At 48.8% G+C, this 138443-nt stretch overlaps 3 protein-coding genes and 1 pseudogene across 5 annotated transcripts; 2 read left to right on the top strand and 2 right to left on the bottom strand.

Moving 5' to 3' along the window:
- Positions 1–21723: 21723 nt before the first annotated feature.
- Positions 21724–21842, top strand: LOC127686584 (uncharacterized; annotated as a pseudogene).
- A 50522-nt stretch (positions 21843–72364) lies between these two features.
- On the bottom strand, positions 72365–77369 carry Naif1 (nuclear apoptosis inducing factor 1). The gene is made up of 2 exons (XM_052182187.1): positions 76629–77369; positions 72365–74529 (listed from the first exon to the last, which is right to left on the bottom strand). The coding sequence occupies exons 1-2, from the start codon at positions 77137–77139 to the stop codon at positions 74057–74059; spliced, it is 984 nt and encodes a 327-aa protein (XP_052038147.1). The 5' UTR covers positions 77140–77369; the 3' UTR covers positions 72365–74056.
- Positions 77370–78127: 758 nt separating this feature from the next.
- On the top strand, positions 78128–114033 carry Slc25a25 (solute carrier family 25 member 25). Of its 3 annotated transcripts, none has more exons than XM_052182184.1 (10): positions 78128–78519; positions 106760–106886; positions 106969–107056; positions 107917–108028; positions 109140–109298; positions 110650–110802; positions 111074–111181; positions 111265–111432; positions 111963–112113; positions 112201–114033. In XM_052182184.1, the coding sequence occupies exons 1-10, from the start codon at positions 78262–78264 to the stop codon at positions 112383–112385; spliced, it is 1509 nt and encodes a 502-aa protein (XP_052038144.1). In that variant the 5' UTR covers positions 78128–78261; the 3' UTR covers positions 112386–114033. The 3 variants fall into 3 exon arrangements, with proteins under 3 accessions (XP_052038144.1, XP_052038145.1, XP_052038146.1); XM_052182185.1 differs by lacking the exon at positions 78128–78519 and adding an exon at positions 104385–104652; XM_052182186.1 differs by lacking the exons at positions 78128–78519; positions 106760–106886; positions 106969–107056; positions 107917–108028; positions 109140–109298 and adding an exon at positions 109738–109899.
- Positions 114034–124960: 10927 nt separating this feature from the next.
- On the bottom strand, positions 124961–131193 carry Ptges2 (prostaglandin E synthase 2). The gene is made up of 7 exons (XM_052182183.1): positions 130879–131193; positions 129763–129960; positions 127542–127600; positions 127103–127252; positions 126573–126773; positions 126059–126176; positions 124961–125519 (listed from the first exon to the last, which is right to left on the bottom strand). The coding sequence occupies exons 1-7, from the start codon at positions 131152–131154 to the stop codon at positions 125367–125369; spliced, it is 1155 nt and encodes a 384-aa protein (XP_052038143.1). The 5' UTR covers positions 131155–131193; the 3' UTR covers positions 124961–125366.
- Between the last annotated feature and the right edge of the window lie 7250 nt (positions 131194–138443).

The raw sequence follows: 138443 nt of genomic DNA, 5'->3' as shown, positions 1-138443 counted from the left end.
TTAGGGACTCTGTCCTGAGTCAGGCAGGCACACAGTGGAAAGACTGGATCACAGAGGTAGCTACTGTCTGCTCAAGTAGGGGAGGTCAGAGGAGGCGTGTGCTTTTGGATTGGGGCCGGAAACTCAAAGGGTTCTGACACAAAGCAGTCCAAGCATCAGGGTACAGGCAGTGGCAGCCACTAGAGGCCTGCTGGCCAGGCAGCATGGTACTCAAAAAGTTTGGAGTACCCCTGGACGCAGTCTAATGTGAGAGATCAGGCTAGAATCTGGCCCAGTCTTGTAGACCAGAGCAAAGAAGGAACCATCACCTCGTTTTTTGAGTTAGATAGTGACTTGCTTGTTCTAGCATCAGATAACTTGCAGGAAGGAAAATGGGGAATGGGTGGGTAAGAGGCCATTTTTGATCCAGACAGGAGATAAGGCCTGCTGGACTTCCCTGTGGAAGATTAAAGAGAGTTGGGCTCATTGGCATTCGAGATGTAAATTCTCTGCAGGAAATCATGTTTGGTACCATGTATGGTATCATGTTTGGACATGTGAATGAAGACTTTTCATTTCTGAGCTTGCATTGCAGAAGCATGGGTGGCAATCTCTGCTTCTCTTACTTATCCCATAATGTAGAAAACACAGTCAGGTTGGAGGAAAATAAATCAACCCATCCAGTTCTCCCTGACGTAGCTAGACATCTCCTTTCAAAGGTGAGGAGCTAGAGGCCTGAAGGCTTTGTCTTTTTAAAAATAAATTACATTTGTTGATGTGCTTGGGCACATGGGACACAGTACAGTGAAGGACAGAGAATAACTTAAGTTCTTTCCTTCTACCACCTGGGTCCTAGAGATTAGATTCAAGTCATCAGACTTGTCAGCAAGTACCCCTGGACTCAGTCTACCTATTGAGTCTTCTTGCCAGCTCTGGCTGTGTTTAGTTTTTGTTTAGTTTGTTTGGTTTCTTTAGAGTTGGTATCTCTATGTCTTTAGCCCAGGTTGGCCTCAAACTGAGTGTAGCTGGGGATAATCCTTCTGCCTTACTGATTAAGCCTTAGGATTACAGGCTTGTACTTTCACACCAGACTTGGCCTAGAGGGTTTAAATTCTTTGGCCCATCTCTCAACCTTTCCCTGCAAGGCCTGCTCCCTAAGGGAAGAGCCTGTGGCCCCTAATGAAATATCCAGTCAGCCAAGAGTGTCTGGAGGCCTGACTGGATCCTTAAGTTTCAACTGTGCAATCTCAGGCCTTCTAACAGTTGGCTCCAAGGCTTGGTTCCATTTGGTTCTGTGCAGCCAAAAGGCTGGGAACCTCGCAAGTGTCCCTTCTCACTTCCCAGGCGGTGCAAAAAGTGTGGCAACAGGACAGGATGCAAGAGTTGGTGTGAGACAGAATCCTGGCTGTTCTCAGGCCAGCCTGGTTTACAGAGTGAGTTCCTGGACAGGCAGGGCTACACAGAGAAACCCTGTCCTGAGACCCTGAAAACCAAATGAAAGAACAATGTGGGGGCTCAGTTTGTAACCCTGAGGCATAGGATCTACGGACGGCAATGGGGTATTATGCATAGTATAGCATAGTATAGCATAGCATAGTATAGCATAGCATAGCACAGCATAGCATAGTATAGTATAACATAGTATAGCATAGCATAGTATAGCATAGTATAGTATGGCATAGTGTAGCATAGTATAGTATATTATAGCATAGTATAGTGTAGTATAGCATAGTATAGTATACTATTATAGCATAGTATAGTATATTATAGCATAGTATAGTGTAGTATAGCATAGTATAGTATACTATTATAGCATAGTATAGTATATTATAGCGTAGTATAGTATATTATAGCATAGTATAGTGTAGTATAGCATAGTATAGTATACTATTATAGCATAGTATAGTATAGCATAGTATAGCATAGCATAGCAAGGACCATGTGCTTTGGGATCAACAGTACTGAGCCAACATACTATTGGCTGCTTGTGGCAAACAAGTCTGGGTGAAGTTTCACATGCACAGGAAAGAATTTGAAAAGCTAATTCCAAGAGAGACTGCCCCTCCTCAATACCCCAGTAAAAGAGACAAGAGTGAAAAGTAGGTTTATTCAATGTGGTCACACTGGGGAAAGGAACAAGTGAGTCCAATGATCTCCCAAAGGCACTGGGCTACACGAGGGTTAGGTTTAAAGGGCAGGCAGTATAGGCCCCTTCACTCCTGCCAGGATGGTCATGAGCCAAGGGTGGTGACACATGACTCTAATCCCAGGACTCAGGAGGCTGAAGCTAACAGATCCCAGCAAGGCCAATCCTATCTCAGAAAGCAAAGTGGCAGGGCAGGCAAGGAACCTCAAAGGAGACACCTTAAAACTTTTCTACATCTAAGCTGCCCTTGAGACTTTAAGCTGCCCATTTCTCCCCTTGAGACTTTAATGGAGGCAAAAATAAATAAATAAATAAAATAAAATAAATTGCACCTATCTTAATAAATGTTCAACCTCTCTTTTGTCTTCCACCGAGCAGAGGAAGAGAAAAGTTGTTCAGATATGGGGGAAGTGGACCTGTTTAGCAATAGTTCTTTGGGGGTGAGCTCAGTCTTTGTCAGCAGTTCAGTCCTGTAGCAAACACCAAATACAAATCCGCAGCTATAGTCCAGTCCTCTAGGCAGGCAGACACCACACATGAACCAGCAGCTTTAGTTCAGTCCTGAAGAAACCTGCATAGCTTGCCAGCTGGCCTAAGACAAGGCTGTGGAAGTGGCAAGGAACTGCAGGAAGTCACAAGAAGTTCTTTGGTGAGTTTCTCCCAGGCACAACCACTAGTGGAGCTCAACAACGAAAGTCGAGCCAATACATTCATGTCCTTAGCGAAGAGTAGCAAGGCCGATGTACTTCTCCCACTGCCTGCGTGTTCGACTCCCTCATCACACATCCTTTCACCTCCTCTGCTTCAGGAAAACATTCTTTCCCGTGTCTGCTTTAGCTAGACATCTTCCTCCTGTGTGCCCCAGCAAAACATCACTTGACATCACCGACTTTCTAAACAAACCACAAGTTTCCACTTCACTCTTCTAGAATCTTATGCCTCAGGATTAGAAAGGATCTGAGCAAGTGTCTGTGGCAATCTCCGGCCCGCAGTTCGTATTCCTCCAATGCCCCAGTTCCCAACCTGTTACTTCCCCACCTAGCTGAGGACTCCATCAGATGAATAAGGAACCTGGCAGGACCATCTCAAGCAGATAGTCTTGGGGTAAAGATGCAGGGAGACTGAGCTGGAGGCTCTGTTCAGGTGCAGTGTCTAAGGGACACCACTTTCTCGGAGCTGTCATCTCAGCTGAGACTTCATTCATTCAGGGACATGGGAAGCACTGGGGGCAGAGGCATAAATTTACATATTTAGAGGACTCTGTGCCTGGACCAGAGTAAGAAGTAAAGAAAGGGTTGAGGCAGGCAGGCCACTAAAATTACAAGACCCCTCAAGGGCCTAAAAGTTTAGATCTCACTGTAGTTCCAAAGGGGACCCAGATGGTGGTGACACACTTCTGTCATCCCAGCATGGAGGGGCAAGAGCATCTTTATACAGCTGGAGGTCATCCTGATCCTCATAGCAGTTTCTAGGCTGGCCAGGGCTATGAAGCCACAGGGACATAGACAGGATGCTGAAGCCAGCCCTATGGGTAGTGACAGAATGATGGGAAGAGAAAGTGGACACACTTCACAGGACGCACCGATAGATAGTTCTTGCAGTCACGTACTGATATTCACTGGGGCGTTGGGTGGGCAACGGCTGGAGAGGCGCTCTTACAGGAGAGGCACCTGCTGTGTGTAGACCTGACAACCTGAGTTTCAATCCCAGGACCCATCATGGAGAAACAACACTGACTCCTAAAAGTTGTCCTAGGGTTCAAAAGGGAAACCGGAAGTGACAAACTGCAGAGCTTTGGAGCAGCCTGCAAGACAAAGGTGGAAGAGAGAGAGAGAATGCCGCTCCTCGGTTTATGCTGACCTGGAGGCCAGCCATGTGGCCTATGAGCAACCCCAGGGTGGAAAGGGAGCTTCCAGCAAGCAATGGAGCCCCGTGTGTTAGGAAAAGCATGCTTAGGGAACAGATCATAGGAAGAAAGGGGCCAGCTGGGCAGACTTACAAAGCTGTATGGCTGTACCTCAGTAAATGACTATCCAATACATACATGGATGTGTGTTTTGCCTGCATGTGTGTCTGTGTGCCACATTCATGCCTGAGGAGGCCCCTGGGGAGGCCAGTAGAGCACATCAGATCCCCTGAAGTAGAAACGAACTACAGATGGTTGTGAGCTCCCATGCGGGTGCTAAGAATCAAACCTGGGTCCTCTGGAAGAGCAGCAGTCAGGACTCCTGCCACTGAGCCATCTCTTCAGTCCCCCAAATAAATGGTTTTTTTTTTTTTTGGTTTTTAGTTTTTGATTTTTTTTAGAGACAGGGTTTCTCTGTATAGCCCTGGCTGTCCTGGAACTCACTCTGTAGACCAGGCTGGCCTCGAACTCAGAAATCTGCCTGCCTCTGCCTCCCAGAGTGCTGAGATTACAGGCGTGTGCCACCACCACCTGGCCAAATAAATGTTTTTTAAAAGTTACTCAAAGTCTTGGTTAAGGCTATAGAGTCCAAGAAGGATTCCCCCTAGCCCTACCCCCACCCCCCATTGAATAGCCTTGATGTCTTTAATTTGTGTTCTTGATTAGATAGAGCTAAGTGAAAGTCAGCCAGGGCTCGGACTAGGAGTAAATAAGAATGAAGAAAGAGTACCGCCTTCAGAACAGAAGGGCAGCCACAGGAAGCAGGGCACTCTAGAGAACCTTCACCTTCTGTGAAGCTTTAGGAGCTGAGGTCAACTCGGCACAAGCTCGAGTCATCTGCGAGGAGAGACCTCAGTTGACAAACGCCTCTGTCAGGCTGGCCTGTAAACGAGTCTATAGGGTGTTTTCTTGATAATGATCGATGTGGAAGGGCTCAGCCCACTGTGGGCAGTGCCACCCCTGGGCAGGTAGTGCTGGGCTGTAGAAGGAAGCAGACTGAGGAAACCATGGGGAGTAAGCGGTAAGCAGGGTTTCTCCATGGTCTCTGCTCAAGGTCCTGCCATGGTTTCCCCTCAGTGGTGAAGTGTGAGCCAAACAAGCTCTTTCCTCCCCAGATTGGTTTCCGTTACGGTCTTTACCACAGCAATATAAAGCAAACTAATACACCATCTCTGGCCATGGATACACTCTGTGATGCTGTTGACAGCTCTGACCACTGTCAGGAACTCACAGAGTCGAACCTGTCACCCGTGGGGTCCTTTCATCTAGCTCAAAGCCTGCCACAAGATACATATTTCAAAACTGTGACTAAATGTGGGTGTCCGTGGAGATACAGCTGGATGGCTACAGAGCGGGCAGACTCAAGAGTGGGAGCATGCATGGGGGGCTAGGGGGGTGGACAGGTGGCTGGGTGGCTGGATGAGTGACTATACTTCTGCTCCTCAAAATAATCATATAGAATGATAAGGATTCATCGGGCTAGCCTGATGGCTCAGTGGGTGAAAGCACTGAAGACCGGAGTTTGAGCCCCAGACCCCATGGTGGTAGGCAAGACACACTCCTGAAGGTTGTCCTTTGACTTCTACACATATGCCACTCCTAATACACACACACACACACATATACCACACACACACACATACTCACACACATACACACACACATACACACAGTTAACTTTTTAAAAATTTAACAATTCAATGTGTATAGTTCTAGTCATGAGGTTTCTGAAGCAGGAAATTGTTCCAAGAGTCCATGCCAGCCTAGCCAACAAACACGACCCCACATCAGAAAAAAATGCAGATTTTTGTTGTTGTTGTTTGAGACACTATGACACTATGCAGTCTGGTTGGCCTTGTACTTGCTGTGTAGCCCAGAGTTTCCTCAGATTCATAGCAGTCCCCCTGCCTCCGCATCCAAAGTACTGGGATTATAAGCATGTGCCACAACACCCAGCTCTCAAAATTCCTTTTCACAACTGACCCGACTGTAATCCTTCCGTGTGCAGGGGAAGGTACACACACAAACCAGCCAGCCGGGCTTCTGTCGTGAGTTCTAAACCTGCCAGTGCTACAGAGTGAGACTCGGCCTTGTAGAGGCAAGACAGCCCTGCACACTGTCTATTATAGGCAGGCACTGGGAGGAGAGGGAGGCCCCCAGGACAAGGGCTGTGCTGTGTACCCTGCCCCATCCTGGGCACCCAGGATGATGTGTGAAGGCAGGTGGCGTTCGTGCGCTCCTGAGAGCAGGGGTCCGGTATGTGCTGGAGTTGCCACGGTTCTCAAAGAACAGTGTGTTATAGGACAAGCTTGTTTTTCTGAAAAATAAGAGCTGTTTGTGTGAGCATAGAAAAGAATCCTGGAGGGATACACCCAAAAGGGTTGTGAGCAGAAGCTTCCGTCTGAGGGGGGAGGCTTTCAAAAGCTGTTTACTGGAGAGATCCTTCCTGGCTCTTCTGGGCTGGGGTGTGGCACAGTGGTAAAGCATTACCTCGCATTTGCTAAGTACAGAGAAGCTGAGCTCCAGCACCACACACACACACACACACACACACACACACACACACACACGAGTTTATTAAAAGAAACACTACTGCCCCCCCCCCTTAGATCTGTTTTTGTTTGAGACAGGATCCCCCTACAGCATCAGCTACCCTCAAACTTGCTATGTAGCCAAAGATGACCTTGAACTTCTGACCTTCCTGTCTCTACCCACCCCCACCACCTCAATGACAGGCGTGTACCACCAGGTCCAGTTTATTTGGTGCTGGGGATAGAACTCATGATTCCATACGCTAAGCAAGCACTCTGTGCCCAAACCTGAATTAGTTTTGTCATTTAACAATATTGATTATAAGAATATTATAAACATATTTCTACCTTATATCTGGATAAAAAGCCAAGTTCTTAGCCTAGCATTTAGACCCTTTTAGAAACAACCGTTCTGACCCTCTGCCTGCCTCCCTCAGACCCCTACGGCCCATCTGATAATAATACCCAGTGTCTGGAACTAGCTCCTGTCTCCAAACCTCATCCTTCCCCCTCTGAATCGACACCTGCTCCTGATTCTGTCCTCATGGTACCAAATACCCACATGCACAGAAAATGAGAGCCTGGGAACCCGCTTACCCTCCCCCACCCCGGGGTTAGAATAACATCTGGCCATATTGAAGGAAATAAATGGAGACCCTGCAGTGGGAAGGGAATCATCAAAAGAGAGAACCAGACACGGGAGAAACTAAGGTAGGTGTGACAAATGTCACTTGCCCAAATCCCCTTGAGGGTAGCTGCCCAGCTGGCCCAGGCTCTCTGTCACCTGACCCACCCAGCACAGAGCCGCCTTCACCCAGCCATGCACGCCAAGCAGCCTTCGTAGTCCGGCTTGCCAAGGGCTGTCTGTGCTGATTCACTGGTGACTGGACTCCAATTATTTGTAGAACCAGAACGGCAGTGGAGCCAGCAAAGCAGCTGACCAAGGACATATTGATTTGTCCTGGGCTCCTTGCTGTCATCTGAGCCAGCCACACAGAAAGATAAAGACTCCAAAGAGCTCGCCCACAGCAGTCCATCCTGCTTAAGCCTCCCACGGCCAAGTCCACAATCCTCCGGATAATCGGCCAACTCTGCCTTTTCCAGCCCAAGCCTGACCCTCTGACCCTCACTCACCGGGGAGTCATAGGTCACAGCACGAGACCTGGAGTCAGCCATCCTGTGCTGGGCCCAAGGCTTACTGAGTCAAAGGGTGTTTGCAAACTGACTCTTGAGTGATGCCCCAAACTGCCCACTCATTGGGCACAGTGCCACTGACATGCCCCACCAGTGTACCAGACCATGCGCATTCCTATACGTCTTCCATCTTTTCTGACCTGTTGGAACAAACAAGCAAGAATAAGATTCTTTTTTAAAGCTATTTGTCAGCCGGGCGGTGGTGGCACATGCCTGTAATCCCAGCACTCTGGAAGGCAGAGAAGAAAGAAAGCTATTTGTCTTCCTTCTATGAACTGTTTCCATTGTCTATTTCTAAACTGAGGTAATATTTTCTTTCTTTTTTTTTAGGTAATATTTTCTTAATTTACTTATAGTGGCTTATGTGTGAATGTCAACTGCTGTAATATACGCATTAAAGTATTGCTCTCACTTAGTAAATTATCTCTAGATTTGGTTTAGTGCTGGTTTTCCTCATAGGGACTCTTTACCAAGCCTGAACTAAAGACACTGGAGTTGTTTGACTTCAGCACACAGTACACTAGGCTGTACTGAGAGTGAGAGACTAGTTTTATGTTTTGTTTTGGTTTGTTTTGTTTTGGTTTGTTTTGTTTTTTTAGGCAGGGTCTTACTATGTAGCTCTGGCTAGCCAGCAACTAGCTCTGTAGACCAGGCTGACCTCGAACACAGAGTCTGCCTGCCTCTGTCCCCTACCCCCTACCCCCTACCCCCAAGTGCTGGGATTAAAGGCATGTGCCACCACACCTAGCCAAAGGGCCCGGGTTTTCACCTTTGCCTTTTTGTTGTTGTATGTTTGTTTACTGCATTCATTTTTTAAAATATTTATTCATTTTATTTATACTAATACATTGTAGCTGTCTTCAGTCACTCCAGAAGACATCAGACCTCATTACAGATGTTGTGAGCCACCATGTGGTTGCTGGGATTTGAACTCAGGACCTCTGGAAGGGCAGACAGTGCTCTTAACCACTGAGCCATCTCTCCAGTCCCACTGCGTTCATTTATTATTTGCTTACTCGTGTGTGTGTGTGTGTGTATGTGTGTGAGCATAGCACAGAGCTTCTGTGGAGGGCAGAGGATGACTCTCAGGAGCTGTATCTCCTCTACAACATGGATTCCAGGGGCTGAACTGGGTAGTCAAGGCAGGCTTCCTGGAGGAAGTAGCAGAAGTCAGCCAGTGGAGGTGACATTGGTGGAGAGGAGACAGCTGGCTCATAATAGGAGGGAAAAAAGTGTAAGCGTCCAGAACCTTCTAGCGGGATGGGCAAGGCTAGCAAGGAACACAAGCCGGATGCTGTGTTTTGATCTATTTAGTGGAGAACCATGGACGGTATCACTGGAGAGGTGGTAAGCCCAAATCAGATCCATGCGGCCTTTGCCTTCCCATGGGAATCAGAAACGCCCCCATTCACCTTTTCTCTCTTGACCAGCTGCCGGGTCTCAAAACACCTCCTGAGGACACAGGTGTCTGGAGCTGCCTTCTTTCCGTCTAAGATGTGCCCTCGGATCAGATACCAGCCCAGCCACTCCTTGGCCCTATGGCTTCAAGGAAATCATTAACCTGTTTCACCTTCCCTGTCCTCACTAGAAAAGGAAGATAAAGACACCTTCTTTGCACAGTTACATAAGGCACCAGAGAAAAGGGCATGACACAGAAACGCCCAGGAAGCGGAGCAGAGACACCCAGAGACAGGGAGGGATGGGCTGGCGGCGATCTCTCCTGGACAGCCTATCCAAAGGCTAGGCTACCTCCAGAGAGGCCTGTTTATTCTAGAGTGGGCCTTCTGGATCTTTCTAAACTCCCGCCCAGAGGTCAGATGCGGGCTGCGAGCATGGAGCTTACATAACCTGGCAGGACCTTTCACCCACTGATGAGGGTTGTGTGTACCGTGGAGACGTGCTCCAGGGTCACCGCCCTGTCCTGAGACACCTGCATACACACAGCCCTAAAGCCCTCGCTGAGCTCTGCGTATTTGCTAAGTTCTTAGTCAGCAACTGTTTCTAAGTGTTGGCAGGTGGTGGCATATAGTGGTGAGATACTGGGAAGATAAGACTAGGATAGACCGGACCCGGGAACCCCGGGATGAGCAGTCGCTTAGGACGTGCTGGCAAACTGTGCCTCTCAACCCTGGGACCTGGAGCCAGATGTGGCACTCCTGAACTTCAGGTTTCTCACGTGTGAGATGGATTTTGTGGCCATCCTAGCCGTGTGGATCTGACGGTATTCAAAGAGCTTATACCATCTGTAGTGTAGGATATTCTCTCCGCATTATAATATATATTAATTATAAATATAGCTTTGTGAATTACCCGGCAACAGGAAGCACTCATTGGACCATTGGACCCTGGCTATTAACAGCCTGCTGCTTTATTTGAGATGGGATTTTCTAGATGCCAGCCAGGCTGGCCTAAAACTTGATACACAGCCAAAGACGACCCTGAGACCCTGACCCTCCTGCCACCGCTTTCCTGTTGCAGATGCGCGCTCCCAGATGTGTGCCACCACACCTGGTTCATGAGGAGCTGATCATCCAGCGCCAGGCTTTGAGCATGCTAGGCAAGCCTGCTACCAACTGAAGTGGAGCCCCAGCCCTGCCCTCGCTGCTGCAAAAATCTCCTCATCTCACCCTCCCCAGGGATGGTAGGGAACTAACCCTGCTGGGGTTTCCCATGAACCCTAACTTCCTGACAGCCTGGGATCTGGGTACCCTAAAATTTTAATATTCTGTTTAACTCTTAGGACCCTGCTGCCTCCCTGCATTTCTGTCTCCACTCCACAACCGTGTAGGATGGAGAGGTTGACATCCTGTTCCAGGGTTTGTGCTCTGATTACACCTCTCAGGTCCAATCTCTGTGCCTAGTTCCTCTTCTCCCCAATCATTCAACCAACAAGGGTATCTCCAGCTTCAGACCCTGCCTCTGTCCTTGAGCGAGCTTAACCTCTCTCTCTCTCTCTCTCTCTGCTTCCATTTGGGAGCTCTAAGGTATGAATCATCCTAAAGGCCATTTTGAAGGTGTTTGTGAGAAGTTAATTTAAAAACTGGAGGGCTGGAGAGATGGCTCAGTAGTTAGGAACACTGAGTACTCTTCCAGAGGAACCAAGGTTGGTTCCCAGCACCCCCATGGGAGATCACAGCTGGCTGCAGCTCCAGCTCCAGGGGATTAACCCTTTCTTCTGGCTTCTATAGGTACCATATACACATGGTACACAGACATAATTGCAGGCAAAGCACCCTATGCATAATAAAAAATGAATTAAACTTTTAAAAATGAAGCACTCAAAAAAAAATGGAGCACTCACTGTGTGTGCTAGGTGCTGATATAGGCACAGGGAGAGAAAGGTGAAGTATAGACCTGAGGTTTATTACAGCAAGAGAGACTCAAATAACCACCTCAGTGATACAGCCCCGAGGCAGCATAGTGTTAGCCACCCTGCTTTATATAAAGGTCTTGATGGCCCTGCTGTGCCTATCACAAGCAACAGCAGTGCTCCCTGTGCTTTGTGCCCTGGGCTAATTAAGATCTGCTGTAACCGGGTACACCCTGTCCCGCTGTAACCGGGTACACCCTGTCCCATTGAGGCCAGCGAAGGCAGGCGAGTCAAGGGAACAGGATCCACAGACAGGCAACAGAGTGAGGGACAGCCCAGCTCCAGTTGTTGGGGGGACCCACATGAAGACCAGGCTGTACATCTGTGCAGGGGGGTTAGGCCCAGCCCTTGTATGCTCTTTGATTGGTGGTTCAGTCTCTGGGAGCCTCTAGGGTCTGGGTTAGTTGACTCTGTTGGTCTTTCTGTGGAGTTCCTATCCCTTCCAGGTCCTTCCATTCTTCCTGCAACTCTATCACAAGCCACAAGACTATGGGTTGGTACCCAAGAGGGCCTCTTCCTTCTCAGAGAAGAAGGGTGTGGGGGATGGGAAAGGGGCTTGTGAGAGTGAGACTGGGAGGAGTAGAGACTGGATCAGGATGTAAAGTGAATAAATACATTGATTAATTGGGGGGGGGGGGAGAACCAGGAAAAAACCTTCTATAAAAGTAAAAGTTTTGCTACAGCCACAGGTTCATCTTCCCATTTGAAGGGGCCTAGGGCCTTATAGCATGGACCAGGAAGTAACCACCCTGGAGCCTGAGGATATTAAAGGATAATTGTTAAACCAGGAGTCGGCTGCTCCCAGAGGGCAGGGGCTTTCCTTATTAAGACAGCCTATGGCTGCTGCTGGGCTTAGCGGAAACACCCAGTTTGCAGTGGGTTTGTCCTTTTCTCTTTCCCCTACTTAGCCGAACCGGACCTTGCATTGCTGCTGGCCACTTAGGACGCTGTCCAGAGGCTAAGCATAGCATCCCTCCATGGAAGCCTTCCTACTCCCCCTGGCAATCCCGTGGGGAGGAGACAGAGGTACAGAGATGCAGCATTGTGCCCATCACGCCTGGGGGGGGTCACTGATGCCAGCTGACTTCAAATCCATGCCTGTCCAATCCTGAGCCTGAACTCTTGACCAAAGCAAACCATTAGGGATGTAACTCAGAGAGAGAGAGAGAGAGAGAGAGAGAGCCTTTGCCCAACAGGCTCTAGTTTGATCTCTAAACAAGGCCAGATGGGGAGACAGAGAACGCCCTGGGCTGGCAAGATGGCTCAGCAGGCAAAAGGCACTTGCCACGGAGTCTCAAGCTATTCTCTGAGCTCCACACATGCACAAATGAGTACGCACACACAATTAATAAAAATCATATCTTTGTTAGGGTTTTACTGCTGTGAAGAGACACCATGACCAAGGCAACTCTTAGAAGGCCATTTAATTGGGCCAGCTTACAGGGTCAGAGGTTCAGTCCATTATCATCAAGGCAGGGTCCAGGCAGGCATGGTGCAGGGGTAGCTAAGGGTTCTACATCTCCATCTGAAGGCTGCTAGCACAATCATTTCCAGGCAGCTAGGGTCTTAAAGCCCACACCCACAGTTATAACCTTCCTCCAAGAAGGCCACACCTCCTAATAGTGTCTCTCCCTGGGCCACGCATATTCAAACCAACACAAATGTAACATGTCAAAAGTAAAAATGCTGAACCCATGCACACATTACACACTAACTCCCTGTTCTGTTCTACCCCAGGCTGGCCGGCATGGTTTCATACCATGCTTCTGTGGTTTCATCTCCTCTGAGCAGCTCATCTAAAAGGACCATGCGGCTGTTAGCTTTCTGTTCCCGGCTCCTTGTCACAGTATGTCAGGGAAATCAGGTCTGACAGAGGAAGGTTGGCAGGGAGATGTGTCCAGGGGATGACTTCCCTCCAAAGGCTTGTGTGGGACATTTTCTAAGGAGTTAGAAGCGATGCTGGGTGTTTGACAAGTGTTTAGAGCTGGGTTTACAAGTGGCTGGGAGACCATAATACAGGGGCTGAGAACTGAACCTGGGTCTTCTGCAAGAGCAACAAGTGCTCTCAATCCTGAAATCATCTCTCCCGCCCCCGATACTGTTTTGTTAATGTGTGGTTTCAAAAAGTGTTCATTGGGCCAAATCATTCTCTCTCTCTTTTTTTTTTTTTTCCTTGTCACCTTTAATGTCACAGCCAGGCTGTCATTGCCAAAGCCAATGTCATGAGGCTGCTACCCTTTGCTTTCTCCTAAGGGTTTCATAGTTTTCACATCTAACACTGAGGTCTTTGATCCATTTTGAGATAATGTTTGTAACCAGTGTTAGATACAAATTGTTTAACAGTAGCACTCCTTGAAGGACTGTGCTTGTCCTGCTGTGTAATCTGGCCAACCTTGCCAAGATCACTGGGCCACGCCCACGAGGGCTGCTGAGCTGAGTTCTGGTTGCCGTTCTCTCAGTCTTTAAGCCTGGTCACTCTCTTGGCTGCTGTGGTTTAGTAGTCAGATTGTTTTTGTTTCTATTTTCATTTTATTTTATGTGTATGAGGGTTTTACCTGTGTGTATGTGCACCATGCGTATGTCTGGTGCCCTTGGAGGCCAGAAATGGGCATCAGATCCCCTGAGACTGGAGTTACAGGTGTTTGTGGGCCATGCTGTGGGTCCTGGGAATCGAATCCAGGTCTTCTGGAAGAACAGCCAGTGCTCTTAACTGGTGAACCATCTCTCTAGTTCCATACCTCCCCCCTTTATTTAAACAAACAAACAAACATGTATGTGTACATGTCTGTGTGACTGACTGCCAGTGTACGGGTGTCTGTGGAGGCCAGAAGAGTTCTTGGACCCTCTCTGGGCCTGGAGGTACAGGTTGTAGTGAGTCACCCAATATGGGTGCTGGGAACAAAATTCAGGTCCTCCTGAGCAGGGAGGGCTCCTACCACTGAACCATCTCTCTAGCACTGGATAAAGTTTGGAAATCAGGAAGTGTGAGTTCTCTAGCTTTGTTCTTCTAAGTTGAGGATAAGGTTGGTCCTTGAAGTACCTTGAGATTTTTAGGATGGGTTTTTTCTACATCAGACACACACACACACATACACAGAGTACATCATTAAGATTTTGATAGGGGATTTGGAGAGATGACTCAGCGGTTAAGAGCACTGACTGCTCTTCCAGAAGTTCTGAGTTCAATTCCCAGCAATGACATGGTGGCTCACAACCATCTGTAATGGGATCCAATGCCCTCTTCTGGTGTGTCTGAAGATAGACAGCGATAGTATACTCACATACATCAAATAAATATATCTTTAAATTTTTTTTGTTTTTGTTTTGTTTTTGTTTTTTTGGATTTGTTTTTTTCAAGACAGGGTTTCTCTGTATAGCCCTGGCTGTCCTGGAACTCACTCTGTAGACCAGGCTGGTCTCAAACTCAGAAATTCGCCTGCCTCTGCCTCCCAGAGTTCTGGGATTATAGGCGTGCGCCACCACTGCCCAGCCATGAAAAAAAATTTTTGATAGGGATTTCACAGACTCTGTAAATTGACTTGGGCATCTTCATAGTGTTTTCTAGCCTAGGAACATGGAATATATTACCATTTATTTATGCCATTAATTTCCTTCAGTGATATATTTTTGTTTTGTTTTGTTTTGTTTTGTTTTGTTTTGTTTTGTTTTGTTTTTCAAGATAGGGTTTCTCTTTGTGGTCCTGGCCATCCTGGAACTCACTCTGTAGACCAGACTGGCCTCAAACTCAGAAATTCGCCTGCCTCTGCTTCCCAACTGCTGGGAATACAGGTATGAACCACCACGCCAGGCCCCTTCAGTGATATTTTATACTTTCAGTTTATAGTCTTTTTACCACTTTATAGTTGGTATAACTAATTCCTATGTATTTTATGCTTCTCCTCCCCCTCTTGACAGGATCTCCCTATGTAGCCTTGGCTGGAACTCACTCTGTAGACCAGGCTGGCCTCAGACTCACAGAGATCCATTTGCCTCTGCCTCCTGAGGGCTGGGATTCAGGGCGCATGTCACCATGCCCAGCTATTCTATGCTTTTGATGCTAACATCAAAGAGGTTGTTTATATAATTTCCTTTTCAGAAGTTTTTCATTGCTAATGTAGAGAAATGCAATGGAGTCAGGGGTAGTAAGATCCTGAGTTCAAAGCCAGCCTGGACTAAATACACAGATCCTGTTTCAAGATTACCTGCGGAGATGGCTTGGTGGTTGAAGCTCTTGCCCAGCAAGCATGAAGACTAATTTAGCTCCCTTGAAACTCACATAAATGTGGGTATGACAGCCTGTCAGTAATCAGTATCTAGCCCCTGAAGGCAGAGGCAGGAGGTCCCAGAGCAAACTGGCAAGCAGTACTAACCATATCAGTGATCTCTGAGTTTGACTGAGAGCTTCTGCCTCAATGCATATCCTGGAGAAGAGTGATCAAAGAGGCTTCTCAGCCTCAACCTTAGACCTTCTCTCTCTCTCTCTCTTCTTTTTTTTTTTTTAAAGATTTATTTATTATATGTAAGTACACTGTAGCTGTCTTCAGATGCCCCAGAAGAGGGCATCAGATCTCTTTATAGATGGTTGTTAGCCACCATGTGGGTGCTGGGATTTGAACTCATGACCTTTGGAAGAGCAGTCGGTGCTCTTACCCACTGAGCCATCTCTCCAGCCCTCTCTCTCTCTTCTTATGAGCACAGTGTGCCCAGCAAAAAACAAGTATACAGAAGACATACACCCTTGAAAAGTAATGGTAGGGCATCTATTTTAACTGTAGCTTTGGAAGGCACATGCAGTTAGATCATCTGAGTTCAAGGCCAGCCTGGTCCACATAGAGAATTCTAGGCCAGCAATAGCTACATAGTGCGACTTTGTCTAAACAAGAACAGAAAAAAATTCCCACAAAGACTCAAATAACAAGAAACATTGTTGATTTATCTGGGAGACTGCTACTTATTAGGAGTGTTATCCAAGGCTCCATGGCCATCCAGAATGCAGGCGTCCGCCTTGGGACTCAGAGGGCTCCCCAGGGGTGGTAGGCGCTTACAGACTTTTATTCCTGCAGGTCATGCTGCAGGGAGCTTCTCCTGCATGGCCCTGCAGGCTGCTGGGAGCAACTGGAGAAATTTCTAGGAGCAGAACCTGTGAAAGGAAGGGCATGAATATCTGAGTTCAAGGGGGCAGAAGAGGCTTAGCCCAGAAGGAGGCAGAGGGCCCTGCCTGCTCCTTGGGCTCTCCGCCCCCCCCCAACCCCATGTCCTCCCAACCCCCTACCTCACTTGCTGCTGTGTTTGCTGAACAGGTGAGCCTTGAGGCCTCTTTGCACTTGGGTTTGGTAAGAGTGCAGTCTGTCCTCATCTGGCTGCTGCCACTGAAGCCCAGACACCGATGGTGATTGTCAAGAAGTTTCACCAAAGGGCTGGAGAGATGGCTCAGAGGTTAAGAGCACTGACTGCTCTTCCAGAGGTCCTGAGTTCAAATCCCAGCAACCATGTGGTGCCTCACAACCATCAGTAAGGAGATCCTCTTCTGGAGTGTCTGAAGACAGCTACAGTGTACTTATATATAATAATAAATAAATCTTAAAAAAAAAAAAAAGAAATTTCACCAAGGGTTGGAGAGACAGCTCAGCCATTGAAAGCTAGGCTCACAACCAAAAATATAAGAAGTTTCACCAAGTGGCTAAGATAAAAACAAAACCCAGGCGCCGGGCGTGGTGGCGCACGCCTGTAATCCCAGCACTTGGGAGGCAGAGGCAGGCGGATTTCTGAGTTCGAGGACAGCCTGGTCTACAGAGTGAGTTCCAGGACAGCCAGGGCTACACAGAGAAACCCTGTCTCGAAAAACAAAAACAAAAACAAAAACAAAAACAACCCAGCTTCCCTTCTAACTCCTTAGAGAAGCCAGGAATGCCCCCACACAAGCCTCTGGAGGGAAGTCATCCCCTGGTCAAATCTCCCTGCCATTATCTTCCTCTGATTTCCCTGACTCACCGTGACTCCACTCCCGCAGACAGCCATAGAGGTTATGTCCTTCAGGACACTTGGGATCCAAGGTCTCTTTGAGTACATCCCCAGAGTGGTTGTCCTGCTATTTCTAAGAAGATTAGAGACCTTTGCCTGTGATTTGGAATAGGGAGGGTGGGACAGGGTCACAGAGACCGGGGAGGGCACTTATCATGCCCTGTCACCAGTACCCAGGTGACCTTTAGCAAATGCTTATCTCATCCAGGGCACATTCTATGCTGCTGTCTGTTACCTGGTGTCCCCACACATTGCCTGGGTCCTCTTTGTCATTCCTCAGACTTAGCATGAGTCCATTCCTGGCCTCTCCAGAGCAGGATAGCTGGCCTTTCTAGAAACTCAGAGAGAGGCTTGCAGTACACAAAGCAGAAGCGTCCTCAAGACCACCATTACTATTGGTGTTTCTGTCCCCTCAGTGGGGTGCATACAGCCAGACCTGTCTGTTTGTCTGTTTGTCCATCTGTTTGTTGAAACTGGGTCTCCTATAGCCCAACCGGCCTCAAACTCCCTAGGTCGCTCAAGATCACCCTGAACTTCCAGTCTTCCCGTCTCTGCCTCCCTAGAGCTGGCATTATTGACACACCCCACTGAACCCAGTTTATGTGGTGCTGAGGAGCAAGCCCAGGGCTCCAGGAATGCTGACCCAGCCACGTCTTCAAGCTCAAGACCTGTATCTTGATCTATATCCCAGCATGTGGAATTGCAGGAAGCCCAAGGAACCCAGTGGATATTAGCAGGATGGAACAGCCTGAACCCTGCCCCCATCCACTAAGCAACTTACCGAATTGTCCCAGTCAGTAAAATGAGCCTAAGAGCCTGTGGTGGTGGCACACACCTTTAGTCCCAGCCCTGAGGAGGCAGAGGCTGGTGGGTCCCTGTGGGTTCAAGGCCAGCTTGGCCACATAGTGAGCCCCAGGACAGCCAGGGCTTCACAGTGAGACCCTGTCTCCAAAGAAATAAGCAAAACAAGGCTAAGAATATTTCTTGAGAGTTCAGAGTAAAAGGTCTTGTGGCTGTGTGTCCCCCAGACATGGGGTCCTAGTGGTATGGACCACTAAACTCCCTCAGGGGCTGCCTCATCAAAGACTCCAGTGGCTCTGCCTGTGATCTCCCCGAGCTCAGGAACCTGGTAGTTAAAAAGTGAAGACACTGTTGAGTGTTCTCCCCATCTGGACTCTTTGGGACCAGCATGTCTGTGTACCCGATGGCCAGAAGGATCATGACACTGAGACTCACTCACTATGGGCCCAGACTACATGGCACGGGTGGTTGTGAGCATTAGTATTGCCTGTTGGGGGTACAGTTCTGAGATATCCCCAAAGGGAAGGCCCACCGAGTTGTTTGAAAGCGTCAACATTTAATTTATTTCCTTCTAGGTCTGGCAGAGTGTCTTAGTTAGGGTTCCCATTGCTGAGAAGAGACACCCTGACCAAGGCAACAACTCTTTTTTTTTTTTTAAAGATTTATTTATTTATTATATGTAAGTACACTGTAACTGTTTTCAGACACACCAGAAGAGGGCATCTGATCTTATTACGGATGGTTGTGAGCCACCGTGGTTGCTGGGATTTGAACTCAGGACCTTCGGAAGAGCAGTCAGTGCTCTTACCCGCTGAGCCATCTCTCCAGCCCAGCAACAACTCTTATAAGGGACAACATTTAATTGGTCCATTATCATCATGGCAGGAAGCATGGCAGCACCCAGGTGTGAGATGAGCTGAGAGTTCTACTTCTTGTTCCAAGGGAAATCGGGAGAAGACTGGCTGCCAGGCAGCTAGAAGGAGGGTCTCAAAGCCCACGCCCACCAGGAGATACTTCCTTCAACGGGCCACACCTGTTCAAACAAGGTACACACCTTGTAATAGTGCTACTCCCTGGTCCAAGCACATTCAAACCACCACACAAAGCAAGTACTTGGTGGGTGAATATTCTGGGCAGATGAGTGGGCTTCATCACAGAAGACTCTCGAAGATGGAGAAGAAGACAGTGAAAACCTTAGCTGTCGTTTCTTGGCCATGAATGTTTATACCTTTCCTTTGGATTCTACAGGGACCAATAAATTCTTCCCATGCAAAAAGAATACTACTTGATTTCTAGAAATAGTAGATTACATGAGTGGGTGCCTGTGAGGTACTTGGGTGGGGACCTGGGTTATAGAAGGGGCTGGCTCAGTGCTAAATTGATATTAAATACGTCTGCTTTGGCATGGAGACCTGACAGTGGTTAAGAGCACTTGATGCTCTTGCAGAGGACCCAGGTTTAGTTCCCAGCACCCACATAGGCGCTTACAACCCTATGTAACTTCAGACCCAGGGGACCTGGCTAACCACCTAGAGCACCTGTCATACATGGGTGCGGTGCACTTAAAACATACAAACAAAATGTTCATATACATAAAATAGGAAAATAAATTCTAATTTTTTTTGAGGCAGGGTTTCTCTGTGTAGCCCTGACTGTCCTGGAACTTTCTCTGTAGACCAGGCTGGCCTCGAACTCACAAAGCTCCTCATGCCCCTGCTTTCCTGAGTGCTGGGATTAAATCCTGTGCCTCTATGCCAGGTTTTAATATTTTTTTAAATAGAAAAATAATGCTAAATTGTGCAGTGGTGTCACGTGTCTTTAATTCTAACACTTAGAGGAAGAAGTGTGTGGAGGGGGGGAGGTATCTCTAGGTTCAAGGACAGCCTGGTCTACAGAGTGAATTCCAGGACAGCCAGGGCTACACAGAGTGACCCTGTTTTCAAACAAACAAACAAACAAACAATCTCAAAAAACAGAAAAGCAAAAACAAATGCTAGTGTTTGGATGATAGTGCCCCTGGAGGTCCCTGCCCTGGTGACCTTCTGACAGCATCCTTCTACATAGGAACTGTTTAGCTGGTAGAAAGCAATATTTTTTATGATTATTTATCTGAATATGTACCATATGGGTGTGAGATCCCCTGAAACTGGATTTAGAGACAGTCGTGGGTGCTGGGAACCAAAACCAGGTCCTCTGTAAAAGCAGCAAATGCTCTTAACTACTGAGTCATCTCTCCAGCCCCTTTAGACTCTGTAGCCCAGGCTGTCCTGGAACTCACACCAATCTTTCTAGCTCAGCATCCCCAGTGCTGGGATTACAAGCATGAGTCGCCACACCTGACTTCCATCCACTTGTGTACAGCCTACCCGGAATGGAGACACACCCAACGGAAGCAGAGAAGAACGCAGGGCATCATTGGTCTGAGATTTCAACTGGTTTTCCAGATATTTTTTCCGTGTCTAGGGGGCGTGACTGGCCCTCCTGCCCTCATCTCTCCCCCTCCCCACTCTGTGTAGGGAAGAATTGGCCCTGGCTGGATGGCAGAGGACAGTCTCAGGTATCAATCCTCAGGTAACTTTTATCTGGGTCTCTCATCTGCCTGGAACTTTGCCACATAAGCCAGGCTCCTGTCCCAGGAGCCTCTAGGGTTCTGCTCAACTCTATTTCCATCTCCGCAGCTGGGATTTGCCGGGATATTCCACCGTGCTCTGCTTTTGACTTGAATTCTGGGGATCTGAACTCCTGCTCTTCACTCTTGCAAGGCAAGCACTTTACCAACTGCTTCAGCTAGCCAGCCCCAGATGGTGAAGCTAAGTGTGGGAGCGGCCATCCGCCCAAAGGCAAACCTGTGCATTTTCCACTCGCTGCCCCAGCCCTGCCTCTGCAGAGGAAACCTCTGGCCCTGGGCCGCCAGCGCACCAGGGCAGGCACCAGTGATTTACTGATGCTCTGAACCTGACCCTGAGCCTTCCGGGAAGCATCTGTGGTTTCTCCTGTCACTGCCACAGAGAGCCTGGGACAAGCACTGCGCACTGCGGGCCAGCACAGGAAGCCCTGCAGTCTGTGTCACCTCCTGTCTCCCGGCAGACAGGAGCCTCTATGAGGTCAGCAGGGACAGGCTCCACTCAGGGCTCTTTTTTTGTTGTTGTTATTGTTGTTTTTCCTCTTGCAAAATGGAAATCGCTTTCTTTATTATACATATAAATGCAGACGTGTGGGGTTTTCCCGTTTTTAAAAAAATCGTTATGTAGAAGCAGGAAGGTTGAAAGAAAAAAGCCTCCTTACCTCTGATCCCATTTCCCAGAAAAACGCTCAGGCACGCTCAGCCCCACCCCAGAAATGAAGTTGAACTGTGCCTAGTGTGAAACTCGTGATGTTTGTAGTTTGTTTTGTTTGAAGAGATAGGTCTCACTTTGTAACCCAAAGTGGCTAGGAACTCATTATGTGGCCCCAGGCGACTTCAAATTTGCTAAGGGACTTCCAAATCCTAGGATTATAGACATAAACACCTCAGCTTTCGTTTTGTTTTGTTTTTGAGACAGGGTCTCCTGTGTCTTAGCCCTGCACTCACATCAGTCTTTCTGCATGTAATTTTCTAATTTATTATTACTATTATACCTATTTATTTTATTTTGAGATAGTGTTTCTCTGTGTAGCACTGGCTGTTCTAGAATTCACAGAGATCTGACTCCCTCTGCCTCCAGAGCACTGGGATTAAAGGCCCTGCTGGGCTCAAACTAGTTTTATTTTGTTTTGTTTTTAATGATTTTATTTAGTCTACGGCCATACCACCCTGAGCGCGCTCAATCTCGTCTGATCTCGGAAGCTATGCAGCGTTGGGCCTGGTTAGTCCGTGGATAGGAGACCTCCTGGGAATACCAGGTGCTGTAGGCTTTAAAAAAATATTTTATTTACTTTTATGTGTATGACTGTTTTGTCTGTGTGTGTATAAATTGCCTTGTGGGTGCTGGGAACTGAGCCTGGATCCCCTACAAGAGCAGCAAGTACTAAGCCATCTCTGCAGGGCTCAAACTAGTTTTAATTACTGCGTGGCTTTTCTTTTAAACTTTTTTTTTCTTTTAACTTTTGCTGATGTGTACTTCTTTAATCCCAGAGGCAGGAGAATCTGTGAGTCTAGGCCATGCAGGTTGCACAGACAGACCCTGTCTCAAAAATAAATAAAAGCCTTGAGGGGCAGCAGTGGTGCACACCTTTAATTCCAGCACTCAGGAGGCAGAGACAGGGGGATCTCTGAGTTCAAAACCAGTCTGGTTAAGAACTAGTTGACCAGGACAGCCAAGACTAACAGCGAATCCCTTTCTTAAAACACTGCAGAGACGCTGGGCGGTGGTGGCGCATGCCTGCAATCCCAGCACTCTGGGAGGCAGAGGTGGGCAGATTTCTGAGTTTGAGGCCAGCCTGGTTTACAGAGTGAGTTCCAGGACAGCCAGGATTATACAGAGAAACCCTGTCTCAAAAAACAAACAAACAAACAAACAAACAAACAAAATCAAAACAACAACAACAACAAAAAAAAACCCCAAAACAATAGCAGACAAAAAAAAAAAAAAAAAAAAACCCTGCAAAGATGGCTCAGTGGTTAAGAGCACTGACTGTTCTACTGAAGGTCTTGAGTTTGAATCCCAGCAGCCATGGCTCACAACTATCAGTACAGCTACAGTACTCATACACATTAAATAAATAAATAAATCTTTAAAAAACACAACAAACATAGCTCTCTCCACACACTCTCATAAGTGTGTGTGTGTGTGTATGTGTGTAGAGTAAAGATCAGAGAACAACTTTTGGGAGTTCTCTCTTTACATGGCGTTGGTCCGTCCTTGGGTTCAAACTCAGGTCAGCAGGCTTTAAGGCAAACACCTTTATCTCTGGGCCATCCGGTCGGCCCCCAATAATTTCCTAGCATGATTTTTGCCAGTTTATGACCCCCACCAGGATCAGTGAGGTTCTAGGGACTGTGTCCTCCCTAGGACTTGGTGTCTTGCTGGTCTCACTGTCACTTGTTTCTGGTATCTTAGTCACATCTCGTTGCTGCAAGGAGATGCTGGACGGAAGTGACTTAGAAGGGAGGGCTGACAGCTCATGCTAATGGGAGCACACCTGTGGCAGCGGCAGGGCGTGGTCACACAGGTCCTCAGTAAGAAGCAGAGAGGTGTGAGTGCTGGCTTAGCACTCAGATTCCTTTCGGCTGAAAAAAAAAATTTATTCACTTAACATCCTGATCACCTCTCCCCTCCTGGTCAGCCCCCCACCCCAGAATTCTTCCCTCCATCCCCTCTGCCCTTCTTCTCTGAGCATATGGGGGCCCCCTTGAATATCTCCCCACCCTGGCACATCAAGTTTCTGAAGGGTTAGGCACAACCTCTCCCACTGAGGCCAGACAAGGCAGCCCAGCTAGAAGACCACATCCCAAGGCAACAGCTTTTGGGGATAGCTCCTACTTCAGACCCACATGAAGACTAGCTGGTCTTCATCTGCTACATATGTCAGCCGTGTTAGACTCCTGTCGGCAAGCATAACAGCGTATCATTAATAGCATCGGGGACTGGTGCTTGCCCATGGGATGAGGCTCAAGTTGGGCCAGCTATTGGTTGGCCATTCCTTCAGTCTCTGCTCCATCCTCATCCGCCGTACCTGCATTTCTTTCTTTCTTTCTTTCTTTCTTTCTTTCTTTCTTTCTTTCTTTCTTTCTTTCTCTCTCTCTCTCTCTTCCTTCCTTCCTTCCTTCCTTCCTTCCTTCCGTTCTTTCTTTCTTTCTTTCTTTCTTTCTTTCTTTCTTTCTTTCTTTCTTTCTTTCTTTCTTTCTTTCTTTTTTTTGTTTTTTGGATTTGGTTTTTTTCGAGACAGGGTTTCTCTGTGTAGCCCTGGCTGTCCTGGAACTCACTCTGTAGACCAGGCTGGCCTCGAGCTCAGAAATCTGCCTGCCTCTGCCTCCCAGAGTGCTGGGATTACAGGCGTGCACCACCACCTCCCAGCTTGTCCCTGCATTTCTTATAGACAGGATAAATTTTGGGTCGACAGTTTGTGGGTGGGTTGGTGTCCCTATTGCTCCATTGGGGCTCCTGCCTGGCCACAGGAGGAGGCTTCTTCAGGTTCCATATCCCCAAAGCTGTGAGTCACCCCCATTGATTCTTGGGTGCTTTCCTTATGCCAGGTCTCTGTCTCTTCCTGGAGATCCCCCTGTCTCCCCACCCCTGTCAGTTGCAGAGATTCCTATTTATTCTCATGGCTGTCAGGTCATCTCTCCTGCCCTCCCCACACCTGGTCCTGAATGCCTCCCATGCCCTCCCCTCCTTTCAGCTTTTAATTCACCCCATAGGCCAAGCAATGCTGCCTCCAGTTAGAGCTAGCCTTCCCACCTCAAATAACCCGGTCTAGACATTCCTTCACATGCCAGAAGTTTGCTTTCATGGTGATTCTAAGTCCCATCAAGTGGGACCTAGAAAGATGGCTCAGAGGTTAAGGACAGTTGCTGTTCTTGCTGAGGACCTGAGTTCAATTCCCAGTGTTCCATGATACTCACATCTATTCGCAACCCCAGTTCCTGGGGAATCAGACAACTGACCCCTGTGAAAACCACACACATATGTGATGTACATACTACATACATGCAGACAGAACACTCCTGCACATGGAAGAAAAGAAACAAACCTAAAAAAACAAATAAATCCCATTAAATTTACAGTCAATAGTAACTATCACACCTCAGGACTCCTGGCCTGGAATGTCTTTTCCTGTGTTTATTTGAGGCTACCCTGGTATAGCTTACTGTACCAATCAATGTGGGTGTAAACCGGAAGGAAGGATCATGCCCTAATCTCAGCCTACTGTGGGCTGAGTAGGCAGATCCAGGCTTTAAGGGTACCTGGAGTACAAAGTGGAACTTCCATTATCTTTTATTGTTGGGGATGAGGAATAGTAGACAAGCACTGTACCAACCTATACCTCTAGCCTATGTTAGTATATTCCGAATGTGTGTGTGCACATGTACACTGTATATGCACAATGCTTGTATGTGCACAAGTCAATGAGTGTTTATGCATAAAGGTCAGAGGTCATTCTCAGTCATCACTCCAGGTTGCTGAGATCTGGGGTTCCCCAACTGGGAGAGGCTGGCTGGTCAGGAAGTTCTAAGATCTCTCCCTCCCCAGCACACCTATGCGCCTGTAGTTTTACACGTATTCTGAGGATTAAACTCAGGTTTGACACTTGTGCAATAAACCCACTGAGCCCCATCGCCAGCCCCTGTTACATATTTTAAAATCATTTTCCATTTCAAATTGTTTTAAGTTTTGTGTGTACATAGGCATAAGTGCACCACAGAACGTGTATCTCCATGTATGTGTGGACATGCTCAGAGGACTGTTTTCAGGAGTCTGTTCTCCCCTTCCAACAGGTAGGTCTCAGGATTGCGCTTGATGGTCATGAAGGACTAGGAGTCACCCAGGTTTTCTAAAAGGCTGATGGCCAGGGAGAGGGGCTGGGACGGGACGGACAAGATGGCCGACTTCTTCCTCACCCTCCCAACCTTAGACAAAAACCTGGCAGTTTAAACAAAGGCCCTTTGGGCTTTACAGGACCTGATCAGATGTGTTTACACAACAGCTGTGAGCCACTTGGCCATCCTGTCTGTCTTCAAACTGATCAAACCTAAACTAGGGAAGGAAACGCCTTCAAAGACCTTAAAAACTCCCAGTCCTCAGGAAGCTAGACTTTGCTTCCGGTGTCTCCTATGCTGTGCGAAGCATCTTTTTCTCCTTTTTCTCCGTGAGCCTGTTGTGCGTGTCTCCTTACTCCTAACACGAGCCTTTCAGTGCTGAATCCGTGTGCTTCCGTTCTGTGTTCCAGACTGCTTCAATGTTACCTGATTTTTCCCTCTGCCTTTTAATTCCCCCACCCAGTTAAGGCCCCTGGATGGTAACAATCAGACTTTCAGCCAGGGCCTGGCTCTCTCTCTACCCTCTAGGTTATGATTGTTAATGACCCTGTAGTGCGACAGCTTTGAGGGCATCGCTTTATTACATGTGTTTCTGGGTACACTCAACCTTGCACGTGCATTTTTGCACACTTGCCTGTTTCCTTCCGGGGGCTCGGGTGGGTGGAAGGGACGCACATTGTTGAGACTTTTGGAAAGCTGCCCCGGTTCATCCCGTGCCCTTTGGCAGCATATAGGAAATGGTTCCTGCTTCTAATTCGGGCAGAATCCTCCAGAGTGATGACTTGCAGGGGTGGAGGAAGTCTTTCAAGTGTGACCCTATGACCTCTGGCAGGGAGCCAGAAGACAGGGTCAATTGACCAGAGACCTCACGTGAGGCAGCCTTGGAGAGTTCTTTTGTGGGGTTTGGAGGAGACAGGATTTGGGATGAGGGGGGTATTGGGGTCAGCCCTGGCTCTGTGACCTCGGCTCAGCCATTTGACCTTCCTACCTGTGGTCTCCCAGACGGGGAGTAGAGCCAGCATTACTAGCCCCAAAGTGTGGGAGCGCCTGTTCTTATTTATTTATTTATTTATTTAGGTTTTTCGAGACAGGGTTTCTCTGTGTAGCCCTGGCTGTCCTGGAATTCACTCTCTAGACCAGGCTGGCCTCGAACTCAGAAATCCACCTGCCTCTGCCTCCCAGAGTGCTGGGATTATGGGTGTGTGCCACCACCGCCCGGCTTTCATCTTCTTATCACAGAAGGCCTGCACAACGCTTCTCATTTAATCCTCTCAGCGGTCAGAGACTGTGGGCTGAGCCCTGGATGTTCTCTCTCTCTCTCACCCTCTGCATTCTGCTTCTCTCATTCCCACCAATGAGTCTATCTTGCCCTTCCGCAGCAGCCTTTGCACAAGCCATTGTCCCTGCCAGGAATGCAGCCACCCGGCTCTCCACCTACATGGCCACCCCCTATCTGATCGGAGGCTCTGGCTTCCCCACCTTCTAGATAAACCGGTGCAGTATTCCATTCCAGAAATACATCTCGGCGCGTTCACCTGACTGGTGTCTGCTTCCCCCACCACGTCCTAAGGGATAAGAAGACAGGATGGTAAATATTTGCCCAAGGAATAAGCGGGTTTTTTTTGTTTTTCCCTGAGACAGGGTTTCTCTGTGTAGCCCTGGCTGTCCTGGAACTCACTCTGTAGACCAGGCTGACCTCGAACTCAGAAATCCGCCTGCCTCTGCCTCCCAAGTGCTGGGATTAAAGGCGTGTACCACCAACGCCTGGCGGAATAAGCGGTTTTTTTTTTTGTTGTTGTTGTTGTTGTTGTTGTTGAAGGAATCTCTGTCAGAGTCTCTGAGGTTGGTAGTGTTTCTTGTTCAGTTTCTCTCTGTGTGTCTCTCTTTGGGGGTCATGTAGCCAAGGCTGGCCCCTAAATTCGATATGTAGCCAAGGATGAACTTGACCATGTGATCTATTTACTTCTGCCTGCTGAGTGGTCAGATTCCAAGCGTGCACTTCCGTTCTTTGCATTGCTCGGGACTGAAGCCCCCCAGGGTTTTCTGTGTGATAGGTGAGTGCTCCCTGAACTGAGTGGCTCCTCCCATACACAGTTTCTCAAACCAGCTCAGACAAGATGAGACTTTTGTCCAGAGATACTGGAGAAACTTGGAAGGCTTCCATCTCGCAGGAGGCAACGGCTCTGTGCTTTCAGAGCTGTGAGAAGGGGGTCAAGGCCAGAGGAACTTGACAATCCAAGAGACAGGTCCTCCCCTGGGGAAGTGTGCCTTCAAGAGGATGTGCTGAGCGCAGCTGCCCAGAAGAGGAAGGAACCCACGGGTGGAGTGGAGGGCGTAGATCCCACGTCCTGTGGCCCAGCAGACGTTCCCACGTCTGGCCTCCACCTCTCCCACCCCCAACAGTCTTGTAATTCAAATGTTCACTGTGTCTGGTGTTGCTACACAAATGGCTTTTCCAGATGGGCAGCACTGGGTGTAGACAAAGGTCGCCGACCGAGCCTACGAGGAGCTCACTGTGGGTCGGAGTGGAAAGTATTTGGCTCTGTTTGGGAAGGTAGTTTATCAGTGTGTGTCAGAGCTTCCAAAGTATGGCGCTGTGAGCCACGGATGTGCTAGTGATCTGTTCTAAAGAAACACTAGCGTAGCAGACACCGGTACTCAGAGAGGATGACTGTCCACCAGGGCGGCACGCCAGGACCCACCTACTGTCTGTCACCCGGGGACAGCTGAACAATGGTGCTTCACTCATGCTGGAGAATGGGCTGTGGCTACGTCACTCAGAGCCTCAGCTAATCTAGTAAAATCCAGGACAGATAAGATCTTGCCTAAAATAAAATTCTGTCTTTCTCTTTATCTCCATACACACATATATGCACACATATATAGATATTGTACATGTGTGTGTGTGTGTGTGTGTGTGTGTGCCTGTGTTTATGGCATGTCTACTGAGGTCACATTGGTCAGGGTTGGTCATATGACAAGGTTCCTGATTTATCCTATCGTGATAAATCCCATCCGGATCCTATCCCAAGCACCTATTGCAGAATGTGGGGGCACAACAGCAGCAGTGAGGTGCAATGTGGATGGTAAGGTTGTCTGTATTAGGAAACAGTACATGGAGAGAGGGGGCTGGAGAGATGGCTCTGTAGTTAAGAGCTGCTCTTCCAGAGGTCCTGAATTCAATTCCCAGAATTCCTAGCAACCACATGGTGGCTCACAACCATCTGCAATGGGATCCAATGACCTCTTCTTGTGTGTCCAAAGATAGCCACAGTGTACTCACATAAAATAAATAAATACATGTTTTAAAAAAAAACACACAAAAACTGTGTATGAGGGTCACAGGGTCAATCCCCAGGAGACAGGAGAATCATCAAAAGCATGTGGAACAGCTAACCTGTGTGTGCAGTGGTGAACGGCAAGAAACCCTAACTCACACAAGAGGGGAGGCAAGGATCGACACCTATCATTGTCCTCTGACGTCCTCAGGAGCCATGGCAGGTGTGTGCTAGTGTGTGTATGTGTGTGTGTGTGTGTGTGTGTGTGTATGCATGCGCACTCACAAGAATAAAGAATTAAGATAAAAACAAAACAAAACAAAAGGAAAGGACTGTCCCATGTCCAGGGAGCCAGGTGCCACCTGAAGGAGCTCTCCAACCCAAAGGCAAAAAAGGGAGCAGCCGAGGAAGTCGCATAGCTATGGATTATACTTTTCAGGGTAAAATTTGGAGCTGGGAAAGCTTGCAGGTACAGGGCTTGCCAATCGTGACAGGCCCTGGTTTCCAGCCCTAGCTGAGGGAAACAACAGAGTCTAAAAGAAATAACAAATGTATGCTGTGTCCACACCGCAGAAATCAATGGTGGAGAAAACAAACAGACTGGAAGAAAGGGCCTCTGTCTCTAAGGAGAATTCAAATGATGTATGGTTCTTTCTGCAGGAAGGGCTCAAGCCACTACCCCGCCCCGTGAATGGGCGTTTGACCCAGTGACTCACTTCTAAAAGTGTGAGGGGCTGACTGGACTGCATGAAGTTCAGAGGGAGAGAGCTTGAGGGAGAGCGCTTGAGTTTGCTCCCCAGAGCTGAGAAACATTTAAAAATCCTGAGCTGGGCATAGTGGGTCAAAGAATCCAGCACCAGGTAGACCACAGCAGGAAGAAGGCCCGCTTGGGCTATTTAGTGAGACCCTGCCCCACTCCCCAGGCCATGAAACAAGAGATAGAGACTCAGAGAGAGAGGGGAGGGGATAAGGGGAGGGGAGAGAGGAAAGGGAGGAGAGGGAAGGGGGGAGGGACGGGGGAGGGGAGAGGACTCCAGCACACCTTAAACAAGCCATGGCTCCTGGTGCCACATGGTGACTGTGCCTTTGATCAAATGGAATGAGAAAGTGTCCAAGGCAAGCAGGAGAACAATATATAAGACAGATAAACAGGCAGGCCGACAAACAGACAGATATTTACAAAGTACCTGCCTGGCAAGCCTCCAAACTCAAGACTGAAAACCTGTCGCTGGAAGGAGTCAAGAAACAGCAGTCACAGTCACACACTGGGATCCTGGGGCAGGGCCTACGTGTGCCAGGGAATGAACTCTGCATTAAGGTTGGGTTTGGCCAGCAGTCATGACCAAAACCAGTGTTTCTGGACAAACAGACCATGGTTGGTTAAGGAGATCGACATGAGGAAAACTAGACAAAAAAAAAAAAACCCATCCAAACTGTAACCATCGAAACAATACTTCTGCAAACCTAAAGCTATTACAAGCTAGTCTGTTAAGAGCTGTGGGTAGCCAGGCAGTGGTGGCACACACCTTTCATCCCAGCACTTGGGAGGCAGAGGCAGGTGGATTTCTGAATTTGAGGCCAGCCTGGTCTACAGAGTGTTTTCCAGGACAGCCAGAGCTACACAGAGAAACCCTGTCTCAAAAAAAAAAAAAAAAAAGAGCTGTGGGCAGGGAAGTGAGCCAAAGCTTTACCTGTGTGGGGCCCTGGGTTCTGTGCCTGGCACACCCCCAAAAAGACCTTAGTAAGAAAAAAAAAAGTCAGGCATGGTGACGCACAGCTTAAAAAATTCCCTTTGGGAATTTGCCATGGTTCAGCTTGGGATCACTTCAGCCCATTGTCCACGTTGACAGAATCCAGTCACATTCCAGCATGGTTCCACGTCTCTTACAGTTTAAAGCCAGTGTAGGCTGCGTATCAGGTTCTAGGCCAGCCAGGGCTACGGAGTGAGATCCTGACTCAAAAAAAAAAAAAAAAAAAAAAAAGATAGAGAGAGAGAGAGAAAAGATGAATGAGGAGGTAAGGAGGGAGGGAGCCAGACTTGGAGGCAGGAGGATTGCTTTGACTTGGAAATCAGCCTGGACTACTGTAGTAAGCTTGAGGCCTACCTGGACCACAGAGTAAGACCTTATCTCAAAACCAAACAGAGAAAAACACTGCAAACCAAAATAAAGTATGCTGTGGATTTTGAGATTAGATTATGGAGATGAGACGGCCCAAGGTGTAGGTTCACACCTTCAACCCGAACACTTGCAAAGCAGCTGCAGGAGGAGATGGAGTTCAAAGCCATCCTTAGCTGCACAGTGAGTTTGAGGCCAGCTTGGACCATGTGAGACCCAGTTACAAAGGGAAACAGACTGTGTGCTGTTTTGGACAAAGCCATCTGCCACACATTGCAAGTGAATACATGAACAAGTGAGTGAGTGAATGAATGAATGAATGAATGAGTGCATGAATGATGTGGAGGCAGAGTTGAGAGCACTGGTGTTGGAGTCCAACACCACACCCTCTTCCCAGCCTTTACACTCAGCAGCCATATAACCCCAGGTGAACCGGAAGGTCTCCCTGAGTCTTCCTTTTGTTCTCCCTGGCTGGGACTTCCTGAGAACCAGGCTCACAGCACTCACTAGTGTGTGGGAGGAGAGAGCGTCCTGTCCTTCACAGCTCTAGGCTCTAGTGTCCTTCAGGCAGTAGTCCTGCAGTGCCTGCTGGGAGTTACAGGCAGGTGACTGGGGGTGGTTCACAAAGCCTGTAGGAGGTTTCAAGATCCAGAGCCCTTCCTAAGTAGCTACACCCCATGCCGTGGCCCTATCCCTGGGTGGGGATGACGGAGCGGTCAGAAGGCTGCGTTCCTGGCTGCACCAGACAGGCTAGGCCTCCCTCTGAGGAGAGTTAATGGGCTTCTAGAATGTTCAGTCTCAGCACTTCCTTCTTCTGGGTGGCTCAGGCGTGTACTCTGGGGGCATCGGCAGGGCCTATGCCCTGAAATGCCTGTGACCATCTTCTGATAGTAGTGAAAGTGGACATGACACGCCTTGATGAGGGTGGCTAAGGTGGTCCTGGGACGCGGAACCATGCTGGAATGTGACTGGATTCTGTCATCGTGGACAATGGGCAGAAGTGACCCCAGGCTATACCACAGCAAATTCCCACAGGGTCCTGGGCGTTGAGGCCGACTTTTTTTTTTGTTTTTTTGTTTTTTTTTCCAAGACAGGGTTTCTCTGTGTAGCCCTGCCTGTCCTGGAACTCACTCTGTAGACCAGGCTGGCCTCGAACTCAGAAATCCGCCTGCCTCTGCCTCCCAGAGTGCTGGGATTACAGGCGTGCGCCACCACCGCCCGGCGAGGCCAACTTTTTTAAGTTATCATACTCTAAGGGTATCAAGATGGCCAGCAAGTAACAGTGCTTGCTGCCCAGTTTGACGACATGAGTTCAATCCTCGGACCTACATGGTGGAAGATGAGAAACCTTGACTCACCAAGTTGTTTCTGACCTCCACACATTGACTATGGTGTGTGCACTGTCTGGAATAACTACATAAACGCTGTTGAAAGGTAAATTATTGAGAGAGAAAGATCAGAATTGTAATCTTAGTACTTAGGAGACAGAGTCAATAGGATCTGTGAGTTCCAGGCCAGCCTGGTCTACACAGTGAGTTCTAGGACAACAAAGGCTACATAGTGAGACCTTATTACAAAGAGAACAAAGGGGCTGGAGAGATGGCTCAGTGGTTAAGAGCACTGCTCTTCCAGAGGTCCTGAGTTCAGTTCCCAGCAACCACAGGGTGGCTCACAACCATCTGCACTGAGATCTGATGTCCTCTTCTGCTGCGTCTGAAGACAGCTACAGTGAACTCATATGGATAAAATAAATAAGTCCTTTAAAAAAATTAAAGCCAGGCGGTGGTGTCACACACCTGTAATCCCAGCACTCTGGGAAGCAGAGGCAGGCGGATCTCTGAGTTCGAGGCCAACCTGGTCTACAGAGTGAGTTCCAGGACAGCCAGGGCTATATAGGGAAACCCTGTCTCGAAAAAACCAAATCCAAAAAACAAAAAACAAACAAAAAATTTAAAAAATTAAAGGGAGAGAGAGAGAGAGAGAGAGAGAGAAGGTTTGAAACTAACCTGGGTCACATAGTAGGCATTGTCTCAAAAAACAAAACACACAATAGAAGAAAAAACACATATTACAAAAAAAGTGAATGAAATATACGCGCGCGCGTGCGTGTGAATGTGTGTGTATATATGTGTGTGTGTGTATATATATGTGTATGTGTGTATGTGTGTGTATGTGTGTGTATGTATATGTGTGTGTGTATATATATATATATGTGTGTGTGTGTGTGTGTGTGTGTGTGTGTGTGTGTGTAATCTTTCCTGACCTCTGAGAGATAACAGCTTCTAAACTCTCTTCTTGGCTTTTTGCTGAACACACCTGGCCCATTTTTCTACAGAGAGCATCATAGCTGGGCAGCTGGCTCCTACCTGTGTCCTAGCACTCAGGAGGCTGACACAGGTAGATTGTCCTCTGAGTTACACCCTGAGAGTGCTCAGGCCAGCCTGAGCTACACTGTGAGACCTTGTCTCAAACAAAACAAAATAAAACAAAACAAAAGCATTTAAGTCTGCAGCCATGCTGATGCCTTGGTTGGTAATCTGCGGATGTTCCCATAAACCGTAAGTACTGGAAGGCAGGGGCCACTGATCACAGATAGCATCAGAAGAATAAAAAGTGTGTTACAACCACAAGCTGCTCCACCATGTCTTAATATTGTCTCACTGACGACGGAGTCTTTCAGGAGTACATGCAGGTGTGGCATAGTTAACCTTTTATTCAGGATCTCTACATTCTGTGGTCAACGTATTTACAAACCACATTCTTTAGAATTAGGATCATTCACCTTGGCAGAGTTTCTTTTAAGAGTTTTATTCATATTTTATATGTATGCCTGCCTGAATGTATATATTTATATCAGTTCATGCCTAGCGCCCCTGGAGTAAGTCCCCTGGAACTGGAGTTACAGATGGTTGTGAGTCACCATGTGGGTATTGGGGACCAAACCCAGGTCCTCTGCAAGAGCAGCAAACACTCTTAAAAGCTCAGTTGTCTCTCCATTCCAAAAACACATTCAATATTGTATGTGTGTGGTGGTGTGTGTGTATGTATATGTGGTGTGTGTATATGTGGTGTGTGTGTGTGCGTGGTGTGATCTGGCTTTCCTCTGCTGTGGTTTCCTGTACAGGATACCCTGCAGCGAGCGCTGTCCTCTTTCTCGGGAGATGTCTGGACTCCACTCTGCAGCCCTAGAGTTGTGAGTCAGTTTCTGGCTCCTGTTTATCGCTGAGCACTATTCTATGACTACAGCACTGTTTATTTATCCATTTCCTGTTGGTGGCCATTTGGGCCATTTCCAGTTTGGGAGTTTAAAGCAGCTATGAATGTTCTTGTCCAAGACTTTCTGTGGACATATGCTTAGCTCTTCGGTAAGATTCCAAGAGAAGAATTGCTGACTGTGAGGGTCTGTCTCCTCCACATCCTCACTGACCGTGAGGGTCTGTCTGTCTCACTGACCGGGTCTGTCTGTCTGTCTCTTCCACATCCTCGCTCATTTGGAAGCTGTTTGTGTACTTTTTGGTTTTGTTTTTCAAGACAGGGTTTCTCTGTGTAGATCTGACTGTCCTGGAACTCACTCTATAGAGGAAACTGGCCTGAAACTCAGGGATCTGATTGTTTCTGCTGAGATTAGAGGCCACTACCACCCGGTGAACCTGTCTACTTCTAACACATTGATTGGGTGGTTGAAGTGGAAACTTGTGGGTTTTTTTGGAAAGACGGTTATGTCAAATGATGAATTGTTGGGGCACACAGGTGAAGGGATGTTTTACTGAAGCAGATACATGCAAGAATGTTTTGCTGAAGCAGACACAGCTGAAAGGATGTTTTGCTATAGCAAACACGTGAAAGACTGCATGACATTCAGAAGGAATTTAAGCACTGTCCACGGACAGTAAGAGTGCAAGCACTGATTTGCTTTGCTCCTCCTCCCTGTTCTTCGCTAATGACACACATGTATCAGTTTGCCTTACATTGAGTTACTGAGCTCTGCTTCTGGTGACGCCATAGAGAGAAGCGTGCCAAAGAAGTTCTCCGGAGGTTCCCACGGCTTCTTGCTGCCTCTGCAGAGGACTCAGTGTTAGGGTTCTGTCTAAGCTCCACCCTACAGTTGCCTGGCAACAGCCAGGTAGGCCTGGCCTATAAAAGAGGGTGTTAGGCCTCTCCTCTCTCTCTTATCTCTTGTTCCTCTTGACACTCTTCACCTCTTTCCTCTCTTTCTTCCCCTCTCCCTTCTCTTCTGTGGTGGTCATGGCCGGCCTCCACTCTCTACTCTCTACTCTCTCTGCCTTTCTCTGCTTCCACTACCCCATTAACTCCTCTGCCCTGAATAAACTCTACTCTACACCATGTCTGTGTGTGTCTGGTCCCTCGGGGGAAGGGATGCCTACTGGAGCACCCCCTTCCCCCACACCGCCATATGCCATATTCTCTAAACCTCTTTCTCTTTTTATGAACATAATACTTGGTTGGTTGGCAAGCCTTGCTGGTTCATGTGTGGTGACTGCTAAGAGGACAGGACTGCAGCTGCTGATTCCTATATGGTGTTTGCTACTGGACCAAACTGCCCATACCCTGACCACAAAGACTGGACTCCCCCCAAAGAACTATTTCTAAACAGATCCACATCCCCCATGTCCTGATAACCTTTATTTTCCACTACCTCATGTGGGTGGTGGGCTAGAGGGGAGATTGAACGCTTATTAAAAGTTTTTACAGGGCTGGTGAGATGGCTCAGCAGGTAAGAGCACTGACTGTTCTTCCAAAGGTCCTGAGTTCAAATCCCAGCACCCACATGGTGGCTCACAACCATCCGTAATGAGATCTGACGCCCTCTTCTGGTGTGTCTGAAGACAGCTACAGTGTATTCACACGTAATAAATAAATAATTAATTAATTAAAAAAAATAAAAGTTTTGACAAGAATCTCAGACTGCAGGTGGTTGTGTTGTATTTACTCCTCATCAGGATTTCTGTTTGATGGTTCAGCACATAAGAATGATTGCTGCACCTGTGTAGGAGCCTGGGTTCAGATGCCAGCGTCCACAGAAAAAGGCAGGCCCAGCTGCACACACTTGCACGGTGCTGTGGGCGGTGGAGAAAGGCGCACAGGTGGGGCTTGCTGGGTGGCAGCCAGGTTCCAGGTCCAGTGAGAGATTCCGCCTCAAGGGAATAAGATGGAGAGTGATGGGGCTGGATACCTGAGTGCGGGCGCACACCAACCCACACACGTACACATACCCCTTACACACACACACAGCACACACACACACACACACCCCTCATGAGAGATTTTGATGTGCATTTCTCTGATCATTAAAGAGGCACTCTTCTCAAAAAACCAAAAACAAATAAGGATGCACTCTTTCCATGCACACATCAATAACTTCTTTTTTTGTTTTTTGTTTTTTGAGACAGGGTTTCTCTGTGTAGCCCTGGCTGTCCTGGAACTCACGCTGTAGACCAGGCTAGCCTCGAACTCAGAGATCTGCCTGCCTCTGCCTCCCAAGTGCTGGGATTAAAGGCGTGCGCCACCACTGCCCGGCAACTTCTTTTTTAAAAAAGATTTATTTATTATATATGAGTACACTGTAGATGTCTTCAGACACACCAGAAGAGGGCATTGGATCTCATTACAGATGGTTGTGAACCACCATGTGGTTTCTGGGATTTGAACTCAGGACTTCTGGAAGAACAGTCAGTGCTCTTAACGGCTGAACCATCTCTCCAGCCCCCATCAATAACTTCTTAGAAGCATCTATCCAAGCCTATTGCCCATTTTGGGGGAGGAGGATGGTTCTTATTGAATTTAAAGTTTACATTGAGCATACCTTGCTTGTCAATACATCACCTAACACATCTTTTTCAAATAGTTTCTCCAGGTCTGGGACTTTACTGCACATAACTTTGTTTTTATTTTCCAAACAGGGTCTGGTGTAGCCCAGGCTGGCCTCAAACTCTCTCTGTAGCCAAAGATGATCTGGAACTTCAGATCTGCCAGGCTCTACCTCCCAGGAGGTGCCCCCCGTGCCAGGCTGCCTTTTCTGTGGGGTTGCTTTGTTTTGGTGAGAGGTTGCTTTTCTCTCTGCCTGTGGCCAGCCTGGCCTTGAAAGCCTGCTGACCTCTGTGCCCCTTCCTGGGTGTTGACGTGGCAAGAGCGGGCCACCAAGTACGGCAAGGCTTTCTTTCCTTTATCTGCACATCTGGGGAACTTTGCCAGCTTTGCACAGCAGAACCTGCAGCATTCTTTTCAACCTTAATGTGGGATTTCATAGTACATGTGCATGAAAATACACTTAAGGCATCTCACGTTGCATCTCACGTTGCTTTCCAAACACAGAGACCAAAGGTGTGCACCACCATACCCGGGTCTCTCTTAGATTTGTACTCTATACTTTTAAAAAAATGAGGTCTTGCTACATTGCCCAAGTTGACTCTGAATTCCAGGAATGAAGCCATTCTCCTGCCTTGGCCTCCTGAGAGATTGATTCTATTTTACCACCGCACAACACATCTCCTCAAAGCTTAGCTGCTGAGGGGCTGAGGAGCTGGCTTGTTTGAAGCGCTTGCTGTGCAAGCCTGAGGACCAGAGTTCAAATCCCCAGAGCCCACATAAATGCTGGGTGAATGTAGCAGCACAGCAGTGACTCCAGCCCCGGAAGGCAGAGACAGGGGCTCTCCAGAGCATGCTGGCCAGTGAGGACAGCCTAGAGCAGCTCTGGGGTCGATGGAGTGACCCTGTGGTAGAGTGACGTGGTAGAGTCATTCAACCTCAAGTCTCCACATGCATGGTACATATGTGCATATATAACTTTACACACTTTATACATTCAACGTACCTATTACCACATGCACACCAGCACACACACATGAAATGAAAAAGAAAACTTAGCAGCTTGGAGCTACAGCTGTTTGTTGTTTCCGTTTCTTGGGGCTGGGGGCGAGACGTGAGGAGAGCTTTGTGAGTGGTCTGTGGTCTGGCCTGGGGTGTTTCATGAGGCGGTGGCTGTTCTGAGTCCTCTGAAGGGGCTGGGAACCCACTAGCAGACACAGTATCCTGTTGTTTTGAACCTCAGGCCCTTACTCATTGCTATCTCTGTCACTGTGACAAGACTTCTGCTTCCCGCAGAGCGGGCTCTGAGGAAGCACGGGAAGAAAGCTGCACCGTCTGTAACGGACCAGAAGTGACTGGCGTGTTCTCCACAGGCCCCTGCCTAGCTTTGCTGCAATGCACAGGTTGGCTAAGCCATGGTGCTGGAAGTCTTGGGTCATCTGCAATACTAGAAGCTGGCTCCCTGGGTTCATGGCTGACACGCCTGGAAAAGCATCCCCGAGCCAGCCCGAGTGACCGTCCCCACTCCTCTCCCTGCACGCCTGCAGAAAACAGATGTTCTGCCAGATAAACTGCCCCCGGCAGAGCAGACACACCAGTTCACTGCCCTCTCCCCTTTCCAGTAAAGCCCACAGGACCATTGTGCCCACTTGGCGGGGGTGGGGGCAGGGGGTGGGGGTAGGGGGTTGGGGGGAGTGTGGCAACCACAAGGGCTCCACCCACACCCCTCCGGGATTCTGAGCATCCTGGGGGATGATTTGGTTGGCTAGCTTGTTGTCGTTTGAAACAGGGTCTCACTATGTAGTCCTGGCTGGCCTGGAATTCATGGCGATTCACCTCCCTTTGCTTCCCGAGTGCTGGGGTTTAAGACTTGAGCCACCATGATATATAAAGTATGAATTGTCTGCTTCAGCTTTCCTAATGGGATAGAGACTCACAGAACCGAGGATGGAGAGTGACTGTCCACTTCAGGGATACCTCACAACTGGTCTGCCTTAGGTATATGAAGTGGGTGTGCACACGCGAGTGAACACACTCACACACACACACACACTCATGGATGAGGTAATGGAGCCTTGGGACAGACCCTTGCCACAAGCTGCACAGCTGATCAGTGACAGAAGTAGGAGTCACAGCCACGTCCCCTGATTTTCCCACCCTCCTCCAGGCTCCACCCCCAGCACTAAATGTCAGGCACGAGACCTGTGACAGTTATCCAGGCCCCGAGAGAGTCCTGAGATAAGTTTCACTCTTCCTCCAGCTCCACGGTGGAGGAAACGAAGACAGCAAGGCAGGAGGTGCGGAGCCCCACAGACGTCACAGGACATCAAGGGTTGGGGCCATAGGCAGTCTGGGGCTTGCTGGGGTTTTGTGACAGGGAGAGAGGAGAGAGGAAGGAAAGGGGGGGTGGGGCATCATATAAGAGATCAGTCCCTGGTGCCCCGTTATCACAACTTCATCTCTCCGAGGCAGCGCTACACACAGGATGTGGGTTCACTTTGAGGACTTGTGCCCTAAATTGATAAACGTCATCCAACACGTCAAAACCGTGGGAGAGTCGGTGGGGCTAACTGGTTAGCTTAGCTGTGTGACTGGAGACGTATGGACTGACCTCTCTGGGCTCTGGATAAAGGTCATTGTTAGGACTGGCGAGAACGGTGACAAGAGCCTTTGCCCATCGGAGGAGCACATAGCTTTTCTCTGTGCAGTAGCTCCGCCATCTTCATCCTGCTCCTGCAGCATCTAATATCTATCCCACCCCTCCCCCAGCAGTCCAGAGGGGCAGGGAGAGGGAGAGCAAGAGGGAGAGTCTGCTGTGTACATAGCTTCTTCTCAGGTCCTCGAATCCCCAACATGTCCCTCCACTCTGGTGGCCCAACTCTTAGCTCAGAAGCACCTTGTGACACAGGTTGGCTGAGTCCCTGGCAGGTGTATGCACGGAGAAGCAAGGGCTCTGCCCTGTCTCCACCCCAGAGTCACCTCTCAGGGATCTTCCTGGCCCTGTGGGCATCAGCTACTTGGATGCGGGAACTGCAGCCTAAGTCCTTGGTGTGACATCCACAGACTACTAGGCAGCTACTGGAGCCCACTGAGCCTTAAGGCCGAGGGATGGGACATGGCTTCTTTCAAGCCCAGACAAAGCAGCAGCCTGCAGCTCAGGAGTCAGGCCCCCCGGGGTCTGAGGACTGTCTATCACTTGCTGGCTGGGTGAGATTCGGGAAGTTACTTAACATCTCTGAGCACATTTCCTCAAACCAAGAGCTCAACTACGATAAGGACTGCTTAGGAAACTAAACGGCACCTTTAATCCAGGCACTTGGGAGGCAGAGGCCCAAGAGTCTGTGAGCTGGAGGCCACCCTGGCCTACAAAATGAGTTCCAGGAGAGACGGGCTATTACACAGAGAAACCCCGTCTTCAACAAAAAGGAAAGAAAGCTAAATGTCAACAAAAGAACTCCATTTACACGCCAGTGAGTTCTTTTTGTTTGTTTAATTTTTGTTTATTTGTTTTTGAGAGGGTCTCCCGTAGCCCAAGCTGACCTGGAACTAGGCAAATCACAGAGGAGGCTGTCCTTGAATCCCTGAGTTTTGGATTACATATAAGGTCTGGCCATGCGTAGCTTCACAGTTCCTTTCAAATTTCTATCCTTTCAGAAGAAAGCCACTCTTCAGGGAGCCTAAGATGTCACCAAGGATAAGGCGCCTTCCCTTATGTGCCAAACACTGGCAGGCTGGGGAGGTGGCTCAATCTGTAAGGTGCTTGTCACACAAACAAAAAGACCTGAGATTGATCCCGGAATCCACATAAAAAGCCAGGCGTGGTGGGGTTGTGATCCCAGCACTGGGGAGGCAGAGAGAAGAGGTCAAGGAACCTAATTAATACGCCAGGCCAGGCCTCAGTGAGGGAGCCCGAGCAACTGCAGCCAAGGCTGTCTTCTTCTTTCCACACTCTTCACAGACACACACACACCACACACACACAGACACACATACACACACACATACACACAGACACAGGCACACACACACACACACACACACACACAGATACAGACACAGACACAGACACACACAGACATACATCCAGACACGCGCACACACACACACACACACAGATACAGACACACACACACAGATACAGACACAGATACACACAGACATACATCCAGACACGCACACACACACACACACACACACACACACACAGATACAGACACACAGACACACACAGACATACATCCAGACACACACACAGACGACACAGACACACACAGACATACATCCAGACACACACAGACACAGACACACACAGACATACATCCAGACACACACACAGACACAGACACACATACCACACATACACACACACACAGACATACATCCAGACACACAGACACAGACACACACACACACACACAGAGACACAGACACACACACAGAGACACAGACACAAAGACACACATCCAGGCACACAGACACAGACATACAGACACACACACATACATAGAGTCACAGACATAGACACACACACAGAGACACGGACACACAACCAGACACACAGACACAGACACAGACATATATACACACACACACACACATACATAGAGACACAGACATAGACACACATCCAGACACACACACAGACACACACACAGACAAAGACACACATCCAGACACACAGACACAGACATACAGACACACACACACATACACAGAGACACAGACACAGACACACATCCAGACACACAGACACACACATACACAGACATACACACATACATAGAGACACACACACACACACACACACACACACACACACACACACACACGTAGCTTCAGGTGCACCACCAGCTGCTGGAGGGACACCCTGCCATGCCACCACAGAACGTGCTGACTGAGGCAGCGAGCCTCTCTTGGAATCTGTGAGCTGTGGTCTGTGCAGGAAGAGAACAATCAACCCGTTACCCATGGGGCAGTTTCCTCCCTACTGTCAGCGCCCACTGGACCTGCTCCCAGCAGCGTCCTCTCTCTCTGCACGGAGCTAACTTTTTCTCTAGCACTTGCATATTTCACATTTCTAAGAAATGAGCCCACACCGCTCTCTCTGGCTACGTTTGTCTCTACCACAATCTGCACCCTCCCCTACCTCTTTCCACACCCTGCTGTCTACCGTGGCTGAAACTGTCTGACAAGCTAGAGGAGTCTCCGTGCTCCCCACTCCCTACCCATGCCCCTCCCCTCCCCCACTGTGGAAGGAATGTTGAAACCTGGTGTTACAGCGCTGCTTCCTGTTCAGATGTGTTTCCTTGCCTAAGGTAAGTCTCACAGAGTAGCCCTGACTAGCTGTCCTAGTACTTGCTCCGTAGACCAGGCTGGCCTCAAACTCATGGAGATCCCCCTGCCTCTGCTTCCCAAATGCTGGCATTCAAGATGTGTGCCACCACCAATACCGGGTTCTTTCTCAGATTTGGGCTGTACATTTTTTTTTAAGATGAAGTTTTGTTACATTGTCCAAGTTGACCCTGAAATCCAGGGCTGAAGCCTCCCCGCTTCCGTGGCCACTGCTCCCAGGAAGATACGCACTTTGTTATTTTATTTCGTTTGGAGCCAAGGTCTTGCTGTGTAGCCCAGGCTGGTCTCAAGTTTGTGATCTTCCTGCGTCAGACTCCCAAGGGGCAGGATTCCAGGCACAGGACCAACGCGCCTAGCTGTGTAGACCTAGGCTCTTGTGCATGCTAGAAAAATGCTTTATCCCCTCAGCCTGCTTTCATGTCTGTGGGTTTGTGTTCGCTTTTGACACACGGTCTCACTGTGTAGCCCTGGCTGGCCTGGACCTCACTATGCTGACCAAGCTGGCTTCAAAGCCAGAGATCTGCTTGCCTCCATCTTGATTTTATTTAGTTATTTATTTAATGTGTTTTGTCTGTATGTATGTCTGTTTACCACATGAGTGCCTGGTGCCTACGGAGGCCAGAAGAGGGTGTCAGATCCCCTGGAATTACAGACAGTCGCTAGCTGCCGTGCGGTGCTGGGAATCGAACCTGAGTCCTCTGGAAGAACCACCAGTATTAGCCACTGAGCTATCAGTTCTCTGGTCTTTTGGTTTTGTTTTGTTTTGTTTTTACGGTTTGAATTAGGATCTTACTCAGTAACCAAGCTAGTCTTGAACCCATGACTGCCCTCCTTTCTAGTCTCAGAAATGCTGGATTTACAGAGATGGGCATCCTTCCCGGATAATCCTTTCCTAAATAATTATAATATATATTAGTTGTATATACATATTAGTATATACACAGATACACACACACACACACACACACACACACACACACACATATATATATAACTGTATAACTCTGGCTGTCCTGGAACTCACTAACCTTACTGACCAAGCTGGCTTTGAACTCACAGAGATCCACTTACTTCCATCTTGTTTTTATTTAGTTATTTTATTTATTCAATGGGTTTTGTCTGCATGTTTGTCTGTCCACCACATGATTGCCAGATCCCCTGGGACTGGATTTACAGACAGTTGTGCACTTCCATCTAGGTGTTGGGAATATGTGTGTGTTATATAATATATATTATGATAATTATATATAATAATATATCATTGTCTTAGAGTTGTATTGCTGTGAAGAGACACTATGATCAAGGCGAGTCTTATAAAGGACAACATTTAATTGGGGCTGGCTTACAGGTTCGGAGGTTGAGTCTATCATCGTCAAAGTGGGAGCATGGCAGCGTCCAGCAGGCATGGTGCAGGAGGAGCCGAGAGTTCTACATCTTGATCAGAAGGCAGAAGACTCTCTTCCACAATGGGCAGAGCTTGAGCACAGGACCTCAAAGTCCACCTCCACAGTGATGCACTTCCTCCAATAAGGCCACACCTCCTAATAGTGCTACTTCCTGTGGGCCAAGCATGTACAAACCACCACAATTATATATGTATAATTATTTATATTTTATATACATGTTTAAATGATTATATATTGTATATTAATATTATATAAGGTCTTGTAGTTCTGTCTGGCTTAGGAGGGCTATGTAGACCATGCTGACTTTCTCCCATCTCCATCTCCCAAGTGATGTCCATACCACAGGGTGTGTCCTAGTGGAACACTATTCAGCCATAAAAAAGAACAGACTAGCTGGGCGGGGTGCCACCTCTGTAACTCCAGCATTTATGAGACTAGCAAGGAGGACAGTCATGGGTTCAAGGCCAGCTTGGGTTACTGAATGAGATCCTGTCTCAGAGATAGCTCAGTGGCTAAAAGCACTGGCAGTTCTTCAACAGGCATATGTCTGACTTTGGTCCTTGAAGAACAAACAGGTTTTGGTTTTAGAAGATTGTTTAATGTGCATGAGTGTTTTGTCTGCATGGCTTTGCACACCATGAGTGTGCCTAACTGCCCAAGAGGTCAAAACAGATTCCCTGGAACTGAGCCATCTATAGATAGACCCGTGAGCTGCCATGGGGGTGCTGGGAATCGAACCTGGTCCTCTCCAAGAGGAACAAGTGCTCTCAACCACTGAGCCCCTCTCAAGACCCATTTTGCCAATTTATAAAACTAGGCTGTTTTGCTGAGCTAGAGCAGTAGTTGCATCTTTGAGGTCTGAATCTTTTGTCAGAGACAGATTTAGCAAGTATTTTCCTGTTGGTGTGATTTATCTATTCTGTCCCCCCCCCATTCTATTGGTTTATTTTTCCATTTCTTCTCCAATAAATCAATGACTTTCATTTTTTACGTTTGTGTGTGCATGCGTGTCTGTCTGTGTGTGTGTGTGCACGTGTGCACCGTGTGTGTATGCATGTGTATGTGTGAGTGTGTGCATGTCTGTGTGTGCACACGCATGTGTGTGCACGCACATGTATGTGTGTGTATGTGTGCCTGTGTGTGTGTGCATGCATGTGTGTATGTGTGAGTGTGTGTCTGTGTGTGTGCGCGCGCGCGAGTGTGCGCATGCACACGTATGCACATGTGTGTGCATGTGTGTACGTGCATGTGAGTGTATGTGTGAAGCACGCCACAGGATGGCTCTCAGGAGTTGGTTCACCATCCCCTTCTATCTGCAGACCCTGGGGACCATGCTCAGGTGTCAGACTTTGTGTCAAGCGCCTTTCCCAGTGAGCCACCTCCAGGCTCAGCAAGCGCTTCTTCAGGGAGACTCTGCCTGCTCTGTGGATCCCCCGGGAGAGGAGGCAGGGAGCTCTGGCTTTTTTCTTGCTCTGACCGCTGACCACCGCCTCACTTTGGAAGGTCATTTAATCTTCTGGGGCCTCAGTTTCCCCTTCAAGGGGGTAAGGAGAATGTAACCACCCGAAGGGTGAGTGGCAAGGTGGGACAGGAGCGTGGCCGGCAAGGGAATCTGCTGCTTCCTGGGCTGAGCAGGAAGGGCCTTTGGAGTCCCAAGCACTCTGAGCACTGCAGGGGTAACTGAGGCCCAGAATCTGGTCCAGGATGGGTGAGACTCCTGACTTTTCTCTCTGCACCTAGGACAGCCCCTGGGCTAGAAGGGCTGGCAGAACCAGCAGGTCCTCTCTCCGGGATAGGGGAAGGTGGTTCCTGGGGGCTCCTGGCCAGAGCTGGACACTCTGGACCTCCCCCCAAACCCCCACCCCTCCAGAGCGCTCCTAGCTGGGACTGAGCTTGAGGCTTGGTACGGTTTTCTACCGCCGCCTACAGGACAGAGAGGTTCACATCCGACAGTTTCTGCTAGTGCCAGTCCTGGCAAATTAATCACAGTACCTCCTGTAGCTCAGGCTAGAGCCTGTGCTTTATACAGGTCACACTGAAAAATCTATCATTCTGCCAGGCGGTGGTGGCGCACGCCTTTAATCCCAGCACTTGGGAGGCAGAGGCAGGCAGATTTCTAAGTTTGAGGCCAGCCTGGTCTACAGAATGAGTTTCAGGAGAGCCAGGGCTACACAGAGAAACCCTGTCTTGAAAAAACAAAACAAAACAAAAAACAAAAAACAAAAAAAAAGAAAAGAAAAATCATTCATTTCACTGCCTAAAAATGAAAAACGCTGCCTGCTAAAATATAACAGCACTGTCAGGCATGGTGGCACATTCCTTTAATCTCAGCACTCGAGAGGTAGAGGCAGGGAGATCTCTGTGAGCTTGAGGCCAGCCTGGTCAATAAAGTGAGTTCCAGGATATCCAGGCCACAGAGAAACCATCTCAAAAAATCTAAACCAACCAACCACCACCACCAACAACAAATATATACATATACATACAATATAATATACACATAAATATAACATACATATAATACACACACACACATATATATCTCAGCACCTTTCCTCATCGGTTGGACATTTTATTTTGAGCTAGGCATGGTGGGTACACACCTGTGAGCCCAGCACTTGGGAGACACAGGCAGAACGACCAGGAGTTCAAGGCCAGGTTCAGCTCTGTAGCAACTTTGAAGCCAGACCGGGCTACATGAGACGCTGTGTGGGGTGGAGCCCCGGAGATGGTACTTGATGTTCCTGCTGAGGACCGGGGTTCAGTTCCCAGACTGCTCAGCAGTGAGAGACTTACCATTCAAGCCTGGGAAACTGGACTTGATCCCAGGAAGTCACTGGTGCAAGGAGGCAGGTGCACCGTGTCGTCCTGTGACTTCCATACACAAGCAGTGTGACACATGTGCGGTGACAATCATGCACACATGCACAGTAAATAATAAAACTAAAGGACTTCTATATGGTTTTTTAATTGTCAACGACTTTTGTTTATTTTTGTTGTTATTTGCTTATGAGGCAGGGTCTTGCTATGTAGTGGTCTTGGAACTCACTATGTAGACCAGGCTGGCTTTGAACTCACAGAGATCTGAGATCTGCCTGCTTCTGAGTCCCAATTGCAGGGATTAAAGGCTTGTGCCACTATATCCAGCATTGTTTAATTTTCATTTTATGTGTTTTGGTGTTTTGTGTACATTTATGAAAATTACCCCAAGTTCATGCAGTACTTACGATTGCCAGAAGAGGGCGCCAGATGCTTTTGAAAGCAGAGTTGCCAACTGTCTTTGGTCGTCGTCCTGTGAGTGCTGGGATCATGATTCTACATACATAAAAAAGAAAATTACGATAAAAATGGCGATGTGTTCCTAATAAGTAATCCGTATATGCAGATTCGGACCTCCTGAGATGACTTTGGGGAGGAGCATTGACTTATCAAGCCCGGATCCTCCCACTGAGCTGTGCTCCCAGACCCTGACCTCCATGCCATGAGCAGCTTTTCTTTGGAGCAGACAGCCGTCGCTCAGAGGTCGAGGGTGCAAAGCTTATATGCCTGGAATGGAGCAGCTGACTTTGGCCGTAGCTTGGTGGGCACAGGCATGGTCATCCATTCTCGTAGCGTCACCTCCCCCCCCATCACGTTGTTTTAATGCTGTATTCAGGGCACCAAGGGTCCAGGAGTTCCCAGTCCCTGTAAGTTTAAAGAAAGCCCACAGGTGCTGATGCAAAACTAAAGTCTCAGCACTTGGGAGGTGAAGGTTGACAGATCAGAGCGAGTCCATCCTCAGCTACATAGTGAGCTCAAGGCCAGCCTAGGCTACATAAGGCTAGACAGTTTTGTTTGTTTGTTTTCCCCCCACCCCATTTTTTAAAGAGGAACTAAACAGACTACCAAGTAGGAGCTCTGTGTCTGGCGGTATTCTCTGATTCTTGTCTTACCCAGCTGTCTCGAGGTTAATTAGCCGGAGAGGCACAACACAGACTCTGAAAAGCCAGACTTGGTGAGAGCCACCTGGTTCACACGTTGTGTTCACGGTGAGAGGCCTCAGTGGTAGGAGTGACTGGACCTGGGGTCACTGAGGGTCAATGCCTGAAGATGCTTTCTCTTGCTATAACCGACTACAACTGACTGGGTTGTTTACAAAGAATAAAGGATAATTGTGTTCATGTTTCTGCAGGATAAGAAGCCCACAGTGAAGGCTCACGGGAGGCCTTCTTACTGTCTCATGACATGGTAGAAGTTGTTACACGGGAACAGGGCAAGCATCATGCCTCTCTTCTATTTGGGGGCGGGGTGGGGACAGGGTCTCTCTACATAGTCCAACATAGACCAGGCTGGCCTTGAACTCAAAAATCTACTTGCTTCTGTCTCCCAAGTGCTGGGATTAAATATGCATGCTACCCCATGCAGCTGATTTACATATATGAGTGTCTTTGCCTGCTTATATGTAAGTGCACTGCTTGCCTGGTGTTAGCAGAAATCAGAAAAGAACACTGGGTCCCCTGGAATTCAGTATGGATGGTTTTGAGCCACCATCCGGGGCTGGGAACTGACCCAGAGGCCTCTGCAAGGGCAGCCAGTGCTCTTGACCATCAAGCAATCTCTTCAGCTCCACACTTAAAAAAACAAAAAGGTTTGCTGTGTTTTAGTGTCCTGTGTATGGGTGTTTTGACCAGCATGTATGTCTGTGTATCATCTACCTGCAGTGCCCTCAGAGGCCAGAAGAGGGCGTAGGATCATCAGGAACTGGAGTTACACGTAGTTGGGAGCCACTGTGTATGAGATGGAAATGAACTCAAGTCCTCTGCAAGAACAGTAACTGTTCTTAATCACCTTTCCGGCTTCACTGAGCAGTCCTCTCTGCCCACCTTTTTTTTTTTTTTTAAGAGTGTTTCCGTCTGAATCTAGAGCTGAGCTTGTCAGATCAGCTAGATTGGCAGGCGCTGAGCACAGGAGTCCTAGCTAGTGATAGGATTATGGGCACACGGACCACCCAGCTTTTACCTGGGTGCTGGGGATAGAATTCAGGTCCTCACGCTTGCACAGTAAATGCAGCCAACTGAGCCGCATCTCCAGCCCCTCTGACTCTCCTTCGAACGCAATGAGAGACAGGTACTTAGCAAATCTAGCCCAAGACAATTCACCAAAGTCCCAGTTCTAAACCCTGTCAACACATGGTTGGGAAAGTGGGTGACATGCTGTCGTCACTGGGGTGTCCCTAGGTAAGACTCCAATGCCCATTGGCCAGTAAAGGACGCAGAGATGGTAAATCACTCCGGACAGGGTTTCAGGGAACGGCGTCTGCTTTATTACATATGAGCAACCGCTTATATCGTGGAAGCTCTCGGCTGTGATTGGTTAGCACGTTACCTCAGACTGGACAGTGAGTGCCCATAACACCAGGATGGCCTCCACATAGAAAGAGATGTGGAGGGCTGGAGAGATGGCTCCGTGGTTAGGAGCACTGACTGCTCTTCTGAAGGTCCTGAGTTCAAATCCCAGCAACCACATGGTGGCTCACAACCATCTGACGCCCTCTTCTGGTGCATCTGAAGACAGCTACAGTGTACTTAGATATAATAATAAATAAATCTTTTTTAAAAGAGAGAGAGAGGGAGCTGTAAGAGGGCAGCCTGAGCAGGCCAGCTCCCAGTTAGTCAGTCTGTTTCAGAATTCTGTGCTTTGACCTGTGGGCACAGTCAGGAGTAAGGTGTGCCATACTTCTTCTTCTTTTTTTTAAAGATTTATTTATCATATGTAAGTACACTGTAGCTGTCTTCAGACACACCAGAAGAGGGTGTCAGATCTCATTATGGATGGTTGTGAGCCACCATGGGGTTGCTGGGATTTGAACTCAGGACCTGCGGGAGAGCAGTCAGTGCTCTTACCTGCTGAACCATCTCTCCAGCTCCATGCTTCTTATTTAGAAGTACAGCGTGCCGGGTGGGTAGGCTGCCAGGCCATGCCTGCATTTTCTCCTGCAGATAGGTCTCCAGGGCAAGGACTTGGCCAGACAACTACTCTGATAAAGTAACTCATGAGCAGTGAGGAGATAACTGAGGAGGGAGAGAACTGAGAGGTAGAGGCCAGAAAACAGGAGTCCTGCGGCTGGAGGAGAAAAGGGCGGGCTTCTGTGCACTGACAGCGGTCAGTGTGGCTGGCAGGGAATGGACAGGGGACAGGAGCTAGGAAGGGATTGACCTGGCAGAGTCGGCCTCCAAGATATAGCGAGGGAGGGGCGAGGCTGCGCTTCAGACTGAGAGAAACATTCATGATAGAAGAATTAGCTCATGGTGCTGGGCAGTGGTGGCGCACGCCTGTAATCCCAGCACTTGGGAGGCAGAGGCAGAGGATTTCTGAGTTTGAGGTCAGCCTGGTCTACAGAGTGAGTTCTAGGACAGCCAGAACTACACAGAGAAACCCTGTCTCGAAAAAAACAAACCAAACGAAACCAAAAAAAAGAATTAGCTTCTGGAGCTATGGGGCTGGAGAGATGGCTCAGTGGTTAGGAGCACTGACTGCTCTTCTGAAGGTTCTGAGTTCAAATCCCAGCAACCACATGGTGGTTCACACCCATCTGTAATGGGATCCAATGCCCTCTTCTGGTGTGTATGGTGACAGTGACAGTGTACTCATATATACATTAATTAATTAAAAATTAATTTTAAAAAAAGGAATTAGTTCATGCTCCTGTAATCCTAGTACTCAGAAGATGGAGGCAGGGGGATCAGGAGTTCCAGGCTAGCCTGGGTTACACGGTGAAACCTTATTTTAGTCACTCCACCAATAAAACCCCAATCCACAGCCTGGTAGAAACAGGGTTCAGGCTCCTACATCTGGGCTCTCCGCCCCTCTGGCTGGGAAGCAGAGTAGACCAATCTACTTTCAAGTCTAAAGGCCTCACGAGGTGGAGACCTAGCAAGGGGTAGGGGCTTCCCCAAAGGGGCACAGCAGGTCAGGGTTTATTTCAGAGGTGAGGTCTCCAGGGTCCCAGGCCGGACCCACACTCTGCTCCAGCAGGCGGGCCAGGCCCAGGCTCCAGCCCAGTGGTTCTGAGCCCCGGAGAATCCTTTGTTACCAGGAGAGCTAAGGGCGGGCTCTCCGTGTTCCAGGAAGTGGTGTCGGTGTCAGCCGAGGCCAGGTTCTTGGTCTGTACCGGCGGTGGCTGGTTTCAGCCTCCTGGAGCTCTCCCACCCCATGCAGGCTCCTAGTGCAGCCGGCGACATCCGCCCTCCCCTGAGCTCTGCCCACCCTGCGGGGCACGCGTGAAATCCAGCCCTGTGACTCTTCAGTTCCGTTGAGCTTTCCACTCGAGCTTGTGCTCAGAGACCAAAGGGCTCTGGGACACAGAGTCCAGGGGATGGTGTCGGAATCCATGGCCAGCCAGCCAAGCAGGCCCGCCGCCCCTCCCCTCAGCCCAACCCCAGGACCAAAGATCTTGGGACAGACAGTTCGCTGCTCTGGCTTACTTATTTTTTCCTTTCAGGGAAAAAAGAAATTCTAGAATGAAGCTGCTGAGTCAAAAGAACCTGCATTCATTCATTCATTCATTCGTTCGTTCGTTTGTTCATTTATTTATTTGTTTGTCGGTTTGTTTGTTTATAGGTAAGCTTTCACTACATAGACCAGGCTGGCTTTGAACTCACAGAGCATTTCCTTCGTCAGCCTGTGGACTTCTGAGAGTGAAGGTGTGTACCATCGTGGCCAGTCCATTTATTTATTTATTTCAAGATTTATTTATTTATTATATGTGAGTACACTGTAGCTGTCTTCAGACACACCAGAAGAGGGCATCAGATCTCATTACAGATGGTTGTGAGCCACCACGTGGTTGTTGGGATTTGAACTCAGGACCTTTGGAAGAGCAGTCGGTGCTCTTAACCGCGGAGCCATCTCTCCAGCCCCAGTCCATTTATTTATTTTGAATTCTCCCTGTGTATATCCGGCAGGCAATAGATGTCAGAGGTCACTATGTAAACCAGGATAGCCTTGGACTTGCTGTGACCTGCCTGCCCCTGTCTCAGGAGTGCTGGGACTACAGGTATGCATTACTGTGCCTGGTTAATTTTGTTTTTTAAAAAAAAAACAAAATCAAAAACCCTTTGTGTTTGTGTCCATGTGCAGAGGTGTGAGCACCAGTGTGCCAAGTCTCACGGAGGTCGGATCGCAGCCGTGGGGGGGGGGCTTCCTCACCTGCTGTGTTCACGGTGGCATGTGACAGGCACAGGCCCTGGGATTCTCTGACTTCTGCTGCTCTTCTCTTCGATGGAGTGCTGGAATTCCGGACGCTGAGAACAACTCTGTCTGGCTCTACACAGGTTCGGGGATCTCATCTCAGGTCCTCACACTTGGACATGACAGAGGTTGCTCAGGGATCAGGATGGGGGACCGCAGGGCAACAGAAGAACACCGAGAACTTGGGGCTCATGGGAGGTTTGCGTGATCCCTCATTCCCTGTCCCTTAGACAGGTTTCCCAGGTGTTCACTCAGAGCCACCAAATTACTACACGGATTGACTTTATTGTACGTCGCTTATAGTCAGTGGTACTTCAACAAAGCTACAAACATAAATAAATACAGATAACTAGGCCCACCATGCCTTTCTAACGACCCAGCTTCTACACAAGGTCCTGGGCAATCCAAAGGGCATCCCAAGACGTTGCTTTTCGGCTTGTCTGAGCTACGAGCAGGCATTTAAAGTAATAATAAATAAGGGGACGGAGAGGTAGATGGGCGGTGATGCTGAACTTCCAGAGGACTCGAGTTTGGTCCCCGCACCAGTATCCGGCACTTCACTACACCTGTAACCCCAGCTCCAGAGGATCCTAAGAGCTCCTAGTTTCCACAGCACACAGATGGCAGACACACACACACACACACACACACACACACAATATTTTAAATTAAAAAAAAAACAAACACATTAATAAATAAAGCTGCCTAAGTATTTCAGTGCCTCCCCAAATTAGTTTGAGGCCAGCCTGGTCCACAGAGGAAGCAAATTCCAGGACAGCCCCAGCTACACAGAGACACCCCGTTTTGAAAAACAAAAACCTCACTGGCCCTAAAGGTACTCCAGCTTTTGTTCATGTGTGTGCATGAATGTGCCTCCCCCCAACACACGCAATTAAAAAATAAATAAATCTTGCCAGGCGGTGGTGGTGCATGCCTGTAATCCCAGCACTCTGGGAGGCAGAGGCAGGCAGATGTCTGAATCCGAGGCCAGCCTGGTCTACAGAGTGAGTTCCAGGACAGCCAGGGCTACACAGAGAAACCCTGTCTCGAAAAAAACTAAAATCAAAAAAAAAAAAATCTTTTAAAAAACCATTGTGTTATACAAGGAGATGTCTAAGTAGGCTGGCCTGGTAGATAGAGTGTTACCATTCCCGGGTGAGGGAACAGGCCTTGAACTGGGCCTTAGGGAGGGAGCCCATGGTCGTCCGTGGTTGTCAATGTGTCTGTCTGGAATTTCCTATTAGTGTGTCCATTAGACTAGCTCCCGAGTGGTTTAAATGAGAAGCCCGGTGTCCTCATACACTGGGGGACTGAAGTAGAGACAGGAGAGGAAGCTGGTCACAGTAGCATGCCTTGCTCTCTGCGAGCTGAGAAGTTAGAAGCTGGGGTCTCACTCTCACACCCAGCCTTGCCCTCCAGGACGGACTCTCAGGTAAGTGGCTTCTCATCAGACATGTTGTGGTCACAGCAACAAGAGAAGTAACTCTTGTTCCAAGCAGTAGAACTGATCCAAGTGAGTCTCCACAAAACCAAAAGCAGTGGTCAGAAAAACATGACGGTTCCCAAAGGAGCATTGGGCATCCGAGGTCCGGCCTGTGATGTTCAGGAAGCCGGGCTGCCTAGTGGACAATCCCAGCATGGCCTCTCCCCGGACCTTTCTTTGTCCTGGGTTGTTCAGCATCCTTTGCCCACTAGCATGTGAGTGAGGTACCAGAAAGTTCTGACGGTGGCAAAGACTGGGTAGGCCTCTGGATCCAGTCCAATATTTCCAAGTGGCTGAGTTTGGACCTTGAGTCCTCCTCATACAGTCAGCCCAGCGTGGCCACGGGGGTGTGGGTGTGGGGGGGCATCAGGAAGTCCACCCCTGGAGGGGACATATGAGCATGCACAAGGTGTGTGGTTTGGTTAATCATCAACACCCCATGTGCCCCACCCATACCTGCTTCTGAGGCGGGAACCGGACGTGTGCAGTAGTGGCCAGGACGGCCCTAAAGCAAGAGCTCCCAGGGTCTGAACCACAAATCAGCTAGTGCCAGTGAGCGCCGCAATGAGATTCTGACGGGAATTCTGGATTACAGGTTCTTAGGGTGGGGGAAGTCATAAGGATTCTCCAGCTGCTGACGACTGATGGATTCGGGAAACTCAGACTTCCGGTGTTGCCCAGGCTAGGCTCAAACTCCAGGCTCTAGGAATTCTCCCAGCTTCCCACATACCTGGAACTGCAGGTGTGGTTTCACAGGCACCTTCATACCCCCCCCACCCTCCTCCTTCCTTCCTTCCTTCCTCTCTCTCCTTCCCTCCCTCCTTCCTTCCTTCCCTCTCTTCTTCCCTCCCTCCCTTCTTCTTTTCCTCCCTCCCTCCCTCCCTCCCTCCCTCCCTCCCTCCCTCCCTCCCTCCCTCCTTCCTTCCTTCCTTCCTTCCTTCCTTCCTTCCTTCCTTCCTTCCTTCCTTCCTTCCGCATGCTGGTTGTGAGACACCATGCCATGGCATTGGTGCAGAAATCAAAGGACAAATTTATGAAGTCAGTTCTCTTCTACCTTTATATTGGTCCTGAGGATCCAGCTCAGGCTACCAGACTTCCATAGAAAGCACTTTAGTAAGCCAAGTCGTCTTGTCAGCTGCAGACCTACCTAACTTTTAAAAAAAATTTATAGGTAGGTTTTTTGTTTGTTTGTTTGTTTTTGCCAGCATGTGTCTGTGTACCACTTACATGCAGTACCCGCAGAGGCCAGGAGAGGGCGTCATGTTCCGGAGTTAACATTAGTGCCGGCTGTGAGGCACTGTGTGGGCGTTGGGAACCCAACTCGGACCCTCTGGGAGAGTAACCAGTGCTCTCAAGCACTAAGCCTCTCTCCAGTCCCCCCATACCTACTTCAGACGACAGCCAGCAGATGCTGTAAACCTGGGAAACAGATCCTCCTGCAGAAATCGCTAGCTTTGTACACACACATTCTAGCTGAGATCTTTCAAAAGCCTCCACATTTTGTCTCTCCCAGGTTGCTTACAAGCTGGGCTTTCTCTACAGAGAAACCACCACCGTTTTTGTTAAATGTGCCTGTGTGTGTGCGCGGCGTGTGTGCGTGTGTGTCTCATGTATACCAGAAGGTGTTGGGTTGCTGGAGGTGAGTTACAAGCAGTTAGGTGTCACCGGACCTGGAACTCCGGCACTCCGCAAGCGCATCCCTTCGATGTCTTCCTCACGGTTAGTTACCTCTCCTTCAGTCGCAGCTCTCTCCTTCCTTCACATCCTCCTAGGCGGCTCAGCATCTTGCTCTGATCTCTGGCAGCAGCTCTCTCATTCTCTCACTATTTCCCAGAATCCTCTCTTCATGCCGGTGTCCCACCTCCTATTTTTCCCCGCCTCAGTTCATTGGCTTTCTTATTGACAGCTAATGCTTATAAGATACCCTCTCTACAGCCTTATTCACCATTGTCTTGAATGTGAGGAAAGGGAAATCTCCTGGACTCAACTCTACCTCCTTATGCATAGGAATAGAAAGGGACTTGGGAGCTGGGCAGTGGTGGTACACACCTTTAATCCCAGCACTTGGGAAGCAGAGGCAGGCAGATTTCTGAGTTTGAGGCCAGCCTGGTCTACAGAGTGAGTTCCAGGACAGCCAGGTCTACACAGAGAAACCCTGTCTCGAAAACAAAATAAAATAAGTAAAAATAAATAAATAAATAAATAAATAAATAAATAAATAAATAAATAAAAAAAAAGAAAAAAAGAAAGGGAATTGGGATTCCTCTGTTTTTTCCTCGTAGATAGGGTTGAACAATCGCAGATAGGGTTGAACAATCTCTATGTCGTCTGAGGCATGGGGAAAGGTGGCTGGAGGTAATGAAAAGAATCTGTGGTCTTCACGTGTAAGGTCAAAGTTCACAGCTCCTAAGCTGCATATCCCCCAAACGGTAGCATTTGTCTGATCCAAGGGTCAAGTTTTAGTCCTGTGATGGTTTGACATGCTCAGCTCAGGGAGTGGCACTATTAGAAGGTGTGGCCCTGTTGGAGTAGGTGTGTCTCTGTGGATGTGGGCTTTAAGACACTCATCCTAGCCAGGCGGTGGTAGCGCATGCCCATAATCCCAGCACTCTGGAAGGCAGAGGTAGGCAGATTTCTGAGTTCGAGGCCAGCCTGGTCTACAGAGTGAGTTCCAGGACAGCCAGGGCTACACAGAGAAACCCTGTCTCGATAAAATCAAATAAACAAAACAAAACAAAACAAAACAGGACTCTCATCCTAGCTGCCTGGAGGAGAGTATTCTAGTAGCTTTCAGTGGTGGCGCACACCTTTAATTCCAGCACTTGGGAGGCAGAGGCAGGTGGAATTCTGAGTTTGAGGCCAGCCTGGTCTACAGAGTGAGTTCCAGGAGAGCCAGGGCTACAAAGAGAAACCCTGTCTCAAAACAAAAAACAAAAAACAACAACACAAAAAGAACTCTTAGCTCCTCCTGCACCATACCTTCCTGCCTGGATGCTGCCAAGTTTCTGCCTTGATGGTAATGGACTGAACCTCTGAACCTGTAAGCTAACCCCAATTAGATGTTGTCATTTGTAAGACTTGCATTGGTCATGGTGTCTGTTCACAGCAGGAAAACCCCGACTAAGATAGACATTGGTACCAGGAGTGGGGTATTGCTGAAATAGGCCTGACCATGCTTTTGTTTGGAAGAATGTGGATTGCAGATTTTGGATTTGGAAAGCCATGGAATGTTTCAAGTGGAGCTTAATTCGCCACTCTAGGAGGAATCTGGAAGACTTTGTTTTGGTGAGTGATTTGAACTGTGTAGATTTGGTCCAAGAGGTTTCAGTGGAGAACTTCAGTATGTGGCCAAAAAGCTGTTTTTGTGGTATTTTGGTGAAGAACATAGCTGCCCTCTCTCCTTGTCTGAAGCATCTGCCTGAGGCTAAGGTGAGGAGACTCGGATTCATTGACAAAGGAAGTCTCAGAAATGTCCACCATAGACTTTGTTCTCTGGTAAAGTCTCATGAAGAGCGTTTTGAATAAGTTTAGCAAGATGAGAAAGAAAAGTACAAAATATATGGTCGAGTACAAAAGGAGGGGCCCCAGGAAGTGAGATGGAGCTGAGTCCTGTGTTCTAGGAGACAGCAGATTAAGGGATGGTCCAGGGATAGAGCTACACAGTTTTACTCCAAGGAGACAAACCCAAGTAGATCTCTAAGTGGAAGTCCAGCCTAGGAAATAGCAAGTTCTAGGTAAGGAAGAGCTTAAGGCCAGGCCTGGTGTACACGCGCCCTTAGTCCTAGGAGACAGAGCCATTCATGCCAATCTCTGAGTTCAGGGTAGGCCTACAGAGTAAGTTCCAGGGCAGCCATGCTTAGAGGAAGTCGGAAAACAGAAAGGTGGTGATAGAATGGGGGTCATGTTCCAGCTTCAGCAAGTCACTAAAGTACATCCCTCCATGGCCTCTGCATCAGCTCCTGCTTCCTGCCCTGTGTGAGTTCCAGCCCTGACTTCCTTTGGTGATGAACAGCAATGTGGAACTGGAAGCTGAATAAACCTTTTCCTCCCCAAATTACTTCTTGGTCACGATGCTAGTGCACAGGAATGGAAACCCTGACTAAGACAAGTCCTCTGAAGGTGAAAGGTCACCCATCAGACGACTAACAGTGCAGCCCTAACAGCTGGTTTGAGGTGGACAAACAGGCTCCTAGGTTCCTGAAGAGCCACTTCTGTAATTGTTACCATGGCGACCATGCCTAGGGTGTCACAGCGAGCAGAGCTAATGGGAGTGCTGCTTAGCTATGGCGGCCTCGGAAATGGTGATCAAAGCCGGCAGGATGGGAAGGTGTGTGCGATCTGCCCTTGACTTCAGTCCTGACTCACGTCCTCCCCAGCTGGGTAACTTGTCCGACGGCATGGAGTAAGACTGTGGGCGACTTGGCTTTCCGAGACAGAGCCAGAATTCCACGCCCAGGAAGAGTCCTGTGGGCAGTGTAGGCACCAACAACAGCCAGAAGGAGGCAACAGAGGGAGGGTATGCATTTGGAGCTAGCCTGAGACACACACACACACACACACACACACACACACACACACACACGAAGGAGAGAACTGATTCCTGCAAAGTATCTTCTGATTTCCACAAGTGCCCCAAAGGATAAATAAGATGGATCCACGTGCCTCTGTCGCCTAACTTCTGAGATTAAAGCCCAGACAAATATGGTAGAATTTTTCAAAAATAGAAATAAGAAAGAAAATATTTAAAAAGAAAGAAAACAACAACACACACACACACAGAGATGAAAATAAATAAATGTAGCCAGGTGATGGTGGTCCAGGCCTTTAATCCCAGAGTCCCAGAGGTAGAGACAAGTGGATTTCTGAGTTTGAAGTGAATAGAAAGTGAGTTCCAGGACGGCCAGGGCTACACAGAGAAACCCCGTCTGGAAAACCAAACAAAAACAAGATCAAGAACTAACTATCTGTAATTTTCAAAAACAGGTGGGTGTGAGATGGTTCAGCAGAGAAGGGTGATTGCCACCAAGCCTGCTGACCTGAATTCAATCCCCGAGATCCACAAGGTGAACAGAGAGGAGTGACTCCCAGGAGTTGTCCTCTGCCTAAGCACTGTGACATCTGGACACACAGAGGGAATAAACAAATAAGTCTAACTTGAGGGAAAGAAAATGAGACCGGGCACAGTGGCCCACACCTTTAATCTCAGCACTGGAGAGGCAACTGGGTCTTGAGTTTGAGGTAAGCCTTGTCTACATAGTGAGTTTGAGGCTAACCTGGGCTATCCAGTGAGACCCTTATCTAATAAAACAAACAAAAGAATGGAACACCCACACCACACGCATACACACATACACACACACACACACACATACTCACACACATGCAGAGAGAGAGAGAGAGAGAGAGAGAGAGAGAGACAGACAGAGAGAGAGAGAGAGAGAGAGAGAGAGAGAGAGAGAGAGAGATGTAGCTCAGTTAATAGAATGCTTGCCTAGCAGGCATGAGTTTACTGGGTTCCACCACCAATATCATATAAACTGGGCATAGCTGTGTACATGTTTCCTAGCACTCGGGAGGTAGAAGAGAGGGATCAGAAGTTCAAAGTCACCCTCAGTGCATGTGAGTCTGAGCCACATTGGAATACAAGAAACACCCCATCTCAACAACAACAACACACAGAGCAGAAATACAAAATGCGTTGTCAAGAAGGCTTAGTGGATGTGTCTACCTGAGAACCTAGAGTTGAACCCCAGCATTCGGCCAATGAGGCTTTGAGACGGCCCAGGGGGTAAAAGTGCTGGGAATAAAAGCCTGATGACCTGAGTTCAATTCCCGGAACCCACAAAATGTCAGGTGTACTGGCTGCAATCTGTAATGTCCAGCGAGATGGGAAGCAGAGACGGGGGAATGACTGGGAGCTCTTAGGACAGCTAGCCAGGAGTTTCCCCAACAGCAGAATTAAGAGAAGGGGCCAAAGAGATGAGTCAGAAGCTAAGAGCATTAGCAGCTCTTACAGAGGAGCAGAGTAGCGTTGCTATATGGAGACTCACAACTACATTTGCCTCAAGTTCCGTAGGATCTAAGTCCCTGTTCTGGCCTCTGTGGGCACTGCACACATGTGATTCCCTTTCAAGCATGCAAACTGATAAAAATAAGTAAAATCTTGAAAGGGAGGAAGGAAAGAAAAAAACAAGAGAGGCCTTACCCTTAAGAGGTTAAAAGGAGGGAATCAAAAGCTGCCCTTAGGCCTCGACACATACTCTGGGGCATGGACATAAACACACGTAATAATAACGAGTACAATTAAATTGATATAAAAAATCTGGGGATGGGTGTACACGTTTGTAAACCCAGTGCTGGGTGAGGGGGTCCGGCAGACACACAGACAGGAGGAAATGGGTAGAAAGTAATAGAAGAAGACACGAAGTCCTCTTTTGACCTGCATGTACCTGCACATGCACGCATGCACACATTCCTATAACACACACACACACACACACACACACACACACACACACACACACACACACACGCAAAGCCAGAAGATATCAAGGATACATTTCAAGCCAGAATCTTGTTACCTGGCTGGAGGTCCTCTGTAACCTCAGCCTAGATGGTGGTCTCTTGTGGCATGAGGTCTCCCTTTGTCTTGATTTCTGACAAGCCAGCAGGTGCCATTGCTGCTTTTCCACCCTGACACAACGAGGACAAAGCAGAGACCAGCCTAGGTCCCCAAGGTGAGTCAGGCTAGCCTGGGCCAGAGCCAGCCCAGCCAGGCTCCGATGAGGACGGGAAATAAGATCTCAAGAGGAAAGGGATCTGGCACTGCAGCCTCCTGCAGGTCAGCCACTACCTCCAAATGCCTTCTTCTGCCTAGGGAATTAGTCACTGGCCCCAAGAGGGATGAGTTTGGAACCTGATAGCTGACCTCTGCGTGTTGAGCCAGCCCAGCCCAGTAAAGCTGACCTCTGTGGGTAGAGCCAGCCCAGTGCTGCTTGTTTGACTTGTGGGAGTTTTGCAAGTGTTTGGCAATCAATATTTTTAAAAGAGAGGATTTCACATTCAAGCCTGGTATCCGGACTTCTTCTGTTCAACAGAATCTATTGAACAGGATGGTCAGGCAAGGGTTTAATTCTGGCCTTGAGAAGCCAGTTTCCAGCCTCCACCTGCTGGGGCAGGCAAGGAAGTCCTTATCAGTGCCGCTGCTGCTGCTATCTGAATAGCCTTGGACTGCAGACAAACGGAATTCAGAGATGGGGCTAGCACACCCTATGCCCCATAACTGCGCTATGCCTTCCCAGAGGGGCTCCAGTGCCTTTCTCATCTCTCCCCGTTTATTATCCTCCTGGCCAGGCTCTGGGCTCTAGGCCTCATCGCCTCTATTGATCTCAGTGAAACCTGTCTGAGCCCTTGGGCAGGGGTTAACCTGACAGCACCAGCAGGTGGATTGCCCAAGGTCCCTGCACTCAGGTGTGTCTGGGACTCAAGGGTGAGGCTCTTGATGCTTCTGTCACTGGTCCAGAGTCCAGGCTGCAGGTATGGAAGGGTGATTCATGCTTGGGCTGTGTGCTCTCACGGGAGGTTGACTCACAGAGGGAGGCCGCGGCAGACACACCTGGGGTGGACTCCTGGCTCTGTTACTTATAACTATCCACCATTGGTGAGTGAGTCTTGGCTTTGGTATCTGCTACTCCAGTGCTGAGGAGTCCAAGTCATCTTGTGATGATGTTGTTGGCGCTCAATTTAGTCAACACTACAGTAAGAGGTGCATCAGATGGTCCAGGTCTGTGGCGTGCACAGGACGGTAACTATGACTAAGACGCGTGCTGTCATAGGAGGAGGAGACTTTTGTGTTAAGATCCTGGCTGCCAAATTTGATGACCTAAGTTTGATCCCAAAACTCACATACTAGAAGGAGAGAACCAACTCCCACAAGTTGACCTCTGCCTCCACAGCACGCCTCGGCATATATGCAACCACACCCATACGCACACAAAAATAAATAAAACATAAATACTAAAATTGAAACCATATAGGACATCCCTCAACACTTGTTTTTTCTAGCCTTGTAGGAACGGTGCTGGGTTCCTACAGCGGAACAGACATTTAAAGTGATTACATGCATATACGTGTGAATACAGTACAACACACATGTGAGGGACAAAACACAGGGTGTGACCCGGAAAGGATCCATGAAGGACATATGCCCCAGGTGGGCTCGAGGGCAGCTAGGAGTCAGAAAATCAGGGGGAGAAAAGAAACAGCGAAGGCCTTGTGCGTGCCCTCAGTCCCATAATCCCAGCTCTCAGGAGGCACAGGCAGGTGGATCTCTTGAGTTCCAGGCCAGCCTGGTCTACAGAGTAAGTTCCAGGACAGCCAAGGCTACTCATAGAAATGCTGTCTCAAAAAACAAGCAAATTGGCCCAGCAGTGGTGGTGCACGCCTGTAATCCCAGCACTTGGGAGGCAGAGAAAGGCGGATTTCTGAGTTCGAGGCCAGCCTGGACTACAGCGTGAGTTCCAGGACAGCCAGGACTACACAGAGAAACCCTGTCTCGAAAAAACAAAAACAAACAAGCAACCAACCAAACAAACAAACAAAAGGAAGGAAGGAAGAAAAGGTAAAGCCACACAGAGCGTGAGAACTAAACACGGCAGCAAAGGCCCTGCATCAGCAAAATCCGATGCAGCCCCTGGGACAGGCCAGGTTGAGGCCACTTCCCCCTTTGCAAGTGTCCATGCCAGGCTGATTTCATCATCTTCAGCCAAAGGGTTGGGTTTGACCCAGTCTGTCCTTTCCAGCAGGGACTGCACTCTCCATGGAAGCCCGAAGCAATGTCTACAGGGTCAAGAAATCTTTCCAGAGATTTCCAAGCAAGACAAGTGAACCATCTTTAAAGTATATTTCCCAGCATCCGTAGGGCCATTCGATTTACAAAATCCAAAGCAAGGGCCAGGTGTAGGATACAGCGGGGTGTGTGTGTGTGTGTGTGTGTGTATGCCTACCCCAGTCCTCTGCAAGAACAGAAGTGTTCATATTCACTGAGTCATCTCTCCAGCCCCATAGAGATAGAGATAGAGATAGAATAGAGATAGAATAGAGATAGAGATAGAGATAGAGATAGAGATAGAGATAGAGATATATTCTCAGCATTTAGGAGGCAGAGGCAGGGCATCCCTGTGAGTTAAAAAACAACACAGTCTAAATAATGAGTTCTATCCAGAGCTGAGATCCTGCTCTTTTTTGTTTGTTTTTGTTGTTGTTTTAATGTGTTTTTTTTTTTTTTTTTGCATAGTCCTGGCTGCCCTGGAACTCACTCTGTAGACCAGGCTGACTTTGAACTCACAGAGATCCACCTGCCTCTGCCTCCTGGGTGCTGAGATTAAAGATGTGTGCCACCACCACCATCCAGAGAAACCCTGTCTTAGAAAGAAATCTAGGAACAGTGATCTGAGTTTTTAATTCCGGCACTTAGGAGGAAGAGACAGGTATGTTTCTATGGATTCTGAGGGCTGCAGAGTGAGGTCCTGACTAAAAACAAATAAAAACATAATAAAATATGTTTATGGTGCAGGAGAGATGGCTCAGTGGGTATGCATACTCCTCATTCTTGCAGAGGACTGGTCTTGGCGCCCTGCACTCACCTGGTGGTTCACAGCTCCGGCTTCAGGGGAGCCAATGCTCTCTTCTCCATTAGTATTAGGTACAAGCATTATGCATTATACATGTTTATACATGCATGCAGCCAAAACACTCCACATAAAATGAGTAAGTCTATTAAAAAATAAATCCAGAGTGAATAAATGGTGGTTGTTTTAAAGCCCCGAGTCTTGGGGTCCTTTGCTACACGGCAAAAGACCACTTACAGGAGAGCCTGCTTCCAGAAGCCCTGTGACTCAGTCTACCAGCAGCGACTTGCTAACTCCTACATCAGCCTTGTTTAGAGAAGGTATTTTGAGGAGGAAGTGGAGGCATGAAGAAGCCAGACTATCCTTTCCCAGGGCACAGCCTCGTTAGAGGACAGGGTGAATTTGAAGACTAGTTCTCAGCCACAGACTTCCATGCAATCATGCAGGCAGATTGCAGGCAATTACAGAGGTCCAGATAGGCAAGCCTTCTGGGGTGGGGAAAACTGATCCTGCCATCCCAGATTTGCTATGGCCAGCCAGCCAACCAGCCAAGAGCCCGCCAGCTTCCCTCACTGTCCATACACTTACACAAACCTGTGTTCTTGGTTGGGATGCCACCATCCACAGACCTTTTTTACCAGGCATGCTTAATCAATCAAAGCCTTTTGTTTGTTTGTTTGGGGTTGTTGTTGTTTGGTTTGAGACAGGGTTTCTCTGCATAGCCCTGGCTTTCCTGGAACTCCATCTGGAGACCAGGCTGACCTTGAACTCAGAGATCCATCTGCCTGATTCTGCCTCCCCAGTGCTGGTACTAAAGATGCCAACTACCACCACTGGCCAAATTCTTCTTCTTCTTCTTCTTCTTCTTCTTCTTCTTCTTCTTCTTCTTCTTCTTCTTCTTCTTCTTCTTCTTCTTCTTCTTCTTCTTCTTTCAAAGCAGGGTTTCTCTTTGTAGCTCTGGCTGTCCTGGAACTTGTTCTATAAACCAGACTGGCCTCAAACTCACAGAGAGCCACCAGGCATCCCCCCCCCCCTTCCAGGGTTTTATTGGAGATGTACCTTAGGATAAGGTTGAGCCTCTGCTTTTCTAGACTTCACCTCCCCAAACATTTACATGTTTGCTTTAACAAAACATCCTTTTACCTGTGTGTCCCAGCAAAACATCATTACAAGCGTGTATCACCAGGTCCTGAGCTGTTGGGAACCCAGCTCAGGGCTTCAGGCCCTCGAAGCAAGTTCTAGATCGCTACCACTGAACTACATTCTTAGCTTTTCAGCCAAAGCCAGAGCCTTCCCATGGTCTCCACCAGGACTTTGCAACCAGGACTGGGAGAACCGTGAAGACGTGGAATCCAGAAGGAGCCAAAGAACTGTTGTTTGAGGCAGGGCCTTGCTCTGTAGCCCAGGCTGGCCTACAACTTGTGAACTTCCTGTTTCTGCCTCCTGAGTACCAGGCTCCAGAGATGCTAGAAGAGGCTCCAGGCAGGGAATTAGCATTTCTACCTCCCTCTATACTTTCTGTTTGCCTTGGGGTCCCAAGAATCTGCTTTAATGTAAACAAGCCCTGGATGCATAGACACCCTTCCCTTCCAAAACACCTGAAACCATGGGGGCTGGAGAGATGGCTCAAAGGTTAAGAGCACTGGCTGCTCTTTGGAAGGTCTTGAGTTCAAATCCCAGCAACCTCATGGTGGCTCACAAAAAACACCACCTGAAACTAGAGTCTCCCTCTGCAGAGCTCCTTCCTATGCTGGCCTTACTCCCCTCCCCCAGCCCGCCTTAAGTCCTTCCTCGCTCTGCCATCCAGGACCCCAGTATTCTGAACTTCTAGGACCGTATATCTCTTATTACCTAGTTCAAATCACAAGAATTCCCACTGGGACACTAAGACCACACCCATCAGCTCCCACTTGGGTTATAACAGTGTAATGACGAAGTTAGAAGGCTGTATTTATTGAACACATGCTGGGTCCGAGGCTCATGCCGAGTGTTTGACACCCACGATCTTGAGAAACAAGTGCACAGGTGTGCTCAGGGCAGTGTTCATGTAGTAAGTGCTCAGTAAATGCTTACTCTCTTTCTGTTTCATCTTCAGAACATGCCCAGGATGTAGATACCGTTATCTGTCATGTCCTAGTTTTAGGATTAATGACACTGCGACCCCAAAAGGTGTAAGACACAGTAAGAGGTAGGGCGGTACCTAAAGCCCCGCCTAGGTCCTTTCTATGCACACTTCCTAGATCCGCCTAGGTCAATACTATGTGAGAAGATTAACAAAGCATTTTTTTTTTTTGAGACAGGGTTTCTCTTTGTAGCATTGGCTATACTGGAACTCACTCTGTAGACCAGGCTGGCCTTAAACTCAGAGATTCATCTGCCTCTGCCTCCAGAGTGCTGGGATTAAAGGTGCACACCACCATAGCCTGGCTTCTCTTGTCTGTTAATAGAAGTACACTGCAGTCATAAACAGGGGAGCTTTCTTGATCTAGACGTTCCCCAAGGACAGACTTAGCCCGTTTCCAAGTAGCTTCAAGGCTGTCTCATAGGCCCTACTGTCAAGGCAAGTTAAGAGCTAAAAACAGTAACTAAAGCTGGCCTGGTGGTATAGGCCTGTAAACTCAGCTACCTAGGAGGCTAGAACAGCAAGACGTTAAGTTCAAAGTTTTCCTGGGTAACAGGGTGAGTTTAGAACTAGCCAGGATGGCTTAGCTCACTCGGAATAAAAGGTTGAACAACAAAAAAAAGGCTAAGAATATGAACGCTTACATTATTAAAACCCTACTTTTAATAAGGGTTCTTAAATGTTTTAACCCGGGGTGGAGAGATGGCTCAGCGGTTAAGAGCGCTGACTGCTCTTCTGAAGATCCTGAGTTCAAATCCCAGCAGCCACATGGTGGCTCACAGCCATCCATAATGAGATCTGATGCCTTCTTCTGGTGTGTCTGAAGAGAGCTACAGTGTACTTACACAGAATAATAAATAAATTAAAAAAAAAAAAAGAAACATAATCCAACATTCAGTGAATAGATGGCATTGGTACTCCTTACTGGTCATTGATTATAGAGAGAAACTCGTCAAAAACCTTCTGGCAGTGTTCTGGCAGCTTCTTGACACTTCCACAGACTCGGGCTCCAGCCCCCTGGGTTATATTTCTATTCCTTTTTTTTTTATAGTTTTTTTTTTAAGATTTATTTATTTATTATATGTAAGTACACTGTAGTTGTCTTCAGACACACCAGAAGAGGGCATCAGATCTCATTACAGATGGTTGTGAGCCACCTTGTGGTTGCTGGGAATTGAACTCAGGACCTCTGGAAGAGCAGTCGGTGCTCTTAACCGCTGAGCCATCTTTCCAACCCTTTCTATTCCTTCTTAACATTATAGTCCTTTTACATGTTTGCTTTAACAAAACATCCTTTTACCTGTGTGTCCCAGCAAAACATCATTTGACCTAACTGACTTTCCAAAAACTCCAAAGCTTCTACTTCACGGGCACAGGGCAACATTAAGAGCATGTGCCTAGAAAAAGAAGCAGCTAGAGGCCCGGGCCGCCCCGGGAGCTGGGTGCTCCGTGGCTTTACGGCTTTACACTGGCTGTTTGACCTCTGATCCTTTAGTGTCCTCAACTGCACAGTAAGAGCCATCAACACCTACTTCCTTCCTGCAATTGCCAGGACGAGTAGGTGCCTACGGATTCTGAGGTGGGGCCTGACAACTGTCAGCTTGTATTTAATCTTTCTTTATACAGTGTTAAGTAAGAACAGAACCTGTCCTGGAAAAACCCAGATCTCACCGGTGGCGCAGAAACTCCTGAGAGGCAGCCCACTCGGGAGTGGGATCTGGAGTCCAGCCAAGTCTGAGTCTGCCGGTTTGGCCAAGTTCTTAGCCATTAGGAAACCACAAGGATTACTCTAAAAGCAGGGTGTGTCTATGTCATACCCTACAGCCCTAGCACAATCTCTCCTGGAGTCTATTCTAGGTTTTTAGAAAGACCTGGACAATTCTCACCACTTCAGAAGTCATGTAGTCATCTGGGTTTATACTTTAGGTTTTGTAGTAAACGCTCTCAAGTTATAGCTACTTAACTCTGCTATCAAAGTATAAATCAGTGACTTTCCTAAGTGAATGCACACCTATGACCCAGTAAAACTTCATTTACAAAACCAGGCGGGGGCTGGAGAGATGGCTCAGCAGTCATGAGCACTGACTCCTCTTCCAAAAAGTCCTGAGTTCAATTCCCAGCAACCACATGGTAGCTCACAACCATCTGTAATGGGATCCGATTCCCTCTTCTGGTGTGTCTGAAGACAGCGACAGTGTATTCACATACATAAATTTAATAAATAATTCTTTTTTGTTTTTGTTTTTGTTTTGGTTTTGGTTTTTTTTCCGAGACGGGTTTTTCTGTATAGCCCTGGCTGTCCTGGAACTCGCTCTGTAGACCAGGCTGGCCTTGAACTCAGAAATCCGACTGCCTCTATCTCCCAAGTGCTGGGATTACAGGTGTGCGCCACCACGCCCGGCTTAATCCGGGCGGTGGTGGCGCACGCCTGTAATCAAAGCACTTGGGAGGCAGAGGCAGGTGGATTTCTGAGTTCAAGGCCAGCCTGGTCTACAGAGCGAGTTCCAGGACAGCCAGGGCTACACAGAGAAACCCTGTCTCAAAAAACCAAAAAAAAAAAAAAAAAAAATGACAATTTTCTCTTAAAACCACACGATAATCACGCTGTAGAACTACTTGAACTAACGAATCTACCTACTGATAGTCTTGGTCTGTTTGGTTCCTTTTCCTGGAATGCCAGTGGGTACTATCGGCAACCATTTTGTCTCCTTTGATCTAACCTTGCGGCCTTTTGTTGAGGATAAGGGACAACTTACTCTCTTCTATTTTCTAACTATTTTCTGCTGAAATGAGAACATCATTGTCAAGGACCCAGAAAGACTGGCATGTCCATCAAAGGCCAGGAGGGCGTGCGGGCAGTAGAGCATTTATCAGAAGCGGCTGGTTCACTGACCCCAGCTGGAGGCAGGAAGCGGTGAGACTGGCTGAATGGCTCACGTCGACTTTCAGCAAGTCCATGGCTCACATCCTTTTGGAGCAGTTTCTAGTCTGCAGTTCATTCCTGGATGGCCTCTGTCAGCTAAGTGGGAATCTGCTGTAACAGATATAGACTATAGATGGAAGTTAAAGTTTATGAACTTAAATCTTATATTTGGAACTTCTAAGCACATGGTAGTTGGGGGAAAGGAAGAGTCCCAAGACCAAGGGAGAGAGTAGGGAGAGAAAGGAGAGGAGGAGAGAGGAAGGGAGAGGGAGAAGAGGGGAGAGAGGGGAGAGAGAGAGGGGAGAAAGGGGGAGAGAGAGAAAGAGGAGAGAGAGGAGAGAAAGAGGGGAGAAAGAGGGGAGAGAGAGGAGAGAGGGGGGGGGGAGAGAGGGGGATCCCAGCTTCAACCTCAGGAATGGGCAGGTGGAAATTTTAAGTTGTACTTATCTGGAGTCTGTTTGACTTGTGAGAGGTGATTCAAGTCTTACCTGACTCCCAGAAGCCTACACAATGTTTTTAGTTTACAAAAGGTAATAAAACATTTAGATATATTAATTGGCATTACCACTGTTTGTAATCTGTACTGAAATCCACATCATAGAAAAAGCAGCTACTAGGAATCTGTAAAACATCTAAAGTTGATGTATGCCTTTGAGTCATAACAAAAGCTATGGCTTTGGGTTAAAAAAGCATGAACATTTTTCCTCTAGCCAGAGGGCTGGCTATACAGACTGGACAGAGATGATTTAGTGTGAAGAGAAGCAACTGTAAGTCTATACTTAGACAACAACCAAAGGTAATTTAAAATCTTGAGCTTGAGACTATGATGTAGCCAGAGTTTTGCCAGGGCTGGGTTAGCTTATCAGAATTCCAATGATTCAGGTTAAAACTGTGGCCTTTTTAAACCTGCAGCATAACAATAGCATAGAGACAGAAAGTAATAGGAGACGTTTCTATTACCTTAAGTCACTTTATTATACTTTTACAACTGACATATGGATACCTTAAAATACTTTCTTAGACCCACAGAACTTATGTAAACTTAAAACCTTTTCCTTCTCATCTACCCATTTACCCTAGATATCAGTAGTTATTATTGAGAAGAGTCTCAAAGGAATAGTAAGACATTACATCTGAAACCTGTTTATCCTTTTAATATAAACATGTTAGCAAGGAAAACCTGTCTGCTGTCTTTCTCAGAACAACAAAGTTTCTACTTGCTCTAGAAAAAGCAAGGCCTGATGTTTACTTACGAAGTGAGCTAACAGGGCAACTGCAGCCTCGGGCGTTCTTGGGTGGCAGAGGTCATAGGTCTTCTGTAACATAGGCTGTTACACAAGAGAGTACAGGCCGAAGGGTTGCCAGACACTGAAGGGCTGAGAGATGTTCTTATGTATGGGAAAATTCCCTACCTTGTTGTAGGCAGAGTAGGGCGGTGAGGCCAATAGTGTCTGCAGTCTGTGCAGGTTCCCTGTGGGCAGTTTATCTCTGTGGTTAGTGTCACCACGATCCAGGCCAGTGCTCCATCTGTCTTCTTTAGAGACTGTGGTGGTTTGAATCGTTTTGGCCCCCATAGACTCATGCATTTGAATGCTTGGCCTATAAGCAGGCAGGCAGTGGCACTATTAGGAGGTGTGGCCTTATTAGAGGAAGTTAGGACTTGTTAGGTTCCCTCCATGGCCTCTGCATCACACTTTGTCACGACGGAGGTGGGGCTTTGAGGTTTTAAACGCTCAAGCTATGCCCAGTGTGAAAAAAAATCCAGTCCCTTTCTGCTGCCTGCGGGTCGAGATGCAGAACTCTCGCCTCCTCCAGCACCACAGCTGAGGGCACACTGCCGTGCTTCCCACCGTGATGATCATGGACTGAAGCTCTGAACCTGTAAGGCAGCCCCTATGACATGTTTCCTTTATGAGAATTGCCTTGGTCATTGTGTCTGTTTACAGCAGTAAAACCCTGACCAAGATAGAGACCTTAGGTTTGTCTCTAGGATCTGACATTTCTGCCTATCACGGGAAGCTTTTTCTATTAAACATTTTCATTGCCATATTAGGCAGATCTCTGAAAAGTTCTGAGGGTCATCTCTACTGTGTGTGTCAACTTGACACAAGGGAGACATCAGAGAGAAAGGAGTTCCAGTTGAGGAGATGCCTCCATGAGATCCAGCTGTAAGGCATTTTCTCAATTAGTGATCAAGGGGGGACGGCCCCTTGTGGGTGGTGCCATCCCTGGGCTGGTGGCCCTGGGTTCTATAAGAGAGCAGGCTGAGCAAGCCGGGGAAGCAAGCCAGTAAGCAGCACCCTCCATGGCCTCTGCATCAGCTCTTGCTCCAGGTTCCTGCCCTGCTTGAGTTCTGTGCTGACTTCTTCCAATGATGGACTATGATCTGGAAGTTTAAGCCAAATAAACCCTTTTCTCCCCAATTTGCTTTTTGGTCATGGTATTTATTCACAGCAATAGAAACCCAAAGACAGCATCTATTAAGTATACCTAATGTTAAGCAGACTTGGTTTTAGTTATTTGCTTTACATTTAAGCTTGAAAACCTATACAGGAGATTAAATAAAGATCATTTTTATACTTAATTACATGAATACTTAGCATGACTACATACATAGTTCTGAACACATTAAGGGTCATTTGTGAGGTGACTGAGTACTAGTTTGCATGTCTCATCTTTCTATTTATTTATTTATTTATTTATTTATTTATTTATTTATTTATTTATTTTTTGGTTTTTCGAGACAGGGTTTCTCTGTGTGGTCCTGGCTGTCCTGGAACTCACTCTGTAGACCAGTCTGTCCTCGAACTCAGAAATCCACCTGCCTCTGCCTCCTAAGTGCTGGGATCACAAGTGTGTACCACCACGCCCAGCTTTCTTTTTATTTTTTAAGTTAGAAGCTTTTTATAAGATTAGGATTTTGCATTTTTGTTCCTGTTAAGTTTAGCCTTAAAAAAGAACAATTATTTATTTATTTATTTATTTTTTTGGTTTTTTGGATTTAGTTTTTTTGAGACAGGATTTCTCTGTATAGCCCTGGCTGTCCTGGAACTCACTCTGTAGACCAGGCTGGCCTCGAACCCAGAAATCCACCTGCCTCTGCCTCCCAGAGTGCTGGGATTACAGGCGTGCGCCACCACCGCCGGGCTAGGAACAAATTTTTAATGGAAGTTTAGTTAGTATGAAAATGAAACTTTAAGTCATATATACAGTCCAAAGAGAGACTGGCTGGTTTAGAGGGCACCGTTACAGAACACCAGTTTCACATATGGCTCAGTTTAATCAAAAAAAAAAAAAAAAAAAAAGCTAAAGCTAAAAAAGATAGAAAAATCCCAGACATACATTCTTCAGTCAGCCTCTGTCAGCCTGGCTAGACCGTAGGTAGGGGAGACACATTCTATAAGCCCGTCGTCAGACTGCTTAGGTCAGTGGCTTGCTGGATCTTAAGATATGAAAATCCCAGTTTCTGGTGTTAGTCCTCAGAGATGTGGCCCTACATCTTTTAGCCTTTTATTTATTTACTTTTAAGATTACATATTAACAAAGACATCATAATATAAAGTATTTTATAAACCTAAAATGTTTCATAGCTTTATACATTCGAATATTTAAAGAAAAGATCCAGTTTTTAATTTTTAAAAAAAAAATCCAAATTTTCTTTTTAAAAGAAGTTTAAGCCAGGCAGTGGTGTCACACCCTTTAATCCCAGCACTTGGGAGGCAAAGGCAGGTGGAATTCTGAGTTCGAGGCCAGCCTGGTCTACAGAGTGAGTTCCAGGACAGCCAGGGCTACACAGAGAAACCCTGTCTTAAACAAACAAACAAACAAACAAACAAACAAAAACCAAAAAAAAAAGAAGTTTAAAATATCTCTACTGTGAGCTTCTGCAATATCAAAAATAAAGTACCCTTTTTTTACTTCAAGCGGGAAGAAACAGGGTACAACCACCTCCTGGACAAGGCAAAACCAAATTCCAGCAGTACAGACAACTCCTGCTCTGGGCGTTGCTCAGGACTCTCTGGGCTTCCCTCAGAGGCTGAGGTCACCACTCCTGCTCTGCCCTTGGCAGCACACAGCCTGTCTTCTAGCTCCATTTCACCAAGGCTGCTGTTCCTTGGAGCCATCACAGGGCACTGGCATCTCCAAAACGGCTGTGCTCATAAAGTCAAAACCCACAGGGCTACATACTTCCCACCGTCATCCAACTGGGGCACGCACACATCCTGACATACTTCCTGCCGTCATACCTTCCACTTACATGGGATCAAATACATTCTGTGTAGTTGGGGCAACCATGCTTGTTGACAGAAGTGAAAACATGTGGCTTATTATCTTATATGAACAACAGCTTCCAGCATCCCAGGGAGTTATCTGTCCTTGGGCAAGTGGGGCTTACAGGTTAGAGGTATTTTGTTTTATAGATCTCTTAAGCATACCCACTTAAACTTAAAACATAACTTCAGCCATTACAAAGCCAGCCAGGGAGACATAGTGAGTCCCTGTTTCAAAAAAAAAACCAAACAATAACAACAACAAAGGGACAGAGCAGATTTTGCCTGGGGGCTATGTGTGATCAATAAAGACGAGGAGTGTGTATTTAAAAAAGTGATATTTCTTTAATTTAAAGTTGTGACCTGGGAAGAACAAGTTAGCTTAAGTACTCCAGGGTTCCTCTTTATGCACAAATGAACAGATACAACATTGGCTCAGTTTTCCAACCCTAGAGAAGAACCAAACTAGGTCACAAAACCTTAGGAGGCTCCTGTAGCAACCCTGCTGGGGCCCCACCTCATTCCACTCTCGGCAGCTAGCATTACACAAGCCTCCTTGGAGAAGGGACAGTGGATAACCCCCTCACTGTCTCCAGGGGACCTCTTCCCGGAACAGCTCCACTGAGCTAAGTATCTTTACCTGCGCATGCCTGGAAAGGCAACTTGACCTCTCTGCTTGGCTAAGATCTGGAACTCTGAGTTGTTGTCCCTGGTCACGAGTGTCCCAGATGTGGCAGCAACATGGCGAACAGGGTAGTAACGTGGGAGCCTGAGGCCTCAGCACTGCAAGTTTGAAAGTGATCCAGATAAACCCTGCCTGGCAGAGTCTCTTGTAAGCGCCTCCGAGAGAAGGTGGAAAGCCAGGCAAGACGTACTTTGGCCCTCCGAGGCTGTGTCCTGCTAGAGCACAGGATTCAAAGCACCCACTTTCTATCTTCCGCCTCTTACATTCAGGGACCATCCTAGCTTTGGATTCACTCAGCCAGTGGGGGGCAGGGGGCATCTTCAGGGCACCAGGCACTGAGGAGCAGGAAGGGAGGGGAGTATTGGGGTGGGATGCTGAGCAGGGCTCTGTGTGCACTGTATTTTGGACGTGTGGACCAGCGGAGGAGGAAGAAGGGTGGCCACAGAGCCTGGAGCCCTCCCAGAAAGGGCTCAGCTATAGAATAAATATGACTGACTAGAAGTGAGCTTTCTAAAGAAAAACAATAATAACAAAGTAAAAACTAGAGGTTCACCTCAAGTACACTGCAGCAGGAAACAGGATTCCACAGGGGTGTTTGCCTTCTAACACTGACAGCACCGGAAGCCCACCTGTGTCAAAGTCTGGGAATGGGGCAAATTACGGACCGGCTACCCAGAGGTGTCATGGAAGACTAGAGAGTGGGCAGCCCACCACACGCAGCATTCCTGAGCCAGGCTGGGCTGGCTGCGTATGACTCGGGGCAAGAGCTGGGCTGTGCCTGACTGGTTGTGGCATACAGCAGTCAAGAGAGTCCCCTGAGAATGGAGGCACAGTGAGAGGGAGAAAGGACTGGGACTTCCCAGTGGTGCTGGGAGACATTCTTATTTGGGCATTATTGCGTTTCTGCCAGCCACATCGGCAGGATGGCACTCAGAAGGATGGCGCACCTGAGGTGGGGCAGCTTGCTGGCAATCGTGTACTGAGACGTAGCCCCAGTGAGAACCAGTCTGGCTTTAAAGTTGTCCTAAATGGAGTGTGGGTGATGTCTCAAGTCTTAGAGCAACCCATGTCCCGTCACCACCAGACATGGCTCCCAGCTAAAATCTCAGCAAGGCAGTCCCAGAGGTTGAAGTAAGATATATTAGGTTCCAGGAGCCCAGAAAAGTCCTTTTCCCAGTCTCCTTCATTTTTCTCAGACTCCTAAACCCCAGGTGTCTATCCAAGAGGGAGCTACCCACATGGCCCATGAAAGCAGCCCACAGAACCCACTTAAAATTCCATAGACGTTTCCTTCAGTCACGAGCCCAGTGCTGGCTTGACCTCTGCCCTCACTGGACGATGCTGTCTGGCTGCCCATTCTGGGCCACCTGTCCGGGGTCAGGGGCTGGGGCTGGGTTGGGTGTGTTACTCTGTAGGTAGCGCCGGAAATCTTTAATCATGGGCCTAAGGACCTGAATGAGGACACTCAAGGCTGCCTGGGTGCCCTCCATGGCCTGGGCCTGCCGCTCCTGGGCACAGGCCTGCACCTCCTGAGAACGCCGGATCATCTGTAGCAGGTCATTCTGCTGCTCCAGGTGCTGGGCGATCTCCTTTATGTGCAGGTTGGTGACCCGCTGCTCCTGGATCAGCTTGGCCGAGTTGAGGGCAATGCGGCTCTTAAGTGCCTGTGGTTTGACAGATGTGTCTGGAGGCTGGGCTGTCATCTCCACTGGGGTCTCTGGCGGCAGGGGCTGAGGAGCTTCGGCTGTGCAATACTCCACCACTCCCTCCTCCAGCGTGTGGTAGGTGGTCTCAGTGGGAACTACAGGGAGGAAAGAACAAAAGTGGGTCACCTCATGGAAGGAACGTTGCTGACTCTGCAACGCGGGGAGGAGGCCACTAAACCCTGTGCAGCAGGAGGCAAAGGGAATTCAGGCCTCCCCTGGCAGTATTCACATAAAAACACAGAATCTGAGAGGTTCAGCTCCTTTGTTCCTCGAGGCTGGGCTAGAACCCAGGGCCTTGTATATGCTAAGCATATGTTCTACCACTGAGATACTTCTCCAACCAGGTTTCAGGATTTTACTCCACCAGATCTGACAGATGCCAACATTAGAACAGCAGCATTAGAACACCTTTAGTCCCAGCACTTGAGAGGCAGAGGCAGGTGGATTTCTGAGTTAGAGGCCAGTCTGGTCTACAGAGTGAGTTCCAAGACAGCCAGGGCTACACAGAGAAACCCTGTCTCGACAAAACAAAACAAAACAAAACAAAACAAAACAAAACAGAACAGAACAGAACAGAACAGAACAGCAAATCTTAATACAGAATGCCACATCAGAATATTTGCATACCAGCCTGGTCTACAGAGTGAGTTCGGACAGCCAGGCCTACAAGGAGAAACCCTGTCTCGAAAAAACAAACAAACAAAAAAACAAAAAGAATATTTGCATACCACTCTAGACTCATTAGGTCAACGAATCCTCCAAATGACAAGAGGTTCAGAGATGACAACAGAACCACTGGGCTGCTTTGAGCCCATCCTATCCCGTCTGTGAGACCAGTCAAAGAAGGATGGGGGCCGATGCAGCTCACGTATCCAGAAAAATGTCTCCCTGTCTCCTTAACTGGTCCTTAAGATCCCTGAACATCCTTGCAGATGCTGTTCCTGAAGTAGACCAGTGCTTGTCATCCTCCTCCAACTTCATATGGACTGAAGAAATATGCAGAGAAGAGGGCAAACCCACACACCACTGAGTCTGGCTGATCCAGGTCAAAGCCTATCGTGCCTGAGCGGAATTCAGAAGTGTGGGCACACATCCTTATTTCAGACACAAAACCCAACCAGCTCCTTCTGTTATCAGTCGTCAAAGAGAACCTCTGGAGGGACGGACGTTCGTTGTTTGGGCCTTCATGTATGTGGGAGATGTCAATCTTGTTTACCTTTTAAAAAACTGTGTATACATGTTCACGTATATGTGGGTACATGTGTGTGCATGTACGTGTTTGTGTACATTTGGAGGGGGATTAAAAGATAACCCCAGGGACTGTTCATACCTTTTTTTTTTAATGGAGTCCATTTACTGGCTTAGAACTCTCTAAATACATGAGGCTCGACGGCTATTGAGCCCTAGGGGTTCACTGCTTGAATGCTAGGGTTACCAGTAGGTACCTCTACCTATTTCTTTTTCCTACTTTTATTTTCCCTACTTCTCAATGCCATCAACCATGTGTTCCCCTTGCACCAGGAAATCCCTTTCCTCTTGTGAGTCCTTGGGTTTTCCCATTTTGTAGTAAATAAAACTGCTTTATTTACTACAAATATATACTTCATCTGCCCTAGTAGACTATAATTGGTCTATATATTTAAGTTTTTGTAGTGTTAAGCAAGGACTTTACCACTGAGCTATCTCTCTAGCCTCTAGGAAATGTTAAATAGTTTGGTATTTCTGGTGCCCAGCATAAATAAAACCATTTATGAACATGATGAACAGATGGATAGATAGGAATCATGAAGCTCCTGAGAAATACCTGGTGTTTGTATACTGAAAACACAGACTGTCTTTGTACAGAGTGGATGTCTCACTTGGGCAGTATTAGTCCTAGTTAGTCACTCAACAAGTATATCCTGGCTGCCTATTAAAATGAGGTCCCAAGTCCTGTGGGACTACAGACAGTCTCTGTCTTCAACACTACATAGGTCAGCATGTGGAAGCCATGGACATCCAGCTATCCACATGCTGAGGAAGACCCTAAAACAACAAGATCACTTCAGTCTGTGGAGTTCTTGGAAGACCTCATGGTCTTTCCAAGATCACCATCTGACTTTTGACCCTCGGCAGCCAATTTGCCCCAGGCTGTCCCAACACTTGCTGGCCCGTCCCATTTATGCAGCTGAACAGAGCAGGAGAGCTCACTCACTCTGTGTCAGGGTGACCGTGGCTGCGGCTGTAGTGGCTGTGGGTCCGAGGGCCACCGGATGGATCTCTGTGGTACTGGGTAGGCTGATGATGGTGGCCTCACCCAACAGGTTGCAGATCCTCTGTTGCATAGGGGTCAGCAGTACAGGAGCTATGGCTGTGCCATTGCCACCACTACCACTGCCTGTCCCAGGTCCACCACCTCCATCTTCTTCGGTGGGCCCTGGAGCCTCGCCACCTTCTACAGCAGCTCGGACTTGGGCAACCTTGCGACGGACCTCGGTCTTGAGATCAGACCACTTCTTCTTGACTTCGGGCAACTCCCTCCGGCAGGTAGCCACAGCGTTGACCCTTCTCAGGATGCCATGCCAGGCTGCACTCTTGGCAGCCAGAGGGACCCCAGCATTGAAGTGGTTCACCAGCAGGTGCTTCTTCAGTTCCAGTTCCTCCACGATGATCTCCACCTCCCGCTCTGAAAAGTTCATCTTCCTCTTCTTGGCTGGGACAGCCATGGCCTCCACTTTTCTCTCTTTTTAAAGAGATTATAATGCCCTTAACAGCCCCAATTTCTCTTCTCTTCTTTTTTCAGCCTCGCCTCTCTTTCACCCCCACCCCCTTTAGGGGAACAGGTAGGGCTTGTTCAAGGCCAAGTACCAAGCCTTAAGTAACCCCCCTCGCTACGCAAAGTGCGTAGGGCCCAGCCCTGACCGGCCCGACCGCCGCCAGCCAGCTGCGTAATGGCTTCCTGAATCTGCCTCTTCCGCTGGGGTGTGCGGAGATCCGCCCACTTCCCTTCTTCCCGCCCCTCGGCACATCCCTGAGAAGCTCCGCCCTCCAGGTTTGGCGTGGCTCAAATATCTGGCTGATCACTGGCTCTCCAGGCCTGCCATTCCTCTCAGAGGACACACCTCTTTGCTACAACTGGCCTGGGCATTGGTCTAAAGGTATGTCTGTCGCTTCGGGATGTCCGCCCACATGGACATTATTCACTTCCATTGGAAAATCAGACTGTCGTTCAGTTGTTCTTATCGGGACTATTACGTTGTGAAATTCAGCTGTTTTATTGGCAGTTTAGGAGACTACTAAAAACTTAGCCTCCTGATTTGGATTCGTGTTCTCGGTCTTGAGTCGTCAGCCCGTTAAATTTATATTTTATTCAATGGTGCTTTGTGTCTTCGGACTTCAGTCCACAGTTGCCCTCATACACATTTCATTTCTACGGATAGCTACGATCTCTCCGTACACAAACGCTTCTCCCAGCCTCATCATTCCGCAGTCTAAATAGAGCTTCTGAATGGGAATTGGACACAGGGCTTTCTGCTTGCCTATTACCCAGCTTTAGCCAATCCCCGACTCCCTCAGTTTGAATCGACTTCGGGCTGGCACGGTGGCCCCGCCCCCTCATTGATCCCGGAGCCGACATCCCGGCCTGTGATTGGCCGTCAGTGCTCCAGAGGGAGCGGTCAGCGCCTCCGCGCGCCGCGGGGCGGGGCTCCCGGAAGCGGCCCCTCCCTCCAGTCGGCCGGCTTCTCGGAGCCCGCGCTAGCTGTCTGTGGAAAGTCGGCGTGCTTCCGCGCTCGGGTCGCTCTTCTGCCGCCTTCAGCCCCGCGTCCGGCGCCCCCGCCTCGCGCCCGATGGTGAGCAGTGTGTTGTGCCGCTGCGTGGCCTCCCCGCCGCCGGACGCCTCCGCCACCGCCTCGTCGCCCGCCTCGTCGCCGGCTTCTGTAGGGGACCCGTGCGGCGGCGCCGTCTGTGGCGGCCCGGACCACCAGCTGCGCCTGTGGAGCCTCTTCCAAACACTCGACGTCAACCGCGACGGCGGCCTGTGTGTCAACGACCTGGCGGTGGGGCTGCGGCGCCTGGGACTGCACCGCACGGAGGGCGAGCTCCGGGTAGGTCTGCGTGCGCCCTCCGCGCGGGCGGGGAGGATCCGGGAGGTCGTGGAGCGGGACCCACGCCTAGGGGACCTGTCGGGACGGCAGGACTTCTCGGGCAGCTTTCTGGAGCCTGTCAGGTTTCGATGGACGCTGCTAGAGCTGAGCGGAACCCCTGGTGTGGGGGGACAGTGTCCGTCGACTGACAGATGGAAAGGAAGTTTACACCGGGTTAAGTGTGGGGCTCCTCAGGTGGCTGTTCGGGCAGTGGGGCAAGCTCGTCGTGGCTACAGTTGGGCACCCTTGGGTCTCTGATGGACAGAAAGCCCCTTCCCTCAAGGTAGAAGGACAGATCTCAAGATTGCCCTCCGGACCTCAAGGCCAAGTTGGTGCCCACCCTCCCCCTCCCCCTCCCCCAACACCTAGGTTCATCCATTCCCACCCCGTCTCGTCTCGGGGTCTGTCTGTTTCTGTCTCTGTCTCTGTCTCTCTCTCTCTGTCTCTCTGTCTCTCTCTCCCTCCCGCCCTCACCCTTTCCCCCCACTCTCGTTTCGTTTCCATGCCACCGGGGCCTCTAATCTGGTTGCTCGCAGAGACGTGTGGGTGTTGGGGAAGAAAAATGGGAACTGGGGTTCTAGGCAGATCTTTGTGGATGCGGGTGATGGGGACTGAACAGTTCTTTCTCAGGGTTTTTAGACCCAGCCTCCCACTGCTGTTTCAGAACACTGGCTCATGATCCCTTTGCCGAGTCGGAGTGCTGATACGTTAAAAAATCTGAAGAAAGATTCTTTGTTTGTTTGTTTGGTTTTGGGGATTTTTTTTCTAGACAGAGTTTCTGTGTGTAGTCCTGGCTGCCCTGGAATTTCCTCTGTAGACCAGCTTGGCCTCAGAACCAGAGATCCACCTGCCTCTGCTTCCTGGGTCCTGAGTCCTGGGATTAAAGGCCTTTGCCACTACTACTCAACTGGAACTTTTTTTCAAAAAGTGAAAGTGAGATACATCTAAGGGTGTAGTTAGCTGGAAAGGAATGGGCCGAGACTGGGAGACAGGGGCGGAGAAATGGCCATCTCTGGGTCTGCAAGGAAGTACTGTCCTTCCTGCACAAGAAGCCCTGAGCAGTGGCTTTTTCTTCCCTTTCTGTTTCATTGTTGGCTTTTCAGTTTGACCTTAACTGTGGCTTCCCTTTACCAAGTATTTTCATTATTGTCGCATAGCCTGGCTTACAGTCTGGGGTAGTTCTAATGAGCAGTCTGCCTGGTAACCAGTTGGTGGCCAGAATTAGTGTTTGGTTCATTTGTATGTACAGTAATTACAAATTTCATAGCCAGATATGAAGAAAACCTGGTAAGGTGGCAGTGAATTATGTCACTTTGTTACTTAGGTGGCCACATAAAGTGTCATGTCCAAGATAATCTTGGATTAACATCCAAGGTATTTAACCTACTTAGTATCAGCGTAGGAAGCCCAAGGACAGCCCTGAGTAAAGCAGAATCCTTGGGGTAAGCCCAAGAGATTGAAAGATAAGATTCTCTCTGTAGCCAGGCTGGCCTTGAATTCACAATTCTCCTAGCTTAAAAACAAAACCAGAAAATCCTTTTTAAAAAAAAGATAGTTTTAGTTGGGTGGTGACGACTGTAGATTTTAGTCTCAGCACCCAGGGGGCAGAGGCAGGTGGATCTCTGTGAGTTGGAGGCCAGCCTGATCTACATAAGGAGTTTTAGGACAGGCAAAAGAGAAGGAGGAAGGGTGGGAGGGGAGAAAGAGAGAGAGAGAGAGAGAGAGAGAGAGAGAGAGAGAGAGAGAGAATAGTTTTATATAGAATAGTGTTATGAGCTGGATATTTCCCCATCTATGTCTAAAGAATAAGTCATTTCTGGTTTTGTTTTTTTTGAGCTTGGGTCTGACTATATAGTTCTGGCTATCCTAGAACTCAGGTTCACCGTAGACTAGGGTGGCCTCAGGCTCACAGAGATATGCCTGCTTCCATCTCCCTAGTCTTAGGAAAGGTGTGTACCACTTCATCCAGCGTGAATCGTTTTTTGAAGCTAGAATAGCAAAATTCAGAGGCTATGCGTCTGAGGGCTCAGTGAAGCCTTGTGGGAGCAGTTGAAGCTTTTTGCTCTCAGTGATCTGTACAGTTGTGTGTGGTGCCAGGCACATTGAGGACAGCTGGCAGTGCAGGTGTAGTCCGTGTTTCACACTTAAGCTTTGTCACTCCGCGGGAGTCACAGTATTCCGGCAATTCGTAGCACATCTAGTATTGATCCTAATCCATTTTCTTTTTTGCAGTGATTTTTTTACTAAAGGCAAATGAGACAAGTGGCCATTCCCCAGTGCTAAAAACCTGTTTGAGACATGTCTTGCTCAGTAGCTCAGGCCCAGAACTCAGGATGCAGCCTTGGCTGACCTCAAACTCACAGCCATCCTCCTCCCTCAGTGTCCCTGTCTATCTGCCCTATCTCGCCATGCTGGAATTATTGCTATGAGCCACCATCCAGGTAAAGGAAACCTTTTGGTTAACCTGAAGGAGCGTAGCTCTCTGTGGTTACTTTGACCTAGTTCTGTGACATGAAGCTTTTTTCTTTTTAAAGAATATAGATTTATTAAGAAGTCAGAACTCAAGCCGGGGGGGTGGTGGCGGCGCACGCCTGTAATCCCAGCACTCTGGGAGGCAGAGGCAGGTGGATTTCTGAGTTTGAAGCCAGCCTGGTCTACAGAGTGAGTTCCAGGACAACCAGGGCTATACAGAGAAACCTGTCTCGAAAAAAACAAAAAAAACAAAAAAAAAACAAAAAAAAAAAAAAGAAGAAGAAGAAGTCAGAACTCCCAAGAGTAGGAAGGGATCCAAGAGAAATATTCTAAAAAAATTCATTTGAAGTATGAATTTAATATTAACTTAGCTCTCTTAGCCTTAGATTTCTTTAAAAATAAGTTAGCATACAAAGTAATACATGTCGTTATGGCATCTTCATATATACTTCATTAACACTTTGTTTTTATTCATCTTCCTACCCCTCTTGTCCCAGCTTTTGTATAACTCAGTTGGATGGCTTTATATGGATTTACTTTATAAACATTTAAGCGTTAAAATGAAAAATGTTCCTTTCCGCAAATAACTAGGCGGCAGCGAGACACCCTACCTCAGCAATACACACACACTCCCCACCACTTCCTGTTGAATTCATTACTATTAGCTGCCTCGAGAAAAAAGGCAGCAGTGCTGTTTTTACATAACTGGTAAGAGCCAAAGGACTTGGGGGAGCACTCTGGGTAAAAGTGGGCGCCTGCTGTGGGAGAAGCCTTGTACACTGTACAGTTGGAACCTGTTTCCTGCGGCTCATGGGAAACTGGTCTGAGTGGAGTTTTTCACAGGAACCTCTGTGAGCTCTTATCAGCAAATGCATGTACTGGAATCATGTGACTGCATACAGCTTCTTGCTTGCTTATAACAGCTTGAAGTGAAGTTTTCTTTAAAAATAAACCAGCAAGTTTTGCCTTCTTCTGCCTTTGTTCTAGAAGAGACTGAGACAGAAAAATTACTTAAAATGGAAATGGGCAGAGAAACCCATGGCAGTCAGCCAGGAAGATTTTCTTTGTAAGGGGCATTTGAGGAGGAAGCCTGTCTTGGGACAAAAGGAAGGGAAGGCTTTTCTAAAGAAAGAATAAAAGATGACGACACCGGTAGTGACTTTGAGAGATGAGACTCAGCTTGGGCTAATTATAGCATTGACTATTTTGGGCATTTTCATGTGACCAAACAAAATCCATGTTTTAAAACATAGGTTAGGACTTGGCAGCCGGGCAAAGGAAGAAAGAAAGCAGTCTGTATTACCTATAAGCAGTTGTGTTTTCTAGTTAGACTTGTGGGCTCTCACACAGGCAAGGGTTTCATGTAGGAGAACATTCCAGATGCTGTGTTAACTTTGCCGATCTAGAGACTTGTGTGTACAGTTTGAATCCTACAAAAACAAACATGGCAGTAACATGATTTTACATCATTTTACAAGGGAAGAAAAAGCCATCCAAAATGGTGATGCCTTTAGTGGTGAGATGTGTCTGTAGTTGCAGCTTGGGGTTAGGAGTGTGGGTGGGACAAAATGATGGTTTAAATCAAGTCCAAGAGTTCAACCCCAGCTTGCCAAATACTGCAAGACACACACTCCTCCCATCTTTAATGACGTGAGATCCAAACCTGGGAAGGGAGGGGATAGACATCATTGGGAATAATGTAATGGCCCATTAGGAAAAAAAATTACACTAAGTATATTTATTAAATTGATTTAATAAATTTGAAAAGTGGGTAAATATTTGAAACTGGGCATAGTGCACTGGGGAGGCTAATGTAAAAGGCTAGCCTGAAATGCTATCGAGCCCTTGCCTCCAAAATACCCCCAAAGCTGATACTTGAAAAGAGGGACCAAAGTAATGAATAGGACCACTTCCTCATCTGTCTGAGGTGCAGCTTCCCAGATGCAATCTTTTGATATTCATAGAGTCACTAATTGTTGAACTCTCCCAGAAACCACACGGGAATGAAGCAAACAGATCCTCTGCTGGAATTCATTTCTAGCCCTGCTAAAGACAGCTGTGGGTAAAGTCAGTGGGCAAAACTGTATTGCAAAGTTGATTTCATTACACTAAGTGCATAGACTTTAACCATTTCCCATTAGAGCTGTGATTTTTTTTTATTGTTATTATTTTCTTTTCTTTCAAAACATGGTTTCTCTCTGTAGCCATGGCTGTGATGGATCTCATTATGCAGACCAGGTTGGCCTTGAACTTACAGATGTCTACCTGCCTCTGCCTCTGCCTCCTAAGAACTGGATTTGTAAGAGTCACTGACTACCAGAGGCATGCAGTTACTTTCCAGATTTCCACCTGAAGTAGGAGTCTCCTTGTGGCATCCTCCTTCAAGGATGGTCATTATCCAACTTTAACTGGAAGCATGTTAGTTCTTTGTTATCTGAGACCAGTTCTATCTTTAAGAACAGAACAACAGTCATGCAGGAGCTCTTTAGGAATCCAGAAACCTGGGGCTGAAGAGATGGCTCAGCGGGTAAGAGCACTGACTGCTCTTCTGAAGGTCCTGAGTTCAAATCCCAGCACCCACATGGTAGTTCATAACCATCTGTAAAGAGATTTGACGCCCTCTTCTGGTATCTGAAGACAACTACAGTGTACTTACATAATAATAAATAAGTAAATCTTAAAAAAACAAAAAACCACCAGGCGGTGGTGGCACATGCCTGTGATCCCAGCACTCTGGAAGGCAGAGGCAGGTGGATTTCTGAGTTTGAGGCCAGCCTGGTCTACAGAGTGAGTTCCAGGACAGCCAGGGCTACACAGAGAAACCCAGTCTCCAAAAAAAAAAAAAAAAAAAAAAAAAGGAATCCAGAAACCAATATCCTTATATGAAAATGTCAAGATGAGCCAGGTGGTGCTGCTGTGCGCTTTTTGTTCCAGCACTCAGGAGGCAGAGGCATGCGAGGCCATCCTAAGTCTGCAGAATGAGTCCAGGACAGCAAGGGCTACAGAAAGAAGCCCTGAAAACCAAGAGGGGGAAAATTAAAATTAAACCCATTATTTTGAACACTGACTAAAGAAACAAAAAACAATAATTTGAAAGCCATCAGGCATGATGGTGTACATCTGTAACTCCAGGATTTAGGAGGCAGAGGCAGGAGGATTGCAAGTTTAAAACCAGCTTGGGCTACATAGTATGAGACCTTGTTTACCTCTGTCCCCAGTACACACAGGCAATTGGGAAACTTTCTGTTATCTTCCCATGATCTCTGCTGTTCCTGCTATAAGCTGGAGGTGTTAGCATTTACATCTCACATGATACACCTTACATACATTGTATGGCTTCCTGGAATTTAGTACAGTGTTTGCCAGGATTTCAGAAAAGGCAAAAAAAAAAAAAAAAAAAAAAAAGCCAGTTACAGAAGAATACATATTTTATGGTTTGCTGCATAAAATCCAGAATGGGGCTATCCATAGAGATAGAAAGTAGTTTACTGGTGTCCTAGTCCGAAGGAGAGATAGGAATGTGGAAGGAAGTGCAGTAAGGTTTCCTGCATGATCAAATGTTCTCAGGTAAAGGTGACTGTTGGAGCGCTACTTTTTGGCTACTTTGTTGGGTTCTTTTACCTACTACTTCCAACTCTGCCAACTCGGGGGAGTTGAGAAAGAAGGTCAGAAGGCAAAGGAATTTAGATCTCTTTAGACTACTACTGCTGATTAGGGGTGAGATGCCAAAGCTTTTAAGTTCAGACTCCATTTTAGAGAACCTAGCATTAGTTTCCAAGTTGCAACCCCCCAACAAAGCCTGAGCCTAGCTCCAGTCTCTAGGCTAATCCCCAATAAGACCAGCGTCTCCAGGTTATTCCCCCAACAAACCTACACCCCAGGTTACCAGCCCACCCCCTGCATAAGACCACCAATGCAGAGGGGAACGAAAGTTAAGTTTATGATGTGACTCCCAACACCATCCAATTATGTTAAAACGACAGCAGCTTTCCAATTAGATGCTTACACATGCATTCCCTGCTTGCTGCTTACTATAAAAACCTTGCCCAATAGACATTCAGGGTTCCCCCACCACTAAAACCTTCCTGCATGATGGTGGTGCGTTGGGGGGCAGGCAGAGCTAGCGCAAATAAAACAAAGACCCCGCTGTGAGTTACAGCAGATTGGCTCCTGTGTGTGTGTTTTTGGGGATTCCTAACATTTCCCTGGCACTACAGGGGCAAGTTAATTTTTTTTTAAAAAAAAAATTATTTAAGCCGGGCGGTGGTGGCACACGCCTGTGATCCCAGCACTCTGGGAGGCAGAGGCAGGTGGATTTCTGAGTTCGAGGCCAGCCTGGTCTACAGAGTGAGTTCCAGGACAGCCAGAGCTATACAGAGAAACCCTATCTCGAAAAAACCAAAAAAAGCCAAAAAAAAAAAAAGCCAAAAAAAAAATTATTCTTATATCTTAAGTACACTGTTACTGTCTTCAGACACACCAGAAGATGGCATCAGATCTCTTTTACGGATGGTTGTGAGCCACCATGTGGGTGCTGGGATTTGAACTCAGGTCCTTCGTAAGAGCAGTCAGTGCTCTTAACTGCTGAGCCATCTCTCCAGCCCAGCAAATTAATTTTTGATGTCAAGATATCTCCAACCAGCAATCCATTGAACCTGCATCAGTCGGAACAAGCAGCAGGAAGCTCACGTGCTCACACACTTGTGAACATATGCCCTGCCCCTCTCAGGGCTCTGGCAATCTGAAGCAGCCCTTATCCTACTCCTGGGATTAAAACAACATAGTCACATAATAAAACTGGGTTGTTAAAAAAAACAAAAACAAAATCCTCACTACGGACGGTGAGCAATACCTACACAGATACTGAAGGCCACTTTATTTCAAACGTTTCTCTTGTATGTCTCAGGCTGGCCTTGAATTTAGCCCTAGCTAGTGAACACCTTGACCTCTTGAACTTCCGGCCTCCTCTGTGCTAGGAGGACAGAAGAATATCACCACACCTGGTTTATTCAGTGCTGGGGATTAAACCCCAGGGCTTTGTGCACCGTTGGCGGCAAGTGCTCTAATAGCTAACAGCTGAGCCACTCTAGCTCCCAACTGTATACTTTGAATAGGTGATTTGTATGGTATATGATATGGACTCAGAAGTTTCTATAGCTTGTTTGCTAACTGTATGACATGAACAAGAGGAGGTCCACCTTTTCCAAGAATCATTTTATCAGTACGGCAATTTAAGGTTCCCATTTCAGAAAGTGTGTGTGTGTGTGTGTGTGTGTGTGTGTGTGTGTATTCTAGTTGCTTTCTGTTGCTGTGAAAGTGCTGACTGAAACCAACTTGGGGGAAGGAAGGACTTATTTGGTTTATGCTTCCATGATACAGTCCTGGATATAACCAGGCCAGGAACCTAGAGGCAAGACCTGAAGCAGAGACCACAAAGGCTTACTGGACTTTGTCCTGTGGCTTGGTCACCTACTTTTCACCATGCAACCCAGTGGCACTGCCCACGGTGGACAAATTAGCAATTAAGGGAAAACCCTCAGTTTGAAGTTTCTTCTTCCCAGGTGACTAATTTGTGTCAAAACAGCAATCAGGTTTTGTGTCTTCACCCAGACATGCCATGCTCCCATTTCATTCTGGCCACCAGGAAGCTTACAAATGAGTCATACTGTGACACCTGTTGCCTTCCATGATAAGGAGTCTGGGAGATCAAAGAAGGGTCCCACCTTCTCACAGCAAGTCTCAAGGTTTTGACCACCACCCTTGTTCCTGCTCTTACCTGGATTAGTTTTAGTGTTGCATGCTGGGGTGGAAAGAGCAGGCTTTGGAGCAACAGTTAAGTCCTGACTCTACCTAATGTGTTTGGGGAAATCAGCGATCCTCTCTGCTAGCCTCTGAATTTTTTTCAAAACAGGGTTTCTCTGTAGCTCTGGCTAGCCTGGAACTCACTCTGAAGACCAGGCTGGCCTGGAACTCAAAAAGGTCTGCCTACCTCTTCCTCCTGAGTGCTTCAAGTAAAGTTGTATACCACCACTGCTCAGCTGGCCTCCAAGGGTTTTTTTTTTTTTTTAATGTTAAAAATTATAATCTTTTTTTCAGACTTTTTAATTTTCTGTGTGTGAATGTTAGTTTGCATACATATATGTATGTGCATCATGTATCTTGTGCTTGTTAGAAGAGGGTGTATCAGATTGGGTTCTAGTAAGTTGCCCAGACTGGCCTTTAAATTATTCTGTAGCCTAGGCAATTGTCCTCAGCTTTCCAAGTAGCAGGAGCTGTAGGTGTGTGCCTCCATATTGGGTCTGATATATCCCAGGTAGCTTTCCCCTCATTGATTGTTTAAAAAACATAATGTCTCAAACTGGTAAATGTGCATCTGCCTCCAGTTTACTGAGGCGAAGAGTGAAGGGTATAGTCTGGCTGTCGGTAGTAAAGGGGATATGGCAATGAGAACAGGCTCATCTACAGGCTAAAGCAGTTTGGAAACAGATATGGGTTCTGAGAGGCCTGGGCTTGAGGACGCTGGAAAGTTAAAGACTAGCATTGCTGTTGATAAATGTACATGGTTTGTCCAGATGTTTCCTGGGACACAGACCTTCACAACGCCTTTTGCTATCTTATTAGCCATGGCAGTCTTGCCTCAGTTTCAGAGATGACTTTGAAGGCGGGAAGACAGAACTTAGTGAAAACCTTTGAAAGTTTTACCTCTCAGCACTGTTTTACATGTGTGAGTCTGAGGCCTAGAAGTTGGGCCACAGCAGTACCAGAACCCACTATTTTGGTTCTGCCCAATGTAGTTCAATACACAATCTCCTTCTTCCTACGGACAGGGACTTGCCCTGAAAACTTTTATATTACACTAGGTGCAGTGCAACTGCAACATTCCAGTGACCTCAGTGCTCCGGAGGAGGTGGGATAGCAAGTTCAAGGCCAGTAGTATGAGACCAGATGATGAGCTGTACAGTGTGGCTTTTAGCTTCTGACATTGACACGTGTGCATAATCTAGCTTAGCACTTAAGGCTCCTGTTCACGCTGAAGCACCTCGAGGAGTAACTGCTGCTCCAGTGTCCAGGACAGAGAGAACCTGACAAGACACAGAAAACGAGGCATTGTCCTAAAGACCCGTTTTCCTTTAATCAGTGAATAAGGCAGGCAGGCCTGCAGGACCTGTGATGCCTTCTCCCTCTTGCCTGGGTTTCTAGGAAACAGGTGAGCCATTCTCCCCTGGAGCAATGGAGAAGGAGGTGTCCCTGATCCTGCTGGAGCCTGAGCTCTCCTCATTGTCCCATTCACCCCTTGGCTTAGCTTCCTCCAGCTCCTCTCTACCTGCAGAGCTAGAGTTCTTACTAAAACCCAAACCCTAGCTTCGCTGCCTGTGGACATACAGACATATTGAAGTGCCAGCGGTAAACACAGTAGAGGAGGGTCATTCTGGTTCTGAGCCTTGCTGGGGATCAAGTCTTGGGCCTTGCCCATGCCAGGCCGAAGTTCTTACACTGAGCCACACCCTAGCCCAAGAGAGAAGTTTAGATCAGTTGTGTGACACACTTGAATCATCCTGTTGGATGAAACTAGTGACAGTGCAGTGCATTCCTGAATCCTCTTGGCCCTTGGCTCATCTCTACATGATGAACACTGCTTTTGCTTTTGGTTAGTGTCATGTATTTTTATTTGTAGGTAGCTATTTAGATTTTGTTGTTGTTGTTTTTTTTGGGGGGGGGGGTCTTTGTGTAGCCCTGGCTGTCCTGGAACATTGTGGATTAGGCTGGCCTTGAACTCTGATTTGCCTGCCTCTGCCTCTGGAGTGCTGGGATAAAAGTCTTGTGCCCCTGCTGCTGCTACCACCATCTCACTGTCTGTCTGTCTGTCTGTCTGTCTGTATGTATGTATTTAATGGTCTCACTATGTAGCCTAGGCTGCCAGAACTCAGGCTCCTCCTGTCTCCACCCCCACCAAGCATTGGGATTATAGCTGTTCACAGCCACCTGCCTGCTGTTACCTTCCGGTGGACTTTGAACCCATAGGATATTAGATCTGGAACACATTCAAGTGTGCAGTTCAGCTTCCACACTATGGTTACCGAGGGGCTCAAATGGTTTGTCCGGGGTTCTACGGAGGTGTTGGAGGGAGATTTCTGTCGCACCCCATACTAACACACTGTGGCACAGCTCATTTTTGTACCCTTTTGTCTTTCACATGATAGTTGTATTTGGTTACTAGAGTTTCTTCATCTTTAACCTATAGAAAAGGAAAAATAATCAGAAGTAAATAATTCCATAATTGCCAGGCAGTGATGGCGCATGCCTTTAATCCCAGCACTTGGGAGGTAGGGGCAGGCGGATTTCTGAATTCAAGGCCAGCCTGGTCTACAGAGTGAGTTCCAGGACAGCCAGGGCTACACAGAGAAACCCTGTCTTGAAAAAAAAATCCATAATTAAATCTATTTCTAATTGTTTCCAAGAGCTGGTCTAGCTCAAACCAGCCATTCTTAGAATTCTCCCAACTACCCTTAACAGCTCTGCTCTCTGTAGAAGGCCGGCTCTGGGTGGATTGTCTTTCCTGCTATTTGTTTATTTTTGAGACCTAGTCTCAGCATTTAGCCTGCCTAGCCTTGAATACACAGAGATCGGCTGCCTTTGTCTTCTCTGCGCTGTGCCAGCGTGGCTGGGCTCTTTCTTGCTCTTGAGCCACAGTCCTGAATGGTGTCCCACAGGCGGGCTTGGAAAGTTAAGATGGTTCTGTTTGACTCTGCTGTGTTAACCCTGTTGGCTGGGACTATCTGGGATCACATAATCCTCCTGCCTCTGTCTCCCAGGTGCTGGGGCTCCAGGTGGCACAATCTGATCTAGCTTGATCCCAGGTCAGTTTTTGAGAAACCAAAAACATTGTTTTTGGTAGCTCTGGGGATCAAGTCACAGGTCCTTGTACAAAGTAGGCAAATACTGTACCACTGAGTCTGCAGGTTTGCCTCTTGACGTGAGAGAAAGGAGAGAGGAAGGTTAGCGTCCTCACTTGAGACTTGGCGTGTCAGAGGGGCGTACAGAGAAAACTTTGGATCATTTTAGGCAAGTGGGTTTTTACATGCTGGTCTCAGTTTATATCTGCATTCTCTTCAGAAATATAATACACAGGACAGATAATCTAATCTGAATTAGAACCATGGTCTTGGAAGAACAGAGATTATGATGTGTTCCAGTGCAAACTGGCTTTATTCTTACCCTACAGCTCAAGAGTTCTGTGCTTAAAATGGCTTAATTTTGTACACTTTTTTTTCTTTTAGAGAAGAGAAAAAGACATCTTTGTTAAAAGGCATTCACCTTGAACGAGGGCCCTTGACGGGGACTGGCTTTTCAGCAGCAGGAGCCGGCCCTTCAGAGTCTGCTGTGTAGCCTTCTTGTTCTCTGTCACAATCAGGAGTTTCCAGGGTTACTTCCTAGGATGCAGGTTAGGGGTTCCATTCTTTTCATCACTGCCACCTTGAGCAGTATCAGGGGAACAAGCGCTGGCTCCTCCTCAGTCTCCGATTTGAAGGCTGAGTCACCGGCAGGAGCGTCCAGTCCGTTCACTCTGCTTTACATCCTGGAACTCTGGCTCCCATCGGCTGGCGGAGGGAGGAACTCAACTGAATTAGCTGCTTGATTCATTTCAGCCTAGGCAGTTGTGCCTCTGAAATAGTAAATCATGACCACGTGGCTTTGAGCTCCTGTAGCTGTCTCTTTGCACGTTTTGCATCTTTCGTTAATTGGTTTCAGTTCTGGTTTTGGTAAAAACCTTAGAGCAGTGGTTCTCACCTGTGGATCAAGACCCCTTTGGAGAGGAGTTAAACAATCATTTCACAGGGGTTGCATATCAAATATTCTGCATTTTATTAAGATGCATAACAGTAGCAAAATTACATTTATGAAGTAGCAATGAAATAACTTTCTGGTTGATGGTCACTTCAACATGAGGAACTGTATTAAAGGTTCACAGCACTAGGAAGGTCGAAAACCACTGGCCTAGAGCTTGGGGCTTGACCCATTTAACTGTTGGACAAGGTCCTTCCCACTTCGTTGGCATAACTAGTCCTCATTATGGAACTAGCCACCCAAATCAAACTGGCTTTCTGTCATATGAAGCCTGGCTTCATTATTTCATTAAAAAGTGTTGATAGCCTTCCCTCTGACAACACCTGTTCTGAATGTCAGGCAGAGATGAAAATGCAGAAAGAGTGGTAGGTAGGTAGGTAAGGAGGTAAACGAGACTTGGAGACTGAGGTGGTCATCGCCAGCATGGGTGCACACACCATGGTGCTGCGGGACGTCCACAGCCCTCCACAGGTGTCCTGTGTGATGTGCTAGCACATTCTACCCTGCACTATTTCTCTGGTGATTTGCAATAAGCCATTTGACTATTTGCCACTAGGCCCATTCCCTTAGGGTCTCTTTCTAACAGGCTTTCATCCATTCAGGCTGTGTTCTAGGTTCTTGAAGTGTGGGCTCCTCCTGCAGATGATCACCCTCTTTTGAATGAGCTACAGCTATGCCCAGGCAGCAGGTACAGGAAGTCGACTGTGCCAGCCCTGCCCTGGAGGTGGCCTCATACCCAAGAAGCCGAGGGAAGCAGACTTAGAGTTGTAATTGATAAGTAACCCCATGAAACCAGTGATCTCCCCAGTGCTCTGATTTAGATGCTGTGGTATAAGAAATAGACTGTATTAACCACTAGGAAAATGAGAGAGATGCAGCAGAGATGGAAGTGTTTAACACAATATTGGCGAAACACACAGTAAACCATAGCTCCATGATCCTGGTCTGTGGAAGTAAAGGAAGCATGGATAGATAAGTTGTGACTTCCTGGCCTAATTTATTCCTTTGTGTTTGGTTTGTTCTTTCCTGACTTACAAGGAAAGCTAAGGTCACTGAGACTGTCCTTGAATGTTTGATCTTCCTACTTCAGCCACTGAGTAACTGGAACTATAGCCAAGTAGGCCTGGCTCTGGATTTTACCCCATTGAATGCCAGCCAACTTTGTATTCCTATAATATTCTTGAGTGTTAGTCTGGGTGTGATTATTTGAAACAGATTGAATATCAGTGGGTTTACTTTGATAGGTGTAGTCTAATGACTTTGCCCGTGTATGAAGCCAGACCCTCTGTGTGATGAGGTTTTCACCCTGGCTGGAGGTCAGTCAGGACCATTTCTGTGAGCTCAATGGTGTGTTGTGACTCCCTCCTAGGGGACCCTCTGCAGCTCTGCAGCTGTCTCCTCTTTGGCACCCAGCCATGAATACTCAGACTACTCTGGGAGCAGCCTCTGCTCTACTGGGAGGCTGCCCAGCTCTGTTAAGCTCTTCCTCTTCATGAGAGCCTGGGAACCCCAGGCAGGAAGCTATGGCGGTGCTAGGAATTGCCTCATCCATACACATTTCTCAGGAAATGGTGTCCTTTGTGCCTGTTCAATGGCTTGAAAACATTACTTCATGTATTCTGAGTTTTTTCTTGTTACACATAGGAAGGTGTGAATTAGTTCCTTGATGCCCTGCCCTGGCTAGAAGCCCTGGTGTTTGTAACTCAGCTCCATGGTATGGAGAAATCTATTTAATTACAGCCAACACCTACATAATCGGGTTTTGTAGGTGGGAACCCCAGACATCACTTTCTCCATTTCTTCAGCCTCTCTGTGCCTAAACAATGTTCAGGTTTGTAAAAGGATTGACTTGTTAGGCTAAGGATGTGCATTTGCCCTAAATTCAATCCCCAGTACTGTGTGTGTGTGTGTGTGTGTGTGTGTATTATGATATAGTATATGATTGATGTGTTTATTTAGGTGTCTTGTCTCTAGACTGGCCCAAAGTGACAAAAAAAACATTCTAATGCTGTCTCATTTTGTGCATAAGAATATCAAATTAGCAATGGACCTGGTGGCAAAGGTCTATAAATTCAGCTTCATGTGGGATACAGCAAGAGGACCAAGAGTTTGAGGCCTGTCTGGTATAGAATGGGTTCAAGGGTGGCCTGAGCATCTTAGAGACAGCTTCCAAAAATGAAAACGTTTTTTAAGTGCTTGCATCGGGCCGTGGTGTCCCACATCTTTAATCCCAGCATTTGGGAGGCAAAGAAAGGCAGATGGGTCTCTGTTAAGTTTGAGACCAGCCCAGTCTACAGAGTTCCAGGGCAGTTAGGGCTACACAGAGAACCCCTGTCTTGAAAAAAATAGTGTTAGCCCTTGTTAACAGAGGCTCTAGATTCAGTCCTGGGATTAAAGGCATGTACTGCCACCACCTGATGGTTTTTATTTTTATAGAACATATACTACTAAAGTAACTTACGATCTCAGAGCTGGTAGGTGATGGCTGGAATTTCAACCTACAGTTTGAAGGGCTTTACATTTTGTCATTGCTGAAAACTTCCTTTGAAAGTTTTGTGTGCATCCATTGAGACAGCAGCTACTACAGTGGTCTTCCGCTTTCTCCGCAGGCAGCAGGAAGCCGTATCCAGGCTGGCTGCCTCTCTGACCTTGCTGCTTCCTTTTAAGTATTTATGGCTGTTTCTATATGAGCCTCAGTCAGGCCCAGCTTTTGATTTTGCAAGATAGAAAAGAATATTCAGTGAAACCAAACCTTCCAGGACCCAGCAAGATGGCTCAGTGGATAAAGATGGCTTGCTGCTAAGCCTTATGTCAGTTAACTCCCTGGGACTCATGTGGTAGAAGAAATGTAGAAGGAGTTGTTAATCTTAAGGAAAAGAGAACTCTTGTTGGGCAGCCTTCACTCATAATCCTAAGTAAATCTTTGCCCCCGCCCTCTTTAATTTAGCGGTCCTTTTCAGAGGTAATTGTCCTATATACAAATATAGAAATAACTGATGAATTTTTCATTGTACAAATCTTCAGATCATACCATCATGGCACACTGTAAGAGCCGTCTTGTTTTTAACCCTTGCATAAGCGTCTGTTGTATGGGTATACCATAATTTAGATGCCCATTCTCTTAAAAGAGTCAGCTGTTGGACTGGCAAGATGGCTCAGAGGCTACCAAGACTGATGATCTGAGTCTGATTCCTGAGGAATCACATGGTAGAAGAAGAGAAGCAAGTTGCCCTCTGACCTCCACATACATGCCTTGGTGCATACCTGCCTGCACATATGCATATACTTATACACAAAACAGATAAAATGTGGACAAATTAAGCTGGGCCTAGTGATGCATGCCTTTAATCCCAGCACTCAGGAGGTAGAGGTAGGTGGATCTCTGTGATTAGAGGCCAGCCTGGTCTACAGAGATCAAGGCTAACTAGGGTGATATAGTTAAGACTATCTCAAAAACCGAGAAAGACTAGAGAGATGGCTGAGTAGTTAAAAGCACTGGCTGTTCTTGCAGAGGACCTGGATTCAATTCCCAGCACCCACATGGTGGCTCACAACTGTCTGTAACTCTAGTTTCGGGGGATCTGATACCCTGTTGTAGCTTCTGTGGGCATCTGGTATGTATGTGGTACACAGATACAATGTAGGCAAAACACCCTTACACATTTTATTTAAAAACTCAAGAACCTCTGTACTGGCTAGTTTTTGTGTCATCTTGACATTTTAGAAGAGGGAACTTCAACTGAAACTGAATTGAGAAGGTGTCCCACCAGATTGACCTGTTAGCTTGTGGTACATTTTCTTTTCTTTTCTTTTTTTAAGATTTATTTATTATATGTGAGTGTGAAGACACTGTAGCTGTCTTCAGACACCCCAGAAGAGGGTGTCAGATCTCATTACAGATGGCTGTGAGCCACCATGTGGTTGCTGGGATTTGAACTCAGAACCTTCAGAAGAGCAGTCAGTGCTCTTAACTGCTGAGCCATCTCTCCAGCCCTGTGGTACATTTTCTTGATCGATTAGGCCTGCTCATTGGGCTGGTGGTCCTGGGTGCTGTAAGAAAGCCAGCTGAGAAGTGCCAGCCTGTGCCACCCAAGAAGCACACTTTGTGAGGACAAACGGAAAAGAGCCTGAGCTGCCAGAGCCTGTTCCATATGAGTTCATGGCCTAATGTACAAAAACGAAATAAAGGACCAGACTGCAAAGTGTTTTCCTTAGAAAAAAGAAAAGGCTGCTTTTATATTGGACCGCAGTAGGCAGAGGGATTTGGATCTGCTCAGAGTGCTGAGAAAGAGACTGAGCTCAGAGTGCCCATCCTTAAACAGGGCAGCTATATTACCCTCCACCACCACCAGCACTCTGAGCCCTGGTGGAAGAAGAGGTAGAGAGAATGTAGGAACTGGAGGATGGCGTGAAATGTTGGGACATGCAGGCTTCTGCACATGCTGGCTATGAGGATTAACACCTCACAGCAGCCAAGGTGACTTGCTCAAGATTTACACAAGATCAAGCCAGCCAGAATCCTGGTATAGATGGTCTCTGGGCCCCACCCCACACTGAGGCACTACTGGCAGTGGATAGCTGCTTAGAAGGGTCTCTCTCTCTCTCTCTCTCTCTCTCTCTGTCTCTCTCTCTCTCTCTCATTTTTCAAGACAGGGTTTTTCTGTGCAGCCCTGGTTGTCCTGGAACTCAGTTTGTAGATCGGGCTGGCCTTGAACTCAGAAATCCACCTGTCTCTGCCTCCCAAGTAAGTGCTGGGATTAAAGGCGTGCACCACCACTGCCCAGCAGAGGCCCACTTTCTTTATAGGTTTCCCTAGACCTGTGTACCATACTAACTGGAGTTGGTTGGTTATTTAAAAATCAAAAAAATAGGATGGGTGTGTTGAGGGGGACATGGGGGAAGTGGAGGGATGAGTAGATATTCCTTTGGACACATTTATGGAATCCTCAACCAGGCAGTGCTGGCGCACCTTTCATCCCAGCACCCGGGAGGCACAAGCAGGCTGAGCTCTATGAGTTTGCGGCCAACCTGGTGTACAGAGTGAGTTCCAGGATAGCCAGGGCTGCACAGAAGAATCCTGTCTTGAGAAAACAAAGCAAACATACATTATGGAATTCTCAAAAATAAAGGAAAACTTAAAAGCAATAGTTTGGAAACTTATTTCATACATATTGAAAATATGTGTTGAATGTATTTATTTGTGGATTTCTGTGAATTTCTCACATAATGCAAATGTGTCTACAGAATAAGCTAAATGTGGGCCTACAATGTAGAGGGCAGGAGCTTTGGAGAGCTGGTACCTGTAGCTACATTTCTTTTCTTGTAGTAGTGGGTAGGTTGTAGGTATCCCCATCCTCTCCCAAGTTTTTAATGAGCTGGGGGCATGGGGGGTTGCATCTTCTAATGTAATTTTATTTATGTATTTGTGTAAGTATGTGCTGTGCAGGTAAATGTTTCTGGGCAGACATGTGGAGGGCACACATATGTTAGGAATAGACTTTGGCTCCCGCTATGGGTCCAAGATCGTACTCAGATCAGCAGACCTTGGCAGGTACCTTTAACAGCTTTAGCCATCTCCACAGGCTTGGGCATACATTTTAAAATAGAATGATAATGAACACTTTGATTGCCATTGGGAGGGATGATAGTTGGTCTGTACATTTGTCTGCTGTTAAACTAAAAACTGCTAAAGATTAAACATGATTATTAGCCCAGAGAAGTGGACAGAGGTTAAGTGTGGATCTGGTTTGAGAGAACGGTGAGCAGTCTCTCTGGCTGACAGGTCAGTGTGATCTCCTGGAGACAGCTATCAATGTAGGCTTGCTTTCTGCTAGGCTTGGCTTGGAGAAAATTGAAGAATGGGAGGAGGGAGTGGTGCTAGTCACTTGAAGTGTTGCTAAGGACCCTGGATCACATCGAGTATGTGGTGAGTGGCATTCTGGAAGCTACCCTGGGGAGAACAGGAAGTTGCTTCTAAAGATGAGCCTGCTCACATTCTGCAAAATGAACCTAGTCTGTACGTCCCGGTGGACTAGCTGGGCTGCAAGCAGGAAATACTCCGCCTGTGATTGGAGGGTTGATGCTGGTCGGGGATAATGAACCCAGTAGTGTCGGCAGAGGTGATTGGCCAGGTCCTGCTGCAGTGAGAATGCAGACTAGATGCTCTGTCCTAGGTTTACGGAATGAGCGAGGATGGCTGAATGACTGGGAGCCCCAAGTTGTTTCCGTCTCCGGGAGAGGTCTATCTGGATATTGTTTTTGTTTTACAAAAAGAACAAAAAGGAGCCAGGTCTTTGATTCCCCGCCTGCTGAAGTGAGTTTTGATTGAAGTAGCCCAGCTGGTCTTCTCATTGCCAGCAGCTGGGGAGGCTCCCTGAGTGAGCTACTTCTCAGGCTAGGCACGAGCGAGCGAGTGAGCGAGCGAATTTGAAAAAGCAGTACCAGCCCCTGCACGTAGAGCTTCAGCCTGGAAACTCCCCGATAGCTGTATAGCTAAAGACCTTGATATTGTGGTCACATCCCTAAGAAGTGAGCAGTCATCAGCAGTGGCACTTGGAGGAGGCCGGGATGCTACAGATGCTGTGGCACTTTCTGTCTAGCTTTCTCCCTAGAGCTGAGTGCCAGGACTCCAGAGAGGGCACCGATCATGGAGCCAGAGGCACTCAGGCTCCCGCACGGGGAGACCAGATGTCCACCTTTTTGGGGAAACAAAACGGAAGGGCTGAGGCCACGGAAAAGAGACCCACCATCTTGCTGGTGGTCGGACCTGCAGAACAGTTTCCTAAGGTAACAGCACCTTCAACAGGACATTCTAGTTTAGGGGCTGGGCTGGGATCGTTTTTCCCAGAAGGGGGAGAAAGAATGGGTGTGGGAAGGAGAACTTAAAAAATCCCGTTTGGCATTGGAGAAATGGTGAGTGATGGAGAAGGCTGCAAATATGGTTCAAGATGTCTGTCACCACTGAAAAACTTTCTTAACACTGCGACTACACTTGCTTGGTCATTGAGGGGAAAGGTTTATTTTACTTCAGTAGATTAGCCTCAGGACTGTCTGTTTCACTGTGCAAGCCATTTGAAAGTGACAAACTAAAGTATATTATCTTCACTTACGTGAAGAATGTGACTGCTTTAGTTGAAAGAGAAGGTGCTTCAAATTTAGACAGGGTCTCACTCTGTAGCGCAGGCTGTCCTGTAACTCATTATATAGACCAGGCTGGCCTCAGAGCTCATAGAGACCTACCTGCCTCTGCCTAAGTCCTAGGATTAAAAGCGTATGCCACTGTGGCAGCTGAAAGGGGACAGGTCATAGCAGCATCTTGAAGGTCACATTCCCCTTGCCCAGTGGGGGAACCTTAGGTCCCAGAGAAAGTTCAGGGATTGGGCTGGGACCTGGGAGAGCCTTGAGTCATGGAAGGATAGAGGCTGGTGACTCTTGAATTGACTACAGCCACCAGGGTTGGCCAAGTGTCAGGACCTTTCAGCCTTGCATCCAGACCTCCCAGGAGCCAAGGTAGGTGATAGCACTCCCCATTTGGAGGTGGGAGAAGAACAGGAAATTCTGTAATTTGTCCAGAATTATTTAAGGAGAGGAAGAGCTGAGGCTTGACCCTGATCTTTCTGGAACCTTGCTTCCTTCCTTCAGGAAGCTGTTTATGAGACTGGTCAAGCTCTCACTTAGAACAGACTGGGACTGGCTGCAGCCTGCACAGCTTTATACAACACCCGAGTCGTATTCCTGAATCATCTTCCCTACTCAGAAAGCAGCCCGTGTGCTCAGTGCTTGGCATATAATAGATGCCCCAAATGTCACATTGAGTCTCCCTGCAAGAGCTTATCTAGCCTGCACCAGTAGTCAGGGACTTCACTGTGGCAAGCTTACTGTTGTTGACCACTGACACTAAGCAGAGTCCTTAGACTGTGATGACTCCATGTTGTCAAGGTCTCCCAGAGACTGTGTTCTGCATAAGCCATTTGAGCTTACTGTGCTGTGAGCGGGTGCCACTTTCTGCCTTTTCTCAACTTTACACAGGATCAGACATAGTGGTATGCTAATTGTGTGAGGGACTCATGCTGAGCCCTGTTCATCTTCTCTCCTGAATGAGCTGGCTGCCTTTTTCAAATTATCAATTTGTAAACTTTAATTTAGTAACTGCTGTACGTCCTAGCTTCTGTGGATACCCTTTGCCAGGTTTGCCCTTAGGGAGTTGCTTTGGGTGGGACTGTGTAGTCTGGCATGTGGAGACCCACACTATATACTGGCTCTGCCTTCTGCATCAGAGATGGGTTGGTGGGCTCTGTGTGAAGGGCAAGAGGGAGGTAAAGCAGCTGGTGTGGCTCAGAGAGAGGCAGGGGCGGGGCAGGGCAGGGCGGGGGAGAGGAGAGAGAACACCTCTGGGCAGCATTGGTTCTTTGAAATTCAGTAGTGTAGAATGGAAACAGTCAGCATTTACACCACACAAAGTGCAGGAGATGCTCGGCCTCTGCCTTTCTCAGCAGAACCCCCAGCAAGCTTGGGAAAGTGTCTAGAGCACCTTTAGTTCTCAGGTGGCTCATTGTCCGAGGCACTACTGTTTCATTCTCAACCCCACCCCAATGTAAATATGTGTCTGTGAGCCAGGTTCCTGCAAGCTCTTATTATAGGAACTGCTCCAGTTTCCCCTTTATCTTTGTCTCACAGTTAATCCGAAGTTGGGAAAGAAAGGCATTTGTCTGCAGTGGGAGGTGCCCTTGCACAGTGGAGCTTAGATCCTGAGGGGCCGTCTTCTCAGAATCCCAGGATTGTGCTCATTGTGTGTGTAATTACCAAGTGCAGGCAGGTTTCGTTGGAAACCTGCTACACTGGGCTGTCATGGCAACGTGATCATAAAATGACAGAGCAGCCAATGATATTTGAGAACCTTGAGGGTGGGGCTTCCCTGCTCCTTCACATAATATTTCTGGCTTGTTCTGAGTCATTGCAGAGGAGTGGGGAATTACTTTCCAGTCCAGCACTACACTCCCAGAGGCATGTACCTGCCCTCTTTGTGTATTCCAGCCCTTACCGGAAGTTCCTGGGAGGGAGGATTGGGCACAGGAGAGTGGCAGGATGAGGGAGAACTGATGGTGGCCCTGGCAGATCCAGGTGGAAGGATCCTCATGAAGGGACCTGCTCATTTACTTATTAAATGAAGTCGGATGCCACAGAATCCTAAGGGTTCTGGTGCCGCTGCCGTAGCTTTTGTATTAGTCACAGGCATGGGCATCAGAGGACAGGAAACAGATCTGGGTCACCAAACTAGATAGAGTAAGGAAAGAGAGCAGAGAAGGGCACAGCGTGCTATGCTCAGGTCCCAAGGGTCATGCGCTGCCTAGAAATGACACGAGTTGGACCCCAAGCCTTCGGTCACTTTTCTTCACGTGTGGCTCACATTTAAATGCACTGTGCTATGTTGATCATGGAGAGGTCTCCGCATTGTGCTATAAGTGGCTGTTGTAACTGAAACCCGGCCCTGGTTGTTCTGTCTCCCATAGGCTTGGGACTAGGGCATGTCATTCTCTAGGGTGCTTTGCTCTATCTAGGCAAAGATGGCAGAGATGCTGCAGAACCCCCTAGTGGCCTACAGTCTGAAGTCTCAGGACAGCAGTTGCCTCAGATACTAGGCACCTAGAGATCGACGCATTCTGGAAGAGTCATGTGAAGACAGAGTTCTGGATTATAAGATGGTGTTGTCAGGCCTACCTTGTGAAGATCTTTGCTTTGCTTTCTTTTCTTTCAGAGAATAAGGGTTGGACACAGTGGCAAAGACTGCTTGTGTAGCCCAGGCTGACCTCCAACTCTGTCTCCTGGGGATATAGATTCAGATAAGGGCTACTGCGTCTGGCCTCTACTGAGTACACCTAAGCTCTCAACCACAATGGCAAAAGAAAAAATGTCCCAGAGTTTCTTAAACTAATGGTGGTTCATATCTATAATTTCAGCACTTGGAAGGCCAAGGTAGAATAGATTCTGAGTGCAAGGCTAGCCCAAGCTTCTTAGAGAAACTGTCTCAAAATTAAAAACAAAACAAAACAACAAAAAACCTTTATTGGACATGTGGGCATGGTTCAGTTATAGAGCACTTGCCTGATACTCAGGGCCCTGGGTTCAGAAAACAATTAATATTGTTTTCTATGAAACTAATGAAACAAAACTAATGTTGAAATAGAATTGAGATATCATTGTGAAATGACATGTTGATAATCATCTGCAGGACATTTCAGAGAACATTCCTTGCCTCCAAACAATTGGTCTGTGTAGGATAAAGACCTTCGTTACACTCTAGGAAATTCCTTTTTTTGTTTTTTGCTTTGTTTCTTTGTTTTTCTTTTTTCTTTTCTTTCTTTCTTTCTTTTTTTTTTTTAAAGATTTATTATACGTGTGTCGGGCGATGGTGGCGCATGCCTTTAATTCCAGCACTTGGGAGGCAGAGGCAGGTGGATTTCTGAGTTTGAGGCCAGCCTGGTCTACAGAGTGAGTTCCAGGACAGCCAGGGCTACAAAGAGAAACCCTGTCTCTGGAAAAAAAAAAAAGATTTATTATATGTAAGTACACTATAGCTGTCTTTAGACACTCCAGAAGAGGGCATCAGATCTTATCACAGATGGTTGTGAGCCACCATGTGGTTGCTGGGATTTGAACTCTGGACCTTGGGAAAAGCAATCAGTGCTCTTAACCACTGAACCAAATCTCCAGCCCCTTTTTGTTTTTCAAGACAGGGTTTCTCTGTGTATCCTTGGCTGTCCTAGAACTCACTCTGTGGACCAGGCTGGCCTTGAATTCACAGAGGTCTGCTTGCCTCTTACCTCCTGAGTGCTGGGATTAAAGGCGTGCACCGCTGCCACTGCCACCACCAGCACTGCTGGCTTTTTAGTTAATTTTTATTTTATATGTGTGGGTGTTTGACTTGTATGTATGTCCATGCAGCATGTGCATGCCTGATGCTCTTGGAGAACACAGAGTGTTCGATCCCCTGGAACTAGAGCTACAGATGTTTGTGAAACATGTGAGTGCTGGGAATTGAACTCAAGTCCTCTGGAAGAACAGCAAGTGCTACTAATCTCTGAGCCATCTTTCCAGCCCATTTAAATTTTTGTGTGCCTGCAAGTGTGTGCTCTTCTCCAAGGTTGGAAGACAATGGGCAGGCACCTGCTTTTTCCACGTTTCCCAGGAATAGAACTAAGTGGTCAGACTTGATGATAAGTAGCTTCACCTGCTGAGCCATCCCACCAGCCTTCACCCAGAAACTCCTGGCAAAGCCCCTTCTGTGAGTCAGGAGAGTGAAGGCCAGGCATACGCTAAAGTCTTTAGGACTCCAGCAGTAAACTTCACTTGTGTGTTCAAATAGGTCCAAGGCAGAACGTTCTGGATTGAGCAATTTCATTGGTGACCGAATCTGATCAAGAGTCTGCCTGAATAGAGCCTCCTCATCAGATCCAGGGCACTCCAAGGCCTGCATTTACAAACTCAAGTCTCAGTGAACCCAAAGTGCCCTGTTTGTTAGATTCTATTTCAATGTTGTACATATTCAGTGATTCAGCAGTATCTTATTCTAGATTCCTCTTCATAGGATTATTCTGTACAGATCAGGCTAGCATTGAACTCAGAAACCCACCTGCCTGCCTTCTGAATGCTGGGGTTAAAGATCTTTACAGATCCTTAAAAAAGCACTCTGGAGTTTAAAATCTTGCTTTTGCTGATACCCAAATGGTAGCTATCCATTTTAATGCATCCCGGGAGTGAGAAGGCTTAGTCTATATTAGGAAGGGATGGGGGATACATTGAAGGAGGAATGGGGGTGGAACCATCCATCCTGTCACGGTGACGTGATCTCACCCTCAGCGACTCTCATCTCTAGGGAAGGAAGGAATGGAAAGAGAATGTAGGCAGGTATGTAAAGAATCCTCCTCAGTAATGATGTATCTGGGGGCTGGGTAAGACAGCTCAGCAGTTAGGAGCATGTGCTGCTTTCGCAGAGGACCTGAGTTTACAGCACCCATAAGGTGCTTCTCACAACCACCTGTAAATCTAGCTCTAGGGAATCTGATGCCTCTGGCCTCTGAGAACACCTGCATGCACATGGCTTGTGTGCAAAACAACGCAACACACACAGACAGTGTTACAGATTATAAAAATTTAAAGTAAAAAATCAGATCCTTCCAGCACCCTCTCTTTAAAGTATGGGTCCCCTGGGCTGGCAGTGGACATAGTGATGATGGAATGAATTGCCTACAACTAGGAAACAAACATTTGCAGTGAGTGTAGGAGAGGAATCCAGTTTCATTTCATCTCCCCCTCTTCGGGTTGGTGAGTAAGTCTTGTTCTAGTCATTTTATTAGTTTCTGAGATAGTCTTATACTGTAGCCCAGGCTAGCTTTGAACTGTCAGCAGTCCTCCTGCTTGGCCTTTTGAGGACTAGGATCACAGCCTGAGTCACCATGCCCAACAACTAACTGATCAGGTTTATGTTACTGTGAAACAGTTTAAGGGAGGAAGGATTGGTCTTGGCTCCATCCCGATGGCCAGGAATCAGAGAGAAGAGAGCAAGCCTACAGCAGCTGGCTTTCTGCTCTACCCCCTTTCTCCATCTGGAGCCCCATTCCACTCTCAGGGTAAATCTACCCACTTGGCTAATCTTTACTAATCTCTCAGGCACTTCCCAATCAGTCGAAATAAACTCAGCCTTCTGTGAGACAAACAAGCATTCTACACTGAGCCTCCATCCCGCCCACTTTTAGACAGGTTTTAATACATAGATTAAGAGAGTCTCAAAAGTGGATCCTCCTTTAGCCTCCAGAATGCTGCGGTGGTAGTTGTGAACCGATATGCCTGGCTCATTTAATTGTAGTTCATTTTAAAAGACTTCAGGGTGGCACAACAGCAGAATTCTCGGGGCTACCATCAGACCAAGGTTTCAAGTGTTTTCAGTGGGCATGGGCTTTGACAAGTATAAGTCTCAGAGCCTTGGCTACCCCAGTGATTGATGGAAGCGGTTCCCAGGCACTTCATGCTTGTGGATTGCTGGGTCTGTGTTCCAGGACAGCTGGGGACGTGGCATTCAGATTTCTCTGTCTCAGTAGCCTGGGTCAATTTTCAACATCTCTGATTCAGTCTCTGTTTCCACTGAATTTTCAATCAGGAATGATTTACTAAGAAGAGGAAGCTGCTATTAGTGTGACGCATTTGAGGACCTTGTATGAAAACAGACACTTGGCTGTTTGTTTATTTGGAGGGGTTGATTGCCGGGGTGAAGGTTTGTTTGGGCATGGGACTGCAACCCTAGGCAGTGCAGTGCCTGCCGCCTGGGCTCCAAGAGTTAACCCGGCAAGCAGTGACGTCAGTCCTGATCTTTGCTCTTCTGCTCTTGTGCAACCTGATACTGCCGGCTGCTGGGGACTACTCATTGGCTGCTGGCTGCTACAGTGGGCGGATTTTTCTTTTTTTTTTTTTTTTTTTTTCAATTAAGTAAAAGGGCAGGACTTAAGCAGCCAGAGACGGAGAGGCCGGTATATCTTGTGCTAGTTTCCTGGGAACCCGGCATTTCCCACTCTTGACTTCTGCCAGCACTTGGCTCCTGGCGATTGAGCACCCGGTCTCACCAGCATGCTCTGCCTGTGCCTGTATGTGCCCATCGCTGGGGAGGCTCAGACTGAGTTCCAGTACTTTGAGTCCAAGGGGCTTCCCGCCGAGCTGAAATCCATCTTCAAACTCAGTGTCTTTATCCCCTCTCAAGAGTTCTCCACATACCGCCAATGGAAGCAGGTCTGTATGCTGAGCGGGTGCCATGAGGGGCAGGCAGGGACTGGTTTTGAGTGAAGAGATGAATGGTACCTAGGCATGACTTCCTGGCCTAGAGGAAAGAATGTCTGAAATGTAGGTGTTTCCCCAGCTCTCTGGGGCCGTAGCCAGCAGTTTTACATCACTGTCATGGGAATGGCTGGTTTTCGTGTAATTTCCTGGACTGGGAGGGAAGGCACTTTTTGGAGATGGAATCTCTAGATAGGAGATTGGTGCAGATGAAGCCTCCTAAAATGTACAGGATGACATAGTCCTGGGCTGTCTCACCGCCGTGGGAAGTTCCTGTGACTCCAGGGCAGAGTGTAGAGGCACACTGGAAAGGAGAGGCTAGGATATAAGGCAGCCTTCCCTCTTGGACTTTTAAGTGCTTAGGTGCCGCAGGGAACAGGATGCCAGTGGTGATCCTGGCCCTTGTGTGATGAGAAACTGAACTTGGCTTTGGTGTTTGCTTTGATGTACTAACTTTCATGCTGTCCTGGGGTGCTAGTGTGTGGTTTTGTGCACCTCAGAGTGGAGTCACACAGAATGGAGTGTCTGTAATGGGGAAGAAGCAAGTCTTCTTTCCCCTCCATGCTTTTAAAGACAATGTCTGTATGTGCCTGGCTGGCCTGGTACTCAGAGATCTGTCTGCCTTTCTCTGGCTCCCTAGTGTTGGAGTTAAAGCCAGGTGCCACCACACTTGGAATTTCTTCAGACAGGATCTTGGTGTATAGACCAGGATGGTATAGACCAGGATGACCTCAAACTCTCAGAGGTCCTCCTACCTCAGCCTCTCTAGTGCTGGGATTATAGGTGTGCATCACTATATCCACAGATACAGGACAAACTTTTGGAGAATATTTTTAAATAGGGTACAGTTTGCACAGTTGTAGTGCTCTGTGTTGTGCGGCACTACCCCAGGGCAGAGTATTTGGTGGCAGGTAACCTAGGGACAAGAAATAGAGTTCTGTGTGCCCCCTTCCTGAATGGCATATAGACTTTCCCTTTCTGCTTGACATCTGGGGTGGTGACCCTTGGCTAAGAGCACAGATGTTGGCAAGAAGTTAACACAGTCCCAGTTAGATAAGATGTGTTCCATCTGTCCCACATGCCAGCCTCACCCTTCACATGGTTGGCTCCTTGGGATATATGTCTACCCTCCTCCCAAAAATTAGTGGCTAAGTATGAGGGAAACCATGATGACCGCCTTTGGGGAATGCAAGCTAGCCAGTGGTTCATCACTTTCTAAACCTAGCCAGCTCAAAACTCTTTGACCTAGTGTGTTAACTTGACTAGTAAAGCCCTTTGCATCCCCGTTCCCTGCTGAGTGGAGACGCTCCAGCTGCTCTGCATCCAGCTGCTGTTGCAGCTGCCACATAAGAGGGTGCTGCTGCAGATCAGGGTCTCTTAAAGCCTTAGGTCACTAACTAGTAAAGCTAAGCTGGCGCTCAGTGCCTGTGGGGATCTGGGCCTGCTTCTATCTGGTATCCCTGAGACCAGGGACCCGACTGGCTGTGCCGTCCAGAATGAGCCCAAGAATAGTTGTTCTTGGCTCCTTGTGTCTGTCTCTACACGCTCCAGAGTGTTCCCTGGCAACGTTTCTGCCAAGTAGGCATTGTCTGAACCTTTGCCCTCGTCACCAAATTATTAGTGGGCTAATGCCACACGGGATAGAACAAGTATCAGGGTTCCTAAGGGACTCTAGATTCCAAGGCTATCCCCAGCTCTCAGCCAGGAGTGCTTCTGTAGGAGAGCCAGGCCACTGACTCTGGCTGCGTAACAAGCTAGTCTGGGGAAGTTGGAAAGAGCAAGCACCGGCTGCCCTGCTGGCCTCTCAAGGCTTTCTCATAGGACTATCTTCACCAGAGCAGGGCGGGCCCTTGCTTGGCTTCTGGATAGCCTTTGGAAACCAGAACAGTGGCTCTGGTGTGTGGGTAAATTGACATGATGTCCCATGGTTCCTGGGATATCATGGGCTGATAGATAGATCTTTAGAGATAGGACATCATGGGCCATCGTGGAGAACAGTCATTTCCCTGTAGTGATGAGAGGCTAGTGAGCAGCATCTCAAGTCCTTACTTTGGTTTTCTAGAAAATTGTGCAAGCAGGTGACAAGGACCTCGATGGGCAACTGGACTTTGAAGAGTTTGTACATTACCTTCAAGATCATGAGAAAAAACTGAGGCTGGTGTTCAAGAGTCTGGACAAAAAGAATGATGGTGAGTTTGGCTGTAGCTCCTCTGCCGGGCAGGCCTTGGCTTACCGCATGCTGGACCCCACTCATGGATCTTGTTGTCACAGGACGAATCGATGCTCAGGAGATCATGCAGTCCCTGCGGGACCTGGGTGTCAAGATCTCTGAACAGCAGGCAGAGAAGATTCTTAAGAGGTGCGTGAGTGTGGATGAGCTCTGTTCTATGGGACGCTCCAATGGCTTTGGACTAATCCATGTGCTCTTCGATGTTGACCTGCTACCCTGAAACTGGCCCTGTGTTTAGAAGGAGGGAGAAGAAGCCCTCCCAAAGCAAGCTTCTCCTGGGGTTGCGGCCCTCCTCCCACACAAGTCACAAATCTAGAATTAGCCTATTGCCAGCAACCCTTAAAATGACAAGATTAGTTGTGGGCACATCACGTTGGTGAGATGTGTCCCTGGAACCCTTTCTCTGCCTGATGGGGAGGGACGTGTTCTGTGTGTGTTCCTTGCCTTGGGTTGCTGCTAGTAACTTGTTCTTTACTCTGTAGCCACATATGCTAGCCAGAGAGATGGCTCACTCATGAGCAGGGGGCTGCCGGAAAGCCCTGTGAGTAGAACAGTGAACCTGGCTGTCCTGAAAGCCGTCTGGTCGCAGGGCCAGCAACCCCAGGAGCCTGGTCCCGCCCGCTTCCTGCTGTTGTGCTGGCCCTGGTGTCTTGGGGTGTGTGCTTGCTTTACTAACCTGTCCAGCGCATTTATTTGTCTTGTTTCTCCTTTCTCCTTTGCATCCTGCTTTGTCTGTCTGTCAGAATACGGACGGGCCACTTCTGGGGCCCTGTCACCTAGTAAGTATCTGTGTCTCCCTGTGATTGTCTCCCTCCCTGATCAGAACGGGGTTCCCATGGGCCCAGCACATCTCCATTTTGTAGAAAATGGGGTATGGAGCCACCGTATCCTTTCTCATGGGCAAGGTGCCTTTGGTGTCCTGGGTGGCAATGGGGACACAACTGGCAGGTGAGTGTGACGTGTGCAATTGACCATGCTTCTGCTTACAGCATGGATAAGAATGGCACGATGACCATTGACTGGAACGAGTGGAGGGACTACCACCTCCTTCACCCTGTGGAGAACATCCCTGAGATCATCCTGTACTGGAAGCACTCAACGGTGAGCCACTGTCCACTCAGGCAGCCATCTTTGTCTGGCACCTCTCATTCTGTCCCCATTCAGGCCTGTGTGGGGGTCCTGATGATACATTGAGATATTGTCCCTCCTTTGCCAGCCACATGCCCCTCCTCCTTCCATACAGTGACCAGCCTGAACCCTTGACCCTTTGCTGAGCACCTTCCTACTCCCACATGCGCTGCCCTTCATGGGCCATTCCAAACATCTCGTTCTCCTATGTTGCTGATTCTCTCAGAAGCAGACAGTCTGTCCTCCACGGGATGGGGGAGGAAGCCTTGCTACAGATGCCTCCGCCTTTCCTGCGTTTCTTTTTTAGTACCATTTCTCTCTATGGCAAAAATATATGCTTTGGCTGAGACAGAGGAGCCTCATGAGTTAAAAGCCAGCCTGGGCTAGAGCTAGACTCTGATTTTTGGGTTTGGTTTTAATAAGCAAGCCCTGTAGGGCCTGCATACAGTTTTCACTCTGTTAGCATGGTCCACATTCAGAAAGACAGATGTGGTTCCACAACTAGAAATGTTGCTCTCACTTAAAAGACTTCTGGCTTTCTTGGGTGGGCTGCCCTTGCTGTATCCTCCCTGTATCCACAATGCCAGGTCAGGGCTTCTTGGGTGAAAGTAAGTGGCTGATTCTAGGGTTCAGAACAGCTAGCCTGTCTCTGGCCTGCAGCCCAGAGGTCAGCAGAACTGGCTGGGCCCCGTTCCAGAGAGAAGGTATTACGCAGGCAGCATAGCACCCTGCCTGCTTAGGGCTTGCATGATAACACTCTGTTCTGCTGGCGGTCTGATTCTCTATCAGGTTGCAGGGTTTGTACCCATCTTCCCTTATCCTTGTCGTCTAGTCCCAGGAGCTTCCTTTGAAAGGGCACCCCAGCATCGTTGTCACATTCTTCCCGGTCATTACCTGCTCTGCCTAGACTGTGTACAAGGTCAAGAGCTGCAACCACTGTCTGGGCAAAGGGAGAGTTCTGCCATCTTCACTGTTCGTGTGCCCACCTGAGGGAGGAAAGCAGTGACTACAGCCAGGTGGTGAGCACACTGGCCACAGATGTCGTGAGTAAAGTTGGCTATGTCTCTGCTTGTCTTCCCCATAGATCTTCGATGTCGGTGAGAATCTGACAGTCCCAGATGAGTTCACAGTGGAGGAGCGGCAGACAGGGATGTGGTGGAGGCATCTGGTGGCAGGAGGTGGGGCAGGGGCAGTCTCCAGAACCTGCACTGCCCCCCTGGACAGACTGAAGGTGCTCATGCAGGTGAGCAGGAACTCAAGCAGATTTTTACCCATGGTTCATTGGTGCCTCAGTTTCCCCTCCCTCCCTCCTTCCCTTCCTTCCTCTGTTAGCTGGGTCCTTGCTGTCAAAGCCCAAACTTCCCACCGCAGCTACTGAAGTTGGAGTTAATGCTTCATGGGTACCAATAGATCCAGGCCTGGGTGACCTTTGCGTTTAGCTGGGCTAATTTTATCAGAGAAACATAAGCTGCGTCTCACCTCACTTGGGCTTGTCACTTGGAGTGTGGCAAGACCTGATTCCTTAAGTGCAGGTCAGGAGGGATAAGACGCCTCATGGAGGGCAGGGGGAGCAGATCCTGCATGACCGAGAGGCCGTCAGGAGGCAGTGCCTTCACCTTGGCTGAGCAGGCACCTCCACGTCCGCAGGCCAGAGATAAGCTTGTCTGATGTCAGGGGAGCATTGTGAAACAACCCACATGTGGACACTGGCGGACTTTGATGTCTGTCTGAACAGTGGCCAGTTACCCCATTTTGCCTCTGTCTGCCACTTTCTGTGCCAGGAGGCCTACCCAGAAACAGCACACCCCAGAAACCCTCTGGACAGACTGAAGGTGCTCATGCAGGTGCAGGAATGCGAGCAGATTGTTACCCATGGTTCAGCGGTGCCTCCGCTTCCCCTCCCTCCCTCCCTCCCTCCCTCCCTCCCTCAGCTGGGACTCTGCTTAAAAGCCAGAACTTCCCAGAGCAGCTAATAGAGCTGGAGTTAATGCTTGTCAGGCACTACCTACCCTCTCCCTCGGCATAAGTAACTAAGTGGGATTTCTCTCTATCCTCCAGAAACAACGGTGCAAAAGATGGAGAAGAGCTTTAGGGCTTAATCTAGTGTGTGCTGCCCGCCCTCCTCCCGGCATGATAGCCTTTAGCCATTTCTCCTTCCAGAGCTCTGAGAAAACAGAAACACAAACAGTTCCCTCTTACTTCAGGGCTAACAGAATTGGGGGGGGAGGGGGGGCAGAGAGACAGACAGACAGACAGACATACCTCTAATCCTAGCTCTCAGGAAGGATGAAAATCAAGGCTAGCCTGAACTACATAGTATGAGAGGAGCCTGGCAAAAAACTAACTAAATAAAATAAAACAAAATAATAAAAACAGCCGTGTCTGCCGAATCCTCAGGACAGTAAATTGACTTACTCAGAGGGAGGAGCCTCTCTGAAGAGGGTCTCTGAAAAGGCTCCTCCCAGAGCAGACAGTGGAGTCCTCCCTCAGTCCTCCCAGGGTAGGCAGTGGAGTCCTCCCTCAGTCCTCCCAGGGTAGACGGTGGAGTCTTCCCTCAGTCCTGCTGAGTCCCTCTGCTCTCTTGTCGTCCTCAGGTCCATGCCTCCCGCAGCAACAACATGTGCATCATAGGTGGATTCACACAGATGATTCGAGAAGGGGGGGCCAAGTCACTCTGGCGAGGCAATGGCATCAATGTCCTCAAAATTGCCCCTGAGTCGGCCATCAAATTCATGGCTTATGAGCAGGTGAGGCCCGGGAGAGGGTGGCCCGCTGGCTGCTGCTTGTGCAGTATCTGCTGGTCTGAGGGCCCTGAAATGAGAGCCAGTGTTTGGACCCAAAGGACAGCAAGATGAATGGCCTGGGCATGGACCCAGCCCTCTTACTACCTCCTTCCATTTGGGGACAGCATAGGTAGCTTCAGGGTCACAGGTCTCATCCAAAGCTGGCTGTAAGAGGAAGGGCAGGGCCAGAGTGCTGTGGCCCGCCAGTGCATCCCTTCCATTTTTTCCTCTTTAGATGAAACGCCTTGTTGGTAGTGATCAGGAGACGCTGCGGATCCATGAAAGGCTTGTGGCAGGCTCCTTGGCCGGGGCCATTGCCCAGAGCAGCATCTACCCGATGGAGGTAAGGGCCACCAGTCCTGGAGTGGGTGGTCTACAGGGGACACAGGAATAGGCCGTGTTCATGCTTCTTGACACTCACTGCAGGTTCTGAAGACCCGGATGGCCCTGCGGAAAACAGGCCAGTACTCTGGCATGCTGGACTGTGCCAGGAGGATCTTGGCTAAAGAGGGCGTGGCTGCCTTCTACAAAGGCTACATCCCCAACATGCTGGGAATCATCCCCTACGCTGGCATCGACCTCGCTGTCTATGAGGTGAGGCCCTCTTGGCAATAGAGAGGGAACGAGAGGGGAAAAGGCACTTGCCTGGTACCAACACCATCTGATGGAGATGCTTAGAGAGCAAGCAGTCAGCTCTTTCTGAAGTGGTCTCCTGTCACCCTCCACCTTCTGCACAGCGAGCCGGAACTCTGTCCCAGCTCTGTGCCCTCTCACAGTGCAGAGGTTCGGCAGGCAGACCCAAGAACAGTGGCCACTGGGGGCTCCCACATCTCCTCAGACTTGAGAGCACAGAGCCAGGTGCTCTGTGTGGGAACATAGCGCTCCCTCTACCCTCATTCTGCTTCCTGTCCTAGCCAAGAACCTCAAGTGACAATGGATGCCAAAGGCAGGCAAGTCAGGAGTTCAGCAAGGCCCAGGCCAAGTGAATCAAGTTACATTGGCTTCTCAGATTGCGTGTGTGATAGGAACCAGCTTTCCAGTGGATCCAGTAGCTGTCCCACCCCCAGTGTGTGTCTCCCACACTGGCTCTTTAAGGCTAACTCCTATATCCCATTTCCCTCTAGACATTGAAAAATACCTGGCTACAGCGCTACGCAGTAAACAGTGCAGACCCTGGCGTGTTCGTTCTCCTGGCCTGTGGCACTATCTCCAGTACCTGTGGCCAGCTGGCCAGCTACCCACTAGCCCTGGTCAGGACCCGGATGCAGGCACAAGGTAAGGCTGGTCCTGGTCTGGCTTTCCTGTCCCTAGAAGCTGGGGTGGGTGAAAGATGGCATCTGACCAGTGGCCTCTCTCCCACAGCCTCCATTGAGGGTGCACCTGAGGTAACCATGAGCAGCCTCTTCAAACAGATTCTACGGACTGAGGGGGCCTTTGGGCTATACCGGGGGTTGGCCCCCAACTTCATGAAGGTGATTCCAGCTGTGAGCATCAGCTACGTGGTCTACGAGAACCTGAAGATCACCCTGGGCGTACAGTCTCGGTGACGGGAGGGTGGCGGACTTGGTGACCCTGGGCTGCAGCCCAGGGTGTGCAACCGCCTCATTCTGTGAATGTGCCAACACTAAGCTGACTTACCCAAGCTGTGAAACCCAGGATACCGCAGGGGACGGGCAGGGAGCTAGCAAGCTCTGGGCTGGTCCTGCTGACCTGGCAGACCTTTGTGTCTCTTCCAAGGAAGACCTGTGGATATTCCTTGGGGTCCAGGGCTCAGTAAGATGTGGGCTCCTGCACTAGAGACAGGACGTTTTCCGCAGTGCCTGCCAGATAGCGAGCTTGGATGCCGGCTTAGTTCTTCCATCTCGTTCATGCAGCCGGACCTCAGCCACGGCATCCCTTTGGTCCAAAGAGCATTCCTGTGCCCCTCATATTTTCCACTGATGCGCTGTGGTAGAAAGTGGGCCTGCCTCCACTGTTTCTTGTCCTTCTGTCCATCTTCCCTCAGTGCTGCTCTTCCAAACCTGTTTCCCAAGCTGCAGTATCCATGTGGACCTGTGGTATGGGCAGCTGCAGTAGCATTATGTCCTTGCCTATCCTGAGCTCATCAGCAAGGCCCCTGGATGCGCCCAGGTCCTCGGGCACGGGCTGCCTGATGCCCTGGTGCATGGCTTTGCTGGAAGCTAGTGCTAGGACCTGGAACCCAGGGCATCTGTGCCGCCTGCATGGGCCTGATGCCCTCTGAGCTGCCCCTAAGCCCTGTCAGGGCTGGCACCAGCTCATGCCCACACTCGTGTTCAGTTCTGTGGTGTGAGGGTGGGCAGGGTACCTGCCCCCCTGTCTGCTGTCCTGATGAGAAGAAAAAGATGCTGAAGGCCTTAATTATGTCTTACTGGGTAAAGGATTTGGTTCAGAAGGACAGGCTGGACCCTTTGCAAGTGCCACACTTGCTATGAGCCCAGGACAGGTAGTTTGCCTGCTCTCAAGTCTGTTCTGAGGGCCCTGTGGGGCCAAGCGGGACCAGCCACACATTCCACACGTGTACCACTCTGCTTGGAGCCTATTTATTTTGTATTTATTTGAACAGAGTTATGTCCTAACTATTTTTATAGATTTGTTTAATTAATAGCCTGTCATTTTCAAGTTCCTTTTTTTATTCATATTTATGTTCATGGTTGATTATACCTTCCTGTCATCACCTGGTGGGGGATGGGGAGACTGATGGAAAAGTGGCCACAGAGTGACCTTGCCTGCTGTCCACACTGACGACGTGTCCGTCCCACCGGAAACAGGAGGAAGGGCAGAGGGAGGACCCTTGAGCCGGGAAGGGCAGTAGGAAAGGTGGCAGCTTGACACGCTTTCCTGGACCGGGAGGATTGCTTCATTTTGCCCTTTTGGAACGACAAAGCAGTGGGGTGCTTCACCAGGAACTTGGTATAAGGGTGAGGAATGAAGGACAGGGTGGCCTGCCTTTCCCAACCTGTGACCTGGTCTCCCCCTGGCCCGCGACTGCCCATACTCAGTGGCCAGCTGGCCACTTGGCAATTGTGCCTCCATTGCCCCAGTATGGCCTGATGAGGAAAATCCAAATAGGATGCAAAGATCAATGCAAAAATCACCGGTCTGCATAGTCTATGCTGTAACTGGAGTTTGAGAAAGGCAAGCAGCCTTCTAATAAAGTCGCTTCAAATGTGACAATGGAGCCTGCCTTTTTCTGCTCTGGGCTTGGGTGTTGGGGGACATTAATATTTTCCTCATACATTGCCCCTCATCTCTAGGGAGGCACTTCGCCTTTAGTGGGTGTTAGTTAGATCGGGGCTTGCTCTGTCTGTGGCAAGGGCCTCCCTTTGTGCTGGAAGCATATTCCTCTCATGGTCTCCAGGCACTACAGACTGCGTTTGCCCAGGCCTCCTGGGTGCTAGAGGCCTGGGCAGCTCAGACCCGTCTCCACCACCCCAGGCTGTCTCAGAGCTTTGTTAGAGGACTCTCACCGTACTTGAACCCAGATAAGTCCCTGCATGCACGAGCTCACCCTCTCCGCCAGAACAGCTGGGGAGCATTGAAATGTCACACACATGTCAAAGGGCAATTCCTGGCTTCCCTCCCAGAGCTGCCTCTCCACCTTTGTCACACCAGCAAAAGGTGACCCCATTCTTCTATAAACTTAAGCTGAAAACCTAACAGCACCCTGCTCCCTGCCTAAGCTTTCATTCCAGTGGTGTCTGTCAGAGAACCTGCCTGCCTTCAGGTAGACCTGGGACCCCACACTCATGATGGCCGCCCTGCCGCCTGCTTTATCCTCATCCTGTGAATCTTGCCACAGCTCTAAGTCCATCTCTCCTGCTTCCCTTTTTTCTGAGTGAGGTGCATGCCTCAGTGAATCTTAGACCTAAAACCCTGAACTCTGGTTCCTGGCACTCAGAACCTTCCATCGAGGGGACAAGCCACGGACTGGGAGAAACCATTGCATTAACTCTCACAAGTTGTCCTCTGTGACCTCCACATCTACACCCACACACATAAACCGTAAAAATGAATTAATAAAATCGTAGTCATTTTTATTTAAATGGCATTTATGGCCTAATGAGACGGTTCAGCAGTCAGCATTTACCAATATTTGGGTCAGTCTGCTCTTCTCCCCGAGGGACAGACTCCTGTAGGCCCTGCACACATGGTAGACACACACAAACATGCTACAGAAATAAAAATCTTATAACGCTCAGCTAGGCCTGGTGCTAGGGAGGCAGAGGCAGACAGATCTGAGTTCAAGGTCAGCCTGGTCTACAAATTGAGTTTCAGGACAGCTAGAGCCACAGAGTAAGACCTTGTCTCCAAGGGAGAAGGTGGGGAGACACTTGACAGGCTGAGGACATGGCTCATTGATAGAAATGCACTTGCTGCCAAGCCAGATGGCCTGAGCCCCACGTGCTAGAAGGTGTGAAGTGATTTAGGCTGTTCTGTGACCTTCACACATAGACTGTGGTGCATACATGTGTACACACAGTCATTTACAAATGGCCAAGGAAATGAGGCTTGGGGAGGATATGGGACCCACTACATGACAAAGGGCCCTGTTCTGTGAGTTGTCAGGGAAGCCGGCATGCACACCAGCATTAGAATGGCTGCACATGAGGGGCATCATGTCCAAGTTTGCTGAGCACTGGAGCAGTCCATTCAATGCTTCCAGGGGCAAGAAAGGTCAAATGGTAACTGTTCTAGTGAAGTCAGTCAGCCCTGTGTCAGCAATTCTAGCCCCAAGCCTGGACCTACTTCCCTCTGAGTGAAAACATACTGTGTGGCCTGGCGAGCACGCAGGAAGCAGAGGCAGGTGGATCTCTTGAGTCTGAGGCCAGCCAGGTCTGGCCCGGGCTTTCTGTCAGCCAGAGCTGCATAGTGAGACCTTGTCTCAAAAGCAAAAGTGATAAGTAGTTTGTCCTGGGTATGGTGGTTTAGTTCAGTCGTCCCAGCACTGGGGAGGGACTAAAGCAGGAGGGTGATTTGAAGGTTAGTCTGTAGCAAGACTATCAAAAAGTCAAGAATGTAGGGCTGGAGAGATGGCTTAGGGGTTAGCACTGGCTACTCTTCCTGAAGACCCAGTCCAGTTCCCAGAACGTTGTTGGTGGCTCACAATCATGTGGGGGGTCCAGCATCCTATTCTGGCCTCTACATGCACCAAGCATACAAGATACACAGGCAGGCAAAACATATAAAGATAAAAATGTAAAAATAGTGGAAAACAAAACTACAATTTGGGATGGGTGTGATGGTGCAGGCTTTTAATTCCTCCACTACGGAGAAAGGCAGAGATCTTTGACTTCAAGGCCAGCCTGGTCTCCATAGCAAGTTCCAGGACAGTAAGGGCTGTATGGTGAGACCCTGTCTCAGAAAACAAAAACAAGAGGCTGGAGAGATGGCTCAGTGGTTAAGAGCACTGGCTATTCTTCCATTAGATTTAATGTTCAGCACCCAAACGGCTGTTAAGAACTGTTTAACTCTAGTTCCAGGGGATCCAATGCCCATTTCTGGCCTCTATTGCCACCATTTTGCACATGATACACAGATGTACATGCAGGAAGAACACTCACACTAAACAAATGAACACACACTCCCCACAGAAACCTGTCCATGGTTCACAGCAGCTTCCCCTGCAGCATCCAGAAGCTGGAAACAGTACATGTCTGTCAGCAGGGAAAGCTTTCTAAACCATTCTGTCGAGGCATTGGAAGCCTACCTGGGAATTAATTGCTAAAGCTATAGGCAATTACAGGACAGTCTTAACACCGCAATGGCCAGCAAGATGGCTCAGTGGATCAATCAGGTCACTAACTGCCAAGCCTGGTCACCTGGGTCCAGGCCTCAGATGCCCTGATAAAAGCAGACACCTGACTACCACAAGTTGTTCTCTGACCATAGTCTTGCCCCGCCCCTCCAAAAATAAATGTTTTTGTTATTAAACACCATGCTAAGTAGCTCTCAGGCAATCTTCCTTTAGGATGATGGCAATCTCAGGCACAGTGGTATCAAGTAAGATATGAGGGACAGCCGGGCAGTGGTGGCTCACGCCTGTAATCCCAGCACTTGGGAGGCAGAGGCAGGTGGATCTCTGAGTTCGAGGCCAGCCTGGTCTACAGAGTGAGTTCCAGGACAGCCAGGGCTATACAGAGAAACCCTGTCTCAAAAAAAAAAAAAAAAAAAAAAAAAAACCAAATCCAAAAAACCAAAAAAAAAAAAAAAAAAAAAAAAAGAGAGAGAGAGAGAGAGAGAGAGAGAGAGAGAGAGAGAAAGATGAGGGACATTGGCCAAAGCACAATGCACTTCATGGTGTATTCCACTGGATTCCAGGTTTAAAAGTTGGGCAAAAGCTGGGCGGTGGTGGCGCACGCCTGTAATCCCAGCACTCTGGGAGGCAGAGGCAGGCAGATTTCTGAGTTTGAGGCCAACTTGGTCTACAGAGTGAGTTCCAGGACAGCAAGGGCTACACAGAGAAACCCTGTCTGGAGAAAAAAAAAATACCAAATCCAAAACAAACAAACAAAACAAAACAAAAAGTTCAGGCAAAGCCCTGTCTTCTTCCCAACATCAATCTGGGAGTCACACCGCAGCCACTCTGGGCCCCACAGGCAGGGTACCAAGAAGCTATACAGCTTGTCTTGCTGCCATCCTTGTAGCATCCTGGCCTGGCCCTGGCCCCTGGGTGCCGGGGCCATCAGGACAGTGGAAGAAGATCTGGAACCAGAGAGACTTCAAGGGTTTTCCTGCCACCAGGCTTAGCCAGTGCTGGGCCTCTGTGCTAGGGAGGAGACACTTAAAGTGTCTTGGCTCCAAGGATCCCATGTGTCGGGAGTAGTGCCTAGGTTTTTATGTTATTCCCCCCTCCCCATTTTGTTTCATTTGAGACAATCTTGCTCTAAACCATAGAGCTGGCCTTGAACTCCATCCTCCTTCCTCCACCCCCCCAGCTTCTGGGATTGTAGGTTTGAGGCACTAGTTCTTTGTCCTTCTTAACAAAAGACTGAAAATCTAAGTTTTAGCCCCATTAAACACTGGGCCCCTTCCGGGGTCCCCCCTGCAGCCTCACTGGCTGTGCAGGGCTCCAGCACATACTGACCGGGGGCACTCTGCTCAGAGTCAAGCACCTGGCCTTCCCCTGACAGCATTCTGTCTGTCTCTAGCAGAGGCAGGGAAAACCTTTGTGGTTCTTTCTCTCTGGTGCCAGATCTTCCTCCAGTGTTCTTTTTTTTTCTTTTCTTTTCTTTTCTTCTTTTCTTCTTCTTCTTTTTTTTTTTTTTTTGTTGTTGTTGGGGTTTTTTGTTTATTTGTTTGTTTTGTTTGTTTGGTTTTTTTTTTTTTTTGATTTTTTGGTTTTTTTTCGAGACAAGAGTTTCTCTGTATAGCCCTGGCTGTCCTGGAACTCACTCTGTAGACCAGGGTGGCCTCGAACTCAGAAATCCATCTGCCTCTGCCTCCCAGAGTGCTGGGATTACAGGCGTGTGCCACCACCACCTGGCTTCCAGTGTTCTGATGGTGCTGCACGCCCAGGGGCCAGGCCAGGCTGCTACAGGGGTGGCAGGAAGTGGCTTGGGGTCTCTGGCTCACACCTACTATAGGGTGAGCCCAGGTGTGGAACTGGCATGTACCCACCACCTGTACTAGACCCAACAGTGTCCCTTCACTGTGTGTCCACTTAGAACTTCAGAACACCACCTTGTTTAGGGACAGATCTTTGCTTGTGGAACCAAGTTAGGATGAAGCTGTCACTGGACTTAGGGAACTTTCCTCGTGGAAACAGTTGAGACAAGTTGAGTGTATGGGGGGAATGAAGTGTAATGGGACTTCAACTCCAGAGAAGGTGCTAGCATTGCCTAGACTGCAGGCCAGACTGCTTGGGTACAAAGGAAGGCGTGGACTTTACTAGCTTGCCAGAGCTGCGTTGTTAGCCTGGTCCCCAGCTCCTCATCCTGTCGGACCGGCTGCAGGCGCTCAAGCTGCCTCAGTTTCAACAAGCCAAGGGCACTGGAGTGCGCCAATCCTCTGTCCCTTGTGGTGGTTCCCAGTGTGTCGAGCCATTTCTGCATTGGGAGGGGGCCCCAAATTCAGTGATTATCCCTTATAAGAATTAAAAGTGGTGGGGCAGAATCCCAGCATTTGAGAGGCAGAATTCAAGGTAAGCCTGGATTTAAAGCGAGTTAAATATGGTATCCGGCTTTACATGTTATTTTTACTTATTAATTTGTGTGTGTGTGTGTGTGTGTGTGTGTGTTTAGGTGCACGTGTGGAGGTCAAAGGACAACTTATGGAAGCCTGTTCTGTTCTTTCATGAGTGTCTTGGGGCCTAAACTCAGGTCCTCAGGATATGTAGGGTAAGCACCTCTACCTGCTAAGCCGTCTCAGTGGTCCCGGTACTCTAAAGAGTGGGAGGGATGGGGATTCCATATGGAGAGACAGAGGCGAGAAGGCTGTGTCTGAACTCTCTCAACAGCTGGATCCTGCTAGCAGCCACAACTGGAGACAGGGAGCCGGCCCCACCCACACCTACAGCTGTGTGAGAATTAATGTCTGTGGGGTTTGCCAAGCAAGGTTCTAGGAATTGACTAGGACATCAAATAAACCACTTACTTCAGGAATTTGTTACCAGGGCAATAGATTCAAACATTCCTTACCTTAGGGTCCTGGCTGACTGGCTTAAGATTGCCCTCCCACCCTTTTAAGTTATGTCCTCCAAGTCAGCTGGAAGGAGAGGCCCTACCAGCAACGGAACTGGCTTGTTGAGCACTGTCAGGTGGGTAAGGTACAGGGCTCGAGGGCCAGGGATACCAGTGGTCTCTGTCCCCGGGCTCTGTATATTAGTGAGGCCGCCACTGCCTGCCTTACTTAGAACTGGACTGTTCCCCAGCCTCTTCTCCCCACCCTGCTTCCTGGTACGGAACATGTCACCTGATTGATCGCATTCCTGAGGCTCTTATCCATCCATTCGGTTCTGAGGGCTTTGTTCCCTGTCGCTGCACATGCCTGGAGCCCAGAACTGTTAACACGAATGAACATGTGGCTTGGATTATATTACCCCCGCACAGCCTTTGGATCTGGTTACAAGATAAATTAGGGCATCATGGTATGATCTTGGGCAAGGCTTCTGCATTGCCCGACCTCAGTTTCTCCCATGGGAACCTTTCTTACCCATGAAGGGGAAGGACATGTCTCAGTTCATACAAAGGGGTGCGTGGCCTTATTCACCACGGTGGCCTGTGCTCTGCTGTCCCCAATCCAGATTTCACTGGTCTGAGTGGATTGGAATGTAGGGGAAAGGTGGAAAGGGAGGAACCTTGCTGGGCCCAACTGCCCAGGTGGACCTTGGTCCTTGCACCCAAGGGCCAGCCAGCCCAGCGTAGCCAGTCGGTCTGGGCTGGTTGAGAGCTGCTGGTAGCAGTGCAGAAATAGACCTGAGGCCAGAGATAGCCAGTGACCTCCTCAGTCCTTCTGCAGGGGGATGGGGGGCAGCATCCCGGGCCTCTGGACAGACACCCTGGAGGGAGCGTTCTCTCTCCTGGCACCTGCTGATGGAGAGGGCGCCAGTGTGGGTGCCTGCCGCCCCGTACCTTTACAGATGGGGACACAAGAGACCTTGTTCTTACTCCATGCAAGTCCCCCACTCTTTTCTCTTTCCTGACCACCCTCTACGGGGAGCGTCTGTGTCAGCCTCTCGGGGCTGCTCTGACCAGGAACCACAAACTCTGACTCAGAACTTTCCAGTTTCTGGAGTCCTGAAGTCCAAGGTCAGTCCCACTGCCTAGAGTCAAGGTGTCAGCAGGTCTGGCTCCTCCTGTAGGGTTTGTCTTCTAGCTTCTGGAAGCTTCTGTGCTCCGTGGCTTGTGACCCTTTCTGACTCCTCCAGCCACTGTGCTTCCACACAGAGATACAGCCTCTCTCTTATCCCATCTCTGTTTGCTTTATATTTCTAATGTAGCCCAGGCTGCCCTCAAACTCACCTTGAGGAGGAGGAAGAAGATGACCTTGAACTTCGAATCTTCCTGATTTTACTTCCTGGTGTTCTGGGTTTACAGCTTTCTGCCTGCCTCTTGATTGCTTTTAGGGCCTGCCTAGACAATCTCCCCATCTCAAAGTCAGCAATTTGATCACACCTAGAAATTCCCTTCAGCACATCAAGTGCAACAGGTTCTGCGGATGGTGAGCTTTGAGCCAGCTGTCCTAGGCGCTCCCCACCACACACAGGGTTCCCAGTGTGTAACCACACACAAATAACCCTAGCATTCAGGAGGCTGTAAAGCAAGTATGTATGAGGACAGCGGAGTTATACTGAGCTCCAGAGCTGCCTGGAATACAGACAGATCCTGTCTCAAAAGACACACAAACAAAAAGGTACTCATTCCCTAGTACCACCAAGCATGCCCACCCCACCCCACCCCCCCGAAACCCTTCCTTATTAAAAACAACAGAAGTGATGCCCAGGGAACTTGGCACACTGGAAAACCAGACAAATGGTTGGAAGTTTTAACCTAGGATAATTTCTATGGAGAATAAGCATTCCTTGCCCACCTAATCCCAAAGAAAATGTAAGGGGTGGAAGATGTGGCTTTATGGTCAAGAACACAAGACTGCTCTTGCAGAAGACCCAGGTTCAGTTTTCAGCACCCAGGTCAGGCAACTCACAATGACCACCAACTCCAGCTCCTGGGGCAACAGATCCTTCTTACCTCCATATGCAAGTGGGCATGCACACACTCACACAAGCACGTGCACACGTGCACAATACTTTAAAATAACTTCTAAATATTTTTAAGTGGAAATTTGACAAAAACAGGAAAACTACCCTCCTCCCTGCAGCTCCCTCTCTGGCCACCACGAGGGAGGCATTTCTTCTCAGGATTCTGCAGGCCTATCTCCTGTATCCTTGGCTCAGAGCCGAGAGCCATAATGTCTTAGTCAGGGTTTTGTTGCTATGACAAACCACCATGACCAAAAAGCAAGTTGGGGAGGAAAGGGTTTGTTTGGCTTACACTTTCTGTCTTGAGTCAAGACGGGATCTCAAGCAGGGCAGGAATCTGGAGCAGGAGCTGATGCAGAGGCCATGGAGGGATGTTACTTACTGGTTTGCTTCCCCTGGCTTGCTCAGCATGCTTTCCTATAGAATCCAGTACCACCAGCCCAAGGATGGCACCACCCACAATGGGCTGGGCCTCCCATATTGATCATTAATTGAGAAAATGCCTTATAGCTGTACCTCATGGAGGCATTTCCTCAAGGGAGGCTTCTTTCTCTGCGATGACTCAAGCTTATGTCAAGTTGACACACAAAACCAGCCAGGACACAGAGGGATGTTATTCTGAGGCAGATAGCTGATGTCACTGATTATATACAAGCCTGTACCATCTTCCAAACACCTCTGGACCCCAATCTCACCACTCCCACAGATGGTCACTGATGCCAGTTCCCCGGAGGGCTGAGGCTTGCCCGAGGTCACAACCAAGAGAGGACAGAGGCCCAAACCATGGCCTCTGCTCAGCCAAGACCATGGGCAGCATGGTCCACATCTATAATCCCTATGCTTAGGATGTTGGAGGAGGCACAAGTCCGAGGTCAGGCAGGGTCATATGGCAGGTTCCAGCCCAGCCTGGGCTACAGAGAGCTTTCTCCAAAGCAGACCACAGGAGACATAGAGTGAACGTGACAGACAGCAGGCACTGGTCCCGGGTCAGCTCCGACCCCTATGAAATGTGATTTTTTTTCCTACTCATCTCCAAACGCTTAAATGCTAGCGCTATCAGCCTGCTACGTAGACAATGAAGATCACCTAACCAAACCTGAAATTGGCCACAAGGTGGCAGCCTCGTGTTCCTTCCATCTCCTGAAGGCTTTGTAGGCTCTCTAGTGCCTCCTGGTGGCTGTAGGAAGCTCGCTAAAAGAAGAAAGGTATGCACGCTAGGCCTAGAGAGTAGGGCTTCTTCAGTCCTTCTCCATTGAAGTCATAGGAAGCCAGTCTGGCTAGGGCGGTCCTTGGGGTTTCCTCACCGGCCAGCCAGTGCAGCAACCTCTGAGGAAAACCATCAGGATCACCCCTGTGATCCCCCGGCCCCACCAGCCCTCTGGGGAATACAGAGGCAGAAGAAAACATGAACATCATTTCTGTGGAGATGAGGAGAGAGGGTACGTCTGACAGCTGAGACACAACCTACCCGCCTCCTAACTCAGATGACCTCAAGGGAGTGCCAAGGCTAGACACAACTGGTCCAGTGCAGGAGCACCAATAGCAGAGACTACCAGCAGTGGGATTCCCCAGGCTATGGTGTCCCAATGAGAAGGGGGCATCTCCCCACAATATGTGTGTGATGGTTTGTATATTAGAAGGGGTGGCCCTGTTGAAGTAGGTGTGCCACTGTGAGTGTGGGCTTTAAGACCCTCATCCTAGCTGCCTGGAAGCCAGTATTCTGCTAGCAGCCTTCAGATGAGAGTCTCCCAGATGAGAATCTCCTCTCGGTTCGTCCAGCACCATGCCTGCCTGGATGCTGCCATGCTCCCACCTTGATGATACCGGACTGAACCTCTGAGCCTGTAAGCTGGCCCTAATTAAATGTCTTTATGAGAGTTGACTTGGTCACGGTGGGTGTCTGTTCACAGCAGTACAACCCTGACTAAGACAGTGTGAATCCCAGCTGCTTCCTCAGGTACAGTGAGACTGAGGAGTTCGGTTCCTCGAGGAGGTGCCATGGAGCAGCAGTGTGTGGACAGAGCCTTGAGGAGGGACGTGGGGCGGGGCTGCTGCTGTTCAGGCTCCACTTCCCCACCTGCAGCAGCAGGGGCACCTGAACCGGCAACCTCACAACCTCACAACCTGGGAATTCTGGGAGCGGACAGCAGGAGCTAAGTGACCCTTTACACAGAGGGGGGTGGGTGGGGGGGTGAGCGCTGTGGGAACAGACACTGGGGAGGCAGCAGCAGGGAGACAGCTCATTTTAATGGGAAAAATGAGGGTTTTTTTTAACCCTTTGTGGGGTGAGTAGGTGCTATTGGGGTGAGTGTATATCATCGGTAGGTGCCAGGGTGTTGGGAATTCCTCATCTGCATAGGATGAAATTTCAAGTGCTGCTGGACATGACCTTTTAAGGGGAGAGGGAGTTTAACATGGCTACTGGGCTACATGACCTCCTCCAGGGGGGGAAAGGTGGGGATGCAGGCTCTGTGCTGCGACACTCAGGCTAGGGGTTTGGATACACCCTACCCCACTCTTGCTCCTCTGCTCTTCCCTACCACCCCATGGCCTTGCAACCTCACAGGATGCAAGGATGGAGAGACGAAGGCTCAGTGGCTCACAATCATCTTAGCTCCAACTTCAGGGGATCTGATGCTCTCTCCTGACTCCACAGGCACCAGGCGTATACATGGTGAACAGACATGTACGCAAGCAAAACATTCGTACACATTAAAAAACCGAGAGCCTGGCGCACGCCTGTAATCCCAGCACTCTGGGAGGCAGAGGCAGGTGGATTTCTGAGTTCGAGGCCAGCCTGGTCTACAGAGTGAGTTCCAGGACTGCCAGGGCTACACAGAGAAACCCTGTCTCGAAAAAAAAAAAAAAATCCAACAAAACAAAACAAAACAAAAAAAAGAACTTCTGATCTTCCCTTCCTGCCTCCTGCCAAGATTACTAGTGCACATTACCACACCCTGCCTAAGTGAAGACAGACCAGGTGGAAACCAGGGTGTTATGTGTGCTGAGAAAGCATGCTACCCAGAGCTACGCCTCCAGAAAACACTGTCTTTGGGAGACGGGGTCTTACGCTGCAGTCCTAGACTAAACCCCTGCTGCTCCCACCTTGGGTTGTTGAGATTACAAGCGTGCACTACCATACCCAGTTCCCCCACAACTTTCTCCGAGGCAGGACTATCAATGTGCCCATTTGACAGATGGCGGCCTGGAGAGGACTATCACTGCCCAGAGCGCCATGGTCAGTGGGAACGTAACCACACTAACGTCCGTGTCTGAATCCTGGTGACGTTCAATGGGCACCAATTGCAGGGCGGAGGCGTCAGGGTTAATACAGCCTGCCCTGGCGTCCCTTGGCTGACAGCCCAAGCAGCATCTATCCCACAGACCAGACCTCAGAACAGTGGCTGCCAGAGGGGAGCAGCAGACCTCTCCTTTATTACAAATAAAGTAGTCCCAGGAGCACCTGGGAAGAGCTGGGACCAGGAGGCACGTGCACAGGACCGCCCTCCCCTCGTCCAGGGCAGGAGCCAGTCTGATCCCTGTCAACAAGGGGTTGAGCCCCAGTAGAGTTGAAAAGGAGTCCCCGTTGAGAGATCAGGCCCCTGGAACTGGGGTTGGAGGGTAGTCCTTTGTGACCCCAGACCCTTTACCTACAGAACAGTTGTAAGTTTGGGCCCTGTCCTCAGAGTCAAGGACCCGAGAAATGTCCAGAATGAGAAGTAGAGAACTGGGGGCCAGGTGGAGCAGAGACGAAATGACAGCGCCCTACGAGCATGGCCAGGGGCTGGTCCAGGTCTTGTGGCCCTAGCAGCTAGTCTTTGCAGCTGGGGGGCACACAATGCATTGAGGAGGCTTCTTCAATGGCCCGCTCCATCCGCAGGTACCAAGGCTGGATGTGTGAGTGTCGCATCAGGTCGTCGAAGGCCTCCAGACCCTCCATCACTCGCAGCACACCATAAACTGCCTAGAGAGGGGTCAGGGACCAGTCATTGCACTGGGGCCATGGGGGCAGCAAGGCCTCAGACGCTCAGACGAGGCCTCCACACTGCCTGTCTCTGCCAGGTGTGTAGGATTCTGAAGAGCGGATATATCCACATCTGGTCACACCAAGGCTACCTGGTTACAAGACTGCTCAGGAATGCGGTCTAAAGCCAGGCCAGTGAGATTTGCAGGTAAAGGCCTGGAGTCCATGCATGCTGCGACTGAGCTAGGAAATCAGACGGGACCTAGGCCCTGTGACTCCAACTTAGGCCCCGGATCCTGCCCAGCCTGAAACTACCCCTTCCTGAGCCTTGCAGGTGTGAGAACTATGAAAGCAAGCTGTTTGCTTTTCCTCCTGACAACACACACACACACACACACACACACACACACACACACGAAAACCAGACACAGTTCCTATGGGGAGCAGGGAGCTGTAAAAGGCGGGCTCTCCCTGGGTTTTCCCCTCCCCACCATGCCACCCCAAAGGCAAGCCACTCCAACTGCCACCATCAAACATACCAGGTCAGCAAGGTTAGGTTTCTGACCCCCCATGAACGGGCGGTCTTTGCCCACGGCTGTCACCCACTTGTTGGCTGCTTCATAGAGGTCCACCCGTACATCCTCCTGCAGGTGGTGCCTGGAGAGAAAGGTTGGTCAGGGCACGCCTTCCCCAGCCGGCTTGAGCACAGCCTCCTTTGCACGAGGCAGAGAGGCAGGGTGACTGGGGTGGCCCTAGGTGAGGGACGGTACCTACATCACGGAGCACCTGCCCCCCTGAGTGACAGAGGGTGGCTCAAGATGAAAAGGGACCCTGACAAGGAGACGACAGAAATAGAGGGCACAGGGTAGGGCCATGGCTCCTGACCCCAAAGCCCGGGCAAGGAGTGATCGTTCAGTCATGCTGGGTCCCAGGCCTGGCTTGTCCGCTCTAGGCCTGTTTCCCTTTTCCCTTCCTGAGGGGTTTGACGGATGCTACCCAGCCGCCACGCCGGGACTGGGGAGAGCAGACCCCTGCTTCTGTGCGAGCCATCACCTGCTTTTGAGGCGCTTGCTGATGAGGTACATGGCGGCGGCGCCCACGTACTTGGCCATCGCGGCCTCCACAGCCCCGAACTTGCCCTCTCGAACGATGTAGTCGAAGGACGCCAAGGCCTCGGCAGGCGTCCGGTACACGTTGGGAGAGATGAGATGCACCAGCCAGTCGTCAGCCCACTGCCGCCACTTCATCTCCTCCCTGCGATGCAGGACAGAGAGGGAGGCTCGCTGTCCCCAGCCAGGGCCAGAGCTCAGCCCCAACACTCAGTCTTTCACAAGACCCAGAGCAGTGGTTCTCAGCCTTCCTAACTCTGAGAACCTTTAATGCAGCGCCTCCTGTTGTGGGGACCCCCAACCGTAAAGTTATTTTGTTGCTACTTCATAACTGTAATTTTGCTACTGTTATGAACATGTAATATAAACATCCAATGTACAGGGTATTTGATGTGCAACCCTTATAAACGCCGCTGGTCCCAGAGCATCTGGCTCTGCCCGCCCTACCCCTCAGGCAGCCGCAGATCCACTCACGTCCTGGCTTCCTTCCCGCCATACATCTGCTGGGCCTCCTTCTCGTCCAGCATGAGCCAGTACTTGTTGCAGAACTCGGTCACCTCCTTGCCCTGGTCATTCATGGCCTTCATGGGTGGGTAATAAGTGATGACCTCTTCCAGGGGCTGCCTTCAGGGGAAGGCTACAGCTTCAGCCTCACTCCGTGCCCACCCCTTGCCACTCCCCACCCCCCCAGCCTACCAACCCAGCCCAGCCCGACTCAGTCACAACCCTCCTGCCGCCTCACTGGCAGCAAAGGGTCTAGGTTAGACGGGAGGAATGCTTTCCTGGCAGGAGGAGCTGCAGGAGCTAAGGCAGGCAGGTGTTGGAGTAAAGGTACCTTTGATCTCTTCTAGAAATGTCTATAGCAGCCCCACCCTTAGATAAAGCCCTGCTGGGCCTCCCAGGAGCGACTTACCCAGAAACCAGGTAGGTCTTGAGGGCGCTGATGATGACTGAGGAGTCATTGAGCTGTTGCTGGAAGAGAAGAAACAACTGTCTTTTGTGAAGCTGAGACAGAACCTGGAGCCCCGGGCACGTGAGACAAGCCCTGTTGTAAGCCACGCCCTTGCCCGCCAGACAGGTTTCGCCATCAGAGGCTCTGGCTAGCATGGGAGGACTGGGCTCCTTAAACAATAACTGGGGCACCGCTGATCCATCACAGAGGCACCCCAAACTCATGTCCCGAGCTACTACTCCCCATCCTTGGGCCCTCTGTCAGAGTCATGGTGACCGAGTATGGCTACTGGAGATGAGCCTGGCATTTGACCCTAATCCAACCCACGTGTTGTCTAGGCACCAAAGGGCTGGGAAGGACCAGAGGCTGCACATAGGATACCAAGCCCAGTGGCAGGATTTTATCTTTACTGTCCCCACAGCCCAAGGTGGGGATCCTATGGCCTAACTAAGAAACTAGCCCAGATCCAGCACTGGGGAGGCAGAGGCAGATAACCTGAGCCCACGACCAAGCCTGGACTATACAAAGAGAGTTCCATGACAGCCAGGGCTGCTACACAGAGAAACCCTATTTCGAAAAACCGAAGAATAAAATAAAGTAAACAAACAAACACAAACCATGAAGCCTTGTGTATGCCCACAGACACATGCTAAATAGTAAATAAACAAAAATGTAATTTAAAATAAAATTATTTTTGAGACGGGGTCTTATTATGTAGCCCTGGCTGGCCTGAACACCTGGAGGTCTGCCTGCCTCTGCCTCACAGACTAGACTAGCACCTCCACGCCTAAGGAAGCTTTCATTTTCTTTTTCAAATTACATTGTATTTTCTTTGTGAATGGCAGCAGTGGTGGTCAGAAGACAGCCTTCACAGTTGGCCTCCTTCTACCAGAGTCCTGGGACTTAAACTCAGGCCGTCAGGTTTGGCAGCAAGGGCTTTTACCCAAAGCCATCTCAGCAGTCCTTAATTAAAATTTTAACAAATAAACAGTCTGGACATAGTGACACCTGCTTTTGATCCCAGCGCTAAGGAGGCAGAGACAGGTGGATCTTTGTGATCCAGGACCACTCTGATCTACAGAGTGAGTTCCAGAACAGCCAGGGCTACACAGAGAAACCCTGTCTCAAAATCCATATCGAGATTCAGAACAAGGGGAACACAATGAGCCTCCGTCTCAAACAATAAAAACAAGTGTATAAACGAACCCCAGCACTGGGCATGGCTGTACATGCTCACACACAACCCTAGCACGCAAGAGACACAAGAATACTGAGTTCTAGGACAACTTAGGCGACATAACAAGACTCTATCCTAAACAAAACAGCAGCCCAGAGAGGTAAAAATTAGCACCCAGGATAAGTGTGCTGGCTAGACTCGCGTCAACTTGACACAAGCTACAGTTATCTGAAAGAAGGGAACTTCAGTTGAGAAAATGCCTCCTTAAGATCATGCTGTAGACATTTTCTTAATTAGAGATTGATGGGGGAGGGCCCAGCCCATTGTGGGCGGGGCCACCCCTTGGCTGGGGTCCTGGGTTCTGTAAGTAGACAGGCTAAGCAAACCACAGGGAGCAAACAGTGAGCAGCACCCTCCACAGCCTCTGCAGCAGCCCCTGCCTCTAGGTTCCTGCCCTGCTTGAATTTATGCCCTCACTGGAAGTGTAAGTCAAATAAACCTTTTCCTCTCCAACTTGCTTTTTGGTCATGGTATTTCATCCAAGCAATGAAAATCCTAATTAAGGCAGCTAGTGAGTGGCAGAGCCACACCTCAGACCCAGACCACCCCAAGTCCAAACACAGGGTATTCGATGTGCAACCCTTATAAACACCGCTGGTCTCAGAGCATCCTGCTTGTTCATCGTAAATGCATCCTGAGGCTATCCCCAAGACTCGGCTAATAGGCAAGGAAAAGGTTCCAAATGTATTTTAGGGTTGTTGCTGTGACTGTACCCTGCCATGCTGCCCAGACTAAGGCTCAAGGGTTTACCAGAGCAACCTGGGCTCCAGGCCTGCCCCACCCACCCCACACTTAGGAACCATTTTCCACCCAAGTTCTTCTCCCTACTCACAGTGGAGACCCAGGAATCACAAGTTCTGTATAAAGTTGAGTATGAAGCAGTATCAGATTTAGGGAGACTCCTAGCTGGGGACAGAAAGGAGGCATGAGACCCCTGAGGCTCACCAAGCTGTCTCCTTCCTGGGCCACCAGGATGGGCACCTTCCTGTAGGAGGAGAATTTGATCTCAGTCCTTCTCACAGGGTTCACCTCCACCACCTGATAGGGCAGGGAGTGGAAGTCCAGGAAGGCACGGACTTTGCTGCAGAAGGGGCATGTCTTGTACTGGTACAGGGTCAGCTGCAGGCGGTTGGACAGGGACAGCTGGGGAAGAGAAAAAAATTGGGGGCATGTAACACCTGGAGTCCCAGAACTCGCACTTCCCCTCCCCCTGCAAACCTTTCTTCGGGGAGTCCTCTAAGGTGACCCTGAAAACAGAATCAGGAAGGGTGGCGGGAATGGAGGGTGGGCAAGGGGCTCAGGGCGTGGCAGACAGCCTAGCCTAGCTCTAAGTGCCCAGCAGGTATACCACAGGGCTAGGAGGATCTGCCAGCACACGCATGGGCATACAAGTTCATCTTCGTCCTGTCCCAAAAGGGGACTCAAGAGACTCCCTGAGTGTGTCTTCCTCCATCTTCAATAGTCCTTAAGGTCTCCTCCACTCCCAGCCTCACACCTCACTTATCCAACTCTTTCTGAGTAACCGGCAGAGCGGACCACTGGCCAGGCAGCATTGGCCAGAAGTGAGATCTCCCTCAGATCTCCAAACGCGGAGGAGGCTGCATCTAGCTACAATTGCAGCCCCCTCCCCTCGGTCTTCACATGGAAATCGGACGGGCAGGGAAGAGAGCAGCGGACCACAGGGACTCCACTCCAGTTCCTGGGTCCAGGAAAGATGCATGGGACGGAGAAGGGCTAAGACTGCAACTCGTGAAAGGTCTACAGGGCTGCCGAGCCACGGTAGGCTGGAGCACGCCTCCAGTTCTGAGTCTAAAGTCAGGTTTACTCGTTCCAAAAAGATTATTCCCGGTGCCACACACACCTAAATCACAACAGAGACCATGGCATGCGATACATACAGCTCTATGTCGTGGGCACGACCCCCTCCTCGGACTCTTAAGGCCAAGACACTCGCCCAAGGTCACAAGCGGGCAAAAGAGGCCGCTCCAGACCCTGCGGCTTCTCAACAATTCAGGGCTAATCCCGGCTCCCCGTCAGCAATCCATGGCAGCCAGGTCTTACCTGCGCAGCCGAGTGCTCGGCGCAGAGGTTCTGGGAACGCTGGTGCCACCGCACCGTGTGGTACAGACCCAGCGCGCCGCCCAGGGCCAGCGCCGCCGCCCCCAGCAACCGCGGGTTCCCCTTGCGGACCGCGGCGCCGCGGCTTCCGGCCGCCGCCTTGGTGAAGCCCGCCCGGCTCTGTGCCGAGAGTGGCTGCCAGGGTCGTGCGAGCAGCCCCTCAGTCAGGGCGCACCGGCTAGAGCCAAGCACCCACGCAACGCGCGCCGCCTGGGCCATGGTCGCTCTGCCGGCGCTGTGGGCGGGCGCACGAAACCAAAATGGCTAAGGCGCTCGGATTCCTTAAAGGGACAGAACTCCGGGGCCTGCGTGTTGCCTAGGGTAACGATGACGCCAAGTAGGACCTGAGGCCTGGAGGGGACTGGGAGCGCGTGCCTGTCTGAGAGGCAGAAGCACACCCTAGGGGCTTTGGAAGTGATTTGACGTCGCTGTCTTCTGGGGGTGCAACGACGACCTGTGACTCGTGTACGGGCGTTTTCACACCGTGCATCTGCGATGTCAGAGAAAACGTCGGTCTTGTCAACGAAGCTGACACACCAACAGCTACAGTGTGCTCATAAACAAACCTTTAAAAAAATACAAATGAAAAAAATAAAGAACCCAGACCGTAAAATCGATTTGCTACATGCTTCCATTTGGCTAAAGATCTGTATATTTGTATTTTATGTGTATAGGTGGTTTTGACTGCATGTATGTCTGTGTACCATGTACATGCAGTACCTAAAAAGGATGGAAGAGGGAATGTGAGCCCCTGAAGCTGGAGTTAGACTCCCCAGAAAAGGTCCGACGCGATCTCCAGTGGGTGGCCGCAGCGTCTCAGACTCTTTCTGCCCTCCCGCAATGCTGTACTCTGCAGCTATGATGCGAACCATAAACTTTTCTCAAATACAGCGGGGGCCTTGGCAACCACGTGCCGCGGAAATTGCCCACGCTAAGGGGCCGGCTCGCCAACCCTAAGGCCTCCCCAGCCCGAATGGGAGTGAGCGAAAGTCCTAGGGCACCCCAGGCCTTTGGGAGCTCACTGGTCTTAACCCAGCGCCCGACCTCCACCTCCTAGGCTTCTCCGCGGACAGCCCTAGCGTGACCCCGCCCCGAAGCCGAAAGGGGGCGTGGCTTTATAGTGGGCGTGGAATCGAGGGGGGAGGCGGGGTTCGTTGGTTAGTGGGTATGGCGCTGTAGGGGACTGGCTGTGCAGGTTCCTGGGTCCGATCTGGGTCCGATCCTCCGCCTTCACTTTCTCCTGGGCTCGGCAGTACCAGAACCTACAATATCCAGCCGCAAGTGGAACCTGGCGCATGCAGGCCCAGGCGAGCGAAAAAGGCCAAGTAGCCCCAATGTGCTTTTCTGGGAAAACCCAGCTGGGAAGAGAATAAAAGGCACGGAGGATTCTGGCTCAAACACGCCCTCTAAGAGCGGCAGGAGTTATCCCATAATAGTCCGGGCACGAGCCTGGACGGCATCCCGGAACAAATGCCTGGAACCTGCACTAGAGAACTGTACCTACCATTCTTGTTCTACAATTGGGGAAACTGACCAAAACTTCAGAAAGGTGGCGCTGCAGCCTGGGCTGGGAGGCCCACTGCTTGTACACTTCTCTGTCCCAAAGGGTCTCTGATAAGTTCCCAGTCCTCTCCTCACCTACCCTTTCTCTCTGTCCACTCTCTGGTCTCTCCCTGACTTCTGGTTCGAGTGTGCTTCATCCAAGGACTCAGCAAATAAAGACAGCCTCTTCCCTCGTGGCCAGGGAAAACCCACCTGGTCGGGATGTCTGTGGCCCTTCAAAATCTATAAACTGAAACTTAAAAGTGGAGTGGTCATCATAATAATTGAATCTTTTAGGGGGTGATTAGATCAGCTTGTAAGAATGGAACTGTTACTTTTACCAAAGGCCCCACGTTGTGAGAGACCCCCAACTCAATGTTTTTAGACCTCTAAACAACTAGCCCAGCACAGAGTAACTTGTTTTCTGCTTTCAGCTTGAGAAAGATAGCCCACCCAGTTCTAGTTCCAATGTTTAACTATACAATGCCCCAAGGACATTTGTTCCAGATAATCTCTAGCCTTCCTTACTTCCTCATTCTGTACTTCCCCATTCCATGCATATTTTGTCCTCCACCCATTGCTTTGGAATTTTGTTCTCCACCCCTTGTCTTGTGATTTTTCCCCTTTAAATACCCCTGACTTCAGTTGCACAGGGTCCTCAGTCCTCTACCCCTGCGTGGGGTATGGCTGTGGAACCCAGAATTCTGGAAATAAAGAAATCCTCATGCTATTGCATCGAGACCGTTTCTCGAGAGTGATTTGGGTGTCGCCTTCCGGGGTGTGGGGTGCTGGGGCACCCTCGGTTTTTGGGGGTCTTACAGTTGCAAACCAGACTGCCTCCCTTGTCTGTCTTCTGAAATGCAGGCGTCCTGCAGGGTGCCAACCATGAGGAACTGATCTCTTACCCTTCATAGTGTAAGGAACAGGTCTCTTACCGACTCCCCAACATTTAGTCTAGGCCATTTTGTCAGAGTAGCAGGAAGCCTGGCTTCAGTCAGTCCGATCCTGATTCCAGGCCTGGGTTTACATCTGCCTTCATAGCAGCCCCATCTCAATGGAGGAACACCAATGGGCCACCCTTATTTCCCCACACTTTCTCACCTTTGATCCTGCCTTGGTGGCCAAGTAGGAGCCCAGGAGCCCGCCCACCCTCCTGCCCCTGCCACCCTGAGACTCCAGAGGTCCTGCCCTGAGTATCTTCCCACAGAACCCCCGTCAACATCTGATTTGCGAAAGAATTAGGCTGACTGAAAGAAGTCCAGCTATATCACCACTCAGACCCAGGTGGGTGTGAGTGGAGCTTCAGACTGGTCTACATAGTGAGTTCCAGGACAGCCAGGGCTACATAGTGAGACCCTACCTCTAAACAAACAAACAAACAAACAAATACTGGGCTGGGGAGATGGCTCAGAGGTTAAGAGCGCTGACTGCTCTTCCAGAAGTCCTGAGTTCAATTCCCAGCAACCACATGGTGGCTCACAACCATCCATAAGGGGATCTGATGCCCTCTTCTGGTGTGTCTGACAGCTACAGTGTGCTCATAAATAAAACAAACCTTAAAAAAATACAAATGAAAAATAAAGAAGCCAGGCCGTAAAATCGATTTGCTACATGCTTCTATTTGGTTAAAGATCTGTATGTTTGTATTTTATGTGTATAGGTGGTTTTGCCTGCATGTATGTCTGTGTACCATGTACATGCAGTATCTAAAAAGGATGGATGAGGGAATGCGAGTCCCTGAAGCTGGAGCTACAGACTGTTGTGAGCCACCATGCTGATACTAGGAATCAAATCCAGGTCCTCTCTGCAAGAGTTCTGAACTATTGATCCCTCTCTCCAAGCCTTTATTTTTAATCGTGTGTGTGTGTGTGTGTGTGCCTGCCTGGCTATTTGTGTGTGCCACATGCTTACAGGTTTCTGAGAAGGCCAGAGGAGCCCATCAGATCCCTTGGAACTAACTTACAGACAGTTGCAAGCTGCCACGTGGCTTCTGAGACCCAAACCCAGTCCTTGTCAAGAGCAGCCTTAACCACTGAGCCACCTCTCCAGGCTTGGTTTTCTTTTGCTTTTAGATAGGGTCTCACTTTGTAGTCTAGGCTGGCTTGAATCAGTCCACCTGTTTCAACCTCCAAAGTACAGAACTGCAGGCTCTCTGAAGCCTTTCATATATACACAATTAAGACCAAAAGTGTCAGGGTTGGTGAGATGGCTTAGCAGTTAAGAGCACTGACTGCTCTTCTGAAGGTCCTGAGTTCAAATCCCAGTAACCACATGGTGTCTTACAACCATCCATAGTGAGATCTGACCCCTCTTCGGGTATGTCTGAAGACAGCTGCAGTGTAATTACATATAATAAATAAATAAGTCTTTAAAAAAAAAAGATCAAAAGTGTCTGGTGGCTCATGCCTTTAATCCCAGCACTTGGGAGGCAGAGGTAGGTGGATTTCTGAGTTTGAGGCCAGCCTGGTCTACAGAGTGAGCTCCAGGAGAGCCAGGGCTACACAGAGAAACCCTGTCTCGAAAACACACACACACACACACACACACACACACACACGCACACAAGAGCAAAAGTGTCCCTGTGAATTGTGAGCACCACAGGTATTAGGGACTCTGTCGCTTCCTGGCTTGGTGTCTCCAGGGGGAGGAAGGCCCCTCCAGTACATTCTGCTGTCCAGCATGGATGGGTTTTCAAATGGGTCCTCCTTAATGTCCACTGGTCCCAGGAGATGGACACCGCAACCTAACCTGGGGCGACAGTCTGACTCTGACCTACAATTCTAAGAGGACTGCAGAAGTAGGTGGGGAGGGACCTCCTCCAGGAGGAGGAACAGTTTACAGCTAGAGGGACAGCAACTCAGGTGGGGAAAGGAAGGACCCTCAGAGAAAGCCCTCTGGTGGCTAAAGCACACACATGTAAGGTGGAACTTGGCATGCACTTAGCAAGGGCCTGACCTTGGAGCTGTGGGCTGGAGTCAGATGATTGCTCGGAAGACATGCAAGGCAGACCCTGGATACTCCTACAGAGTCTGTGGGTCCCAGCATGCTCTCGGCCTCCAACTGCGCTTAGTGGCCTCCCTGTCCCTTGTTCAGGACGCTGTGAGCTCCCCAGCGGTGCTTTCCCTGCCAAGCGACATGCAATGAGCCCGCCCCCCTGAACTGTCAGATATGTTGGTAATGAAATGTAATGTAATAGACATGGGGGGGGGTTAAAGAAGGCCACATCTAGAGATGATGAAGCTGGAAGATGCTAGACACACCTAGTGCTTGAAACCATGGGAGAGAGCCCTGACCACACCCGGAACCTGGCACAGAGGAAATTTCATTTTTAAAAAAGTATTAATTAATTAATTAGTTAATTAATTAAGTGTGTGTGTGTGTGTGTGTTGAACATACATGCTATATGAAAATCAGAGGATAACTTTTGGGAATTGGTTCTTTCCTTCTATCATGAAGGTTCTAGGGACTGAACTCAGGATATCAGGCTGGGAGGCACCTCACCAGCCTTTCCTCTTTTTTTTTTTTTTTTTTTGGTTTTTGAGACAGGTTTCTCTGTGTAGCCTTGGCTGTCCTGGAACTCACTCTGTAGACCAGGCTAGCCTCAAAATCGGCCTGCTTCTGCCTCCCAAGTGCTGGGATTACAGGCGTGTGCCACCACCCCCAGCTTTCCTCTTTCTTTTAAGAAAGATAAGGTCTCACACTGTAATTCACACTGTGTTATGTAGCCCAGATTGGCCCTCCATCTCATGACAACCTTCTTCCCTCAGCCTCCCGAATGCTGAGATCACAAGTGTGAGCCACTACACTTGGGTACAGAGTGGATTATTTATTTTAGTTTTGCTTGTGTACAAATGTGTATGTTTGAGGCGGTGCCAGGGGGGTGGGACTTGCACACTTGTGGGGGTGATCTGGGAGTCAGTCCTCACCCACCACCCTGTTTGAGAAGATCTCTGCTTTGTTGCCTGTGCCAGGCCAGCGTGCCCCGGAACATCTGAGGTTTCTCCTCTCCTCACTTCCCATCTCACCATGGGAATGCTAGGACCACAGTCACGTGACACCGCACGTGGCTTTTACGTGATTTCTAGGGATCTGAACTTGGATCTTCATAATCACGAAGCCAGTGCTTTACCCACTGAGCCATCCTCTCCTGAGCTCATGTACACGGCATTTCTGACTTTGGCCTTCTGGGGTTTGGAAGATGTGATTCTAAGCCAACAAATGTGGTAATCTGTTTAATACAGTGATTTGGGAAACTCTCAGCCTTTTCCAATTGCAGAAGCCTTTGGCAGGAAACAAAGGCCGAGTGTGGCCAGCAGCAGACCAAGGGACGGAGGAAGAGGTGGGCCAACGCCCATAAGAAGTGGGGAGGAAGTGGACTCAATCTACAGAACCCAGAAGTGTGGGGGGGGGAGGTAGCATGGAACAGGGGCACCCAGTGGTGTCAGGAGGGGACCCAGGATGCTGCCGCTGGCTGACTAAGGCTGAGGGTCTCAAGAAGGATAGCCCCCATCCCCAAGGCCTGAGGGACTCTGGGTCTAGAATGAAGTACCAGTCCTGTGTCCTCTGTCCATCACACCCATATAGAGAGTTCCACCCTGAGCTGAGCGGTGTTCTGAAAGCCATGGGACGGTAGTTACCGTGGCCTAAGCCCTGCCCCCAGGACCTCGCCCCTCACTCCTCAACCCTGCTATGGTTTCTGGAGAAGGACTTCAAGAAGCACAGCAGCAAGGCCAAGACTGGGATCTCAGGGGCCATCATTATCCACAAGGCTCTGTGTTCCTTGAGACACCTGCCCTGTCAGTCACCCATCTCCACTGGCTCAGGTCAGCTCTCTGTAAAGGCAGACACACTGCCCGTTAGAGTCACCCTCCCAGGTGGCTCAGTCACTGGAACCGCTGGGATGAACGGGGAGGAGCAGAATGGGCTGGCTCCTCTCAGAGCTCCCAGAGGTCCCCCAGACAGTAGTGTGGGTGCCATGCTTCTGGACTGAGAGACATGCTCTCAGACAGCGAGTCTAACCATTCCAGCATCCACTCTCCTGCCTCCTGGGCTACACATCTTCCTGATCTGTCCTGGGCTCACAAGACAGGAGAGAGAAGCAACCTTTTAGGGAAAGTATGTCAGTCCTCTCACGAAAGCCACCTCTGATGGTGTCCCTCAGAGGCCCAGTCCAGCAAAGGTCTGAGAAGCAAGGGACAGGGGCATGGCGCCAAGGAGTGGCTGCCCTAGACATGCCCTGCCTTGTGCAGCCAGGCAGTCACCCTGCCCAGGTGCACTCAGCAGCCACCCACTGCCTTCTGGGTACCAGGGCCTGCTGCAGAGCTGCCCAGAGCTGGGACCTCCAGGCCCCTGTGCCTGTGGTCATGCTGGCCCTCTCATAGGCCTCTGTCTGCATAGGCATCCATGCTCTGGAATGAAAGCAGGCACTGAGGGTGAGCTCATAAGACCTCCTTCCCTAAGGATTCATGTGCAGCTGGCGGTTACTGAGGGAGGAGATACATTTACTTCCTTCTTTTCTTTCCATCTTTCTTATTTGTCTGTCTGTCCTTTTGTCTTTCATTCTTTCTTGAGACAGAGCCTTGCTATACCCAGTTTAAGAGAGATTTTCTTGCTGGATACAAGTGCTGCCTGCCTGTAATCCCAGCACTTGGGAGGCAGAGGCAGGCAAATTTCTGAGTTTGAGGCCAGCCTGGTCTACAGAGTGAGTTCCAGGATAGCCAGGGCTACACAGAGAAACCCTGTCTCAAAAAACCACCACCAACAACAAAAAAATAAAAGTTCATAGTCACCCTGAGAGTAGTAAGTTCAAGGTCACCCTCGGCTACATGAGACACTGTCTCTAAATAGATAGATAATAGTTGAAAGAGATCAAGAAAGATTTTCTTCAGCTGTGTGACCATTGGTAAGTTACCCTTACTCCTGTAAACAACCCTTCACCCACCTGCCATGGTCTTGTAAGCAATCCT

The sequence above is a fragment of the Apodemus sylvaticus genome, chromosome 5 (assembly GCF_947179515.1).
Source record: "Apodemus sylvaticus chromosome 5, mApoSyl1.1, whole genome shotgun sequence".
Classification (NCBI taxonomy): domain Eukaryota; kingdom Metazoa; phylum Chordata; class Mammalia; order Rodentia; family Muridae; genus Apodemus; species Apodemus sylvaticus.
Note: the sequence above shows the minus strand (reverse complement) of the source record. Positions and strands in the feature narration are given on the sequence as shown.

Excerpts from the sequence above, each read along its gene's own strand:
- Naif1 (XM_052182187.1), bottom strand. The coding sequence starts at position 77,139 with ATGGCTGTCCCAGCCAAGAAGAGGAAGATGAACTTTTCAGAGCGGGAG. Across the intron at positions 74,530-76,628 it reads CACGGTCACCCTGACACAGA|TTCCCACTGAGACCACCTAC; the intron begins GTGAGTGAGCTC and ends TCCTCCCTGTAG.
- Slc25a25 (XM_052182184.1), top strand. The coding sequence starts at position 78,262 with ATGGTGAGCAGTGTGTTGTGCCGCTGCGTGGCCTCCCCGCCGCCGGAC. Across the intron at positions 107,057-107,916 it reads GCAGAGAAGATTCTTAAGAG|CATGGATAAGAATGGCACGA; the intron begins GTGCGTGAGTGT and ends TTCTGCTTACAG. Across the intron at positions 111,433-111,962 it reads TCGACCTCGCTGTCTATGAG|ACATTGAAAAATACCTGGCT; the intron begins GTGAGGCCCTCT and ends ATTTCCCTCTAG.
- Ptges2 (XM_052182183.1), bottom strand. The coding sequence starts at position 131,154 with ATGGCCCAGGCGGCGCGCGTTGCGTGGGTGCTTGGCTCTAGCCGGTGC. Across the intron at positions 126,177-126,572 it reads AGCAAGCGCCTCAAAAGCAG|GCACCACCTGCAGGAGGATG; the intron begins GTGATGGCTCGC and ends CTTTCTCTCCAG. Across the intron at positions 125,520-126,058 it reads AACCTAACCTTGCTGACCTG|GCAGTTTATGGTGTGCTGCG; the intron begins GTATGTTTGATG and ends ACCCCTCTCTAG.